Below are 144,179 nucleotides of genomic sequence, written 5' to 3'. Positions count from 1 at the left end.
TGAAGTCTGTCCCTGTTTCCATTGTTTCCCATCTATTTGCCATGAAGTGACGGGACCAGATGCCATGATCTTTGTTTTCTGAATGTTAAGTTTTAAGCCAACTTTTTCACTCTCTTCTTTCACTTTCATTGGGAGGCTCTTTAGCTCTTCTTAGCTTTCTGCTATAAGCGTGGTGTCATCTGGGTATCTAAGATTATTGATATTTCTCCCGGCAATCTTGATTCCAGCTTGTGCTTCATCCAAACCAGCATTTCACATGATGTACTCTGCATATAAGTTAAATAAACAGGGTGACAATATACAGCCTTGGTGTGCTCCTTTCCTGATTAGGAACCAGTCTGTTTTTCCATGTCCAGTTCTAACTGTTGCTTCTTGACCTGCAAACAGATTTCTCAGGACGCAGGTTAGTTTGTCTGGTATTCCCATCTGTTGAAGAATTTGCCACAGTTTGTTATGATCCACACAGTCAAAGGCTTTGGCATAGTCAATAAAGCAGAAGTTGGCACCCCACTCCAGTACTCTTGCCTGGAAAATCCCATGGACGGAGGAGCCTGGTAGGCTACAGTCCATGGGGTCGCGAAGAGTCAGACACGACTGAGCGACTTCCCTTTCACGTTTCACTTTCATGCATTGGAGAAGGGAATGGCAACCCACTCCAGTGTTCTTGCCTGGGGAATCCCAGGGATGGAGGAGCCTGGTGGGCTGCCATCTATGGGGTCACATAGAGTTGGACACGAGTGAAGTGACTTAGCAGCAGCAGCAGATGTTTTTCTGGAATTCCCTTGCTTTTTTGATGATCCAATGGATAATGGCAATTTGATGTCTGGTTCCTCTGTCTTTTCTAAATTCAGCTTGAACATCTGGAAGCCCATGGTTCACGTTCTGTTGAAGCCTGGCTTAGAGAATTTTGAGCATTACTGTGCTAGCGTGTGAGATGAGTGCAATCGTGAGGTAGTTCAATCCCTGGATTGGGAAGATCCCTTGGAGAAAGTAACAGCTACCCACTCCAGTGTTCTGGCCTAGAGAATTCCATGGACTGTATAGTCCATGGGGTTACAAAGAGTTGGACACAACTGAGTGACTTTCACTTTCACTTTGAACATTCTTTGCCATTATCTTTGATATTAAAATGAAAACTAACTTTTTCCAGTCCTGTGGCCACTGCTGAGTTTTCCAAATTTGCTGGTATATTGAGTGAAACACTTTCACAGCATCATCTTTTAGGATTTGAAATAGCTCAACTGGAATTCCATCACCTCCCCTAGCTTTGTAGTGATGCTTTCTGAGGACCACTTGACTTCCATTCCAGGATGTCTGGCTCAAGGTGAGTGATCACACCATCATAGTTATCTTGGTCATGAACATCCTTTTTGTATAGTTCTCTGTATTCTTGCCACCTCTTCTTAATATCGTATGCTTCTCTTAGGTACATACTGTTTCTGTCCTTTATTGTGCCCATCTTTGCATGAAACATTCCCTTGGTATCTCTGATTTTCTTGAAGAGATCTCTAATCTTTCCCATTCTATTATTTCTTCTATTTCTTTGCTTTGATCACTGAGGAAGGCTTTCTTATCTCTCTTTGCTATTCTTTGGAACTCTGCTTTCATATGGGTATATCTCTGCATTCAAATGGGTAATCTCTTGACAAATAGATTAAAGGGATTAGATTTGATAGACAGATGCCTGAAGAATTATGGATGGAGGTTCCTGACATTGTACAGGAGGCAGTGGTCAAGACCATCCGCTAGTAAAAGAAATGCAAAAAGGAAAATGATTGTCTGAGGAGGCCTTTCAAAGAGCTGAGAAAAAATTCAGCTATATTGTTGTATAAATTATTCAGAGAAAATAAAGCATTTAAAACCCACAGCGGCTATTAAATCTTTTCATTTTCTCCTTTAATTCCAGTAATGAATAACTAGTGAATTTTGGTAAATGAATAAATAAAAGAATGATAAGTTATGGACAAAAACTTCACAAAATGATTTGTTTTTTAACCATTATTTGAAAATAACTCTAGTACCCCTACACTCATGCATTATTAAAATTATCTTTTTTCTTTCCAGTTGTGATATAACTGACATACAGTGCTTTATAATTTTAAGGAATGCAGCATAATGACTATATATATATATATATGTACATATATACAGGTATATATATATATATATATATATATATATATATGTATATATACCCAGGTCTCCCACATAGCAGGTGGATTTTTTACCAGCTGAGCCACAAGGAAAGCCCAAGAATACTGGAGTGGGTAGCCTATCCCTTCTTCAGCGGATCTTCCCGACCAAGGAATCAAACCGGAGTCTCCTGCATTGCAAGCTGATTCTATATCAACTGAGTTACGAGGGAAGCCCATAATGACTATGTGTGTGTGTGTGTGTGTGTGTGTGTAAACTGTGGTGTTGGACAAGACTCTTGAAAGTCCCTTGGATTGCAAGGAGATCCAACCAGTCCATTCTAAAGGAGATCAGTCCTGGGTGTTCATTGGAAGGACTGATGCTGAAGCTGAAACTCCAATACTTTGGCCACCTCATGCGAAGAGTTGACTCATTGGAAAAGACACTGATGCTGGGAGGGATTGGGGGCAGGAGGAGAAGGGGACAACAGAGAATGAGATGGCTGGATGGCATCACCGACTCAATGGACATGCATTTGAGTGAACTCTGGGAGTTGGTGATGGACAGGGAGGCCTGGCGTGCTGCGATTCATGGGGTTGCAAAGAGTCAGACACGACTGAGTGTATATATATATATATATATATATATATATATGCATCTTCTTTTTCCACCCACCTGTTGATAGACACTTAGCTTGCTTCCAAACTAATATACCTTGGCTATGATAAATAATGCTGCAACAAACAGAAGGTTGTATACAGCTTTTAAAATTATGGTTTTTGTTTTCTTTGGATAAATACCCAGGATTGGAATAATTGGATAGTATGGCAGTTCTATTTTTAATTTTTTGAGAAATCTTTATACTATTTTTCAAAATGACTGCATTAACTTAATCCTACCAACAATGAAAGAGGGTTCCCTTTTCTCCACATCCTTGTTGACACTTGTTACTTACTGTATTTTTTCTTTTATTATAGTCATTCTGACAGGTGTGAATTGATATCTCATCATGGTTTTCATTTGCATTAGTGAGTATTAGTGATACTGAACATCTTTTCATGGGTCTGTTGGCCATTTGTGTATCTCCTTTGAAAAAAATTGCATATTCAGGACCTCTGCTCCTTCCTCAAATGGGTTGTTCATTTTTTTGATGTTGAGTTGTGTGAGTTCTTTGTATATTTTTTATATTAACTCCTTATTAAATATATGCAAAAATCCTCTCCCAGATCTCCCTGGAATCTTTTGGAAAAGTCTTATCCAATTCAGTGGGCAATATTTTCTCTCTCTCTTTTTATCTATTTATTTTTTTGGTGTTTTTCTTTAATGTGCAAAATATTTCTAGCTTAGTATAGTCCCATTTGTTCATTTTTGCATTTGGTTCCCTTGCCTTAGGAGACATAGTCAAAAACAGTATTGCTAAGACCTATGTCAAAAGGCGTATTGCCTAAGTTTTTTTCTAAAGTGTTATGGTTTCAGGTCCTATATTTAAGTTTTTAATCCATTTCAAGTGTATTTTTTTGTGAAAAGTAGTCTAGTCTGATTTTTTTTGCATGTAGCTGTTCCGTTTTCCCTATTAATGTATTGAAAATATTGTTTTTTTCCACTGTATATCCCTACTCCTTTTGTTGTAGATTTATTGATTCTGTAAGTGTTGGTTCATTTCTAGGATCTCTATTCTCTTCCATTGACCTCTTTGTCCACTTTTGTGCCAGTGCTGGTGGTGTTTTAGTTGCTAAGTTGTGTCTGACTCCTGTGACTCCATGGACTATAGCCTGTCAGGCCCCTTTCTTTTCATTACCATAGCTTTGTAATATAGTTTAAAATTAGGCCACATAATATCTCTGTCTTTTCTCAAGATTGTTTTGGTGAATTGATATCTTTTCTGTTTCCATACAAATTTCAAAATTATTTCTTCTAGTTCCATGAAAAACGTCCTCCATAATTTGAGAGAGATTATATTGAATCCATAGTTTGCCTTGGGCATTATGGTCATTATAACAATCTTAACTCTTCGAATCCATGAGAATAGTATATGTTTCCATTTGTTAGTGTCATCTTCAATTTCTTTCAGCAGTGACTTTTAGTGTTCTGAATACACATCTTTTACCTCCTTAGGTGGGTTTATTCCTAGGTATTTCATTCTTATTGATGTAATCTTAAATGAGATTGTTTTCTTAATTTCTCTTTCAGATAGTTCACTCTTAGTATATAGAAATGCAACATGATTTTTGTACATGAATTGTGTATCTTGCAACTTTGCTGAATTCATTGAGTTAATACTTTTTTTTTTTTTTTTTTGTAGTATTTTTAGGATATCCTATATATAGTATTCCTTCCCGCAGTAGTAGATATAATGGTCATCTGAGTTAAATTCACCCATTCCAGTCCATTTCAGTTCACTGATTCCTAGAATGTCGACATTCACTCTTGCCATCTCTTGTTTGACCACTTCCAATTTGCCTTGATTCATGGACCTGACATTCCAGGATCCTATGCAATATTGCTCTTTACAGCATCGGACCTTGCTTCTATCACCAGTCACATCCACAGCTGGGTGTTGTTTTTGCTTTGGCTCCATCCCTTCATTCTTTCTGGAGTTATTTCTCCACTGATCTCCAGTAGCATATCGGGCACCTACTGACCTGGGGAGTTTCTCTTTCAGTATCCTATCATTTTGCCTTTTCATACTGTTCATGGGGTTCTCAAGGCAAGAATACTGAAGTGGTTTGCCATTCCCTTCTCCAATGGACCACATTCTGTCAAATCTCTCCACCATGACCCGCCCATCTTGGGTTGCCCCACAGGCATGGCTTAGTTTCATTGAGTTAGACAAGGCTGTGGTCCTAGTGTGATTAGACTGAATAGTTTTCTGTGAGTATGGTTTCAGTGTGTTTGCCTTCTGATGCCCTCTTGCAACACCTACCGTCTTACTTGGGTTTCTCTTACCTTGGGCCTGGGGTATCTCTTCACGGCTGCTCCAGCAAAGCGCAGCCTTTGCTCCTTACCTTGGACGAGGGGTATCTCCTCACCGCTGCCCTTCCTGACCTTCATTGTGGGATAGCTCCTCTAGGCCCTCCTGCGCCAGTGCAGCCACGGCTCTGAGTAACTCCTCTAGTTGCCACCCCTGGCATCGGGCGTGGGGTAGCTCCTTCCAGCCACCGCCCCTGGCCTCGGACGCTGGGTATCTCTTCTCGGCCGCCCCCCTTGACCTCGGACGCGGGGTAGATCCTCTCGGCTGTTCCTGTGCCGTTGCAGTCTGGGACTCTCGGCCGCTGCCCCTGACCTCGGACGTGGGGTAACTCATCTTGGCTGCCGCCCTTCGGGCATGGGGTCCTCCCGGCTTCTGTCCCTGACCTCGGACGTGGGGTGGCTCCTCTCAGCAGCGCCTGCCACAGCCGCCTGTGCTATGGCGCGCCCGTCGCAGCTGCCTGCGCTATTTAACTTATATGCAGAGTACATCATGAGAAAAGCTGGACTGGAAGAAACACAAGCTGGAATCAAGATTGCCGGGAGAAATATCAATAACCTCAGATATGCAGATGACACCACCCTTATGGCAGAAAGTGAAGAGGAACGAAAAAGCCTCTTGATGAAAGTGAAAGTGGAGAGTGAAAAAGTTGGCTTATAGCTCAACATTCAGAAAACGAAGATCATGGCATCTGTTTCCATCACTTCATGGGAAATAGATGGGGAAACAGTGGAAACAGTGTCAGCCTTTATTTTTCTGGGCTCCAAAATCACTGCAGATGGTGACTGCAGCCATGAAATTAAAAGGCGCTTGCTCCTTGGGAGAAAAGCTATGACCAACCTAGATAGCATATTCAAAAGCAGAGACATTACTTTGCCAACAAAGGTTTGTCTAGTCAAGGCTATGGTTTTTCCTGTGGTCATGTATGGATGTGAGAATTGGACTGTGAAGAAGGCTGAGCACTGAAGAATTGATGCTTTTGAACTGTGGTGTTGGAGAAGACTCTTGAGAGTGCTTTGGACTGCAAGGAGATCCAACCAGTCCATTCTGAAGGAGATCAGCCTTGGGATTTCTTTGGAAGGAATGATGCTAAAGCTGAAACTCCAGTACTTTGGCCACCTCATGCGAAGAGTTGACTCATTGGAAAAGACTCTGATGCTGGGAGGGATTGGGAGCAGGAGGAGAAGGGGATGACAGAGGATGAGATGGCTGGATGGCATCACTGACTCGATGGACGTGAGTCTGAGTGAACTCCGGGAGTTGGTGAGGGACAGGGAGGCCTGGCGTGCTGCGATTCATGGGGTTGCGAAGAGTCGGACACGACTGAGTGACTGATCTGATCTGATAGTTAACTATGTAATAGTTAGTTTAAAATGGAGTATAGAGTATCCAAACAGACACATGTATCATAGACTGAATCATTATTTCATTTCACTGAACTTTGGGTGACACTTCCATACACAATCAGTTGGCTTTGTAGATTCTACCTTTTCATCAGAGCAAATCCAAGTCTTGCTAAGCCTAAGCCTGTACCATTTTAGGAGCTCTCTTTCATTAAAAAAAAAAAAAAGTAGTCATATAAGGAGATTATTTTACTTGTAAATAATAAATCAGAATACAATATTTAAAAATTGGCAAATAAAATATTGTTTTTGCGATGTACAAAAAGATAATACATAGCATTTTTTTTATGTGCTTGTGCTCAGTACCTCACTCATGTCTGTTTGTGATCACATGGACTGTAGCCCACCAAATTTCTCTGTCCATGGGATTTTCCCAGTAAGAATACTCGAGTGGGTTGCCATATCCTTTTCCAGGGGATCTTCCAAACTCAGGCATCAAAACTGCATATGCTGTGTCTGCTGCCTTGCAGGTGAATTCTTTACCAATAAGCCAACAGGGAAGCCCATAGCATATATATACTTACATATATAATATATTAATATCTATATATATATTAACCCTCTTACACAACTCCATGGTAAATTTTTAGATTTTCATTCTTTGTACTTTATATGACAAAGATCTGGCAATATAATTTTCTACAGCTAGAATAAAAATATTTTATTCCATTTCCTATGCATCCTTTCATCCTTTAATATGATTGATTTTTAATAAATATTTCTTCCAGTGTGACAATTTGTTATTGGTATTGTCATGCAAAATTCTCAAATTAAATTAAATTGTCTATATGAGAAAATTATAAATATTTGATGAATGAAATATAAGAACTATATAAATGAAGAAGCATTTTATTTTCCTAGATAGAATATTTCTTCAAGAAAATTAGAGATACCAAGGGAATATTTCATACAAATATGGGCATAATAAAGGACAGAAATGGTATGGACCTAACAGAAGTGGAAGATATTAAGAAGAGGTGGCAAGAATACACAGAAGAACTATACAAAGAAGATCTTTACGACCCAGAAAATCATGATGCTGTGATCACTCACCTAGAGCCATATCCTGTACTGCAAAGTCAAGTGGACCTTAGGAAGCATCACTATGAACAAAGCTAGAGGAGATGATGGAATTCCAGTTGAGCTATTTCAAATTCTAAAAGATGATGCTGTGAATGTGCTGAACTCAATATGCCAACAAATTTGGAAAACTCAGCAGTGGCCACAGGACTGGAAAAAAAATCCGCTTTCATTCTAATCCCAAAGAAAGACAATGCTAAAGAATGCTCAAACTAGTGCACAAGTGTACTCACCTCACATGACAGTAAAGTAATGCTCAAAATTCTCCAAGCCATCCTTGCACCATATGTGAACCGTGAACTTCCAGACATTTAAGCTGGATATAGAAAAGGCAGAGGAAACAGAGATCAAATGGCCAACATTTGTTGGATTATCAAAAAAGCAAGAGAGTTCCAGAAAAACATCTACATCTGCCTTATTGACTATGCCAAAGCCTTGACTGTGTGGATCACAATAAACTGTGGAAAAATCTGAAAGAGATGGGAATACCAGACAACCTGACCTGCCTCTTGAGAAATCTGTATACAGGTCAGGAAGCAACAGTTAGAACTGAACATGGAACAACAGACTGGTTCCAAATAGGAAAAGGAACACGTCAAGGCTGTATATTGTCACCCTGCTTATTTGACTTATAAGCAGAGTACATCATGAGAAATACTGGGCTGGATGAAGCACAAGCTGGAATCAAGATTGCCAGGAGAAATATCAATAACCTCAGATATGCAGATGACACCACCTTATGGCAGAAAGTGAAGAACTAAAGAGCCTCTTGATGAAAGTGAAAGAGGAGAGTGAGAAATTTGGCTTAAAGCTCATACTTCAGAAAACAAAGATCATGGCATCCAGTCCCAACATTTCATGGCAAATAGATGGGGAAACTGTGGAAACAGGGACAGACTTCATTTTTTGAGCTCCAAAATCACTGCAGATGGTGACTGCAGCCATTAAATTAAAAGACATTTACTCCTTGAAAGAAAAGTTATGACCAACCTAGACAGCATATTAAAAAGCAGGGACATTACTCTGCCAACAAAGGTCTGTCTAGTCAAAGTTGGGATTTTTCCAGTAGTCATATATAGATGTGAGGTTTGGACTATAAAGCTGAGCACCGAAGAATTGATGCTTTTGAACTGTGGGTTGGAGAAGACTCTTGAGAGTCCCTTGGACTGCAAGGAGATCCAACCAGTCCATCCTAAAGGAAATCGGTCCTATATATTCATAGGAAGACCTGGTGCTAAACTGAAGCTTCAATGCTTTGGCCACCTACTGTGAAGAACTGACTCATTTGAAAAGACTCTGATGCTGGGAAAGATTGAAGGCAGGGGGAGAAGGGGACGACAGAAGATGAGATGCAATCACTGACTCAATGGATATGAATTTGAGTAAGTTCTGGGAGTTGGTGATGGACAGGGAGGCTTGGCATGCTGTAGTCCATGGGTTTGCAAAGAGTTGGACACGACTGACTGACTGAACTGAGAATATCTCAATATTGCCAAGGTACACATTTTTCCTAAATTGGTCTATATATTCATTGCAGTATCAAACAAATCCCAGCAATTTATTTTGAGATCAATATACACGTAATAACTTGCTGTGATCTATGATATATGGAGAGGAAGAAGACTCAGAATTGTCAATAATATTGAAGGGAAGAACAAAGTTGAGTAACTGTCACTACCTGACTTCACAAAATACTATAAAACCACAGTAATCAAGAATCTGTAATGTTGGTGAAGGGATAAATATAGATCAGTGTAACAGAATAGAGAGGCAGAAATAGACTCACATACAGGTAATCAATTTATCTTTGACAAAGGAACAAAGACTATACAATAGACAAAAGATGTCTTTTCAGGAAATGGTCTCTGAACACAGGACATCATGTAGAAATAACAGAAATAAGAAGCAATAGCATAGACAGAGACTTATCTACTTCACAAAAATTAACTCAAAATGGATCACAGACCTAAATGTAAAATATATACTTTAAAACTCCTAGAAGATAACATAAGAGAATATCTAGATGACTTTGAGTATGGTGATGACTTTTAAAATAAAACACCAAAGACATGATTCATGAAAGAAAGAATGGATAAATTTGAGCCCATTAAATATTTTTAAAAATTTATTTGTACAACATAGTCAAGGGAGTGAGAAGTCAAGTCACAAATTAGAAAAACATGCAAAAATATATCTGGTAAAGGACTGTTATTCAAAATATACAAAGAACTCTTCAACTTGACAATAAGAAAATAAGCAAACTGATTATTAATTTAAAAAAGGGGATGAGAAACTTAACCAATATTGCAGCAAAGAAGATATATGGATGGCAAATACACATATAAGAAGAAGCTTGATATCATATATCATGAGGGCATTAAAACATAAAAAGGGTATCATTATACGTCAGAATGGCTAAAATTCAGAACACTGAAACCAAATGCTGATAAGGACATGAAACAACAGAATTGCCATCCATTGTTGATGGGTGTGCAGAACGATCCCGTCACTTTTGAAGACAATCTAGTGGTTTCTTACAAAATTATACATAAACTTACCATAAGATCTAACATTCAGAGTTTTTGATTTTACTGCTGCTAAGTCACTTCAGTCATGTCTGACTGTGTGATCCCATACACAGCAGCCCACCAGGCTTCCCCATCCCCGGGATTCTCCAGGCAAGAACACTGGAGTGGGTTGCCATTTTACTATAATAAGTTAAAAACTTAGGTCCACAAGCACTGCACACAGGTGTTTATAGCAACTTTATTGATAATTGTCATAATTGTCAAAACTTGAAAACAAAATACCCTTTTGTAGATGAATAAATAAACTGTGATATATCCAGACAATTGAATACTATTCAGTGCCAAGAAGAAACAAACTACCAAGCCATGAACGATACAGAGGAAACTTTAACTCACGTAATTAAGTGAAAGAAGCCAAACTGAAGAGGTTACATACTGTATGACTCCAAATATATGACATCTTGGAAAAAGCAAACTGTGAAGACAATAAAAAGATCAGTGATTGACAGGGTTAGGGGAGAGGGAGAAATAAATAGGAAGAACACATTGAATTTTTAGGTTAGTAAAACTACTCTGTATGACATGATAATGTCTGATACATGTCATTATCCATTTGTCCAGCCACAAAATGTACAAATCCAAGAGTAATTCCTAATGTAAACTGTGGACTTGGATGGTAATAATGTGTCAATATAGGTTCATCACTTGTAACAAATGCACCACTCTGTTGGGGGATATTGAGAATGGGGATGTTATGGATGTGTGGATCAGGGAGTATAAGAAATCTCTGAACTTCCCCAACTCAGTTTTGCTGTGACTCTAAGTTCAGTTCAGTTCAGTTGCTCAGTCATGTCGGACTCTTTGCAAACCCATGGACTGCAGCACACCAGGCCTCCCTGTCAATCACCAACTCCCAGAGTTTAACCAAACCCATGTCCATTGAGTTGGTGATGCCAACCAACCATCTCATGCTCTGTCATCCTCTTCTCCTCCTGCCCTCAATCTTTCCCAGCATCAAGGTCTTTTCAAATGAGTCAGCTCTTAGCATCAGGTGGCCAAAGTATTGGAGTTTCAACTTCAACAACAGTCCTACCAATGAACACCCAGGACTGATCTCCTTTAGGATGAACTGGTTGGATCTCCTTGAAGTCCAAGGGACTCTCAAGAGTCTTCTCCAACACCACAGTTCAAAAGCATCACTTCTTCAGTGCTTGGCTTTTTTTACAGTCCAATTCTCATGTCCATACATGACTCTAAATCTGGTCTTGAAAGCAAAATTCTCAAATTACTGTAAAATTTGAAAACTCCATAAAATTTCTTTTTTATGAGCTGTAAGATTCCAGGACATTTTAATTGTGCAATGACTATTTTTATACACTCTGAATTAAGAACTACTCACTAATCACTTTGTGAAGCTCTAGTGGCTCTTGATAAATCCACCTTGGCTGTTAATTTCCTCTTACATTCCCTCTTCATAAGAAGTCTTCCCAACTATGGGGCATGAGGCCTTAGTCATTTCTCCTGCTATCTTCTTGTATATGGGCTAAAGTTGTTACAACTGAATCTTCACACAAAAATAAGAATTTACCCAACTAAAGCTTTTCAAGTTTTCCCTAAAGCTTTTACATTCAAAACTCTAAATTTAACACATAAGGCTTTTTAGATATGGTTCCTTTCCAGTTTTGTCATTGTCATTGTCATTACTTGATGAATAATAGAATTACCTGGAGAGTATTTTGAAACAAACCAGTGTGCCACACAAGTCTAAATAAACACTACCTATCTTGTTCATAAGGAATATTTCAAAACATGCTATCTATATAGTTGTAATTGGGCAGCCACAATTTTAAAGCTCTATATAAATTAATTTTGCTCTGTCTTCTTCCCTCAAACTCTTCACTTTATCGCTACCAATGAGCTTGCAATTCCTGAACTAATATTGATATTTTGAAACTGAAATATGTTCCTGTTTCTTGGCAGGAATGCCCTGTCCCTGACTGCCTATTATTGCAGAGATACATCTGGTTATGCTTGCCGGAAGGCACATTCTATTCTCCCTCATATACCACACTTCAATTCCTCAGAAGTCCCACCATTCCCTTAGATATGAAGTTTTAATAAGTCTCTTTAAGCCACCCAATCTTTACTCCTGTTGTTCACCTTCTCATCCTTAAATGGTAGTGGCTTGAAGTATTATTAATGGCTTACTAACAGTTTACATTTGTGTTTATGTTGCTACAGTGATTTCTTCTTCACTATAACATCAGTAATAATAACAGAAGTCCTCAGTGTCATAATCCAACATATATATTTCCCTTTGTTTCTGAAATATTTGCTTTTCCATAATTAATTTTCTAGTCTACACTTTGTTACCTTCAAGATTTACATAAGCATCCTCTCTAGGACACATTGGGAATGGGGTTACACCTACAAGTTCACAGAGATCTGTGCTATATCTCATTCATTACAAGGGAATCAAGATCTTCCCATACAGAAGGAAGCCTGTGGTAAACAAATCCTGCATCATCTATTGCTGTAGACCAGGAACCTAGAAAGGAATGAAGCCCTGAATGTTTCTCAAGCCAATTTCTTCTGGTTTCTTTTCTGCTACTGGGATATACTTTCTCTCTCAACAGTTCACATATTTATCATTCAAAATGATGCAGGATCCAACCTAAGACTGTACTACCTTTAGAAAACAATGAGAAGTACAGCTGGAGAGGACTTCAGAGAGCAGTGAAAGATGAGGAAAGCTCATAAGAAAATACAGTAATTCCCTTACATAGGAACCTTCAAGTTGTGAACTTTTAAAGATACAAACATACACTTCGTTCCTGCAAGGAACCAGAACCTGTGACATCAATGTCAGGAATGTCTGAAATTTCAGCTTGCCTTCCTTCCTATTGCCGATGATCCTTCAGCTCTACCATCTCCCATCTCTCCCTCCTCTAGTCAGTAACTCTTCTTGCCTGTTCACTGGATGCCAGCCTCTGGATGCCAGCTGTTGTACTGTACTACTGTTCTTCTGAAGGTACCACACTGTAGGGTTAAGAATGTTTTCTTTATTTTTTGTGCCTGTTTTTTTATGGATTATTTGTGTGAAAAGTATTATAAACCTATTACAGTACAGTACTATATAGCTGATTGTGTTAGTTGGGTACCTAGGCTAACTTTGTTGGACTCATGAAAAAAATGAGCTGACAAGCATGCTGTCCAAATGGAACTCATTTGTATGCAGGGGACTTACTGTAAATACTTGTTATCACATATACAGGAATATAAAAATGTCTGGAATATAGTCAGAGGTGTTTGAGAACAATTGGATTTTATTTATTTATTTAAAGTTTTTTTTTTATTTTTTTTAAGTCTTTATTGAATTTGTTACAACATTGCTTCCGTTTCATGTTTTGGTTTTTTAGCCACAAGGCATGTGGGATCTCAGCTCCCCAACCAGAGATCAAACCCAGACCCCCTGCACTGGAAGGTGAAGTCTTAACTATTGGACCACCAGGGAAGTCCTGGGAACAATTGGATTTTAAAGTGTTAAATACCTTTCTCACTATAGTAGTTCTAGTCTCTAATTGCATTAACAACAGCATGGGTCTCTGAGAAGAGCATATGATAGTGGCTCTTTCCAAATACATCAAATTATTTAATTATTGAACTCAGTTTTTTTTCTTTTTTCAGTACTGCCCCAATACTTTTCCTTTCACTGATCCACTGCTGCTGCTGCTGCTGCTGCTAAGTCACTTCAGTCGTGTCTGACTCTGTGCGACCCCATAGACAGCAGCCCACCTGGCTCCCCCATCCCTGGGATTCTCCAGGCAAGAACACCGCAGTGGGTTGCCATTTCCTTCTCCAATGCATGAAAGTGACAAGTGAAATTGAAGTCGCTCAATTGTGTCCGACTCTTAGAGACCCCATGGACTGCAGCCTACCAGGCTCTTCTGTCCATGGGATTTTCCAGGCAAGAGTACTGGAGTGGGGTGTAATTGCCTTCTCCAGATTTTGAGATAGATGAGGAGACATAAACACAACCTATAATTTTTTCTCACTCTCAGCAAATTGTCTTTCAAAGAAATGCAGTCTTCAATGATACAAATAAACCACTATACTTGGAAAAGAAGAGTCAATAGAGTGCAGAAACTCCAATTCTGCTCATAGCTGATGAATATTAGCTGATTGGAAGACACGTAAACCACAGTAGAATCCATCAGTCAAAAGCACCCATTGTCAACATGTGATGGTATTTTATTGACATGAAGGGCATAATTTATTGTAAGATATGTTTCATTTCCTTCCTATTTGGAACTACTTCCTTTTTATATCATTTGTCCATGAACATACTTAACTTACGTGAGTTTGTTTGCTTTGATCAGTCTCCGAGCATTCTATATATCCTAAAGGTTAATAATTTCTAAATGTCTAGAAGAAGAATAACCTTCTATTATAATGCACCATGTCCAGCTTCTATGAAGCTACTAACCTACTAAAAGAAAGTATGGATTTCTTTTATATTCTCTTATAGAACTCTTAGGGAACAGTTGAACACTTTTTCTTTAGTCCTTGTGAGAAAGAAACATTTTCATATACTCTAAAAGCACACCCTGCACATCATATATAATCCCTTCCTATTGTAGAGAAAACTCACTTAGGTTCTCCATTTGAAATGGTAATATTCTATTTAATACAGGTGGAGACAAAACTTAATGTACATGAACTACTTAGTCCTCATGAACTTCTAAATATGTTGTGATGATCTACGAATGGAATTTCTCACCTAGAGATAATTATGAATTCATAAGGCAAATTGTCTCTCTAATGCTGTGTTTCTCAACCTGGCACACTGGCCTCAAAGATAATCTTTTCACTAAGGCTATTTCTGCTATTGTCCTTGCTGATCATCCTATATGCCAATAGCAGAGATCAAAACTGAGCCCATATTATTTCACCATCTGCTTAGGAATCCAGCCAGACATTTTGCAGGACCAGTACTTTTTTCTTATTAAAATTGACATCTACTCCTGATGTGGATTTGTCTATCCTGTTTGCAGTTGATCTGCAACTACAAACATCTGAAGGTTTAGGAGCTGTCCAATACAACAGCATGGAATATTGAATGGAATAGTTGCAGCTCAAGAGTGGTTTTCTGGTAAAAGAGATGGGACTATAGGTTCATGGTCACAGGGACCACTTGTCTTCTCAGCTACTATATCACTGAAAATAGGTTGACTAACTGAATGGTGGAATGTTCATTAAAAAAAAAAATAGCTTAAAGCACTTGGTCCACCTTCTGAAATTTCAGATGCTGTCCTCTTTAGAGGTAATACTCACATTGTATCAATAAGCTATATATGTAGCTGCATCCAAATATATATTTACATGGGTTGAGCAAGCAAAGGGTACAAACATCATGTCATTTCCACAATTCTGGCAAAACGTATGCATTCTGTCCTGATAACTTAGGCCATACCAAATTGGAACTACTTGTTCCTGAATGAGGGCTTCTTTCACTTGGTGGGGGAGGGCGGGCATGGTAAGAGTTCCACTGAACCTGAAGTTATGACTATCATATAGTCATTTGTTCATGCTAAAAAATCAAAAAGCAAATAAACTGAGTAACGATGTGGATAAAATTGTTCTAAGTAACCTAAAGAGCTAAAAAGATGTCCTTTTCATTATAGGGGTCTGGAATGCAAAAGTAGGAAGTCAAGAAACACCTGGAGTAACAAGAAAATTTGGCCTTGGAATACGGAATGAAGCAGGGCAAAGGCTAACAGAGTTTTGCCAAGAGAATGCACTGGTCATAGCAAACACCCTCTTCCAACAACACAAGAGAAGACTCTACACATGGACATCACCAGATGGTCAACACCAAAATCAGATTGATTATATTCTTTGCAGCCAAAGATGGAGAAGCTCTATACAGTCAACAAAAACAAGACCAGAAGCTGACTGTGGCTCATTTCATGAACTCCTTATTGACAAATTCAGACTGAAATTGATGAAAGTAGGGAAAACCACTAGACCATTCAGGTATGACCTAAATCAAATCCCTTATGATTATACAGTGGAAGTGAGAAATAGATTCAAGGGCCTAGATCAAATAGATAGAGTGTCTGATGAACTATGGACTGAGGTTCGTGACATTGTACAGGAGACAGGGATCAAGACCATTCCCATGGAAAAGAAATGCAAAAAAGCAAAATGGCTGTTTGGGGAGGCCTTACAAAAAGCTATGAAAAGAAGAGAAGTGAAAAGCAAAGGAGAAAGGGAAAGATATAAGATGGGAATACCAGACCACCTGACCTGCCTCTTGAGAAACCTATATGCAGGTCAGGAAGCAACAGTTAGAACTGGACATGGAACAACAGACTGGTTCCAAATAGGAAAAGGAGTACATCAAGGCTGTATATTGTCACCCTGCTTATTTAACTTATATGTAGAGTTAGTTTGTTAGTTCAGTCCCTCAGTTATGTCTGACTCTTTGTGATTCCATGAATTGCATCATGCCAGGCCTCCCTGTACATCACGAACTTCCAGAGTTCACTCAAACCTGTGTCCATTGATGCGGTGATGCCATCCAGCCATCTCAACCTGTGTCGTCTCCTTCTCCTCCTGCCCCAACCCCTCCCAGCATCATGGTCTTTTCCAATGAGTCAACTCTTCGCATGAGGTAGCCAAAGTATTGGAGTTTCAGCTTCAGTATCAGTCCTTCCAATGAACACCCAGGTCTGATCTCCTTTAGGATGGACTGGTTGGGTCTCCTTGCTGTCCAAGTTACTCTGAAGCATCTTCTCCAACATCACAGCTCAAAAGTATCAATTCTTTGGTGCTCAGCTTTCTTCACAGTCCAGCTCTCACATCCATACACGACCACTGGAAAAACCATAGCTCTGACTATACAGAGAGCACATCATGAGAAATGCTGGGCTGGAAAAAGCACAAGCTGGAATCAAGACTGCCACCAGAAATACCCATAACCTCCGATATGCAGATGACACCACTCTTATGGCAGAAAGTGAAGAGAAACTAAAAAGCCTCTTGATGAAAGTGAAAGAGGAGAGTAAAAAAGTTGGCTTAAAGCTCAACATTCAGAAAACTAAGATCATGGCATCTGGTCCTATCACTTCATGGCAAATAGATTGGGAAACAGTGTCAGACTTTATTTTTTGGGGCTCCAAAATCACTGCAGATGGTGGTTGCAGCCATGAAATTAAAAGACGCTTACTCCTTGGAAGGAAAGTTATGACCAACCTAGATAGCATATTCAAAAGCAGAGACATTACTTTGCCAACAAAGGTCCATCTAGTCAAGGCTATGGTTTTTCCTGTGGTCATGTACAGATGTGAGTGTTGGACTGTGAAAAAGGCTGAGCGCCGAAGAATTGATGCCTTTGAACTGTGGTGTTGAAGACTCTTGAGAGTCCCTTGGACTGCAAGGAGATCCAACCAGTCCATTTTGAAGGTGATCAGCCCTGGGATTTCTTTGGAGGGAATGATGCTGAAGCTGAAACTCCAGTACTTTGGCCACCTCATGCGAAGAGTTGACTCATTGGAAAAGACTCTGATGCTGGGAGGGATTGGGGGCAGGAGAAGAAGGGGACGACAGAGGATGAGATGGCTGGATGGCATCACTGACTTGATGGACGTGAGTCTGAGTGAACACCGGGAGTTGGTGATGGACAGGGAGGTCTGGCGTGTTGCGATTCATGGGGTTGCGAAGAGTCGGACACGACTGAGCGACTGAACTGAACTGACAACATATACACTACAGGACAATATCTATATTGTGTCTTATTTCATAACCTCTTCTCCATGTTTTTGTGTCAAATTCATGAGTTGCAAAGTTGGAATTTTCAATATTCCTACAACTGATCTATAAATTAAATATAGTCAAAATAAAAACCCAAATAGGTTACTGTGTTTGAAATTTAAAGTAAGTTAGCGAGTGAAGTTGTTCAGTCTTGTCCGACTCTTTGCGACCCCGTGGACTGTAGCCCACCAATCTCCTCCATCCATGAAATTTTCTAGGCAAGAGTACTGGAATGGGTTGCTATTTCCTTCTCCAGGGGATCCTTTCCACCCGGGGATCGAACCCACGTCTTCCGCGTTGAGGGCAGATGCTTTACCGTCTGAATTCCAATTGAAATTGAAAGGCAATTATCAAATTTATCAAAATGCCAACACTTTTTGGATTATAGAGAAAGCAAAGGGATTCCAGAAAAATATCTGCTTCTGCTTCATTGACTATGCTAAAGTCTTTGTGTGAATCACAACAAACTGTGGGAAATGTTTACACAGATGGGAATACCAGACCACCTTACCTGTCCCCAAAGATACCTGTATGCCTATCAAGAAGAAACATTTAGAACCTTCCTTGGAACAACCAAGTTGGGGCAATATACATCAAGGCTCTATATTGTCACCCTGCTTATTAAACTTCTATGCAGAGTATATCATTTGAAATGCCAGGCTGGATGACTCACAAGCTGGAATCAAGACTGCCAGGAGAAATCAGCAACCTCAGATAAGCAGATGATATCACTCTATTGGCAGAAAGCAAAGATAAACTAAAAAGCCTCTTGATAAAGGTAAAAGATGAGAGTAAAAAAGCTGGCTTAAAACTCACCATTCAGAAAACTAATATCATGGCATCCTGTCCCATCACTTCATGCAAATAGAAGGGGGAAAAGTGGAAACAGTGACAGATTTTATTTTCTTGGGCTCCAAAGTCACTACAAATGGTGACTGTAGCCATGAAAGTAAAAGATACTTGCTGCTTGGAAGGAGAGCTGACAAACCTAGACAGCATATTAAAAAGCAGAGACATCACTTTGCCAACAAAGGTCCATATAATCAAAGCTGCAGTTTTTTTCCACTCGTCATGTATGGATGTGAGAGTTGGACCATAAAGAAGGCTGAGTGCTGAATAACTGATGCTTTCAAGCTGTGGTGTTGGAGAAGAGTCTTGGATTGCAAGGAGATCAAACTAGTCAATCCTACAGGAAATCAACACTGAATATTTATTGGAAGGATTAATGCTGAAGCTGAAGTACCAATACTTGGACCATCTGATGCAGAGTCAACTCGTTGAAAAACCCGGATGCTGGGAAAAGTTGAAGGCAAAAGGAGAGGGTAGTGGCAGAAGATAAGGTGGCTATATAACATCACTGATTCAATGTATATGAATTTGAGCAAAGTCCAAGAGACAGTGAAGGACAGGAGAACCTGGTGTGCTGTAGTCCATGGAGTTGCAAAGAGTTGGACAAGGTTTAGCAACTGAATAACATGGATTGCAGCCTAACAGGCTCCTCCGTCCATGGGATTTTCCAAACAAGAGTACTGGAGTGGGGTGCCATTGCCTTCTCCCTGAACAACATAAATAAATATGCAAATACAAATGTCAGGCATAATCAAGGTAAATTTGAATGAGGAAATAAAAACTGATGGATTCAGTAAGACATCAAAACATATTTTGAAACAAAAGTTGAATTTTTAAAATAAAAATTATCAAGTACAGTAATGATAAACAAAAACTTCTAAAAATGCCCATACACAAGAAAGATTAATTGATTCATGAAACAAGTGATAAGACTGTGCAGCAGGTATCTGTTTTTCAATAAAGTAAATCAAATTGCCATATGGAAAAATAATAAATTTTACTGGATGGATTATTGTGGTGTAAGACAAATTAAAGGCCAACATCACATGTTTTCTTGACAGCTTGTACAACCAAGAGCATGTTGAATAGACTAACCACAAGTTACACTTCCTACTCTGCTCCCTTGGAAAAGGTCCCCCAGCCAAAAAACCTTCCTTATCAAGGGGACTAGGCACAGTTCCTGTTTATCCTTGAGTAACAGGCTTCAGTTTCCTGTCAGTTCACATTTTTCAAACAAGCTGATGATGTCTTCCACGGGAGCTAGAGGTCAGCCAACCTCTTGATACTGCTAAATCTGCCTCCCACGGTCCCTGGTTGTTCACTTTGCACCTGAGTAAAACTTCTAGGTAAAATCATGTGACACATGCTTCTTCCTCCTTTCATGAGTGTATGGGACTAATAAGCTTCTGTCATCTCATGAGCCCATTTTACAATGTCCTAGCTTCATCCACCTCCATAACTCTCCACAGTAATCCCTCCCTCACCAAGGAAATGAATAGAAGGTGATTAAAACAATAGTAGATCTAAATGTGGATGATTAGATTTAAAGCTTGATCATTTGCAAGAACCCAAATCTCCATCAACATCAGAAAGCATAAATAATATTTGGTATATGCATCCAGTGAAGTAATATGAATTAAAAGAATAAATGAAATACATTATATGCAAGAACATAGATGAAATTCAGAAACAAAATACTGAGGCCGAAAAAAGACAGAAGTTTGCATATAGCAATATGATTCCATTTATGTAAGTTTCAAGAAGAGACTAACCTGTATCGCTATATGGTTATTCTAATGTGCAGAGTTGGGGGCTGTCTTTTAGGGAATGACTTCTAGATGCTCTAATTGCCAATTACATGGGTATTTTGATTATGAAAAAAATCATCTAGCTGTATCTTTTTGCTGTTTTTCTTTTCTCTATATACAATATATCAAATATGACTTTCCTCTGAGATTATTTGAATCTTGAAACTTTTAGCAAAATATTTCAAAGTTAGTATATTAAGTGCTGGCTTAAGGTAAACAGTCAATACACAATAAGTTAAATACTGGATATTTTTAAAGCCTATATTGAAACCTCATTTAACATTAAGTAAAAATATACCTAAAGATATTTATTAATCCTCTGTAAATTTTAAATCCTTTTAAAGAGAGCAATGTGAACAGCTGACTCATTAGAAAAGACCCTGATGCTGGGAAAGATTGAAGGCAGGAGCAGAAGGTGACAGAGGATGAGATGGTTGGATGGCATCACAGATTCATTGGACGTGAACTTGGGCAAACTCTGGGAGATGGTGAGGGACAGAGAAGCTTGGCATGCTGCAGTCCAAGGGGTTGCAAAGAGTAGGACATGACTTGGAAACTGAACAACAAAAAACGATAGCAAGAAGAGCAAGAAAGATATTTTCTTATTTTATAAATGATAAAATTAAGGCTTAGAGAATTGTCCCATAATAATTGTTTGAAGACACAATTTTATCCCAGGGGCATTCCATTCATTCGCAGTATAATATGGTTTCCATTTACAAGTGGACTTAAATTATTTTTCATGAGAGAAAAAAAAGTGGGTTTAATTATCCATACATTGGATAAATTCATTCCTTTATTTCTCACTCAGTTTTATATTTCAGTTTTTGTCCATGTTCTCATTAAATACAAAAATATTTACCTTATCAGTATTTGTCTTCTTTTAGAACATTTTTTGCAAGAAATATGCATATATATTTATATAAATGCAGAAACATTTCATGGTTTAAATGATAAGATCCAAGAGGAAATTATATGCATGTTGGAAATTAGCAATATTTATTTTTAAGGATTTCTGGATGTAATTATTTCCAAGTTTTTATGAATAAAATAAAGTATATTTAGTTACAAGTATTTAGACCATAATTGGTAGGGCTCATTAATTTAAATAGCTGTTTTGTGTGTATTGGTTTATTCCTCTCTAAAACATATAGAGCCTAGAATTAAATAGGCATGGAAAAGATTATTTTCTTCCCCTAAGGCTTTCTTTTCTGTTACCAACAGCAATCACTTTCACAAAATGAGAATGGAATTGAGGAATTGAGAAGGCAAATAGTCCTTAAGTGCTTTTAACTATAAGAATTGAGCAATCATGACATATTTAACACTTGTAATATTTCCTTCTTCAGCAGGGGTTTGTGATTGCTGAGCAAGTCTGTACTGATATTTTACTGTCATCAAAATTATCTTCCATTTCATTATCAAATAAGGAGAAAAATTGTCAAAAACTGTGACTACTATCTTTCCTCCAACTGCCAGACTATCAACTAGTAAATATTTTCTTCCCTGCCCGTAATAGTATATGCATCAAACAATTCATTCACCCATCTTGAACTAACAACTCACCGATCTCACTAATTTGCACGGTCTTTCATAGCTTTAGGTCTCTGTTCTGCTTACTCAGGTCAGATGCCATCCCTTTCTTGCCTATGCTCTCCATGACAATACACCAATGCAGGCTCCAACGGCTGCTCTGTCAACTCTGCGTCTGTAACATGTAGCTGAGTTAGGATTAGGGGAAAAAACAAAAAAGCAAAAAAACTACAACGTGCAACTCTGATAACGATGATGACTTGAATTCACAATCACTAACTTTAACATTCTGTCTAATATTCTGATTTAAGTTCCTTCATCCTCTCATGCTCCCACATATTTTTTTTTTTTTTTTCCTTTTGGCTAAACTGCTCGGCATTTGGGATCTTAGTTCCCTGTTGTGTGGTTGTCATTTTAGTTGCTAAGTCATGTCCCACCTTTTACAACCCCATGGACTATAGCCCACCAGGCTCCTCTGTCCATGGAATTCTCCAGGCAAGAATCCTGGAGTGGATTGCAGTTTCCTACTCCAAGGGATCTTCTCGACTCAGGGATCAAACCTGCATCTCCTGCTTGGTAGGCAGATTCTTTATCACTGAGCCATCAGGAGAGCCCCTTAGTTCCCTGACCAGGGATCAAACCTGCAGCCCCTGCAGTAGAAGAAAAGAGTCTTAGACAATGGACCACCAGGGAAGTCCCTGTGCTCCTATATTTTCAGAAAACTCTTTCACATCTTCTCAAATCGCCAGCATCCTTTCTTTAAGTTGATTATGTCACTTCCTATTTTAACTGAAGGAAGAGAAGGAAGCAGAAAAGAACATTCACATGCATTCAGCATTACATATACCCACCTACCTCCATCTGTCCCTGTATGCTTCACATTTCCTCTGAGATCCCATAGCTATACCTATAATCACGTTCATGAACTTCCTTAATTTACTAGATGAAGTGTGCATGCACTCAAATAAGTAGACTAAATATAAATATAGTGTTAGTTGCTCAGTCGTGGCCGACTCTTTGCGACCCCATGGACTGCAGCCCACCAGGCTCCTCTGTCCATGAGATTTTCCAGACAAGGATACATAAGTATATAAATAAGCATATTAAGTAGTAACCCTTTTTGTCTACTGCGTGACATTCTTCCCACAATTTTGCCCTCTCTCCTGCATCATCAATATTTTTCTTTCTGCTAGATCATTCACAGCTGCTTCATATGCTATAATATCCTTCATGATGAAAATGTTCTCTCTAGTTACATTTAATTTCAGATACTGCTTCCATTTTTTCAGATAACATTTTGAGCAAAATATTTCCCTCAGAGTACATAAACTTCATATCTTCAATCCTTCTCCCAGTCTCCTTAGAAACCACTTGAACAGATGTTTTCTTGGCCACTCTAGGGACAAAGGCTTTATAATGATCTCCACATTGCTAAAACCAATGGTTAATTGTTAAATTCCATCATGTATAAATTGTCAGTAGCACATAGCATGCTTCATCATTTCCTCCATTTTAACACATTTCTTTTTTTAAATTCCAGGATAACATTTATTCTACATTATTGGTAATTCCTTCCTAGTCTTCATTTCTATTTTCTTCTTATCTTTCTGACTTTTAAATAATAACATGTCATAGACTTACACCTTAGAATCTATATTCTTATCTACTTGCACTCACTAAGTTATTTATTGCAAATCTTGTATATTTAAATACTCAATCCTGAAAGATTCTGATTTTTAATCTCCACCAATCAAGTGCTCTACCCAAAGCTCTATGCTCTTTATGACATATGTACTTGAATTTTTGACAGATTCAGCTGCAATTGAACCTTATTAATCAAATTTCTGATTCTCTCTCCTACTTACTCTGATCTTTGATATATAAATATCTTGTCTTTCCAGCTGCCCAAACATATTGATTATACATGGTCTAGGATATACTGCAGAAAAAAAATAGCCTGCAGAATTTTGGTGAATCACTTGTTTTCTCTCTCATACTACTTCAGCTTTAGGGTAGGCTTGGAGCTCTGCCCCATGCTGTTCTAACTCCAGAATTCAGACTGAGGAGGTAACCAATTTTTGCAACACTGCCAGTTTTAGCAGAGTCAAAAAGGGTATTTGGTTAATCATGCAAAGGATGGGAGACATTTAGGGCTTCCAGTAAAATGTATCAATTGTCATATTTCAGTAACCAAAGACCATCATGTGACCATATCCAAAGGCAAACAAACAGAATCCATTCTTCTCATATATCAAACAGAGGAAAGATATTCTATTGGTTCAAGGACAATCAGGAATCTTTGGTGAACTATGTTAATGACTACATTATCAAACCTAAAATAATAGAACTCCCACTGACTCCTTTCTTTCTCTTTCACATCACAACCACATTTTGCTTCCAGTCCTCTGGTAGATTCCAGTTCTCTACTTCCAAAATATATCTAGAATATAGGCCATATTATTTCCTCTACTGCCTCATCCCAGTTTAAGTTGCCATCACCATTCATAACTATGACTATAATAGCCTCATCACTGGTCTTCCTCTTGCCTTTCCTCATCTATAATCTGTTCTTCATAAAGCAATGTCCTGATACTGTACCATTTACCATTTATCTGATCACTTCACTCCTTTGCTCAAGCACTTTAATATAGTTCACCTAATCCAGAGTGAAATGCTTTGGGGTCCATGAGCTCTATAACGTCAGGATTCTTGCTACTATTCTGATCTCATTTAAACATAATTTCTACCTCCTTCATTCTGCGTTGATGCACCAGCTCCTTACTATAGCGTGAAATCAGAAAGTGTGTTTTTTCCTCAGGACCTTTGTAGTTGTTGTTCTCTCTACAGAGGATGTTCTTTTCTAGGATATCTGCCTCATTCATTGTCTCCCACCCTTTAGACAGTCTTTATTCACATGCCACATTTTCTTTCTTTCTTTGTTTTTTTTTTTTTTTTGGCTGCATCATGTAGCATGTGAGATCTTAATTCCCTGACCAGGGATAGAACCTATGCCCTGTGTCTTGGAAGCATGGAGTCTTAACCACTGGACCACCAGGGAAATCCCATATACCACACTTTCCAAGACATCTTTCTTGAAAAGTTTATATAAACAAAACATTCCTGTCTTGCAATTTTTTCTTCCTTACCCTTATCCATAACAATATCAAGTGATATATATTGATTTATTTGTGTATTTCCTATCTTCATCCTTTAATGTATTACTTTCATGTGGCAACAGTTTTTCTTATTCATGAATACATCCAAAGCTTCTAGGGTATTGTCCATATAGAAAAGATACTCATAGTTTTAGAACTAATAATTGAGGAGAAAAATAGATACACATTTATTAATACATCAAAATATTTAAACTTTGTATTCTATATATTGTGCTAGGCACATGTGTGCAATAAAATGTGATACAAATTTTCACCTCAGCTTGCTTGCCTAAAGAGACTGAAAGTACAGAGCACAATTATAAAATCTTGGAGTTTTGAAATCTATAGCTGTGAAAGAATAAAAGATGTGTCTACTGACAATGACAAATAAACAGAAGTAATGTGGACCCCTGCAAGGAGTCTATACCCCCTCTATGCTCCTAGCTGGATATAGACAGTGCAAAGGGATCATCCTAATGATTGAATGGAACCTGGGTCTGTGCATAACCACAGGGATTAAAGTTGCAATTTGTCCAGGGATATCAGTTTTTAACTCTTTTGTGAGAGGGAAATCATTTTCTTTCAAATGGAGTCATTTTACGTCTTGTGTGTGCATTCTAACTTGCTTCAGTTGTGTCCAACTCTTTGTGAACCCCAAGACTGTAGCCCACCAGGCTACTTTGTCCCTGAGATTCTCCAGCTAAGAATACTGGAGTGGATTGCCCCTTCCTCCAGGAGATCTTCCCGACCCAGGGATCAAAACCAAACCTCCTGAGGCTCCTGCATGGCAGGCAGATTCTTTACCACTGAGCCACCAGGGAAGCCCTTTACATCTTGTACAAGTATCATAGCTTTATATCAAAAGGCTACATTTTGTTCCACAGAATTAAATTTATTGAGAAGCTTAGAAGAAAGATTAAATTTGTGAAAGTGGAGTAAAGAATGATGAGCTCACTCTTTTTTGACTTGGTGATTCTGAAGGCATGTGAAGTATTCAAGAATATATTGTTTGGAGCTCAGAAGAGAGGCCTGGGATAGACAGTTTTGACTATCATCAAATAGAAATGAGTTAAAATTGATAGTGGGTAGTAAGGCACTGAGTAAATAGTGAAGAGGAGGTTATGAGTGGAATCATGGAAATGCCAACTATTAACGAGCAGGCAAAAGAAAATGGCAACCCACTCCAATATTTTTGCTGGGAAAGTCCCATGGACAGAGGAGCCTGGTAGGCTACGGTCCATAGAGTTGCGAAGACTTAGACACGACTGAGCATGCACATTCTTGTTCAGAGGAAGATAAACCTGGAGAAGACTTGCCCACATGTTATGTGTTATATTCCAACCAGGCTGCAAGGAAGGGTAATCACATCCACATTAGAGCTAGTGGAGCAGACATTCTGCCTTTCCAAACTGCTGAGACTAATTTATCTGGTGTAGAGAATTGTTTGAATTTCCTAAGACCTGAGGATTCAACAAGCAAGTTTTTGCCTCAGAACTTCACGAATGTGCATAGAAAAAGGTTTATGTAGACAGCAGAACATTTAATTAAACTGTTTAATACTCCAATTAGAGTTTATATTTACTTTTGTTTAAAAAAAAAAGGCTCTAAAATATACCTGTCAACTGTGTCAATTGTTATTTTATTCTCTATACTCCAAATATTGACTTATTGTTCTACAGTCTAGCCTAAACCACTCATGCATTGGTTCAGCTCCAATAACACAAACTATATTTTAAAATTTACTCATTGGAATCCAATATTACATTATAATTCCACTAAATACAGTGATTTTGCCTTTATTCATCCCTGACTTCAAATTCACAGTTCTTAGGATGCATTTAGATACATAAATATATTCATTCATTTTAATGTAACAGCATTAATCTGCATTTGGCTACTATCTTGAATAAAGACATTTGTGGACAGTTGCGCTGTTTAGTTTACTTATTCGGAGAAGGCAATGGCACCCTACTCCAGTACTCTTGCCTGGAGACTCCCGTGGATGGAGGAGCCTGGTGGGCTGCAGTCCATGGGGTCGCTTGAGAGTCGGGCACGACTGAGCGACTTCACTTTCACTTTTCACTTTCATGTCTATGGGATCTCACAGAGTCGGACACGACTGAAGCGACTTAGCAGCAGCAGCAGCAGTTTACTCATTATTAATATTAACTTATGCACCCATCCTAAATGTTCCTCACTCTTAAATACCTGTAGAGTGTTTGTTAGGTATATGGATGTTGATACTTTTTTGTAATGAATCTTTTGTCAAAATTGTTCTAGGTCCTGCTCTCCTTTTATTTTCTTCCCCCCTCATTTTAATTGGTAGTTTACAGGAGGCACTTGAATATCTTGTAGCCATTTTAACCTCACAAAGAAAATTATTTCTAAATGTATCAAAGTTCTTTCTTCCTTAAGTATACAGACTATGAGTGTTTCTGCTTGTAAAACAATGCAACATTACAAGGAAGTGGGGTAGGAGAGGGGTAAACTGGGAAATTAAGATTGACATATACACACTGTTGGAGAAGGCAGTGGCACCCCACTCCAGTACTCTTGCCTGGAAAATCCCATGGATGGAGGAGCCTGGTAGGCTGCAGTCCATGGGGTCGCTGAGAGTCAGACATGACTGAGCGACTTCACTTTCACTTTTCATTTTCATGCATTGGAGAAGGAAATGGCAACCCACTCCAGTGTTCTTGCCTGGAGAGTCCTGGGGATGGGGGAGCCTGGTGGGCTGCCGTCCAGGGGGTCACACAGAGTCGGACACGACTGAAATGACTTAGCAGCATACACACTGTTATATATAAAAGAGATAACTAATGAGGGCAAGCAGAATTTAGAAAAGGCAGAGGAACCAGAGATCAAATTGCCAACATACACTGGAAAAAGAAAGAGAATTCCATAGAAAAATTCCATAGGAAAAAAAAAAAGAATTCATAGAAAAAGCAAGAGAATTCCAGAAAAACATATGCTTCACTGACTATGCTAAAGTCTTTGACTGTATGGATCACAACAAACTGGAAAATTATTGAAGAGGTATCAGACCGCCTTACCTGCCTTCTGAGAGCAACAGTATGCAAGTCAAGAAGCAACAGTTTGAATTGGATGTGGAACAACAGACTGGTTTAAAATTGGGAAAGGAGTATGACAAGGCTGTATGTTGTCACTCTGTTTATTTAACTTCTACACAGAGTACATCACACAAAATGCATATCCAATATGCTACTGGTAAAGAGTATGTGCTGTGCTAAGGCGTTTCAGTCATGTCAGCTTTTTGGGACACTATGGTCTGTAGGCCACCAGCTTCTCTGTCCATGGGTTTCTCCAGGCAAGAATATTGGAGTGGCTTGTCATGCCCTTCTCCAGGGGATCTTCCCAACCCAGGGATCAAACCATGTCTCTTGTGTGTCCTTCACTGACAGGTAAATTCTTTACGACTAGCACCACCTGGGGAAGCCCTCTATCTGTCCCTTAAGTAAGTAAGTAAAGTCGCTCTCCGACTCTTTGCGACCCCATTTTGGACTGTAACCTACCATGCTCCTCTCTCCATGGGATTTTCCAGGCAAGAGTACTGGAGTGGGTTGCCACTTCCTTCTCCATATATGTCCCTTAGAGGGCTTAATATTATTGATGAAATGAGTAGCAATATATGCCACAATAATTATTCTCCTTTTATATGCAAATGACTCTGACTCTGGCTAGCTTTCCCAGCAAAGGAAATAAAATGAATGACAAGGAGGTGACTATTGGTATCAAAGGAAGATATGAACAAATGAGGCTAGAAAGAAAGAAAGAAAAGTATAGGAGTCATCAGCAGCCACATGCATTTAGATTATGCACATTATATAACAGCATCAGTGATCCTCAGACTCTATCTCCACTCACTCTGCACTCCAAATTCTAAGATGAGAGCATCTAACTGGCCTATAACCAGAGAGGTAACTTTAAGTTAATGTCATGGTCACTGGATGTCCATCCTCATGTATTGGAATTCATTGTCAGAGTTAATGAGTATGTTAAAATATCAGAAATAAAATAACTTTAGAATGTATTCCATTACTGTCTGAAGAAAGATATCATTTTTTTTTCCCAAAAATGTGGTTAATTCCCTAAAAATTTTCTAGTTAAGCTGCGTAAAATCATTTGTGTGCACTTGGTATGTAGAAAGTTCTCATATCAACATCACTGAGATAAAGATATAATTTAAAAAGAACAGATGTATAAATACATAGGTATATGTATATCAGTCACTCAGTCATGTCTGACTCTTTGTGATCTCTTGGACTATATAGCCCACCAGGCTCCTCTGTCCATGGGATTCTCCAGGAAAGAATATTGGAGTGGGTTTCCATCCCCTTCATCCCAGGGGATCTTCCTGATCCACAGATTGAACCCAGGTCTATTGCATTGCAGGCAGATTCTTTACCAACTGAGCTACCAGGGAAATCCGTGGAAACAAGTTATGACCTTTAATCAACAGTAAAGCTGAAGGGAGAGGCTATAACCATGTTAGTACTACATTTTGCTCCCATTGTATCCCTGCCCCTGATCACAGCTTGGAAAGGGCTGGTATTTTCATTGTACATTATTATGTACATTAGAAGCTTTACTTCCCAGTAGTGGCAGTTTCTCCACTGAACTCTGCCCCAAATCTTGCTTGAACTTGACGTTTCTCTAGGATGCAGCAAGCCAGGGTACCAGGATACACGTGACTACTCTGTTCTCAGTGAGTTTTCAACTATGTTGAGGCAGTTCCTTGGTAACAGTCACATTAATTTGCATGGTAGAGCCATTAATATTAATGCCAGGCACCTTCAGTTCAATTTAGTCGCTCAGTCACATTCGACTCTTTGTGATCCTATGGACTGCAGCACACTAGGATTCCCTGTCAATCACCAACTCCCAGAGTGTACCCAAACTCATGTCCATTGAGTCAGTGATGCCATCCAACCATCTCATCCTCTGTCGTCCCTGTCTCAGCCTGCCCTCAATCTTTCCCAGCATCAGGGTCTTTTCAAGTGAGTCAGCTCTTTGCATCAGGTGGCCAAAGTATTGGAGTTTCAGCTTCAGCAACCATCCTTCCAATGAACACTCAGGACTGGTCTCCTTTAGGATGAACTGGTTGGGTCTCCTTGCAGTCCAAGGGACTCTCAAGAGTCTTTTTCAACACCACAGTTCAAATGTATCAATTCCTCTATGCTCAGCTTTCTCTATAGTCCAACTCTCGAATCCATACATGACCACTGGAAAAACCATAGCCTTGACTAGATGGACCTTTGTTGGCAAAGTAATGTCTCTGCTTTTTAATATGCTTTCTAGGTTAGTCATAACTTTTCTTTCAAGGAGTAAGCGTCTTTTTATTTCATGGCTGCAGTCACTATCTGCAGTGATTTTGGATCCCCCCAAAATAAAATCTGCCACTGTTTCTGCTCTTTCCCTATCTATTTGTCATGAAGTGATGGGACCAGAGGCCATGATCTTAGTTTTCTGAATGTTGAGCTGTAAGCCAACTTTTTCACTCTCCTCCTACACTTTCATCAAGAGTCTCTTCAGTTCTTCTTCACTTTCTGCCATAAGGGTGGTATCATCTGCATATCTGAGGTTATTGGTATTTCTCCCAGAAATCTTAATTACAGCTTGTGCTTCATCCAGCCCAGTGCTTCTCATGGTATACTCTGCATATAAGTTAAATAAGCACTGTGACAATATACAGCCTTGAAAGACTACTTTTCCTATTTGGAGCCAATCTGTTGTTCCATGTCCAGTTCTACTTCTGCTTTATTGACTATGCCAAAGTCTTTGACTGTGTGGATCACAACAAACTGTGGAACATTCTTAAAGAGATGGGAATACCAGACCACTTAACCTGCCTCCTGAGAAATCTGTATGCAGGTTAAGAAGCAACAGTTAGAACTGGATGAAAAGACACCATAGATGACCAAAATATAAGTCTTACTGTGGCCTGCCAATAACTAGCTACAGGATGTAAGGATGGTCATGCCACCACACCCCTCAACCCATTGAGAACCAGTACTAATTAAACTAACCCAACAACTAAGTGGAGGTTTCTTCCCTTTTTTTATCTTCCTTGTGTATTTATCTAGATTTGGGGCATATACTTCTCAAATTTGTGGATATGACTGAAGAATGCAGCCTCCAAACAGCAGAGAATGATTTTTTTTTTTTGGCCACCCCATCTGGGATCTTAGTTCTCCCACTGAGGGTCAAATCTATGCCCCCTGCATTGGAAGTACAAGGTCTTAACTACTAGATGGCCAGGGAAGTCCTGAGAATGACTTTTTTCTTGAAGAATGGCTAATTTACAATGTTTTGTTTATTTCTATTATGCAGCAAAGTGATTCAGTTATACATGAGAGTAACTCAGTTTATCCTGAGAATGATTTTTATTCAAGGGCACAAACAACATAGCTATTCCAAAGCAGCTATCTATTTGGGATCACCATCTATTTGGAATCTTGGGAAAGTAATTTTGTAATCTATAAAAATAAGATATATGAATCCCCTCCCCTAGCTAGACCTGAGGGATAACTCATTAATCTGATTCAATGACTAGTGTGGAAAAGTATTGCTTTTTAGCCAATATCTTTTAAAAAAATGGTACAACATATTAAACAATATGGATCAGTCAGTTCAAAATGTAAATATTTTGAGAAAAAAATGTAAACCGAAGTATTCAAAACAGTTGTTAATATAGGATACACGGAGAATTAAACTGGTGAAATAGAGAAGAAGGATAAGAAAGGCCAGTATGGAATAAACATGAAAAAAAGCACAATTGTTTGAAAGTGATTTCAAAATACCAAGAGCTGCAAGAACTTTTGAGGGATAATCCTATTTATTTAAAGTACCAAAAATCGATCTAAAAATGATGCAAATGAATGTTATCTATGAAACAGAAACAGACTCACAGACATAGAGAACAGACTTGTGGTTTCCAAGGCGGATGGGTGAGGGATGGATTGAGAATCTGAGATTAGCAAATGCACGCTATTATACAGAGACTGGATAAGCAAAGACCTACTGTATAGCACAAGAAACTACATTCAATATCCTGTGATAAACCATAATGGAAAAGAACATAAAAAAGGATGTGTGTGTGTGTATATATACATGGAAAACTGAATCACTTTCTGTACAGCAGAAATTAGCACAATGTTGAAAATCAATTATGCTTCAATTTAAAAATGAAGTTTTTTTTTTAAAAAGTAGCAGAAATGGAAAACTAAATAAGACTAGTTGTTTCCTTGGATAAACTTGAGTCTATTATTCATTAAACCAACAAATATTCTCTGTGGCATGTGATGGATGGTGCAGGGTGAGGGAGAGTAAAATCTAAAAAAGTAATATTAAGAAAAGTTTGGTTAACACTTCTAGATTTATTTATAATTTTGTCACTCTTGTGCTTACAACAAGAAAAACCTTGGCAAACAGAAAATCAGTGATTTCCCCATAGTCCATGGAGAACTGATGTTGCAAGGAAAACCATCAACCCACAAAGTAAACTATCACCTACAGACAGGCACCTCCAGAGGGACAGAACAACTAAGATCTGCTTACCTGGAATAGAAGCCACTGGAGGTATAACTTAGTATTATATATTTTATATTTATATATATATTATATATATATTTATATATATATATATATATATATATATATATATATATTATATAATTTTGATGAATTGCCGGAAACTGAGAAACTGTTAGCAAGAGAGTAAGTAACTCCTGGGCTTCCCTTGTAGCTCAGTTAGTAAAGAATCTGCCTGCAGTGCAGGAGACCTGGGATCAATCCCTAAGTTGGGAAGATCCCCTGGAGAAGGAAATGGTGACCCACTCCAATATCCTTTCCTGGAAAATCTCATGGACAGAGGAGCCTGGTGGTCTGCAGTCCATGGGGTTGCAAAGAGTCGGGCACAACTGAGCGACTAATACTTACTTACTTAAATAACTCCTTGGGGTTTGCAAGTGAAATAACTAAGCTTTCATGGGCTTTACTGCTAGGAACTTGATTTTCCTGATGTAGATACGAAGAAGACATTCTTGTGGCTTTATTAGTGGGAGAGGAAAAATAATCATTGTGAGATATTTGCAGAGCCTTCTCCAGAACAAAAGCCTATACCCTTCTGGAAAAGACTGCAAGCATTATACCAACCACGGTTTCTTCTCTGTCCTTCTCTAGCTTTCTGTTTCACTTAAGGAGGGAGGAACTTAATCCATAGGGTCAGTGACTGACACTTACTCAAAGTATCACAGAATGATAATCTCCCATACCACCACACCTCCAGGGGTCCATTATAATAAATAAGGATGGGGTGCAGCTAGAAAAAAAAGCTGTAAGATTCATACTCTGAGAAGTACTTAGGAAAGCCCAAAGTCAAGAGAGGAGACATAAACAAAGACACTAGAGAAATCAGAAGTCTCTTGCATGCTTATAACTACGTAAAACTCTAAACATAGCCCAGCTCTAGCCAGTTAACATAAATGTCCACACTAAAACCTTATCTATGTCAATTTTTAGAAACTTTATAAAATATGTTCACTTTAAACAACAATAAAAAAATTATAACGCTGCAAAAGAGTAATAAATACAGTCTGTAGAGAAAAAATATCAGGACTATACTGAGATATGAGCAGGTAATAGGACTACCAGTGAGGGAATTTAAAACAGCTATATGCAAAGGACTTTAATGGAAAACAACACACAAGCCACATATAAAAACAGATGCAAGCAGAAATATAGAAATATATAGAAACGCCAAGATAGACTAAAAAAAGTCTAGAAAACTTAAAAAACTAACAGAATGTGATGGACCTAGTAGTAAACTTGATGCAGCTGAAGAAGGAATCAGTGAGCGACATAAAGATATAAAGATAATCAATAAAGATTTCCCACTTTAAATATAAAGAGGAAAAATATGAAAACAAAATAAACTGAATATAAAACTTCAGAAGTCATAACATATGGGTATTTGGAATATCAGAAGGAAAATGGATGGATTTAGAAGGATGCTTGAAGTAAAAATGGCCAAGAATTTTCCAAAATCAGTTACAGATACCAACTACAGATCCAGAGAGCTCCGAGAACTACAAGCAACAAAACTACAGAGAAAGACTAGAAAACCCCATACATACTTAGGCTAATCTTATTCAAATGGCTGAAAAGCAATAGAAAAAAAGAATGTTCTGAAAGGCAATAGAAAAAAATTCAACCTTACCATTAAAGAATAAGAATTATAGGACTCTTCCAACAGAAATTATGCATGCAAGAGAAGAGTGGAGTGAAATATTTAAAATGTTAAAACAGTGAGGAGTGGCCAAGATGACAAAGCAGGAAGATCATGACCTCAACTTCTTGCATAGACTCACCATAATTAAAAGTACTTGCTGCTGCTAAGTCACTTCAGTCGTGTCCGACTCTGTGCGACTCCACAGACGGCAGCCCACCAGGCTCCCCCGTCCCTGGGATTCTCCAGGCAAGAACACTGGAGTGGGTTGCCATTTCATTCTCCAATGAATGAAAGTGAAAAATGAAAGTGAAGTCGCTCAGTTGTGTCAGACTCTTCGAGACCCTGTGGACTGCAGCCTACCAGGCTCCTCGGTCCATGGGATTTTCCAGGCAAGAGTACTGGAGTGGAGTGCCATTGCCTTCTCCTAAAAGTACTTAGAGAGCAACTATCAATGAAAAAGACCTGAAGAGTAGTGTAAAAGATTTTCCACAACAAAAATATATAAAGAAAGAATCACAAAAAGGCAAGTAAGAGGAGATGAGACTTCAAAACCTACACTATTGGGTAGGGAACCCAAGAACAGGAGGATGTTTATCATTGCAGGGTTTTCCCCAAGGAGTGAGGAGTCCAAACCCCACATCCAGCTCCCCAGGTCCAGCAATGGGAAAGCAGGCTGCAGAACACCAGGCTTTGAGCACCAGCACCAAGGCTTGCAGACAGGAGAGCCAGAGGGCTGTAGTTAACAGAGACTCTACTCTTAAAGGGCACACACACAATCATACATGCTCTAGGACCCAGGGAAGAAGCAGTCAATTGAAAGAAACCTGGGTCGGACCCACATACTGTTCTTAGAGGGCTTCCTAAAGAGATGTGAGGTCACTGGGATCCCCCCTTGTGGACACAGATGCTGGTTACAGACATTTGGGGTATCTGTCCCACCAGGAGGACACTGGTGCTGGCAAGAGCCATTTGGGCATCCTCCCTTTAGACTCTTGGGCTGGGACCTGGCTCCACTCACCAGCTGGTATGATTGACTGGAAACAATCCAATCCACTATTACTAGCAGCAACAATGCTCTTGCATAATATTTCTTTATAATACTTAAAAGTCTAGATTTCTGTTTTTATCAAATCACTCTCCAGTCAATTTTGGAGCAACCTGTACAAAGAAAAACTATCTACTTTAGCTATTCCATTTTGCAAACCTGTCTACATTTTTTATTATTCACATCTTTGTATACTAGCAGCCAGCATATTGAGATTACATAGTAGGTGCTCAACATAGAATGCATGTTGAATTATTTAATGTACAAATAAATGTACATGTTTGGGCCTTAAATTTCTCTCCTCAGGTAACCTAGAAAACTCTTAACTTTTCTCTGCAACAGTCTTTCCAATCATTATTTGAAGCTAAGTGTTTTTCATAATTTTTTCTAAATGTTAAATGTCCCTACTGCCTTCCACTGTATTCCACAAAATGATTCACTTTGTACACTTTCTACTGAATGAGTTTTGATTTTTCATTTTCTTCTTAACATACTTCAGTGTCAATTGCCAATCCAAATTTTTCGTCTTTCATTCCCATATTACAATCTCAGGTTTATTTTGCAAATCTTTCTCATTCAAATATTAATAAACTCTCAGAATTGTGTGTTTCTGATGTTCTGATTACTCAGCCATTCATCTCTAGGAAGTTTCTACACTGTTAAGTTTTTCTGTGTCATGTGTGACTAAGATATGATCAGTGGAGAATTGGAGATTTGTCTATAACTTGGCTGTCTAACATAGTAGCTAGTAGGTACATGTGATCATAGACACTTAAAATGTGGCTGGTCTGAATCAAGATGTACTGATAGTGTAAAATACACTCTGAATTTCAAAGAATTATTTAAAAATGTAAACTATCTAATAATTTTATGTTGATTACACATTAAAGAAGAATATCTTAGATATATTGTTTAAATAAAATATATTATTAAAATTAATTTCATATATTATTATTAAAATATGTTGATTAGAAAATTTTTAATTATGTATATGGCTTGCCTTTGTGGCTCACATTTTATTTCTGTCTGACAACACTGGTTCAAAGCCATGTCACTGCCCAGCGAGTAACAGAAAACTAGAACTTAAAATCTCTGACTTAAGGTCCATGTTGACTAGTTTTGTATATCATGACTTGAGAAGAAACCCAATTCAAGACAATCGAATGACTACAAAATCTATCTTTATTGCATAGGTTTTATAATGCAGTCACCATTTTCTGCCTTTAATAATTCGACAAATTGACTTCTTTATGATGAAGGACAGCAGCAGGCATAAATTGGAAATGTTTTATTACTTGGGATTCTGCAGGTAAGATCTGCATGTATGTAGCTTTCACTGATCCTCATTTAGAACCTGTGCTAAGAAATCCCCCTTAGACAGACTGAATAAAAAATCAAGTCCTTAGTGGCACTCTCACTTTTAAACCTTAGTACAATGGCATGTGATACATTAAACTTAATTTGTCACTTCATGGAAAGTCACCCTGAAGCAAGGTTTTGATAATAGGCTTTCTTTAGATCATTTCCCAGGCACATTTTGCAACACGCAAATGAAATAAAGGTATGATTTGTTCCTCCTTTCTACTGGATTCAGTCTAGTAGCTGATAGAAGTTTATTTTTATCTTGCCATTGGAGGTAGGCCCTAGGGCTGCTGAATAATTAAGGAGCATGTGTCTGATAGTTCCTCAATAACAAAATATTATTAGTTAATAACAGAAACAAAGTTTGCTGCCTAGAAGAGTAGTAACTTTTTATTATGCAAAACTAGCAATTCTATTTGCACTTTCCCCCTCTAAATCTGCAAAGCTCTTGACACCCCAGCAAAAGTATGAAAACCCATACTCTTCTTGTTACATAAGTGATGTTGATCTAACAGTTCAACAAAATCTCTAAATGGAAATTACAATTAGTTTTTTTTTGTTTTCCTTTGGTAAATAATTTGTCAATTTATAGTCATGTAAGTATTGACACTTTGTGAAGGGATCTTAGAAACTTTATACATTGTACCAAGAGTTTAAGGAAAAAAGTCTTTTAATTACTTATATTGTATCCCACTTTTAATTGTTTGTGGCTCCTCTGAACATTTTAGTCTGTGACAAAGAAACTTTAGTTCCTGGTCTGCAGTGTGAGGCAACAGTCATGGTAGGACTAAAAAATGCATCACTGATCTGCAATCTTCTCAAAGAGTGGCAGCTGGAAAAAGCTCCTTGGTATACATGTAATGTAACTATACAAAGCTGGCTAGCTTAGTGTACTATCTCTAAAGGTACCACTAAGGGGAAAAAAAAAAAATGGACTCAAGGTTTCAGAGTTATATGGCTTGACTAAATATTGTCAATAGGGCATATTTGTCAATATACATACAATGGCATTCTTTTTCTTTACTACTAACTAGCCCTTTTTTCTCACATTTATCATTTTGAAGTTCACAACAGAAAACATTTTAACTAACATGTTCCACTGTACAGCTAATTAAATGATCATGCCTAACTTCAATTTACCCTCTATGATTCTAATATAGAGTCATATCTATGATCTTCAAGGCACTATGAGTTTTTGAAATCATAAATTTGTTTAGGTACCTAATGTCTATCTCCTGTTAGACTCTAGGTTTTGAGAGGGTAACAGGCAGGAAGGCCAGGGGTCTCCAAATAGAGGAAATAGCCTGCAAGTGTCAGACATTTTTATCTCTCTTAAGCGGCAAGAGGAAACAAACTAGCAATATTTTTTCCTTCTCTATACAAATTTAAAGGGAGGTTTCTCTTAAAATACTGTGTTGCCATAATGACACCCGCTTTCGCCTGAAGTTAGCTATTCTCGAGTCTAGAGATAACCAATGCCTTTTTCTTATGGAAATGTTTGTCTTAAGCTATGCTAATGTACTATGCCTTTACCCCAAAACTCTGTCTCCAAGTCGGTTCCGCCTCTTGGCCCAGAACCTACTTGACAAACCAGTATGGATATTGTTCCCCTAATCTATGTAAATGAAACTATTTGTATGGTGGTCTGCCCTTCTTCAAGATTCAAGTTAATCATTTTATGGCCCAGGATAAACCATTTATCCCAAAATGCATCTTATGGGTGAGGGGCCTGGTGCCATTCTGAATTTTAAGACATTCCTTTCTTTCATTAACAGACTGCTAGTGACTATATAACATCCAGCTAAACACTAGCAGGGGGGTACTCTTTCTGCCCCCTTCTGATGCCTATGTCAGAAGCTTTCTCTATCTTCTTTATACTTTAATAAAACTTTATTACACAAAAGCTCCGAGCGATCAAGCCTCGTCTCTGGCCCCGGATTGAATTCTTCTCCTCCGGGGGCCAAGAATCCTGGTGTATTCGCGTGATTCAACAACAACCTTTCATCTTGGGGGCTCGTCCGGGATCCTTCAGGACAAGGTAAGGATGCTTGGAGCTTTAGTTCTTTGTTCTCTTAGCGAACACGTTTTCTGCTGTGCTTTACTAACTCTACCGTGTGCTTGTGTGAATAAATGGCATGCCCTGCGTGAAACAAGTAAGGAGCCCTGCTCTGCGGTTCCACGGTGATCTCATACGGCTTATGACAGAAACCTGTCGGGGCGTTATACCGACCTGCCAATGCCAAGAGGCACCCAATGTCTCCTTCGGGAACCAACCAGAAATGGGCAAAGCGTGTGGACCGAACTCTCCTTTCTCGGTCAAACTTTTCGGTCTCTTTGACCATTTCATAACTCCTTGGGAATTAGAAGTACTAACCTAATCTATCGGATCATAGACTTTCAAGGGACTTGTGATCTATACTGTTACTGTGTACTGTGGCTTAGGTCCCAAACTTGGATTGGTAGTCAAGAAAGTGTCTAGCCTCGCTAGGAATCGAAAGTTCGGAAGCTAGATGGAGCTCTAGCTCCCAGAACATCTCTGAGGTTAAAGGTTACTCAGATTGGGACTGCGATGGGTTTTTTTTTCCTTTGGTAATGCCGGCTCTTAGTGGATCAGAGGAGGCTGTTATACTGGTGTGGTGATGCTTGGAAAGAACATCTCAGTTTAATGTTCGCGTCGGTCTTATTGTGGTCAGGAAATACTCAGGGTCGTGCACAGGTACTCAGGTGACGAATGTTTCCCACAATGGTCTTAGCTTGGGAGGCATTCCGGGAGGTTACTCTGATTCACCCCGGGTGACATCAGAGGCAAGCAAGGTTAAGGGTGAAGAGCTGGACGTCAAGTAGGGATGCTATCAAGTCTACCCCTGGTACATCCCCACCCCGTCTCGGTGGTAGAACCGGGAGGGACGAGTACGGCCCCTGCGTCGGTAAGGGACAGACTAAGTCCGACCAGGAAGGAAAAGCTTTTGGTGTAACGTCTGTCTACACCCCCATCTAGAGCAGGGAGGGACGCCTCCGGTAGAAAAAATGGCGCTGGTCGCTTTTTTTCTCTCTTACAGATGGGAGGTAACAATTCCAGCCTCACTCCTTTGAACTGTATCCTGAAAAACTGGGATAGATTTGATCCCCAGGGCTTAAAGAAGACACACCTGGTCTTCCTATGTGATACTGCATGGCCACGGTATCCATTGGAGGATGGCGAACGGTGGCCAGTTGGAGGGTCTCTTAAGTATAATACTGTTCTACAATTAGACCGGTTCTGTAAGGAACAAGGGAAATGGGTAGAAGTAGCATATGTGTTGCCCTTTTTCTCTCTGCGAAATATGCCAGACTTATGTCCTAAGGGTATAGATTTGGGTGTGAAACCTTCAGCTCCTCCCTATCCTCTTCCTTTGCCCCCGTACCTGGGACTCCAAACTGGGATACAAATTGCCCACATGGAGGTCCAAACAACTCCTGTCTCAGTACGACCTCAGACTACTCTGGTTTCAGTAGAAACTCAGACCATCGAAGTAAGCGATGAGATGGAAGACAGGAGACAAAGAGAAGAGGAAAAACAGGTTTCTCCAATCTATCCCTGGGATCATATGCGCAGAGCAGCCAGAGAGACTGAGGAACAGCCACACAAGCTGTTGCCTCTTTATGAAACACCCACCGGGAGAAATAATCAGTCTGTGAGAGTTAATAAGCCTTTTTCTTATCAAGAAATACAAAGAATCAAGGAGGATCTGGGAGACTATTTAGAGGACCCAGAAAAATATATCAGAGCTTTTAAAGGTGTTACTTTGCTTTATGACCTCACTTGGAAGGATGTGATGTATATCTTGGGACAAACGCTGACTCCTGAGTCAAAGACTCGAGTTTTGGGAAAAGCGGTTGCTTATGGAGATGAGTGGCTTGGTAATGAATCAGAGGGAAGAGGGAGAACGAGATAGCGGCCCTCCCCACTGGGAATCAGGCGGTCCCAACTATAGAACCAGACTGGGACTACAACACAGCTAAAGGAAGATGGGATCAGAGTCATTTTGTTAGATGTATTCTTGAAGGACTTAGGCAGGCGCGTTCTAAGCCTTTAAACTATGGCAAATTGGCAGACATAGAACAGGAGGAAAAAGAAGCTCCTGGTAAATTCCTAGATAGACTGAGAGAAGGCCTTCGCAGATTCACTGAGATTGATCCCGAAAGTGAAGAGGGAAAAGTGATCTTAAAGGATAGATTTCTCACTCAGTCGGCTCCAGATATCCGCCGTAAGCTATTAAAACAGGCGTATGGACCAAATCAGTCTTTAGATACTCTGTTACAACTGGCTCAGACAGTCTATTATGGTAGGGAATATGAGGAAAAGAAAGAAAGGCAAAAAAAGACAAAGGAAAAGGCGGAAGCCTTCGCCATGGCTATGAAAAACGTTCTTAAACAGCCTGAGAAAAATGCCCAGAGGGGCCCAGGTGAAAAGGGATGGGCTTGCTACTGCTGTGGAAAGGAGGGACACCTCAAGCGGGATTGCCCTCAGGTATCTAAGCCGCCCCCGGCTCCATGTCCGGTCTGCAAAGGACCACACTGGAAGAGAGACTGCCCCCAGAGGCGTAGGTCTCCGGGGTCGGACTCTCAAGACAATCAGGACTGAAGGTGCCCGGGGGTCCCCACACAAGCTCCCATCCTAATTACACCTGAGGAACCCCGGGTATTAATAGTTGTGGGGGGCCAATCCGTCGATTTCCTTTTAGATACTGGGGCAACTTATTCTGTGCTTACTGAAGCCCCTGGCCCACTTTCTTCCCGATCCGCTTCCGTAATGGGACTGTCTGGACAAGCCAAAAGGTATTATTTCAGTTATTCTTTATCTTGCAACTGGGATTCTGTGCTGTTTTCACACGAGTTTCTGATTGTGCCAGAATCTCCCTCACCCCTTTTGGGAAGGGATATACTGAGCAAGGTCCATGCCTCTGTTTTCATGAATATGGAGCCCTCCCTTTCTCTCCCTTTAGTTGAACAAAACGTAAATCCTAGAGTATGGGCTGATGGAAAATCTGTGGGTCGAGCACAAAATGCTATTCCTGTAGTTGTTAAGCTCAAAGACCCACACGTATTTCCACATAAGAAGCAGTATCCACTGAAACCTGAAGTTAAAGAAGGGTTAAAACCCATCATCGAAAATTTAAAGGAACAGGGACTATTAATTCCCTGTAACAGTCCTTGCAACACTCCTATTTTGGGTATGAAGAAATCAAATGGTAAATGGAGACTAGTTCAAGATTTACGAATAATAAATGAGGCTGTAGTTCCTTTACACCCCGTGGTGCCTAATCCTTATACTCTATTGTCTGAAATTCCTGAACGGGCCAAATATTTCTCAGTAATTGATTTAAAGGATGCCTTCTATTCAGTGCCTTTGGCGGAAGAAAGTCAATTCCTATTTGCCTTTGAAGACCCTACGCAGCCAGCTTCTCAGTTAACCTGGACAGTTTTGCCCCAGGGATTTCGTGACAGTCCTCACTTATTTGGACAAAGTTTGTCACGGGATTTACAAAACTTTAACAGCTCTGAAGCAGTGGTGTTACAATATGTAGATGATATTTTGCTCTGTGCTGAGACAGAGGAAGCTTGTTCGCGAGCCTCAGAAGATTTCTTAAACTTTCTGGCAGGCTGTGGTTACAAGGCATCAAGAGAAAAGGCTCAGCTTTGTCAACAATCGGTTAGATATCTGGGCCTAATCATATCAGAAGGGACTAGGGCCATAGGCCCTGAGAGAATTAAACCCATACTAAATCACCCCTTACCTATGACTTTAAGACAATTGAGAGGATTTTTGGGAATCACAGGTTACTGTCGCATTTGGATTCCGGGTTATGGGGAACTTGCCCGGCCTTTATATAAACTTATAGCTGAAACTCAGCAGGCCCAAACTGACAAACTGGTTTGGTCTCCAGAAACTCAAAAGGCTTTTAAGGTTCTTCAGACTGCTCTCCTGCAAGCTCCAGCTCTGAGCTTGCCCACAGGGTCAGAATTTAATTTGTTTGTCACTGAAAGAAAAGGTGTGGCATTGGGAGTTTTGACACAACCCCGAGGGCCTCACCAACAACCTATTGCTTATCTAAGCAGAGAATTAGATGTAGTTGCATGTGGGTGGCCCCACTGCCTAAGAGTAATTGGGGCAACGGCTTTATTAGCACCTGAAGCTTTAAAAATAATTAATGGACGAAACCTTACTGTACTGACTTCTCATGATGTGAGTGGAATCTTAAATTCTAAGGTTAATATTTGGATGACAGACAGTAGGCTTCTTAAGTATCAGTCATTGTTGTTAGAAGGACCAGTAACTAAGCTTAAAGTTTGTGGAAATTTAAATCCTGCCACTTTCCTTCCTGAGAAGGAAAATGAAACACCTGATCACGATTGTTCTCAATTCCTAACTTTAAACTATGCAGCTCGGGAGGATCTAAAGGATACCCCATTAGACAATCCTGACATGGAAATATTTACAGATGGCAGTTCTTTTGTTCAGGATGGAAAGCGTAAAGCAGGTTACGCCGTGGTGACTGCTGAACAGGTTTTAGAAGCAAAATCTCTCCCCCAGGAAACTAGTGCTCAGTTAGCGGAGCTGGTGGCCCTGACCCGAGCTCTAGAGTTAAGCAAAGGGCAGCGGGTAAATATCTATACAGATTCTAAGTATGCTTATTTGACTTTACATGCTCATGCTGCAATATGGAAAGAGAGACACTTTAAAACAGCAACAGGAGAACCTATTAAGCATTTCAGAGAGATCGAGAGACTTTTAACTGCTATATATTGTCCTAAAGAAGTAGCTGTTATGCACTGCAAAGGGCACAGCAAGGATGGGAGTAAAATAGCCGAAGGTAATCATCTGGCTGACTGTCAAGCCAGAAAAGCGGCACTTTACGAAACCCCTTCACTACAGACGCCTTTGATCTGGACAGGTCCTGTGGAACAGGAAAGACCACAATATACTGAGGAAGAATTAGAAAGATATGAGAAACGAGGAGCAAAGATTACTGATAAAGGATGGTTACAGTCCGAGGATGGACGATTAATAATTCCTGAAAATGCTCAGTGGAAAATTCTTAAGGGTTTACATCAGAGTTTTCATTTGGGTGCTGAGAGTACTTACCAAATGGTTTCTCGTTTGTTTGAAGGTAAAAATGTAATGAAAACTTTAAAGAATATTATCAAAAGGTGTGAGATTTGTCAAAAAAATAACCCAAAGACTGAAAAGCTAGCAAAATCTGGATTACAACGAAGTGGGAAGTATCCTGGAGAGGATTGGGAAATTGATTTTACTCATATGCCAAAAGCTAATGGATATTCTTGCTTACAAGTTTGGGTAGATACCTTTACTGGATGGATTGAGGCTTTTCCCTGTCGTAGTGAACAGGCCAAGGAGGTTATAAAGATTTTAATTCATGAAATTATCCCCAGGTTTGGGCTGCCACGGAGCCTTCAGAGTGACAATGGCTCTGCCTTTAAAGCTGCTGTAACTCAGGGGGTATCTAAAGCTCTAGGAATAGAATATCACTTACACTGTTCCTGGAGACCCCAATCCTCCGGAAAAGCTGAAAAAGCTAATGACATTATCAAAAGGCATCTGCGCAAATTAACTCAAGAGACGCAGGACAAATGGATTAAAGTCCTACCCATAGCTTTAATGAGGGCTCGAACTACTCCAAAAAAAGAGGGACTGTCCCCCTTTGAATGTATTTATGGAAGGCCTTTCTTACGCACAGACATTGTTATAGACCCTGAAGCCTTGGAATTAACTAATTATGTAACTCAGCTCTCAGCTTTTCAACAGACATTAACAGAACTCCGGGAGAAGACTCCTGACCCAGCCTCCGAGTCAAGCAGGCCTCTATTTGAGCCAGGAACCGAGGTCCTCATAAAAACAGTGGGATCTGGGGGGCCATCCCTCGAGCCTCTCTGGGAAGGTCCTTACCAGGTTATTCTTTCCTCTCCCACAGCTGTCAAAGTGCCAGGAATTGATTCGTGGGTACATCATACTCGAGTTAAGAGGTGGCACCCTGACCAAAATTAAGTGACTTCATTTTATGTCTTTACTTTCTATGCTCTGACTTTGTACCTTTTAGATGGGCCTGCTAACCTATGTGAGCTTACTTCTGCTGACTCCAAATATCCTGAGTCTGCCGTTGGATCCTCAAGACAATGTCTTCCTGTCCTGGGCTCACTCCTATGCTACATTCCACAATCGGTCTAACTGCTGGGTCTGCGGAGCGCTCCCCTCTTCGTCAGTGGAAGGCTTCCCGTGGTGGACATCCCCACTTCAAGGAAAAGACTTTCTCCAAGTCTGTGAATACCTTCGACAACAATCACATGCGATGCCTCTTCGTCATCTGATGACATCTACCAACCCTAAAATGGACTGGTGCAACACTTTGTACTCTAACTATGGACATAATGTGACTTTTAATTTTGATTATACATTGTCTCGGTTCAATGACTATTTTGCTACATATAAGGTAAATAGGTCTAGATCTAATGGCTTTTTACCTGACGTTTATCAAATATGGGATGAGGTTACATGGCTAACTCCTGAAAAAGGACGTTTAATATCTACTGCCTCTATATGCTGGGAACAAACAGAGCCGTCCCCAAAAGTTAGCCAACAACTTAATTACAATGATTGGAAACAAATGGGATATTTGTCTCGGGAAACATGCAATGTAATCATTCCCGTGTTTTCCAATCCCAGTTCAGGTTCTCCCTTTGTCTGGCCAGGCACGAATTGGGACTGCATATCTCAGTCGCGCTGGCTTGCTCCAAACGGAACTTATTGGATATGTGGCTCTTACCTATGGGCATGGCTTCCCCCTGGTTGGATAGGGAGATGCACCCTGGGTCTAGCCTTTACTCATGGCTTTATATTTTCAGAGCTTCCAGAAAAGCCTGCTAATTTACCCCACCTTAGAACTCGGTGGGCAAGGTCTGTATTTTATTGGTATGATTATTTGGCTGCAGCGTTTGTTCCCTCTTTGGGAACTACAGATGTTATGTTACGAGTGGATGCTTTGACTAATTTTACTCAAAAGGCATTACAAGATTCTCAAAAGGCTATTTCAGCTCTTAATGCTGAACAAGCACAAATTAGAAAGGTGGTTTTACAAAACAGATTGGCTCTAGACATTCTGACAGCTGCACAAGGAGGAACTTGTGCCATTATTCATACCCAATGCTGTACATATATACCTGATATGAGCACGAATGTTACTCATTTTACTAACCACATGAACAAGATGATTAGGGCCATGGACACTCCTGAAGCCTCAATTGCTTCACTTTGGAAAACGTTAACTAATTCCCCATGGTGGACAACTATCTTAATTACGATAATTCTGGTTGTTTTGTTCTTGCTGTTTGCTCCCTGCATCTGTAATTGTATAACTGGATTTGTTTCTAGCCGCATGAAAGCTTTTAAGTTACAAATGGTTGCTCAAACTCCTGCTACTACTGTAGCTACCTCCAGCTACTATTTGGGGCCCCTGGATCAGATATCCTCAATATGAGGATTAGGAGAATATGTTGCCTCACCAATTTAGGGACAACGCCCCTTGTCAGCTCGGAAGTAGTTATGGAATGAGAACGACGCCCCTTTTCCCTAGGCAACATAATTCTCCTAAAAGAAAAGGGGGGAATGAGAGGGTAACAGGCAGGAAGGCCAGGGGTCTCCAAATAGAGGAAATAGCCTGCAAGTGTCAGACATTTTTATCTCTCTTAAGCGGCAGGAGGAAACAAACTAGCAATATTTTTTCCTTCTCTATACAAATTTAAAGGGAGGTTTCTCTTAAAATACTGTGTTGCCATAATGACACCCGCTTTCGCCTGAAGTTAGCTATTCTCGAGTCTAGAGATAACCAATGCCTTTTTCTTATGGAAATGTTTGTCTTAAGCTATGCTAATGTACTATGCCTTTACCCCAAAACTCTGTCTCCAAGTCGGTTCCGCCTCTTGGCCCAGAACCTACTTGACAAACCAGTATGGATATTGTTCCCCTAATCTATGTAAATGAAACTATTTGTATGGTGGTCTGCCCTTCTTCAAGATTCAAGTTAATCATTTTATGGCCCAGGATAAACCATTTATCCCAAAATGCATCTTATGGGTGAGGGGCCTGGTGCCATTCTGAATTTTAAGACATTCCTTTCTTTCATTAACAGACTGCTAGTGACTATATAACATCCAGCTAAACACTAGCAGGGGGGTACTCTTTCTGCCCCCTTCTGATGCCTATGTCAGAAGCTTTCTCTATCTTCTTTATACTTTAATAAAACTTTATTACACAAAAGCTCCGAGCGATCAAGCCTCGTCTCTGGCCCCGGATTGAATTCTTCTCCTCCGGGGGCCAAGAATCCTGGTGTATTCGCGTGATTCAACAACAACCTTTCAGTTTCAAGAGGTAAGTGTTTTATTTATTTTTTTCCTCTGTTTCATCTCCAACATTTAGCACAGTGTCTATAATATAAAGGATGCACCATAACTACTTGATGAATACTACTGGATCTACATGTATGGATGTGAGAGTTGGATCATAAAGAAGACTGAGCACCAATGAATTGATGCTTTCAAACTGTGGTGTTGGAGAAGACCCTTGAGAGTCCCTTGGACTGCAAGGAGATCAAACCAGTCAATCCTAAAAGAAATCAACCCTGAACAATCATTGGAAGGACTGATGCTGAAGCTGAAACTCCACTACTTTGGTCACCTGATGCAAAGAGTCTACTCATTGGAAAAGATCCTGATGCTGAGAAAGACAGAAGGCAGAAGAAAGAGGTGACAGAGGACAAGTTGTTTGGATGGTATCACTGACTCAATGGATATGAGTTTGTGCAATCTCTGGGAGATGCTGAAGAACAGGGAAGCCTGGTGTGCTGCAGCCCACAGTGTTGCAAAGAGTTGGACGTGACCAAATGGCTGAACAAAAAAACCTGGATCTACAAGAGAAACCCTGTTACAGCTGGAAAGGTGAGTGATGACACAACAGGCTGATCAAGAAAGACCAAGAAAAGGTCTACTTGAGCAACAGAAGTCTGGTAAACTAGAAGGTAGAATTTCAAAGGAAGAGCTAATGACTGGATAAACTGAGGAGGAGTTCTTCTAGTTGGGTCACTGAGGGGCACTGTCAACAAAGTGTAACATTAAATATATAAAACCTTGATGTAGAGTAGATCAGATCAGATCAGTTGCTCAGTCATGTCTGACTCTGTGTGACCCCATGAATCGCAGCAAGCCAGGCCTCCCTGTCCATCACCAACTCCCGAAGTTCACTCAGACTCATGTCCATCAAGGCAGTGATGCCATCCAGCCATCTCATCCTCTGTCGTACCCTTCTCCTCTTGCCCCCAATCCCTCCCAGCATCAGAGTCTTTTCCAGTGAGTCAGCTCTTCGCATGAGGTGGCCAAAGTACTGGAGTTTCAGCTTTAGCATCATTCCTTCCAAAGAAATCCCAGGTCTGATCTCCTTCAGAATGGACTGGGGGGGATCTCCTTGCAGTCCAAGGGACTCTCAAGAGTCTTCTCCAACACCACAGTTCAAAAGCATCAATTCTTGGGCGCTCAGCCTTCTTCACAGTCCAATTCTCACATCCATACATGACCACAGGAAAAACCATAGCCTTGACTAGACGAACCTTTGTTGGCAAAGTGCTTTTGAATATGCTATCTAGGTTGGTCATAACTTTCCTTCCAAGGAGTAAGTGTCTTTTAATTTCATGGCTGCAGTCACCGTCTGTAGTGATTTTGGAGCCTAGAAAAATAAAGTCTGACACTGTTTCCACTGTTTCCCATGAAGTGATGGGACCGGATGCCATGATCTTCGTTTTCTGAATGTTGAGCTTTAAGTCAACTTTTTCACTCTCCACTTTCACTTTCATCAAGAGGCTTTTGAGTTCCTCTTCACTTTCTGCCATAAGGGTGGTGTCATCTGCATATCTGAGGTTACTGATATTTCTCCCGGCAATCTTGATTCCAGCTTGTATTTCTTCCAGTCCAGCATTTCCCATGATGTACTACTCTGCATATAACTTAAATAAACAGGGTGACAATATAGAGCCTTGACGAACTCCTTTTCCTATTTGGAACCAGTCTGTTGTTCCATGTTCAGTTCTAACTGTTGCTTCCTGACCTGCATACAAATTTCTCAAGAGGCAGATCCTGTGGCCTGGTATTCCCATCTCTTTCAGAATTTCCCACAGTTTATTGTGATCCACACAGTCAAAGGCTTTGGCATAGTCAATAAAGCAGAAATAGATGTTTTTCTGGAACTCTCTGGCTGTTTCCATGATCCAGAGGACGTTGGCAATTTCATCTCTGGTTCCTCTGCCTTTTCTAAAACCAGCTTGAACATCAGGAAGTTCACGGTTCACATATTGCTGAAGCCTGGCTTGGAGAATTTTGAGCATTACTTTACTAGGGTGTGAGATGAGTGCAATTGTGTGGTAGCTTGAGCATTCCTTGGCATTGCCTTTCTTTGGGATTGGAATGAAAACTGACCTTTTCCAGTCCTGTGGCCACTGCTGAGTTTTCCAAATGTGTTGGCATATTGGGTGCAGCACTTTCACAGCATCATCTTTCAGGATTTGGAATAGCTCAACTGGAATTCTATCACCTCCACTAGCTTTGTTCATAGTGATGCTTTCTAAGGCCCACTTGACTTCACATTCCAGGATGTCTGGCTCTAGGTCAGTGATCACACCATCGTGATTATCTGGGTTGTGAAGCTCTTTTTTGTACAGTTCTTCTGTGTATTCTTGCCATCTCTTCTTAATGTCTTCTGCTTCTGTTAGGTCCATACCATTTCTGTCCTTTATCGAGCCCATCTTTGCATGAAATGTTCCTTTGGTATCTCTGATTTTCTTGAAGAGATCCCTAGTCTTTCCCATTCTGTTGTTTTCCTCTATTTCTTTGCATTGATCACTGAAGAAGGCTTTCTTATCTCTTCTTGCTATTCTTTGGAACTCTGCATTCAGATGTTTATATCTTTCCTTTTCTCCTTTGCTTTTTGCTTCTTTTCTTTTCACAGCTATTTGTAAGGCTTCCCCAGACAGCCATTTTGCTTTTTTGCATTTCTTTTCCATGGGAATGGTCTTGATCCCTGTTTCCTGTACAATGTCACAAACCTCATTCCATAGTTCATCAGGCACTCTATCAGATCTAGGCCCTTAAATCTATTTCTCACTTTCATTGTATAATCATAAGGGATTTTATTTAGGTCATACCTGAATGGTCTAGTGGTTTTCCCTACTTTCTTCAATTTCAATCTGAATTTGGCAATAAGGAGTTCATGGTCTGAGCCACAGTCACCTCCTGTTCTTGTTTTTGCTGACTGTATAGAGCTTCTCCATCTTTGGCTTCAAAGAATATAATCAATCTGATTTCGGTGTTGACCATCTGGTAATGTCCATGTATAGAGTCTTCTCTGTGTTGTTGGAAGAGGGTGTTTGTTATGACCAGTGCATTTTCTTGGCAAAACTCTATTAATCTTTGCCCTGCTTCATTCCATATTCCAAGGCCAAATTTTCTTGTTACTCCAGGTGTTTCTTGACTTCCTACTTTTGCATTCCAGTCCCCTATAATGAAAAGGACATCTTTTTTGGTGTTAGTTCTAAAAGGTCTTGTAGGTCTTCATAGAACCATTCAACTTCAGCTTCTTCAGCATTACTGGTTGGGGCATAGACTTGGATTACTGTGATATTGAATGGTTTGCCTTGGAAACAAACAGAGATCATTCTGTCATTTTTGAGATTGCATCCAAGTACTGCATTTCGGACTCTTTTGTTGACCATGATGGCTACTCCATTTCTTCTGAGGGATTCCTGCCTGCAGTAGTAGATATAATGGTCATCTGAGTTAAATTCACCCATTCCAGTCCATTTCAGTTCACTGATTCCTAGAATGTCGACATTCACTCTTGCCATCTCTTGTTTGACCACTTCCAATTTGCCTTGATTCATGGACCTAACATTCCAGGTTCCTATGCAATATTGCTCTTTACAGCATCGGACCTTGCTTGTATCACCAGTCACATCCAGAAGTACTTATAATTTATATTAATCATTTATCCCACTATTTTCTGGGCCAGCTCAGATTATTCTTAGTTTCTTATAGTCCATATTTTGCACATTGTGTCTGTAAGTTTGCAGTACCATTCTATTAAAAAAGTTTTCTTCTTCTTGTTAAAGCACTTATTATTACCTGCTGACTTCTAAAAAATATTGCATCTTCAAATCATTCCAACACATTGTAAGTACTATGTCTTTATCATAACATTTATGTTATGATATCCATTTAAATATCCATTTATCCTCGGGATCTCTTTTGATATGTACATTTGCATACACGGACAGCTCCATTTCTACTCACGTTTGAGGAGTAAGGGAGTGCCAGAGAGAGAAAATTTCTAATGTCTTTTAATACAAATACTCTCTTACAAAATAGAAACAGACTTACAGACTTAGAAAACAAACTTATGATCACCAAAGGAGAAAGGTAAGGGCTAAAGATAAACTGGGATTTAGGGACTGACATATATACACTACTATATTAAAATTGATAACATACAGAGAACTCTGCTCTGTATTATTCTGTAATTACCTAAATAGGAATGAATCGGAAAAAGAATAGACAAATGTATATATATAACTGAATCATTTTGATATACATCTAAAACCAACACGTTTATATCAACTATAGTCCAATATAGGAATTCCTAGGTGGCACAGTGGTAAAAAAAAAAATCTACCCGCCAATGCAAGAGATGCAGAAGACACAGGTTCTATCTCTGGGTCGGGAAGATCCCCTGGAGAAGGAAATGGCAACCCACTTCAGTATTCTTGCCAGAAAAATCCCATGGATAAATGAACCTGGCAGGTTATAGTCCATGGGTTTACAAGAGTCAGACACGACTGAGTGTACATGCACATAGTCCAATACAAAATAAAAATTAAAAAATGAAATATTCTCTTACACAAATCATGAATGAAGTCAAAGCTGAAGAACAACATAAGACATCAATTATCCTCACTGTCTTTCTCCAAAAAACACCAGTGTGTGTGTGTGTGCTCAGTTATGTCTAACTCTTCATGACCCCATGGAATATAGCCTACCAGGTTCCTCTGTCCATGGTATTTTCCAGGCAAAAATACTTGGTTGCCATTCCCTTCTCCAGGGGATCTTCCCAGTCCAGGGACTGAAATACTGTCTTCTGCATTAGCAGGCAGATTCTTTATCACTGAGCCAGAAGGGAAGCCCAATAAGTCCCAACAAATACACACAAATGTAAACAGCAGTCCTGTTAATTATTTGTAGCTTTTAAGTTGCAAAACAGTTAGGACACCAGTCCATGAACCAAGTTTTTCTGGGCTTTAAATTTCAGGGATAGGCAATCTGAATTAAAATGGAATTCTTCCTAAAAGGATTGTATAAAAATGTAACTTATATATATGGCCAAGCAAGGTAGAAAGAAAATGAAATCTTTAAATGCTACGGAAAAAAGAGCAATAACCATGGGGATTCTTTTATGTTTTGTGAGTGTCTGTATTTAGATCAGACATATTTAAATGTTTAATTATGCAACAGTGTGTGTGTGTGTGTGTTAGTTGCTCTGTCACGTAGAACTCTTTGGGAGACCATGGGCTGTAGTCCGTCAGGCTCCTCTGTGGAATTCTCCAGACAATAATACTGGAGTAATGCCATGTACTTCTCCATGAAGCCATGCCCTTCTCCAGGGGATCTTTCTGACCTGGGGACTTAACCTGGTCTCTTGCATTTCAGGCATATTCTTTACCATCTGAGCCACCAGAGAAGCCTGTGCAACATATTCAGGTTCAGATGTCAGTGTCCATACAGTGATTTGAAAGGAAACATTTAATTGCATGGTTAGAAGAGACAATAAAATTGTGCTTTAAAGCAGTGTATACCCCTAGTGAAAGTACCTTTCCAGAAAAGCAACAAGGAAGCTGCTCTGGACATCTTCCACTTTCCCCAGAGATCCAGCTTGCATCCTTCTTCACCCTGTCTGCTCCAGAACCCTGACCTGTGAAAACCATATCAGCTGGGTTATTTGCTTCCTGGATTTTGGATTTTCACTGATGGAAAGTACAAGCAAGGAAATGAAGGAACAGAGGGGAGATGTGGATAGCTATTTCCCTAGCTGCTTCTTTTGTTTTGCCACAATGAAATACTTCCTCACCTAAGGTCAGGAGGTCATCCATGACAGTTTTATCAGTCTGAAGTTTCTAATGAATGGGTCTGCCTTTTCACTTCTTCAAACTTAGCATCAGTTACTAAGCCTTTGCATTACCGTCCCTGAGGTATTATATACTTTGGACTTCTTGACAGCTTGTCTACATCTTCTAACAACACTTTATTAACTCCTCTTAAATATCCCAATATTAATGGACCATATATTATCTGCTAGGATCCTGGATGATAGGAAAACTAAAAGAAATGTACCTTTCTCCTTGTATTTACATGAGGAAGAATACTTTTTTACAAGGTTATATGCAAAAAGCTTCTAGTTCAAGTTTAGTTTACTTATACATTATAGGAATAATAGAATTTAAATAATAACATAAAAATTGCTCCAAGCCAAGTATACCAATGGCTAATTTGACAAAACAAAAAGTTGAAAATTGTTGTGAAAGACATGTCCATAACACAGACATGATTTTCCCAGAAGTGTCAGGATTTTGATCCTCACTGAATATGAGCTCACAATTTAAAACTGAAAAATTAATATGAAGAAAACATAAAGAAATAATCCAACATGAATGAGTCAAGAGACATATCAGAACATAATTAGTATGTCAAAAACAAACACAATAAAATAACCTGAAATAATTAATTGAACTAATGTATCACAATGAGCAAACACAAAGAAAATACTATAAAAATAGTATTTAACAACTCATACAATTAGAAAGAGGATTAAATTTAAAGTAAGTATGAGGAAATTAGCCCCAAATGCAATTCTAAGATATTAATAACCTCAGGTATGAAGATGACACCACCCTTATGGCAGAAAGCAAAGAAGAATTAAAGAGCCTCTTGATAAAAGCAAAAGAGGAGAGTGAAAAAATTGGCTTAAAGCTCAACATTCAGAAAACAAAGATCATGGCATCTGGTCCCATCACTTCATGGCAAATAGATGGGGAAACAATGGAAACAGTGACAGACTTTATATTTTGGGCTCCAAAATCACTGCAGATGGTGACTGCAGCCATGAAATTAAAAGGTGCTTGCTCCTTGGAAGAAAAGCTATGGCCAACCTAGACAGCATATTAAAAAGCAGAGACATTACTTTGCCAACAAAGGTCCATCTAGTCAAAGCTATTGTTTTTCTAGTAGTCATGTATGGATGTGATAGTTGAACTATAAAGAAAGCTGAGCACCAAAAAATTGATGCTTTTGAACTGTGGTGTTGGAGAAGACTCTTGAGAGTCCCTTGGACTGTAAGGAGATCCAACCAGTCCATCCTAAAGGAAATCAGTCCGAATATTCATTGGAAGGACTAATACTGAAGCTGAAATTCCAATACTTTGGCCACCTGATGCCAAGGATTGACTCATTTGAAAAGACCCTGGTGCTAGGAAAGATTGAAGGCAGGAAGAGAAGGGGACAACAGAGAATGAAATGGTTGGATGGCATCACTGACTCAATGGACATGAGTTTGAGTAAACAGGAGTTGGTGATGGACAGGGAGACCTGGCATACTGTAGTCCATGGGGTCGCAAAGCATAGGACACAACTGAGCGACTGAATTGAACTGAACTGAGAAAGTGTGAGAAACGGGCCAGGGCCTCTGGGAGGCACAGCGTCTAGGGGAAAGTGGTACAAACTTAACAAGAAAACTATGTCTACAAGCTTGGTAAGAAAGGAAAAAAGAGAGCAAGAGGTGAAAATTAATGAATCTACTGCAAAAACAAAGATAAAAATTGAATTGAACTGAACTGAACTGAAAGCAAGGGAACCATCAGAAATAAGCTAAAGGGTATGAAAGGCAACATGTGATTTTCAACTTTAAAATAAATCCTAGAATTAAAAAAAAGGTAGTATTTCATATTATTAGATTTAAAAGCAATATTTAACAAAATAATATCAGGATTCTTCATTATTACTTCAAGACCTAAATATGAAACTGCATACATTGTTTAAAAAGAAAAAGTAAAAAAAAAAAAAAAAAAGTGAAAGGAAAAAGAAAAAGAAAATTAAAAGAAAAAAGAGGGATGTTATATCTTCCCATAAAGCACAGCAAGTATGTTACTATTTCAACAGCTCTAATGTTCTCCATAGACAATGGGAAAAATATCTGAAATGCTGAAGGAAATACATCCAATAAACTATCATTCATGAATAAGAATGACTCTTTGGAAAACAAAGCCTGATAGCTTGTTGCTTAAACCTATACTGAGTTACTAAAATATCCATTAAGTACTGGAAAAAATTAAATCCAAAATCATGATATGTGTTCAGTCACTAAGTCATGTCCAACTCTTTGCAGCCCCATGTACTGTAGCCCAACAGGCTCCTCTGTCCATGGGATTCTCCAGGAAAGAATACTGGAGTGCGTTGCCATTTACTTCTCCAGGGGATCTTTCCTGAACCAAAGATCAAACCACTCTCTTGTGTCTCCTGCGTCTGTAGGCAGATTCTTTACCAATAGCACCACCTGGGAGGCCCAATCATGATAAATGCAAGAAATCTGAGAAACTGTTAAACGAGTTACTTTGAGTGAACATTTCGTGTTTTTTTTCTTTCTCTGATGGCACATTTTTTCATCTACTTTGAAATATCCAGTTTATAAGCATTCAATGCAGTGATTTTATGCAGTGGCATTTGCTTCATAGCTCAGTCAGTAAAGAATCTGCCTGCAATGCCAGAGACCTAGATTAGATTCCCGGGTCGGGAAGATCCCCTGGAGAAAGAAATGGCAACCCACTCCAGTATTCTTGCCTGGAAAATCCCTTGGATAGAGGACCCTGAAAGGCTACAGTTCATGGAGTTGCAAGAGTTAGACATGACTTAGCGACTAAAGGAGGCAATGGCACCCCACTCCAGTGCTCTTGCCTGGAAAATCCCATGGACGGAGGAGCCTGGTAGGCTGCAGTCCACGGGGTCGCTAAGAGTCGGACAGGACTGAGCGACTTCACTTTCACTTTTCACTTTCATGCATTGGAGGAGGAAATGGCAACCCACTCCAGTGTTCTTGCCTGGAGAATCCCAGGGACAGCGGGGCCTGGTGGGCTGCCATTTATGGGGTCACACAGAGTTGGACACGACTGAAGCCACTTAGCAGCAGTAGCAGTATCGACTAAAGAGAGAAAGAGAGATAGTGAAAAAATGAATAGGTTTTGTTTTAATTGTGAGGATAGTTCTCCATTGAGGAAAAAAGTAAAGTCATGAATACCGTGCTCTATGATATCTATGCCATGTGCTAGTGCAGGAATGTTAATAACCATTTTGCAATATTTACTACCTGAAAGTGAAAGTCTCTCAGTCATGTCTGATTCTTTGCCACCCCAGGGACATGGAATTCTCCAGGCCAGAACACTGGACTGGGTAGCCTATCCCTTCTCCAGTGGATCTTCCCAACCCAGGAATCAAACCTGGGTCTCCTGCATTGCAGGTGAATTCTTTACCAACTGAGTTATCAGGGAAGTCCCCATTTACTACATACGTGTGTGTTAAGTCGCTACAGTCATGTCTGACTCTTTGCGACCCTATGGACTGTAGCCTGCCAAGCTCCTCTGTCCTGGGATTCTCCCTGCAAGAATACCAGAGTGGGTTTCGATGCCCTTCTCCAAGGAATATTTACACCTTAACGCAAAAAAGAAAAAAAAAAAAAATGTGTGAAGGGAGGATAAGTCCACATACTCTTCATATATTAATACATATATAAATCATCTTGTTTAAATTCAGACTTGATTACTTCTAGGTGGAGCTTAAGAGTCTACATATCCTTCAAGCTCTAGGTAATATGATCATTTGTTGCCCCAGGCTTGCTCAAAATGGCATGTATTTTCATACCTTCTGGAGGGAGTAACATTTATTTATAAGCTTTACAAATGACACAAAAGTATTATTGTAAATTAATTATTCATTAAATAGTAAGTTATTTTATATTTCTGTGTTGGATTACTACTTCCTTTTCAAAGCTTATATTTATTTACTTTTGATACTTCCTAAAAGGTTAGTGCGCCAAACATCTCCCCTGATATTTCAGGAAAGCCATACAACATTAGCCCAAACTTTAAAATTCCAGGAAAGTTTTTAGCCACTATTTGAACTAGAATTAAATTTTCTTGTATGTTCTCTCTCATGTAAGTAAACCAATTACTTGACATTAAATGATCACTCTAAACAATCTTATACAAATGTGGAGATACTTCACTAACCATCCTCTCCTGCTTTTTTCTCTCTTCGCTTTGCAGTTAACTAACTATTGCAGTTTTCCATTTTCTAATTAAGTAATTAAACACATGTTTTGGTACCATAATGTGTTGATTGCTTTTATCTTTACAGGTAAAACAATAAGAATGAGGTTAATTGTTTTCTTTCTGCAGTGGAAGAAAACAGAGCCAGATGGAAATGAGCTATTTGTTCCAAATCTGAGGCAGTTCATGGTAAAAGATTAGTGATGAATGTCAAAACTCTCAGAGCTGTCTTACTGTATTATTTAATATTTGGGTGATTACTAGTGTCATGGGCTGGAAATAGTGAAGTCTTTAAAAAGAAGTGTTCTGGATAGTCTGATTTGAAATACCCTTGAAATGGCTAATAAACTGGTGCCTCTATAATTTTAACTTACAGTTCTTTATGGGGATAGGATAAAAGACAAACTGTTTAAGAGAAAGTCTAGACTTGGATGTAATCCTGATCTCAGCTGGCCTGGGCCTGTAGCAGCTTGAAGTAGAATTTGGTTCCTGGACGGTGACTGAAATCAGGCCGTGACAGTGAGAATTCTGAATCCTAACCACTAGACCAATGACAAGACTGGGCCTACATGACTTTGTAGAAAATGAGTTACACAAAGTAGTAAAACAAGTAAAATTTTAATTAGGAAGAAAAAGAACACATATGGATAGATACATGGGCAGACTCAGAGAGAGAGTTGTGCCTTCAAGGTAGTCTGAATCACTTATGTGGAACATTTCTTCCTGGTTTCCTCCAGCCAATCGTCTTGCTCCACCTCGTTCTGAGTCTGTATTTGGTTTATCTCAGGGTCCTCCCCTGTGTGCATGTGCATCTCTAAGCCAAGATGAATTCTAGCGAAGAGAATTATGGGTAGGTTGACATCACCTCTCCTAGGCTCAGCCTCTCCTATTATCCTCCTATTATTGTCCATCTTGGGAGCCTCTGTCCACAGAGGACAGACTCTAGCTGCTCAGGCTGGGACCCATCTATCTCCTGCCTCAATTCTAAGGGAAATAAGATGGAAATATGCCTATCAATTGCAGAGTTGTTGTCTCTTTTTATTCTCTTATCCTTTGACTACCACAGTCTTTTCTACTTTTACTGACAATTGAAATTCTTCTGAGGGTACTTTTCCTTCCAAATTGTAGGGAACATTTGGAGTAATAATACTACAGGGAAAAGAAGTTTAAGTAAGTAAGTGGTTTATTCTCCTTAAGGGATAAATGAGTGATTTTTTTCTAAGATTATTCTTGATGGATGGAAAATGTGCTAAGTGTATTTAAACATGAGAATTATAGTGTAAGTTCTAATGGTTGTGTTTTTGTTTTTCTCTTTTGTAATGCAAGTACATGATTAAACTTTGATTGCCTAGGTATCCATTTCAAAGATGCATCTACTTTAATGATGGTTATCTCTATTAAGGCATTGCCATACATCTAGATAAAGAACAAGGCTACCCACCCCACCTCCCAGACACTGAGGCTTCTTGTTTCAGATCTTGGTTGATTTCAACTGACCATTTGGGCTACTTTATTTTTTTCCTTTCCCCAAGCTCTAAATTTCTTATCTTATGTTTTAAATTCACCAATAAAGAGTAAGCCCATGAAACCCTAGACCTCTGCCCTCAATGCCAATAAAACAGAATCCCAGGTGCTGCACTTTCCTTCTCTACAAGCGACCTTGCTGTGGCCTGATAACTACAGCATGTCACACACCCAACAAGGATTGAGTCATTAGTCACTATAGCCACTGACCTTTAACTCACCCTGAAAGGATTTCAGAGTAGAGATCAGGAATGAGGCACTCTCTGCTCTGGAGAAACTGGCAGAGCAGACCTTCAGATAGATATTTTTAGGAGAACTTTTTATGAACCTGGATTCTTACATCTTCCCATAATTAGAAAAGCACTAAAACTTTTAATTAAGATATCCGTTTCTTGTGACTAGCAGCAATCTTCAATTAAGATGTGTGCTTAGTTTCATGTACCACCTTCACCAAAATCACTTAGACACTGACCTCTTCTTCCCTTATCTCTTCATAACTGTATCTCAGAGCTCTCTGAGAGACTGTCTCCAAGTCTAAAGTCCTCAGTATGACACTGAATAAATTCAATTCACAGCTTTTACACTGTGCAATGTTTCTAAGTCTACAGGCCCCAGGTGGGCTGTGAAATTTCCAGGTCTTGTAAGTAATAAACCTACATATGTTTTTTAGTGTTTCCGGTGGTTATTTTCAAAAGGCATCTTGCAATCATAAGAACCACAACATTGATTATTGATAGGCTGAGCCTAGCACAGAATAAGGAGTGAAAACTGATTTAGGCAACAAGGTCAAACTCATAGTTTGACAAGAATAGTAAATACCTTGAACTCCTAATAACTGCTGTTAATTTGTAAAGCAAATCCAAATTGCTAATGTCACTTTGGGGATTTTTCTTATTTTCCAAGTCCAAGATTTTGTCACTTCTAATCATTAAATTTCCTCAGCTGAAATCACTGAAAACAACTTCTTGTAATGTTTGGCTTGTTTACTCGTAGACAGAATCCAAATTCTTAAAGCCAATGATTGTTCACTTTAGTCTGCATTTGTCATGTCTGGAATAAGGCCTTAATACCTAAGGTATTCTAGACAGTCACTAAGTGCATAGTTGGAATGAAGATAAATCTTCTCCACTATCTATTTAAGATACATATTAATGACTATTGTCACAAAAAATTACTTCAAAAAGACAAAATTTAGGACCAAAACAAATACAGGTTAAAAGTTCAGCACTGCCAAAGTCTATATCTAGTGGTCTTGGGATGATTAATTCCTCTGAGTCTCTCCTTTATCATCTGTGAAATGATGATAACTTCTCTCAGAAATCAATTGAATACTGAACCATCAAATATAAATAAAGCCATGCATTAATTATAGTGGTTAAAATGTAGGTTACATTCAGGAACTCCAGACACTAGGGGAAAACCTGAGCTCCATTCTAATTTGCATGAGATGATTGGGGTTCTCTAAAGATAAAATGAAGAAATGTGGGAAGTAGCAGGCAAGACTCAGAAGAATCACAATTGAAGAAGTGAAGAATTACAGAGGGTTGGTCTGTGTAAATGCAGTTGGGTCAGCTGTATCTGCAAGTCAGCAGTTATGGAAGTTTAAAATTCCTCTCCCCACAGAGACTAGGGGACAGGGGATCTTTCTCTTCTGATGATTACTTTTCAAAAGGATGACTTTTAGGTCCTTGTGAAAGATACTCTTGAATTGCAAGAGATGTATATTCACAATTGTAAGCCCTTTTTAGTAACTGTTCTAAAGAGGAGAGGTCAGGCACCTATCATCCAGCTTTGGCTAGAACAAAGAGTAAATTCTCCAGGCAGTGATGACCTTTCTCAAGCAGACGTTTAGGTGGGGGTTTGGGGGCAATGGTCATCCTAGGGATATTATCTTAGTTTATAGAAGGCAGGCTAGAGTTTCGTTATTCCTCTGGTGCACAGGTTTGCATATATTCATTATGTGCTAGGGTTTCCACAGAGTCAAAAGGAGTGTAAAATTATTAACATACTATCTGTCATAGTGTAGGCTATTAAGTCAATCTTTCCAAACCTTAAACATCAAAAAGCATGCTCCATCTTAATATAATCAAGATATTTTGTAAAAACGCAGTTCTTTATGTGGACCATTTTTAAAGTCTTTTTTGTATTTGTTACAATATTGCTTCTTTTAAAATATATATATTATATATTATTTATATGTTTATTTATAATATATATTATATATACATATTATAGATAGATAGATAGATCATGAGGCATGTGAGATCTTAGTTGCCTGATTAGGAATCGAATCCACACCCCCTGCATTGGAAGGCCAACTCTTAACCATTGGACTGCCAGGGAAATCCCTAAAACACAGTTCTTTAAAGTTGGAATGGATGGGAAATGTATTAATAGACTCAGGACTAAGTAAAATAGTCTCAGGATGAATACTTGGATAAGAATAGTAATAGTTTAAAACTTTCTCACTTACAAACTGCTGTCAGAATGTTAATATAAACCAGCTCTAAAAGGTCCATTTCCCCAACAGCAATCATAGTTTTTCAGTCATGGGAACTTTCAAAGATGCCAATTGAAAGTATCTAGGCAGGCAGGCAGTAGATATGAGTGGAGAAAGGGAGGCACATGCCACATCGCAGGAAACTGGTCCTTGGGCTTTCCAGACTGACAGGAAACCACACATTTTGGGGTAACCAGTGTCCTGGAGACAGTGGAAGAAAGATGGGAAAAGGCGGGGGTGGGGGGGGATCTTTGCTGTCCTGAGTGTAACATTTTGCTCATTGTGCTCTTATGACCAAAAAATTAGCCTTGCAAATAAGAAGTGAAGTTCCCATCATGCACTGAGGCCAAGACAGTTCCCATCAAGATGAAAAAGGGACAGAAGGCACTCCTCCACTTAAGAAGATGGAGATGGGGTGAAAATTTGAGAATACACCCCCTAACCACTCAACAATGAATACCCCTTTCCTTCATATCTACACTCCACAGAAATAGCTTGCCAAGAAACTCAGAGCAGCTACTCACCTGAGTCTGCCTGCTCTAAGATTACTATCACTTAAATAAATCCTCACTTTGCTTTATTGACCTCCCTGTCACTTCTCTGCATTCTTTCTACAATAAGACCAAAACCTACCCTCAGGTACCATTTCTGGCACAGCCAGCCAGGAGGATTAGGGAAACCTCAGCCTCTCACCTCCCTTGCACTTTATAGGTGCCACCAGCCTTCCTGCCATTATTCTCTCTGTCTCTGTCCCTATCTCTCTCTTTCACTCTTTCCACTCTTACCTCCATGCCTTTTTCCCCTGGAAATGAGAAAAAAAAAAAGAAAGAATTCATGCATCTTCAAACCTGGCCTCTAAGTCTGGCATTTCTGTCACTTGCATGGAGGTCCCATCAGGAGAGTCTCCGGCTGTCCTCCAAGGCAGCCGGGGACCTGATCCTCAAGATTTGGCCCTCTGGGTTTGCCTGATCCACCATCTGAATCCTCATCAGATTCTATTGTTCAGAAATAGACAATGCAGCCTTACTTTGAACTGGAGCTGAAGCAAGGCTGAGGTTCCTTCCCAAGCTCCCGCCAGCCTCAGGAGATGTTGGGAGTGGGGACTGTCCATGCCCTGTGGTTGAGACTCTTGCAGTGGAGCCCTTGTGCCTGGCCCTTGGGCCAGCCCCCTCCAAGGTCCATTGCGTGGCCCATATCCATCCTTGCTCCTGCCCCCACCTTGCTCTGTCCTGCAGGGCCAGTTGTGCCCAGGTGGGTGGTTGGAGCCATCGTTGGGTCAGGCACATGGCCATGCCGGAGGCATACATGCTGGCTGGTGGCTCACGTGACTTGCACCCTGCTTGCTTCCTTGGGGTCCCACGATTGGGAATGTCCTTGCAGGGTGTCCAGGCCCTCTATCCCCCTAGTGCAGATACAAGACTTCTGCCTCAGGCCACCATTTCCCCCCACCCCAAACACACACTATACACCACACACACACACACACACTTTTTTCTTTGACTGACCTCAAGCAGTGCCATACTTGCTTAGGTCATTTTCAGAGGAACCTAGCAGTTCACCAAAGAATTCCAGGGACTCTCCTATGGCCACACTTGGAAGGACCTAAATATTGTCTTTTCCTCCTGCTGTACCACTGGAGTACCCTTTGGGCACAGGGTCAAATATACGCTGATGGATTACATGTTGTCCAACCATATTGGTACCCTGTGAGCCTGACAGCAGTGCCTCCAATGGATTCCAACTGAGACTATCAGCCAGGCCAGTGTGGTAGCATGATCAGTGTGGATCACATGGTCCTTTGCCTCATTAAAGGGATGAAGAGGTGAATAATTAAACCTGTTAACTATGGTAAGCTTAAAGAGATCACCTAAGGTCAAGATGAAAACCCAACACTATTTCAGTCCTGATGGGTAGATACCCTCAGAAAGTATATAGACCCAAACCCTTTGAAGGGACATATTTTATTTGCAACCTACTTTGTCAACAAACCAGCCCCTGACATCTGTTGTAAGCTTCAAAAGCTTGTTATAGCACCCCAAGCCTCTCTCAGCCTTATTGCACAACCTTCAGTGTCTTCAACAATAGACCCCAGGCTGAAAAGGAAAGGAAGGAACAGACTGAATTAAGGAAGGAACCATGGTAAGTGCCATGGTAAGCGAGGGGTCCAACCCTGTGTCCCAGAGTCGCAAAAGCCAAACTGTCAAGGGTTCCTCTTACTCATTCCGAAACTGCCTACCCAAGTTGACCAACTCTGTCTGAGTATATGGTCTTTGGTTGTGAACTCAGTCACACCGGGGCCCCCTTGAGGATGCCCCCCACCCCCCACTCCCCTGCCCTGAGCCACAGGTTGCTTGTGCTTCACTTTCTGCTGCAAAACTGGCCTAATTGCCAAGCAGGGACCTGCAATCTCATAACATTCATCATCACAGTCACTTAAGGCCTCACTGTCAGAGGTGCTGGGTTCTTCAGGACCACAGGGTTCTTGCTCTAATGCCAATAAATGTTGCTCTAGTTCGTCCAAGTGTCTCTGCACACTGTGCACTGGTGTGGCATCACGGAGAGCACTATCCATATTCGCCTTCAGGGTGGTCAGGAAATCCACCCCACAGTGCCAGAAGCAGTCTATGCTGCCTCCTTTGGCAAATAGGAACTCACTGCCTTTAAGGCCTTTTCAGCTCTATCTGGTGAACTGTCCACTGCCTCCCAGTCTTCCACTGGAGCCCACACCAAGAGGATAACAGCCACACGGTATCACATAGTATGTAGTGGCCACTGTCTTCCTCCTTCCTTTGGAGCCTAAGGCTCCTTTACCTGCTAGCTATACTGCCAGCTTCAGCAACTGTGTTGTTGATCCTGTTCGTGACACCAGTTGTCTTGCTGTTCACACCATTCACACTGTTCATTGAACCCAGGGTAGGCAAGGTGCAAGCTAAGAGGCTGGAAGAAGACTTGAGGAGCTGTAGGAGCTGCAGACATGTTTATTCTCTCCTGCCTGGAGTAGCAGCCATAGCAGCAGATACGCTATATTCTCTCCTCCCGTGGCTGACCCAAAGGACACAGCCATGATGCAGCAGTAAATGCTGCTGCTTTTGATGTGTAGCTCATATATCCCTAGAGCACAAAGTAGCTTATGACCAAGCAAGAACTTCATGATGTGCATGCACAGTGCTATAAGTGAGCTCAGCTGATACATAGTCATAATTTACAAAACTTGGGGCCAAGAAAGCCTGAACACACCTTCTTAGCTAATTTGCTCTCTCCCCACACCTTACAAGAAGATGGGCCACTGGATGAAGGAATGCTCCCAGGTTTCAAGGGACTGAGGAAATTCTCCAACATAAATCATGGGAGTTGTTGATCACCCAGGCTTCCCAAGACCCCCAAGAAGATGGTCATTATCATCATAAGGGAGGAACCCATGGGTGACCACTGACATGGTAGGAAAGCTTATCCAGTATGCAGTGGACACTGGAGCCACTTACTATGTCCTGACTGTTCATGCTGGGCACCTTGCCCTGTGAAACTTGCTCTATTACAGAAGTAGAAGGAAGGCCAAGTCTAAAACCTTTCACCACCCCTCTAACTTGCACCTGGGAAAGACTCTTATAATCCACAAACTTCTAGTCATGTCTGAATGTCCCAGCCCATTATTGGGAAAAGGGGTTTCTCCCAGCCACGGGGACAACTTTTACTCTCTCCAAAAAACAAAACCAAGGAATGTTTCTGGCTGGACTATGTATTATTATATAAGACTTGGAGAGTCCAGCCCAGCCCTAAATATCCCCCAGAAATTGGAAAAAAAAAATCCTCTCTATATATAGATCTCCAGATCTGGAATTAGGGAATCCAGGGAAAGCAAAGTTTGCCACTCCTATAAAAATTACCTTAAGGAAGGCTAGCAACTTCCCTTCCAGGCATCAGTGTCCTCCCTGTCCAGCAAATTCTCTGTTTCTCTACACCTTTTATTCTCAGAGTAGTCATTTCTCCTTTTTACCACACCTATCCTAAGGGTTGTCCTTGTTCACATAGGCACAGCTCCAGCTTATAAATACCCACCATCTGACACCATGAGTGCCACTGATAAAGTTACTAATTCATCCAATTGTTGGATATGTCCCCATAGCCACATCTCCCCAGAGGACCCATGTCTTTTAGGACTTCCCACTTCCTTCAGGGATCCAATGGGGTTAACAGATAAATACGTTGTGTTATCATCTACCACCCAGTAAGGAAGGACTGGTGCAGGAAATGATTGGAGGCCAAACTCTCTGAAACAGAAATGTAATTCCAAATCAGAGAGAAAGGATACTTCAGTTTTTAAGCAAAGTCAGCCTCTGTTCTTCTAGTACTAAAATCCAGGAACTAAAATTAGGATGGCTTAATGAAACAAGGTACAATTACACTGTATTTTTTAGTAATCATGGTTGGATGACAGACACCATCTAGACTGTCAGTACCCAGTATACGGGGAGCATCATGTGGTGGAAGAACCTAGTGACTGGAATAAATAAAACTCAATGCACAATAAATTATAGTAACAGTTAACAACTGTCAACTTCATGAAAGGTACAATGTGAGAGTTGCGAGTTAAGTTTTATCTGAGGAAAATATAAAGACTTGCAGCCCAGGAAATAACACCTCAGTAGCTCTGAAAAACTGTTCCAAAGAGATAGAGAGGTGTAGGTCAATATATATATATGATTTTGGTTAAGGGGAGTTTATGCAATTAAGCACTTATCTTAGCAAAATTATTCTGTTAGTCATAAGGAATTCTAGACATGAGGAGATGTAAGGACTGGACTCATAAAATCAGCTTCTGAAAATATCTGACTATCTGAAGACCTGTTTCCAAAGTACAAAGTGCCTCATTTCTGTTCTCCAACACTGAGCTTCTTGTAGGGGGTGTTGAAGGTCAGTAGCCTCAACTACAGAAGGTCTGTATAAAACCCAGCTCTGGATTCTGGGGGTTTCTGCTTCATTATATCTCAGTATACCTTGCAGTACACATCAAAGGCTAAATCTAGAACTGGAAAAAAAAATCACAAAACTGTCCTGATTAACCTTTTTTAGAAAATAATGCTAGTAAATTGACTGTTTTTTTTTTTTTTTTTTCTCTTCCACTGCCTTAATGTTTTGTTTTATGTGTTCAGGTTAAAAAATCCTTTCCAACACATTATTAAAACTTGATAAGACCTATTATCAAAGCACTCAATTTAGTGACAATCATAAACCCTTTTGTTGAAAACATGCATTAAATGGAATCATCATCTTCTAGGGAATAATTGGAGGAAAGTCTCTGGTTGCCTCTCTCCAGCTGTGTATTCTTTGAATGTTGCTTGAATTTTATTTTTTCTTTAATTGAAAAAAATGATGCTATGTGGCTCATAAATACAGTAAGTCCCCTCCATAAGAATGAGTTCTGTTCTAAGAATGCATTCATGAGTCTAATTTGTTCATAAGCCAAACAAAGTTAGCCTAGGCACCAAACTAACATAATCGGCTATACAGTACTATACTGTGATAGGCATGTAATACTTTTCACATAAATAATACATAAAAAACCAATACAAAAGTAAAGAAAACATGTTTAACCTTATAATATAATACATTGAAAAGTGTAGTATTACAGTACAACAGCTGGTGCTTTTAGCAATACCAGCTACATCACCACTGCTTTTACACTTGTTGTCTATACATCCTGGACTTGTAATAATGATGCTGTATTAACTGTATTCCATAGAGTACTGTACAGTAAAGTACACAAAAGCACAACCACTTTTGTGTTTGTGCACACATGCAGGATGCACACATGTAACAATGTACACCAGAAACATGAACTAACTTACGTAATTGGACATGTGAACACATGCTCAAATCTTTGAAAGTTCACAAATTGAAGGCCTATATTATATGTAGAATTTCTGTAGTTGAAAATCCACAAATAGAGACAGCTTGAATGTATAAACTTAACATTTCATTTAAAGGAAACATTCAATAGAAATATTTAGTTGGTCTTCTGTAGTTTATCATGCAGTACCAAGGCACTTCAATTTAAAATCTTTTCAAGCCATGAGATTATAATCAACATCTGGAATGATAAACTTTTGTGACCTGTTCCCTTCTTTCTTGTGTTTTAAAGTTTGGGAGGAAATTCCCACAACTGAGTGCTTAAAAGTGTCTGATCTTTCACTTTATCTCTCTTATAAAAGCAAGTTGTATATATCAAGTATCAAAACTATGGAGAGATGTCCCTAAAAAAAAAATTAATATGCCAAGCCCAAATTTTGTAGCCAGATAGAATTGAAATGAAATCTACCACTCTGTTTGCTAATCACTTTTTCTGTGATGTTGGACATATGGTCTCCCTGCAAATTCATTATGATATACAGAGACAGATGTTATGTTGATATATGTAATGTATATTATATACAGGTCTACATGTATATGTATGTATAGATATGTATCACATTACATCTAAATTTGGTCAAGGGCCATGTTACAAACCTCTGTTTTCTATATTAAAACTATTTGAAATGAGCTTCCCATTTTGAATACATGAATTCATTCCAAGGAAAAAAAATAAAAAGATTGCTATCAGTTAAATTCCTATTCCCACCAGAAATACTAACATTTTAAAAAGTAATAAAAATAAGAACTCTGATTCTTAGGAATGTCAGTGGGGAAGATATTTTGGGCAAGTCCTGTAAGCAAATGTGTGTTTTGCCCATGCCAAAATGAAACTATCTCTCAAACCCAATCACAGAAGGCCATAAAAAAGTCAGAGGTAATTGTAATAATAACTATTGCTTTAGGCTCCTGAATAGTTGGGGGCAGATGGACTGTGGGTTTAGATGAAAGGAGATTGAGTGGAGATGAATAAAAATGAAATATGCAGATATTTACCAACTACTAGGTCATGATATATCCTACATGATTATGCCTCAAGCCTGGAAATATTCTATTTGAGTGGATTTAATTCTCTTCTTTACCTGCACTGTTTCATAATCAGGTTGCTTCACGATTCTCTGTAATATAACTAACACTATAAAATAGTATCACATGCAACCTTTGACTTTTTCAATGCTCACAAGCACTTCTGTGAAGACAGGAATTCCGTCTTCGTTTGAATCATAATGGGAAAAATAGAACGGAAAAGCAAATGGAGTGGAAAAAGACAACCATATCTGTTAAGAGCTTAATCATGGAGGATCCTACATGTGTACAGATCATAGTTCATTTATTCTACATAATAACCCCATGAGGTAGGATGACTTTCCCTCCTTTTTAAATTTCTTTTTATAAATGAAAAAAGTGAAGGTCAGAGAGTTTATGCATCCTGTCCAATGTCACATGCAGAAAGATGACCCATAATCATGTGCTTGTGTGTGCATGCTGAGTTGCTGCAGTCGTGTCTGACTTTTTGTGGCACTATGTAGCCTGCCAGGCTCCTCTGTCCAGAGGATTCTCCAGGCAAGAATATTGGAAGAGGTTACCATATCCTCCTCCAGGGGATCTTCCGGAGCCAGGTATCAAATCCACATCTTTTACTTTTCTTGCATTGGCTGGTGAGTTCTTTACCACTGGCCTCACCTGGGATACTGGGATTTAAATTAGCCTTTACTTGCCTTCAAAGCTAACTAATATTTAATGCCTTAAACACAGGCATTTTATTGACTTCAAATGCATTCTCTTGCCAGGATGTCACACGTATTTGCCACCACATGACCAGTCACTAAGCAAATGACTCTCTAAAATGAACTTCCTCATAAACCTTGAGATAGTATGCTTCAGAATTCTTCTCTCTCCACTTGCCGCTTCTAGGTCAATGTGACATTATAATGCAAAGAAGAATTTTCTGGGATCTCAAGTTTTGCATTATTATTATTAACTTTGTAATTGTATTATTTAGATGTCATCTTATTCTTGCCTTTCTGAAAAGAAACAAAATGTTTGCCTTGATTTAAACTCCGGTGCCACCCATAACTTCCCTGGATCATGAATTATGTGAATTTTGAGGCTAAAGGAACATGTTGCCTTCTGGACACAGTGAAATGAATGCCTATCCTTTTGAAACAGAGGATATATCATATTTAAACATATTTGTTCAATACTTTTATTTCAAATATGTAGATGCTCATATGAGAAAAATTTCCTTTTTGAAGCTAAGAGAAGCATACAAAAAGAAAAAAAATGTATTTAGTCAATTTCAGTTTGGATTGCTTGGGAATTGATTTTAATGGGACATACATTCTATTTGGATTTGTTCTCTACTTCTCCAAAGACACTTTTTAATGCTCGTTCACAAACAGCTGACAGCATCTGTCTTCAGAGATGATAAAGGAAAAAAACATGACAATAAAATGTATCTATTACATCTCTGGGGAAACACATTTTTAATTTCCTTTAACTCACTCCACTTAATTTGACAGTTGGAACTTTTGTCTCACTTGGTCCCCAGAACTCAGTGGCATACATCGCTCAGTGAGCCTAATTTTATTACAGATATTATCCAAATGCTTTTTAATCATCCAAGATCATGATGAACACCAGAGAGGGAATGTTATTTAACAGAGACACTTAACAGTGAATTAAATGAAGATAGTACTGATTAATAAAGTGGTTTGCGCTTCCTGCTGCAATCTCATTCTGTTTAAATGCTATTTTTGCGATGACACTGCCATGGTTTGAATTTTGAGACTCAAGTCTTCTTTGATTATGCAGTAAAATTGCATTAATTGTAACTTATTATAGCAACGTGTGATAATTCCCATAGTGCCTGAGATTGAGTTCAATTTGATGCTAATATCATATGAAAGGACATGGTGATAAACAATGGTAGGGGGAAAATTTATTTTCAAATTAATAGAGAATCTCTAATTCGAGGCTAGGAAGTGAGTTTATTTTGGAAAGGAGAGGTCACATTCAAAAAGCTTTGATCAAATCATTAGTCTTTTCAAATTTTCACATAGAAATCTGTCAACAAACCCACCTTGAATATACTAGTTTCTTAGTCGCCCATGGACAATATAAATGCTTGAAAAATACTTTATCTCCATTCCAATCCTCACTGCTATTAATTAAATTTGACTGGAATACGTATGTAAATATATCATAAATAATTTGAAAGTGAAAAATTACATTTCTTGTAGGCAAAACTAAGTCCATAAATAAGAAAAGCACAAGACATTTTTGTTTGACTATTATCTATAATTTACTATCTTAATTAACATACAAATTAAACAAACTAAGAATGAAGGAAAGACAATAAAGTTATTTTTATCTGTTTCTTTTATTTTTGGTTAAAATTAAGTTTACTAAAAACATTGTATATTATAAAATATATTTATTCATACTTTAGTCTATTAATAAAAGAAAAATCCCACTTCATGATTTCTTAAGTTTGTCATTTGGGTAAGCTCTAAGTACCAAAATTTGAATTGAAAGAGAAAAAGGAGTAGGCAAGCAGCACTTATGAGTAAATTACTATGTGAATATGGGATTTTGAATAAGACCTGCTTTCTGCAGCCATGAATTCAATAAATAATGAAAAAACATAGCTTTTTTTTTATAGTGTCTTGCTGAGGAACAAATCAATATACAATATAGGGACAAGGACAAACTCATTCCTTGGACATCCATAAAGTAAGGAGTTTCATTAAAATAGCCATTATGAAAGTAAATGATTCTCCTACTTTTGTTATGGATACTGCACGCATATCATGCAAAAAGCTCTTTTATGTGAATAATCAGACTATTTTCATAGCTTCCAAATGCAAACCTTAAGTAGTACCTATCGCTGTATATTAAGATTTTTATATTCTTCACTACTTCCTGTCATAGGATATAAACTACATGAAAGGAGGACCTGGGTCTATCATTCACATAATCTCAAGTCAGAGAAAAGCTATGGATGAGACTCAGTTGATTTTTCATTTATGTATCTTTAACTGAAGGATAATTACTTTGCAATATTGGGTTGGTTTCTGCCATATATCAACATTAATCCATTATAGGTACACATATGTCCCCTCCTTCTTATTGCTCTTGTTTTTGTCATTTTTTTTTTTTTTCCAGGCAAGCGGCTTCTTTAGCCGCCAGCACAGACTCCACCCTCCGCCGCCGAGAAAACGCAAGCAAATGCCTGTTTTTGTCATTTTTTTCCTCTTTTTCTAACTACAAACTAGCATACAATCAATGACAGATGATTTGGGGAAAAGAGCTCGAGAAAATAAAATCAGATAATTTCACCAACCAAAAATGATCTTTGCCAATATTTTGGGGTATTCTTTCTGTATATGTATTATCCTTATTTTTTCCTTTTCAACCATGATTTCCCAGGCCTAATTTCACAAATACTTTCATCAGCATCCATCTAAATTGATTATGATTTTTCTCTTCCATACTGTTAAATCTTTATAATTACATCCTTTCCAACACACTTAAATATATACATTAACTCCAACCTTTGAAATGCAGTCTATTTTTCAACATTTTTATCATTTACTCTTTCTCAATGATCCATTAACTGTTTAAAACTAGTCAACACAATCCATTACTAAAATAATTCCAATATTAAAACTGAGTAGAATGCTAAATAAATGGCTATATTTTTTAGTCTTCATCTGGTTTGTTTCATATGGAAACACTCTTCTGTGGTATCACAATGTCCTGTATTTCCTTTCAACACTTTTGATACTCTGCTGGTTCTTCTACTTGCCACTAAATTTTGACATGTATCTGTCTTGATCCTGGTTCCTATTTTAGCATTTCTCCCCCAGGCAGTCTTATCCATCCCATTAGCTTTAATTGTCACCTGTATCCAAGGTGCACACAAACATCAATAATCCAGATCTCTTCATAGAGTTCCAAATTCATTTATCTTTCTTCCTACATCTTTACTTAAATGTTGGAAAAGCCCCTGAAAATTCTGGTTTCAATTCCAATTTGTAAAGAACCAGAAAGTCTTCATTCCCATCCTTATAACAAGGTAAAATTAGACAAACTGAAAAGCAATAACAATACTTAGAATCACGAGAAATTTGAAGTTTCAGGGCAAATTGCCACCCCAGAAGCTGGAAGACTGGGCAAATCCAGAGAGTCACAGTGGAATTCTGTTAATCTGGGGAGAATTTGCTGGAACCATAAACTAATATGAACACTTTTAATGGCATTTTTGGCAAACTGTTGCAGATTGCACTTGTACCACCTAAAGAGTAAAAGGCTATGCAGACTTGAGTGGCACCAATACGTTCATAGATTTTTCTTTCAGAAATCCCATCAGATTATGATATTCCAGCAAAGGAAAAAATACAGACATAAAAATATCACTAGTTTCTATGGCTTTGGGTGGAAGAGGGAGTATTAAATAGATGAAATATAGAAAATTTTGTAGGGTCTGAAGGTATTTTCTATAGGTAGATCCATGACACTATGCTTTCTTCAAAACTCATAGAGCTTTACAGCACAGAGAATCTTAATGTAAGCAAAATTTAAAATGCATATTTCTCAGAGGTCAGAGGACTTCAGGACAGAATGCAGACTTTCAACATAATGTTTTAACAATATTACAGATGTTTAAGACAATTTCACTGATGGGGCAGTGGAAAAAGTGCTCGCCTAACTAGAGATGAATTAAGTTTCTAAGCCTCAAAGCAAATAAAACTATACAAAGCTACTTAACTGGGTTGATGCAGGTATTCATCTTGAAGCTAGAGGCCAATAATTCTGGTACCAGTCTACTTGCATCCTGGAATTGAACAAGTACGTAAATGGATGGTGGATAGAGGGAGACAGATTTCTCACTGTTGGACTTAAAGCTTACAGATAAGCAAAGGGAAGAGGTCAGAATGGTTTAATGCTAGATATATTATATGAACTCATTTTTTTTTTTTTTTTTTTTTTTAGCAGAGCGCCTACATTTTAAGTTTTAAATACTTGAGACCAATGTCCATTTTTGTTGAGGGTAAGTTTGTCATTTTTGTCAGTTTAGTTTTTTAATTGAAGTTCATTTGATTTATAATGTTGTGTTGGTTTTGGGTATATGGCAAAGTGATTTTGTTATGAGTATATATACTCTTCTTCAGATTATTTTCCCTTATATGTTATTACAAAATATTGAGTGTAGTTCCCTGTACCATGCAGTAGGCTCTTGTTGGTTATTTATTTTATATATAGTAGTATGTATATGTTAAATCCAAACGCCTAATTTATCTCTCTCTGCTCTGCTCTTTTCCCTTCAGTAACCATGTTTGTTTTCTATTTTTTCATTTCTATGTTTTAACTTTTCATAATGTAACTATATATGCATATACATTTATGTATATACTTACATATATGAATATACACTTACAAATATAATCACACAGATGAGATAGGGCGCACAAACATATATTCCTTTGTTCTGTCAGTTGTGAGGACCTAGAAGCAATGATACCTCAGTTCCAATAAGCACTCCTAGCACCCAGACCTTTGTTTCTCACACCAGTCTCCAATGCTAAGAATCAAGGCTCCATGAAGATTCTAGGACTGAAGTAGGAAATATGTAAGAACTTCATGGAGCATCTCAAAGTATGCGGCAGAAAGACAAGAAATGGTGGATCAAAGTCCATAGGAGTTAACCAAGTCCAACATTGTAATAAACAATCTTTTATTTTATTATAAGCCAAAGTATAAAACAAATACATGAGTACCTACTGATGTAAATGATTAAAGAAATAAACAGGAGAGAAGAGACATAACCCTCAGCCTCTGAGACTGGGCTGTACATACTAACTTCCTGCCACAGTACAGAGTGGAAAGGGAGAAAACAAGTGCTTTAAAGGGCCTGACACTCTCACTCAGGTGATAAAGGTCAGCAGCAACGGTCATAAATCTTGTAGATGGTACCCTTGATATGATGTGATGAAAACAGTACTTTACCCCTGCCATCCTTCTCCCCAAAACCCATAATCCCAGCCTAATTATGAGAAAAATATCAAACAAATCCCAATTCAGGCTCATTTCACAAAATACCTGACAAGCATAACTTAAAACTGTCAAGCTCATCAAAAACAGGGAAAATTCAAGAAACTGTTACAACCAAAATGAACTTAAGGAGACATGACAACTAAATTTTAAGTTACTATCCAGGATGGGATCTTGAAACTGGAAGGAAAAAAAAAAAAAAAAAACTTTAAAGACTAAAAATATCTGAATAAACTTTGGACATGGTCAATAACAGTGTATCAATATTGATTCATTAATTTCAAGTCATATATCTTACTATTTTAAGCTGTTAATAGAATAAACTGGGTGTAGTGTACATTTGAATGATTTATAATATCTTTGCAATTTTCTAATAAATCTAAAATTTCTAAAATAACAAGTATGTATTGAGAAGTTTCTGAAATTTTTGTGACAATATTATATTTTTCTTTGTCAAATTTAGAACTGACTTTTGCTATAGTCTCCACCCCATACCTCATTAACTTTGTAAGGAGATCAAACCAGTCTAAATCTAAAGGAAATCAACCCTGAATGTTCATTGGAAGGACTGATGCTGAAGCTGAAGCTCCAATGCTTTGGCTACTGATTGAAAGAGCCAACGCATTGGAAAACACCCTGATGCTGGGGAAGATTGAGGGCGGGAGGAGAAGGGGGTGACAAGGATGAAATGGTTGGATGGCATTACCAACTCTATGGACATAAGTGTGAGCAAGCTCTGGGAAATAGCGAAGGACAGGAAACTTTGTGTGCTGCAGTCCTTGGGGTCACAAAGAGTCAGACATGACTGAGTAACTGAACAACAACAACAACCCTTCATCTCGAGTGGCAGAAGTGAAAAAAACAAACAAACCTCCTATATTCATCAGATGCACACACCATTTAACTCCCATAGTATCACTAGAAAGAAGGTACCAACTTAGTCTGAGATAATGGGATCTTTACCTTGAAAAAGGCCAGTTATGTTGGAATGGGAAAGAAGAATGGATTTCTCCTCTCTTCAACATTTGTCACTAGGAGGTCAGGAGTTAGATATGGTTCATGGTCCTGGATGTCTGTGTGACTAGAACCCTCCAGACCCAATCATCCTGAGACTGTGGCTAAACCTTAGGAAGATGGAATGCATAGGAGAGCAAAAATCAGTAAAAGTGGGCCCCTGAAGAGCTGTAACTTTGGGAGCCAAGATCCATGGTGGATACCACTGAGTGAAAAGCCTGACACCTATGGTTTTTCCTTATAATAAATATAATCACTATAACTAATTATAATTGCATATATTCTATAATTAAATTGACATAAATATATTAACTTAATATATTTAATTAAGTTAAAGTAAACATAAAAATGTAATTTCTAAGTCAGAGTGTACACAGTTCAGACTTTGATTCATACTTTGTAAGTGTCACCGGTCAGACATAACATTCAATTTCCAGAATTCTCAGTGAAATTCTGATATCATTCTTGCATTAGGTATTTCATTTTATTTATATTTACAAGCTCATTTTGATGAGCTTGAAAATGATTCAAATATGTCTAATGGATACTTACACTACTCTTTAATGAATTAATTGTTTATGTCTTTTGTCCAGTTTTTAGAGGTCTTCTTTTTTTTTTTTAATTTAATTTTATTTTTAAACTTTACAATATTGTATTAGTTTTGCCAAATATCGAAATGAATCCGCCACAGGTAGAGGTCTTCTTTTTCCTACTATTCTTAAGAGTTGATTATGTTACAAAGTTCTAATTTTGGTTATAAAAATACTTAAAAATAAATCTATTCTTGTGACCAAAGTTTTACTCCAGGCTGGCATGAATTGAGAAAAATATACTTTTTACACAATTAAGATGACTACTCTAGGACTAATTTTGTATTTGATGAGTGGTCAAAGTAACTTAGGCATAGTTTATGGCTCTTGTTATATTGTTGTTTTCATGAGTCATTTACCTTTCAGAGCTGATTTCAACTCATTTCAGCTGTTCTGATACATAGCCCTTAGCCATGACAATCAGATCTTTACTCAGAGAAAATATCATTTACGCTGAGCTGTCAGGATAAATTAAGAAACACTAAGCAAATACTCTCATAAGAGTATGATATGATTATAGCATCTGTATATGATTAGCATAGCAATTTTCATTTATTTTCATTATCAGAATAATTTTATTGGAAAATATTCAACATTATAACTTTTTTAGAATTATTTTATTAATTGTTTAAAATTTTTTTAAAGATTGATTAAAATACAGGAAAATATCAAGATCTAAACAGACAAACCTATCACTAAAAATTAAAAAGCATATCAAGACTAACTGACCTTTTGTCAAAACACATTATTTTTTGGTGGAGGCAATAGTGGTGAATTATACAATTATTAACAGTGTGAGTACAGTTCTGCAAATGTTTTAACTGTTTTGATTTTAGGGTAAATTTACCATTTTGAAAGTGTGTTATTCTAACTTAAAGTACACTTATTATGTTCATTTAATAAATGAGAAAAAATTTTACAAGGTAGAAAGGAGTGGTAACTGGTCAGCAGTAAATCTATAAATATTTCATTTTTTGTTTAATGTCCATTAATTCAATTAAATCATTAAATCAATTAAATCAATCTAGACAGCATCATATAAAGAATTTCATAGACATTTATGTCTTTCATAGACATTTATATCCAAGACATTTAGCCCTTGGATTAGTAATAAAAGGTTCTGCAAATACTTACCATTCACTATCTGTTACTTGATGAAAAACTTCACTATTCCCCAATATGCTGGCAAGTATGTTTCCTTTATTGGAGATAATATGCATTAGAGCAGACACGTTTTATTCTATCTTGTTCTTAAATTGAATTCTCAATGTATATTTTATTTGAAGAGTTAGGAACCTTGATTAATATATTATGATGTAATAAAAAATGACATGCTTCTTTTCTTATATTGCACTTGATTCTGCCTTTTCAAAATATAGAATAAATTCCAATAAATACACATTTTCAAAAGAATGGTGTAAGATTTGGGAATATTATTAACTTTTTTCCAAAACTGTATTTTAAAATAACTGAATAAAACATACAATTTAGAATGAGAAAATAGTTTTACTGGTACTTGTCACTGACAATAAAAAATGGGCAATTTTTTTTTTCATTTGTAAAAAGAAGATAATAACTTACATTCCCAAAATAATTGGCTCAAAATTTCCACATCAATCATAAAATTTAGAAATTAAAAACATTTTGAAAAGCAAAAAGTGATGTATTAATTTGGAATATATAACTAATAGATGAAAAATTCTTATGTTTGCACAATTTCATATATCTGCAACATTAAATATATGTTCATAGTTTCATAAGTGGCAAGTTAGGAGGAAAATAGCTTCCTGGTCTGCCAAATTGGAAAATCAAATATTAATTATATTTAATATTTTTGAGGAGCTATTGTCTGGCAATAGAGTGAGATAGTGTAGAACAGCTTATCTATTCACAAAAAGTCCTAACCACCACATTGTTTAACACAATAGCATTCAAACCACCATTTTATTTTTATTTTTTCCTTTTGACTGTGCCACATGGCATGAAGGATCTCAGTTCTCCAACCAAGAGTCAGATCCATGCCTCCTGCACTGGAAATGCAGAGGCCTTATGACTGGACTGGCAGGGAATTCTCAAAACACTGTTTTAAAGTATCAATGTAAGATTGCACAGAAAACTACTCATTAGGGGACATATTGCTATTTAATGTCTTCCAATCATGAATAACTGGTTTTATTTGGCTCCAAGTTGCACAGGATCTGCAGCCAGGCTAATAGCTTGAAGTGAGTCTGACCAAGTCCAAGAGAGGACAATGAATTTGATGATTATCATTTAGACAAATCTTAATGTCCGCCATTGAAGCCAGTAATATCCTATCACCTACAAGCTGTAACAGCCAACTTCTCTTACCCTAGTCCCTTTTCATTCTACATTTCTTTCTTTGGAAGAGTTGTGTTATTTTGTTTGATTTTCTTTCACTAGAGCTGAGGTAATAACCTTCCTTCCAAATAGGAATTACTTTCCTTGAAAATAAATAAACTCAAATTGTTTGAGATCTCTCTGGACCATTCTGGGCTTGGAATAGAGCCAGGTGATGCAGAATTGAATATATTTGCCTTAACTACCTCATCTTCAAAAAATTATCTCAGTGGATCATACCTGACCCCTGCCTCCCAGAACCTGAAAACAAAAGAGGAGGGAGAACATGAAATATACTAGTAGTGTTCACAGTGAATCTGAGGCTCTTGCCTCGTTGTGAAAAAAATTGGAAACAAAGCGTGGAGATTAAGAAAGTAAAGTGAAAAGTGAAGTCACTTACTTGTGTCTAACTCTTTGTGACCCTGTAGACTTGTAGCCTTCCAGGCTCCTCTGTCCATAGAATTCCCCAGGCAAGAATACTGGAGTGGGTAGCCATTTCCTTCTCCAGGGGATCTTCCCAATCCAGGGATGGAACCCAGGTCTCCCAAATTTCAGGTGGATTCTTTACCATCTGAACCACCAAGGAAGCCCAAAAAAGTAAAGTGAGAGTTTAAGCCAAAAATGCACTCTCAGAGGGAAAACAGGCAGACAGATGACGAGCTGCTGTTTTGGGTTTCTTTGGCTAGCGGTCCAGGTGGGTTGGGAAGATCCCTTGTAGGAGAACATGGCAATCCAATCCAGTATCATTGCCTGGAGAATCCTTATGGTCAGAGGACCCTGGTGGGCTACAGTCTATAGGGTCACAAAGAGTCAGACATGTCTGAAGGGACTTACCACGCACGTACATGAAGGGCATACAAATGAAGGGGGGGAATATTCAATGTTGAAGAAGCTTGAGGATCATATTTCCTGATTTTCATCCCAGCTCCACCTTCCTGAGGGGAGGAGAGATTTTTATCTTTATTTGCCTTAGGTCAGAAGTGTCATGGCATCAGTGCTTGATGGATATGTCTTATCTACAAGGCTAATTTTATTGTAATGAGAGTATAGTGAGCAATAGGTTGCACTGGGATGCAGAAGATTCCTGCCTTTTCTCAACTTTTTGTGTCTGCTCCGAAGACACTTATCACCCAAATGTGTGATTTCCTCTCAGTCTGGGGGTTCCTGCTTTTATTCATCTACCAAAGAATGTGTGATTTCCTGCCACGTGGCCACTAGTCCCATTTCTCTGCTCATACCTAGCTCCTATCGGCTGTAACAGTAGATATATTCAATGTAGGTTTTAACTATTATTACAAATATTCAAGGAGAAATGACAGAATTGGCAAGACAAAATTATTTAAAATGAGACAAAGTCTAACAAAGATTTCTGGTTTGAAGTAAAACTTGGATGCCAGTTCATACAAAACTTACATCAGAAATGTTAGGAAAAATATCTACTTTCAATTTTAGCAACGAGGACTTTCAAAAGCATGATATGATGTTGTCAAGTTAGAACCCACTGTTCACCACTTACAAAATCGAATGTTGACAGAAAGGAAAGTTGTCTTTAATCAGAATGTTGGCAATTTGTGGAGATGAAAAAAGAAGGTAGGAGACCGGGTCAGATTTGTCTCCATTCCCCATGTCATGCAGGCTTGTGTGCAGGCTTGACAACTTCTTGTGATCTTTCTTTAGATGCTCTCTTATTCACACAGTTTGCTTGCAAGATTACTAAAAGGGAATCTGGAGAAGAGATCTGGTCATCTGGTAATTACTTATTCTTCATTCCTACTTCTTTGATCTACAGAAAGAAACAACACGTTAGGCAAGGTATTGTGTGATTAAAAGATTTGAAAGTTGTGCTTGGGTTGGAGATGAGGAGAGCATGGACGTGCCTGGTTTAAAAGCTAGTTACAATATAGCTTTGATAAAGTGACAAGAAAATGGGTTTCCTGCTAAATATGGTTTCTTACAAAGAGCTGCTTGTGATGAAACTATGAGTTAAAACAAATTTCCTTCACATTAGCTAAGTAGATGTCAATCAAAATGGAACTATTTTTTAGGTTAGCATGTGAAGTTTTTTTTTTTTTTTTTTTTTTTTTTAGGCAATGGAAACACTTGGGCCTTTAGGCATAAGACTGTCAATTTGAAGACAGGGTTTAAGGAAGATGGCTCTGTAACTTTATATAATTTGTTTGGAAACTCTAAGAGATTAGACACAGGGAAGTGTGCTAAGTGAAAGCCAGTGGAGATGGAATAAAAATGTCCTCTGTACCTTTTAAAGCTTAGAAAGAGGACTGATATGTATATCGTGTCTCTTTTTCCTGAATCAAATAATTATATACACATGATAATAAGGTTATAAGAAAACTTATCTGACTCTTTGTGACCCCATGGTCTGCAGCACCCCAGGCTTCCCCATCCATGACTGAACTGACTGACTGAAGAAACCTTGTAATAAATTCCTAATTAAACAAATACTAATTTTAACTTTCCAAATTTCCATTTACAAAGTTATAGTATAAAAAAAAAGCCTTCACTTGCTGAACTAATCAGCAGAAAGTTCATTATTTATATTAAGAATAGATAACTGTTCAACTATACATAAATAGATGAAGTTTAAGATGCATAAGATTAGATTCAGAAATCACCCATCACCGTCACCCAAAGAAACACAGCCTGTCTGGACCTTGATCTTTGGTGGTCTTGGCCTGCAGTGGTTTAAAGCAGAGTTTCTATTCCCAACCAGAGATTAAGATTTTGTCATGGTGGTGAGAGCACCAAATCCTAGCCACTATACCAGTGGTCAGTGTCAAGGCCCTGGCCCTTTGGCTTTGCAGAAAAGAATTCCCACAAAGAGAGAAAGTAAGGTAGGGTCTTTATTAGCAATGAAAAGAGTACAGTGTGTGAAGTTTGACGCACGGGTGGACTCAAAGGAAAAGTCAGGTCTTGTGGTAGTTTGAGTCATTTATATGGGACTTTTCTTCTGGTTTGCCTTTGGCAAATCGCTTTACTTTGTCCGGTTCAGAGTCCATATTTGGTATATCTCAGGATCCTCCCATGCACATGCATCTCTTAGACAAGATGGATTCTTGAAGAGGCCTATAAGTATCTTGGGATCAGTTAGCATCACTTTCCTTTTGACCTCCAAGGAATCTTTCTCCCCATATGTAGTCTAGGAAGTCTCCTGAATTCTAGAATGAGAAATATGTGGTCTCTTATCCTCTATCTGAGCAGGGCCCAGACCCCTCTCTCAATTATCCTGCCATTTCATCTTGGGCCACAGAAAATGAATCTCCAATTGCTTTATCCTGGTTGTTTGTTGTTGGGGCAGGGGTGGGGGAGGTGGGGGGCATTTACCTTCTACCTTCTACCTCAACCTGACTAGACACCCTCTGATACCAGGGTACCTCATTTCAGGCTCCTCATGTGGTCTCTAAGTTTTCTCTAACTTTCTAACATCTCTAACTTTCATAGTCTTCTACTTGTTTTATACATAATTTTCAGGATTATAAATTGTACTTAGTGGGAAGAATAAGGCAAAGTGTGTCTAATCACCCTTCACCTACACAAATGCTCTATTTATTTTTAAATAATAGTTTTATGTAAGCATATTTATTTTCAGATTGAAAAGTCTAAGATTATTTTTTTTTGGGAATTCTAGGAACAAATGATAGTGAGAAAGAATAGAGAAATCACAAGTTTGGGTACAGTAAAATGCTACTACAATATTTGCTTTGTTACTTTCTTTCTGTGTAAATTTGACAATTTAATTTTCCTTGAGTTTTAGTTTTCATATATATCAGATCAGATCAGATCAGTTTCTCAGTCGTGTCCGACTCTTTGCGACCCCATGAACCGCAGCACGCCAGGCCTCCCTGTCTAACACCAACTCCCGGAGTTCACTCAGACTCATGTCCATCAAGGCAGTGATGCCATCCAGCCATCTCATCCTCTGTCGTCCCCTTCTTCTCTTGCCCCCAATCCCTCCCAGCATCAGAGTCTTTTCCAATGAGTCAACTCTTCGCATGAGGTGGCCAAAATACTGGAGTTTCAGCTTTAGCATCATTCCTTCCAAAGAAATCCCAGGGCTGATCTCCTTCAGAATGGACTGGTTGGATCTCCTTGCAGTCCAAGGGACTCTCAAGAGTCCTCTCCAACACCACAGTTCAAAAGCATCAATTAAAAAGAGGAGGAAGAAGTACATTTTATTTTGGAGGGAGTAACATCTTTGTTAATTTTGATGACAAAATTTGATGTCATTAAAATTATTATTTGATGAGACACTAATATATGCCAAGTTTTTTCCATTGGATTATTGCAAAATTAAAAGTAACATTAAAAGGTATGCATTTTTGTCATCAAAATTAACAAAGATGTTACTCCCTCCAAAATAAAATGTACTTCTTCCTCCTCTTTTTTTTCGCATTTTGAACATTCACTTTTTCTGTGTAACATTGGTGAGTGTGTGATTTCTATTGATACCTTATTGTCATCATAATATCTAAATTTATCTTATCTATTTCTTGTAAAAGTAGCAAGATTCAATCATTTTTTTAGTGTTTCAAAGAAGAATTTAGAAATATAGTTATTGTTTTATCTGTATTTTAGTTGTATTAAATAATACATTCACAAATTTAATTTCTTCAAGTTGTAAGTTCCTTAAAATTTACTTTGAGATGGAATATTGAGTTTCTGCAGAATATGTTCAACAAACAGAAGTGTATAACACTGACAATATCCTAAGTAGGAAAAGCATATTTCCAATATCTATATTAAGGTTGAAACTCTTTAATTAAAAATTTTAGAAACTCTATTTAATCACAAACTCCTTGAATTCATTATTTAAAACAACATTTTGTAAAGCTGAAACTATGTCAGAAAGGCATAGAATTTATAAGGTGATTTAAAATATATCATTCAGTTTTATGTACATACCTTACACATTAATATGTGAAGAAATAAAGGAACAGACTAACATTTCTTTTACATCTTCTATACAAGCGAGCATTATGTGCTTTCTGCATGTTATTTCATATTTGCATCTTCTAGAAGAAATAGTAACTATTTTAATCAGAGGATTTAGAAGCTTACAAATTGCAAGTAGGTCAAATATAAGAACTACTTTAAAATTGCAGTTTGAAATCAGAAAGAGTGACAGCTCCAGCTTTGCTCTTCTTTCTCAAGATTGCTTCGGTTATACAAATTTAAGAATATTTGTTCTATATCAGTGAAAAATGCCATTAAAATTTTGAAAGAGGCTGTACTGAATTTGTACATTGCTTAGGGTGGTATGGACAATTTAACAACATTAATTCTTCAAATCTGTGAACACAGACTATCTTTCTATTTACCTGAGTCTCCTTCAGTTTCATTCATCAGTGTATTATGATTTTCAGTGGCAAATATTTAACCTCCTTGGTTAAATCTGTTTGTAGTTCTTTTATTGTTTTTGATGCAGTTATAAATGGGATTATTCTCATAATTTCTCTTTGTGACAGTTTGTTGTTAGAGTATAGAAATGCAACAGATTTTTGTATATTGACTTCATATTCTGCTGCTTTACTCAATTCATTGATAAATTTTAATAGTAATTTTTTGATGGAGACTTTCATATTTTCTATGTATAATATTGTGTCATCTGCAAGTAAAGACAGTACTACTTCATTTCTGATTTGAATGTCTTTTATTTCACCTCTTTTGCCTAGTTTCACAGGCTAAGACTTCCAATGCTGTGTTGAATACAACTCGTGAGAGTGGACATTCTTGTTTTGTTTCTAATCTTAGAAAAATAATTTTCAGGTTTTTGATACTGAGTATAATGTTAGCTGTGGATTTGTCATATATGGCCTTTATTATGTTGCAGTACATTAATTCTATACTTAATTTGTTGAGAACATTTATCATAAAAGGATATCAAATGCTTTTTCTGCATCTATTGAAATGATCATGATTCTGTCCTTTTTTTGTTTGTTAATTAGCTGTATCACATTGCTTAATTTGTGGATGTTGAAATTACCTTGCATTCCTAGACTAAATCTCACTTGATCACGTTGTATGATCCATTGACTGCATTACTGAATTCAGTTTGTTAATATTTGTTGAGGGTTGTTGCATCTTTGCACATTAGGGATATTCACCTACAATTTAATTTTCATGTGATGTCTTGTCTGGAAAAAGCAGAAAACTAAGATCATGGCATCCAGCCCCAACACTTCATGGCAAATAGATGGGGAAACAGTGGAAACAGTGGCAGACTTTATTTTTTGGGGGCTCCAAAATCACTGCAGATGGTGATTGCAGCCTTGAAATTGAAAGATGCTTACTCCTTAGAAGGAAAGTTATGACCAACCTAGACAGCATGTTAAAAAGCAGAGACATTACTTTGCCAACAAAGGTCTGTCTCATCAATGCTGTGGTTTTTTTCAGTAGTCATATATGGATGTGAGAGTTGGACTATAAAGAAAGCTGAGCACCGAAGAATTGATGCTTTTGAACTATGATGTTGGAGAAGACAAGAGTCCCTTGGACTGCAAGGAGATCCAAACAGTCCATCCTAAAGGAGATCAGTCCTGAATATTCATTGGAAGGACTGATGATAAATCTGAAACTCCAATACTTTGGCCACCTGATGCGAAGAACTGACTCATTTGAAAAGACCCTGATGCTGGGAAAGATTGAAGGTGGGAGGATATGGGGCTAACAGAGGACGAGATGATTGGATGGCATCACTAACTCAGTGGACATGAATTTGGGTAAACTCCAGGAGTTGTTGATGGATAGGGAAGCCTGACGTGCTGCAATCCATGGGGTTGCAAAGAGTTGAACAGGACTGAGGGACTGAACTGAACAGTGTAATAAATTATAAGTAAGATTTCTGTATTATATGGCAATTCTATTTTTATGTAATGGCTGCATCAATTTATAGTCCCAAAGCAGTGCACAATCATTTTCAATATTTGTTATTCCTTTTCTTTTTTTACCATTGCTTCTAACTTGTGTGACATGGTAACTCACTGTTGCTTTGATTTGCATTTCCCTGGTGATTAGTAACACTGGGCACCTTTTCATGATTGTTGGCAATTTGTGTGCCTTCTTTAGAAAAATGTCTATGTAGATATTTTGCCCATTTTTAATTGCATTTTTTGTTTTTGCTACTGACTTGTGTGAGCTCTTTATATATTTTTTAACTAGAAAGATTATTTCAAATATTTTTCCCACTCCATAAAGTGCCTTTTCCTTTTTATTTTTAATAATCTTTTTACTTTAGTATAGTTATACTTACTATTTTGCTATTGTTGCCTTGGCTTTTGGGATAAAATAAAAAAAAAAAAATTCCAAGAAACTGTATCTCCATTTTTTTTTTCTTTTAGGAGTTTTATGACTTTAGCTGTTAAGTCTTTAATTGATTTTTGACTTGATTTTTGTGTATGGTGAAAGACAAGGTCACAGTTTCATTCTTTTGCACGTGGCTTTCTGGTTTTTCCAATACCATTTACTGAAAAGACTATTGTTTCTTCAGTGTACATTCTTGACCAAGAATTGGTCAATCTATTAATTGACCATAGATTCCAAATATATATAAATGGAGAAGGAAACATAACAAGTGGTGTGGCATAAATACAAAGGATCATAAGAGGCTAATCAGTCAGTCAGTTCAGTTGCTCAGTCGAGTCTGACTCTTTGCCATCCCATGGACTGCAGAACACCAGACCTCCCTGTCTATCACCAACTCCCAGAGCTTACTCAAACTCATGTCCATCGAATCAGTGATGCCATCCAACCATCTCATCTTCTGTCATCCCCTTCTCCTCCTGCCTTCAATATTGTCCAGCATCAGAGTCTTTTCAAATGAGTCAATCCTTCGCATCAGTTGGCCAAAGTATTGGAGTTTCAGCTTCAGCATCAGTCCTTCCAGTGAATATTCAGGACTAATCTCCTTTAGGATGGACTGGTTGGATCTCCTTGCAGTCCAAGGGACTCTCAAGAGTCTTCTCAAACACCACAGTTCAAAAGCATCAGTTCTTTGGCACTCAGCTTTCTTTATAGTCCAATTCTCACATCCATACATGACTACTAGAAAAACCATAGCTTTGACTAGATGGACCTTAGTTGGCAAAATAATGTCTCTGCTTTTTAATATGCTGTCTAGGTTGGTCATAGCTTTCCTTCTAAGGATCAAGTGTCTTTTAATTTCATGGCTGCAGTTACCATCTTTAGTGATTTTGGAGCCCTCCAAAATAAAGTTTCTCACTGTTTCCCCATCTATTTCCCATGACGTGATGGGACCAGATGCCATGATCTTAGTTTTCTGAATGTTGAGTTTTAAGTCAACTTTCTCACTCTCCTCTTTCACTTTCATCAAGAGGCTCTTTAGTTCTTCTTCACTTTCTTCCATAAGGGTGGTGTCATCTGCATATCTGAGGTTATTGATATTTCTCCCGGCAATCTTGATTCCAGCTTGTGCTTCATCCAGCCCAACATTTCTCATGAAGTACTCTGCATATAAGTTAATTAAGTAAGGTGACAATATACAGCCTTGATGTACTCCTTTCCTGATTTGGAACCAGTCTGTTGTTCCATGTGCAGTTCTAACTGTTGCTCTTGATCTATATACAGATTTCTCAGGAGGCAGATCAGGAAGTCTGGTATTCCCATCTCTTCAAGAATTTACCAGTTTGTTGTGATCCACGCAGTCAAAGGCTTTGGTGTAGTCAATAAGGCAGATATAGATGTTTTTCTGGAACTCTCTTGCTTTTTCCATGATCCAGGGGATGTTGGCAATTTGATCTCTGGTTCCTCTGCCTTTTCTAAATCCAACTTGAACATCTGGAGGAGACTAATCAACTGTTACTAATGCTACCAAAAGACATGAATGAATCTCACAAACATGGTGTTGAACAACAGAAGCCAGAAAAAATGATTGAATATTGTATGCTTCCATTTGCATAAAACTCAAAATGAAAAAATTTTTCTCTGGGTCTAGAAATACAGATAGTCATTAACTTTTTCAGGAGTAAGGACTGGGAAGATGTACTCATGACATTTATTCTATTTCCAAATTCATGAATTCTTTGCCTTATACCTTTCTTTGAGTTTCTTGAAAATGTTTTCATACTGTTTTCTTGCTTTCTAAGATGCTCTTCCCAAATCTGCTACTATGTTTTTTTCACTCATTTGTAACATGTTCTTCTTGTGTGGGCTTCCACAGATTTAAAAATATAACTTTACATCTGTTCATTCCACTAAAATGTGTTTTATAGTTGACCAATCTTGGTCCAGTTTTTCAGGTAGATTTTTGAGCCCTTTAATATGTAAATTATTCTCCCTCTACTTCTGCTGCTGCTGCTAGGTCGCTTCAGTCATGTCCAACTCTGTGCGACCCCATAGACGGCAGCCCACCAGGCTCCCCTGTCCCTGGGAGAGAGCTATTTTTTTTGCAAAAATTTGTAATGATAGTTCTGCATATATGTTATTTTGGTATTCCAGCATTTTATTTCTGTATGTGTGTGGAGTATGCCCATTTTATCTTTTATTTTTAAAAATCTTTATTATTCCCTTTATATTTTTGCTTTAAAGTTTCCAAATGTTTTCCTATATCCTCTCTACCTCAGCTTTTATTTTTAGTTAAACTTATCCTAGTTTTAATAACTTGGAATTTCAACCTTCACAGCTCAGAAGACCTAGCCCTCTTCTTTAATTTTTCTTAGTTCCACCAACTTTTATCTTAAAATTTCCTTCTCCTCTGTTTATTTCTATTCTGATTTTTTTAAATTTCCAAATTTAGATGTTCTGAAATATTTTCAATTAGTTGTTTAATTGCATATAATTGTTGTTTTATTATGTTTGGGGCTATTTTAATTGAGAAGAGTATTTTCATCAGTAAAAACTTTAGCCCTTATATTACTCATCTTATTCTGTTTGTTTTAACAGGTGTTTGAGAATTTGTGTGTGTGTGTATGTGTGCTGTCGACTGTCTTTTTTGGAGGTCACCAGTATCCAAGGTGTTTATGAGAACTGGTAAACATATGAGTCAAATTCCCCAGTAGATCAGCTTTACTGGTAGCTCATCTGGCAAAGAATCCATCTGCAGGAGACTTGGATTCAATTCCTGGGTTGACAAGATCCCCTGGAGGAGAGCATGGTAACCAACTCCAGTATTCTTGCCTGGAGAATCCTCATGGACAGAGGAGCCTGGCATGCTACAGTCCGTGGAGTCACAGAGTTGGACACGACTAAGCACATGAGTCAACCTATTGTTTTCTTAGCCAAAATCCATCCACTCTGTTGAAACTGTGGTGTACAGTTTACTTATTTAATTACTTTATTTATTTAGAAGAAGTGAGTGAGTTCATGCTTTTTTATTTTAATGGATATGGACTTTGGAATTTTCATTTTTGTAGTAGATTCATTAATTTGCACCTCTTGCTCTCTTTTTTCCTTTCTTTCTAAGCCTGTAGACATAGTTTTCTTGTTTAGTTTGTACCACTTACCCCCAGAAGCTCTGCCTCCCAGAGGCCCTGGCCCATTTCTCACACTTTCTGAGCCTCAGTAGATCATGCTCTGACCCACCACATCTCTGAACTGTTTTTAATTATCTTCCCACTCTGCAGACCATGTGTGAGGTTAACAAGATCAGGGCCACATCACAGATACCATGGCATGATTCTTTTTCTATGTAGTCTCATCTCAATGTTCCTCTGGAAGTATTCCAGCCCTGGCTCTAGTAACTTCAGGTTATCCCTCATCCATTTGTAAGTGAATTAAAGTTTGTAGCATTCTGTGTCTTTTAGTTCTGCTTTAGGCATAGGTTATATGCAGTTTTATTTTCTGTCCTTTATATGTTTAGTTTGTACAAAATGTGTTAGGAGATTTGGATATAGATAACTGACTTTGAGTGAGGTCTATTAACCCCTCTCATGTGTCCTGAGGTCTCATTTTTCTCAGAGTGGTCTGAAATGCCCTTCCCATGCTGACCACTTCAATTGGGGTAAACAATGGAGAATGTGCTCAGGTTTCAAAGAAACCCTTTGATATTGACATGATACATGCAATGATTCATCATGAACTATCCCCACCTCCTTCCTCTTACAGTACAGTTCATATATGTGACAAAATATTGTACTTACACACTCAATCTTTAGTCTTATTTTCTACAAGGCTATTCAGGTTACTGATTATTTCATTTCTTCTGGGAATTAGCTATTTAATAACACCATTTTTGGAAATTGTTCCAGGTGTTACTTTATTAAGACTCAGGGTCTGAACTCTAAAGCCATCTGTACTTGTTGCACATATTTGTGTAATTTGGTAAACATTATTGACTGCAGTCTAAAGTTTTGATAAACCAAGTACTAAAAGTGAGGCAATGATATATACATGTGTGTTATTGACATTTGTAAACATTATGACAAGTATGTAAAGAAAACAATATATAATCTTTAAAAATGCTGTAGAGTGTTTTAGTGTATAATAATGTTCTAGTTATTCTATTATTCTTATGGGGACACTAAAGTTGAATATTTAATAAATACTTAATCATGATGAAAATTAAGTTAAAGATGAATGCTATTCATTCTTTCCTTATAATATTTCTACACCTGTTAGATATTGTACAAATAAGATGTTAATATTCATGAAAAACCAATTAAGAACACACTATTATTTATGCCTTATACTTAGAAACTCAATGAGATTAAGGAATGTATCAGAACTACACAGCTAGCGAATAGCCTTTAAGCCTAAGTCTTCTTGAATCAAAAGCATTTGGTTTAAACAGGTGCATTATATTCTACTGATTAATGAAAAACAAAGCTTCAGAATTTAAAAATGCTTTTAATGTGAAACAGGGCTTATCTTAATTTACTGGAAGCAAAATGTATTTGTTTTTCTTTTATTGCTATATTCTGTAAACTCATCCTTTGCACTTGTAAATGGACCTCTTGTTACCTGTGAACTGTTCTTCCAAAGCCAAAAATAAATTGAAACTACCTTCAAATCTTAATTGCCTCAAATGTTTAATCTACACAATAAGGCCAATAACCTTGACACACTTCACAGGGCTGCAGGAAGAGAAAGCAAATAAAAGCACACATACAAACACAGTTGTAAAGCTCTTATAAATAAAATACAGCTATATAAGTGCAAAGTAGCAATAATTATAATTGCTCCTCAAACACTAGATTTTCACAATGCAGGTGTTGGTAAATATCTCTTTTTGTGAATTCACATTTGTAGTAGAATAGGTAATTGTGTTTTCCCTAATTTAACGTCAACCATCAATTGTATAAGTTGAGGACTAGCAATGGCACCCCACTCCAGTACTCTTGCCTGGAAAATCCCATGGAGGAGCCTGGTGGCCTGCAGTCCATGGGGTCGCTAAGAGTCAGATACAACTGAGCGACTTCACTTTCACTTTTCACTTTCATGCATTGGAGAAGGAAATGGCAACCCACTCCAGTGTTCTTTCTTGGAGAATCCCAGGGACAGGGGAGCCTGGTGGGCTTCTGTCTGTGGGGTCGAACAGAGTCGGACACGACTGAAGTGACTTAGTAGTAGTAATAGTAGCTATTTATGACAGTGTACATGTTGTTGGAAGAAAACTATAGAAATAAATCTCTAAACCCCCAGAACATTCTTAGACAACTTTATATTTCTACTATTGCTTCAATTTTATGTTCATTGTTCTAAGATCCAAAACTATTCTTTTGAATAAATGAAATTCATCAAGACCTGGGATCACTTTTTTCTCTCAATTCCACACACTCATTCGGGCTACACACTAGGGGTTCTTCACTGTTCCTAGATTCCCTGTTGTCCTTTCCATCCTCTGAGCTTTTGTTTGTCTTTCTCCTTCCTAGAATCCTTTTCATGTCATTTTGCTCTCTCGTGAAGTTTCTTAGCTGCTGTGCAGTCTTTGGTGATAACATTTCTTTGCCCCTGTAAAGCACTCTATCTCTATTAGAACCCTCACCAAAGTGTATCTTCTTTGTACATCTTCCTCTTCCCAACGACTAGAGGGGGAGAGCGCTGCCCTATTGCTGTATCTCTCACAGCAGTGCTCAGTTCAGTGGTGTGAGCACAAAGGTGTCCAAAAGTGCCTAATAATTAAGAGTAAAACAGGATTCTAACTTAGGAAGATGCGGGAAGGAATTCTTCTTTTCTTTAAATGTGAGGACCTTGAGATGAGATGGAATTTTCCCTGGGTCTTTTGACAGAAACCCAAAGAAAAATCAAGAGTCTCATTCTTGATTAAAAAAAAAAAATCTAAGGTGCACAAACAAACACACATTCAGCCTTATACAAAGTGTCAGGTCAGTCTACAACGTAAGTATATAGTATGTGGGTGGGTAAATATCTCATAATACTTTATTGGAATTATAGTCAATAACCTCTACCACCTTGTACATTCCCACACTTAGAAAGTTAACAAAATATATGCAATTTTACCAACATATAGGAGCTTCCTAGGTGGTGTTAGTGGTAAAGAACCCACATACCAATGCAGGAGGTGTAAGAGATGTGGGTTCAGTCCCTGGGTTGGGAAGATGCCCTGCAGGAGGGCATGGCAACCCCCTCCAGTATTCTTGCCTGGAGAATCCCCATGGACAGAGGAGCCTGGCAGTCTACAGTCCATGGAATCACAAAGAGTCAGACATGACTGAAGTGACTTAGCATGCACCAACATATAAAAATTCTAGATAACATATTTTAAATATTTAATTTTTATATGAGTATAAATAATTAAAATTTCCTGGTATCAGACAAAAGGAGACTTGAAGACAGCACAGTCAACTGCCATACTAATGTAAAGGAAGTTGGGAATGCATTGGAAATGGGTATTTAAATAAGAAATTGTTGTTCTTAAAAGGAAAGGAAATTTTGGAGTTAGATACCTGCAAAACAGAGATTTGAAACTGAAATCACAACAAAAAGCTGAGACCAAAAAGAGTTGCCCTCTGATGGATCGGGGCCTATGGAGGAGTTCACTGCACTAGGGAGCCACAAGGCAGCTTTTTGCTGCCTCAGGTCACTGCTGGCAAAAAGAAATGTCCTTTGGGAGATACAAACTCCAAGTGTATAAAATCAAACTTTGCATTATCCACATGCTTTGGAACACTCCAACTTGAGATGTTATTTTAAAACCTGGACCCAGTCCAGTGATTCTTTGGAGCACCTAGCAGAGGTATTGTACATTCATGCTGCAGGAACATTTTCTACCAAAAGGAACAGGCCCTGAAGGAGAAACAGAGGTAAATATGACTTTATACCCCTACTCAGAAATTACAGACTAAACGACTAGTAAGAATCATAACATCAGTCTTGAGGCTGAATGCCTCACAATTTTTTTTAATAGTGCAAACCACAATAAAATAAACATATTTGGCATAAGGAAATAGAGAATTAAAGGTATGTAAAACATCATGAAAGGGTGGAATATCATGGAAAAGTAGGTGGATATATAAAGAAAACAGTAAAATTTGGAAAAAAACAATTATTGAATTTTAAGAATCAGTGAGATGTAGAAATCTGAGTGAAGGGCATGCTATTATCTCTGTTATATTTAAAAAAAAATTTTTTTTTGATGTGAACCATTTTTAAAGTCTTTATTGAATTTGTTACAATACTATTTCTGTATCATGTTTTGCTTATATTTGGCTTTGAGTCATGTGGGATCTTAGCTCCCTTGCTAAGGTTTGAACCTGCAACCACCTATATTGGAAAGCAAAGTCTTAACCACTAGACTACCAGGGAAGTACCTCTATTCTATTTTTTGCAGCATCTTGCAAGTCTTTTTTTTTTTCCCCAAGTATTTTATTTTGTCATTATTGTTATTTTGGCTGTGCTTTGCAGCATGTGGTATCCTCGTTCCCCTACCAAGGATCAAATCCCTGCCCCCTGCATTGGAAGCATGCTGTCTTAACTACTGGACAACCAGGGATATCTCTGCAAGCCTCAAATTTAAGTTGTTTAAAAAAAAAAAAAATCAATGAGAGTTCTGGTTCAAGAAGGAGGTGAAGGGAGATTCTGAACCCACAGACACACTGACTCTATAGCTACATATGGAAAAATTTCCTCTGCAATAAAACCCCTAAAAACTGGTGGAAGGACCTTTTCACATCAGGAAGTGAGAGGGGAAACACAATAAAACCAGTGAGAAGGCTAAGAGACCATCTTGCCATAAATCTCAGCAGCAGGGGAGGAAATTAGAAACCTGGAATTTCTCCCTGAAAAGAAAGGGCTCATACCTCATCAGGCACCCTAACTTTGAAGACCAGCACCTGGAGAGGACAGCCCCTAAAATCTCTGACTTTAAAGACCAGTGGGGCTCTCATTCATGAGATCCAAGACACTGTGGCAAATGGAGGAATGTTTCTTAAAGGGCCTAGGCAGGGACTCATCAGGTTCAGAGTCCAGCATAGAGATAACTCTTAGAAAAGCACCCAGACTGTAGGTAAACATCTCATTTCCTAATTGTGAGGAATTAGTCGAAGGGGCAGGGGCACCTGTGGTGATAGTCACCAGGGAACAAGGCTGGCAGGCAGCATCTTCATCCTCTCCTTCATCCTTGAGGAAGTTGGAGGTACCAACCATCTACCCTTACCCCCCAACAGGTGCCATCTTTATGCTCCAGCTTGTGGGTACTACCTTTAATTTTTTTTAATTTTTATTTTCCTTTTGCTCTTTTAACTTTTTTATTTGCCTTTCTCTCCTATTTCTTCTTTCCCTTCTTTTTTTTCTTGTTTCTTTTCTTATATATTTATTGAGTTTTCATACTCCCTTTCTGCCTCCCTGCAGCCAGTGGGGGCCATTCATGCTCTCTTCCACCCTTGTTGAAGCTTCAGGTACTATCTTTTCTTTGCTCTCCTGCAGGTGCCACTTTTGTGTTACAGCTTGTAGGTACAATCTTTCTGTAAAAAATTTTATCTTCCTTTTTTAATATTTCTTTTTTTCCCCATTGTCTTTGGCCCAGTATCTCCTGGTGAAGGAAACACTTACATGTGTCTGTTGTCCTAATTTTTATATCTGGTGACTTGATTTTTTGTGGTCTCCATGTAGGGGATACTCCTTGATCACCTGTCTCTGGAGACCAGAGGGGCCTTTGTTCCTGGGTCCCCTGGGATTGTAATCATCAGAGAGATAGTTTTTAGATGACTTCTGCACTTAGGGCACTGCACAGATGGTTGACTAAAATACACCACTTGTCCTTCTGGGAAAGACACCTATTTGCTTGTCCAGGGGCTCTGGCCTGTGGGACAGGCTTTTGGTTTGGCAAATATATAGATGCCTATGTATCTATCTATATAGATAGATAGATAGAAGGGACTGAGGGCTTCCCCGGTGGTTCAGAAGTAAAGAATCTGCCTATAATGCAGGAGAGACAAGTTTGATCTCTGGATTGGGAAGTTCCCCTAGAGAAGGAAATGACAACCCACTCCACTATACTTGCCTGGGAAATTCCATAGACAGAGAAGCCTGGCAGGTTGCAGTCCACGGGGTTGCAAAAGAGTCAGATGACGTAGTGACTAAACAGCAACAATACCATGAAAGAGGCAGGAAGGAATGAAGACTAGTGAGTCCAGTCTTTGTGCTCTCCTTCTGCCTCATTCCAGCTCACCAGTAACATAAAGAAAGAGGCTTATTCCCCTTCTCTGGTGCCCTTATAATGGGGATGCTGCCAAAGAACAATTCTGTGTTGCCCGATTCTGGTGGACAATGGGACCACAGCTCACAGGTCTCCCATGACCCTAACCAACAAAGAAAGAGTTCCAGGCCATAGCAGAGTACTAGGCAACAAAAAGAGGAGCTCAATCCATCTGGAAGGAGGCTTATTAGATTATAGCTTATAATTATAAACAGCCTGAAGGGCAGGCTTCTAATTAAACACACATCTAATGACTGTAAACATTTCCGGAGTGTTCAGAGGATAGGCGTTATCTTTTCTCTTTCCCTCTGCTGTGCTTCAGAGTGCCAGCAGTTATCAGAGGGGAGCTCATACAATTTAATAGCAATGATAATCCATTTTAAAAATGGGCAAGGATTTCCCTGGCAGTCTAGTAGTTAAGACTCCACACTTGCAATGCAGGGGATAGGGGTTCGATCCGTAGTCCAACAACTAAGATCCCACGTTTAGCATGGTATGGCAAAAAATAAATAAATAAAATTAGAAAATGGGTAGAGGTTCCAAATATACTTTTTTTTCCTAAGAAACACATATAGATGGCCCCCAGTTACATAAAAATATGCTCAACATCATTAATCATCAACAAAATGAAAATAAAAACTATAGAATATCACCATATAGTGCCGGGGTCCAGCCCCGGCTGATCCAGGGTATTTGAAGGGGAGACGGCATCGGCGACAATTTATTTATTTATTTATTAATCAAAGATATAAAGAATAATAGAATGAGGATAGCTCAGTAGGAAAATTCAGTGGAGAAAAGAAGCTGAGTAGCTTGGTTTATGTGGAAAATCAATATAACCCGTGACACCAGGTTAGCTCTGACCATGGAGGCCGCAGGCGCCCTCTCGAATAGCGGAAGGTGCCCCACCTTGGACACCTTCTCGAGTGGGTCTTAGAAGCCCAGGCAAATAAATGGTCGCAGAGGATATCCACGCTCCAGATGGATACTCAGCTGGAAATTGAGGAGAAAAATGACATGGGGAGACCAAGCGTTGGTAAGGCCTGTAGCTTTATTTTCAACAGGGGCTTATATACCCTAAGTTACACATAGAGGATAATAGGGGATGCAAAGTCAGCAGTCTTTCATCCTTATCAAAAACCAGGGTTTCTTTCCTGCAAATTTATCGTATACAAATGGTTTAGGTGATTTACATCATCTTCTGGCCAGAAGGCTTATTAACATTTTATGACTCGTGACAAAGACTTATCAACAAAGACTTATTTCCTCTAAGAGTAATTATTTTAAGGTTTGGCGCCATCTTCTGAAGATAAAATTGCATTCCTATAGGGTGGATGTGTAATGGGTTTGCAACAAAGGAAAAAAATTATTACCTTAAGGGTCTAAAGTTACTAACACCAAGGCCACTACTTATTTTTTCTACATACCAACTATATTAATTAATACACATTCAAGGATACAATTCAGGGGATGTGAAAACTTGGCAACAAGCATTGGCTCATCAATGAAATCTTTTACTAGTTTTATTCTGACAGTTTCTAACTCTCTGAGAGGCTCTAAGCTATTTGAATATCTTAAGCTTCCTGTGCCTCTTGAGGCTGGGAGACTGTAAACAATCGTATGCACAGCTGTAGGAGTCCGGGTAAACTTGTCAGGAGAGTTAGAGAGCTATCTGAGGGGTTTGGATTTAAACACTCCTAATTGCCCAGGAACTTTTATTAATTGGAGCTATAAGTTAACTCTTTGTCAGAGAGAGCGAGATGGTGGTAGGGGACAGCCCCCAGTAAAGTCAGAGGTGAGAGCACAAAGCAATAAAGTAGGCAGACTCTGTTTTTTTCGGGGGTAGATGCTCGAGAATATCCAGGGGAACTCCTGAGGCTCAATCCCGCCTTTGCATATGCCGAGCCTCCTTCCTCATGACCTTTGTCACGAGTGGAATGTCTCTCGCCGGCTCCCGGCATCATACATTTTAGATTAGTTATCAGTAGAAAGATAAGAAATAATAAGTTTTGGCAAGGATATGGTGTCAAGGAGACCTTTGTTCACTGTTGTGTGAATACACATTGGCTCCGTCAGTATGGAACTGTATGAAGGTTCTTCAAGAGATTTAAAATAGAACAGCCACTTGATCATCAGTGTAAGTGAGATTGTACAGTGTATGTGTTTCCCCTTTTGACTTGTTTCATCCAGTATTTCAGAAGACCCAGGCAATACATGTAATATGTTAAGAAGTACCACATTTAAAAGAATACATCCATGTAGATTATGAATATTAAAAGGTCATCATCAGATGCAGGATTATGGGCTTATCCTGGATTTAGCTGACAAAGATAGTAGTTTAAGACAGAGAGTTTTGACATTTTTGGAATCAATTCATTTCAATGCACTGGCATTCATTTCAGTCAGAGGAGATGAAGGAACTTGAAGGGTAGGAGTAGAATTCCTACCAAAATTTGGCCACTGATCTTCCTTTTTAAAATTACTTAGCAGAAGCACATTAGATGATTCAGTCTAACCTGCCTTTTTGTTGATATAGAAACAATGAATTTACATGGTTTGACATTCTCCAATGGGCCAGATGCCACTTAAATTCTCAATCGCTCCTGTAGTACCCAACTTGCAAATTATTCTTAAATGCAAAAATATATCCATCTAAGACCATGGGTTTTATAAACTACAGTTGTCACAAAAAAAGACCTGATGGTGATGCTTCCAGAAACATTTCTGTTCTAGCTAAATCAACATTGTTATCAATATAGAAGAACTCATTACTGACCTATGAAATATTTCCATGTTGAAAGTCTCTCAAGTAGGGCAAAATTATTGCAGATCACCAATCATCTTGGAAGACCTCTCTCAAGGAGCAAATAGTCAGCAAAAGTCTTCAGTATGGTCTATGCTTATTATTAGGGGACAAAAATGTATATTAATTAAGATTAATAATAAGGGGCACTAACTGATTAATGAAGGAAATTAACACCAACATCCATTATTTCATTGGATCATCTCAAAACATTCACTCTTGTTTAGACTTAAAACCATTCTTGTCCCTGCAAGTTTTGGTAGTTTTATTCCCATTTTAGAGATGAGGAAACTGAGCCTAGGTAGTTTAAAGACTTAACAAGTGTTGCAATGAGAATATGTAATAGCACAGTTGTGTGGAATAAAGTCTGTTTCCCTCAAAATCTCATTCTCTTTTTAAAGCATTCTGTCATATAGCACTTTCTTCTTGGAAATGTCTTCCGTAACATGTGCTTTCTCTCCCACACACGTATACATTTTTGGTGGTAGGCTACCTTTCTGATTGCTCTTATGTTGGGATAATGCTAGAGTTGTTATTTCTCACACACACAGTAGTAGGCAATGAATGTGCTGGGTGTTCAGTGAAAACCATTTTGGGTTTAAGAATTCTCCAAGGATGGCAATGAAAGTCTATGAATGATGGAGTCACTCTTTTCTTCTTCATGCTACCTTCTTCTTGGCTATAACTTTATGCAACATGAGTACAAAACTATTTATTTGAACTGTTTGAGTCCTCACTGATTAGCACTGCTCTTAAAATATATATATATATATATATATATATATATATATATATATTTTTTTTTTTTTTTTTACTGTGCTGAGTCTCTGTTGCCATTTATGGGCTTCTCTTGTTGAGGTGCAAGGGTTCTCGAGCATGTGAGCCCAGTAGTTGTGGTGCATGGTCTTAGTTGTCCCACAGCATGTGGGATCTTAGTTCCCAGACCAGGGATTGAACCCTTGTCCCCTGCATTAGAAGGTGGATAATTAACCACTGGACCACCAGAAAGTCCCTGCTGTTTTAAATGTTTGTTACCAGTTAATCACAGGCATGGTGCTTGGCTAATAATTCTTTACTTGCTTTGCACAAAGGCAAAGCAAACAAAAAAAATTCAATTAGTATCTCCAATTCTTTTATTAATATTAACTCTGGGAGGTAATAGGACAAGTGAAATTCATGCAACTGCTAATTGGTCCAGGCAGAGAGTCCACATTTCTTATTTGAACACCCCCGTTTTGCAGGAAAAGTTCATATTTCAGTTAGACTATAATCAATACATCACCTATATTAGTCTCATGTCAACATACAAGTGTTCATTATTAAGCAGATTCTGAAAGGTTCACTGAATATTGCACTTTGAAATGTGTGTCTGGTGCCTGGGAGCAATTTCCAACCTGTCTTCTGGAAACTAGGACACACTTAAAAGGATTTAGGAGTAGAAATCTTTCACTTCAGAAAATCCATTTCAGCAATTCACACATTAAGGAAATGGGAAATGTGTCTTTACCAATTTCACTGGCATTTGATGGGGGAATCCTCCAGTAAAACACAGGCAATTTTCTTCCAGTTGTTATAGCAATCAATGTATAAGAGAGTGCTTTGTCCTCCCCCACCCTCTTGCAAATATGGAATTGCACAGTCCATCATGACCACTGTTTATTCATCCACATTCCAAGAACAAGTTTCTTTTAATTAAATTATATAGTAAAGCCAGTGACTATTGTGTATTTAGTGAGTGTGTGACTTTTGCCAAGGACTTTAAAATGCTTTATGCTATTTAGTCCTTGGACTTCCCAGGTGGCGCAGTGGTAAAGAATCCACCTGCAATGCAGGAGACAAAAGTTCGATTCTTGGGTCAGGTAGATCCCCTGGAGAAGGAAATGGCAACTTACTCCAGTATTCTTGCCTGGAAAATCCCATGGACAGAGACTGTTGGGCTATAGCCTATGAGGTCGCGAAAGAGTCAGACACAGCTTTGTGACTAGACAACATTTAGTCCTTACAAGAAACAAAAAATGCAGTTGCTGTCACTATGTGTAATATGCAGTCATGGGAATTTGGAGTGGTTATGGTATCTGTCTAAAGTCACATGCTTAATATGGTACAAACTTGAATTTTTGATCCAATATTTCTCAAGCTAAAATTTATATCCTTAACCTATGAATTATATGATCAAGAGAATGACATTAATAGCTGACATTTTTGTGTTTTTACCTATGTTTACATATATTGACATAATTTTTTAGAAAATATATAGAAACATGACTTTCAACAACAATAACAAGAAAAAATGCACTGTGTATAAATTTATTCAAATCAACAGCAAAAGGACCATTAAAAATGATAGAGCTAGTCCCAAGAGCATTTGAGGAGGAACTGGGAGTTCACAGCATTAAAAAAAGAAAAAAAGAATGTGAGAATAAAACTGGATAATCCCATATAAGACAATAAGAATATAATCTTGGAGCTTATCTTTACTACTGAAAATACATTTGCAAGTTAGCATGCAACTTCACAATACTGAGCTCTAGTCAAATAGTAAATTATAAATTCAAACCCAAATATATCCTCCAAAAGAAATAATATTTTATTGGGCTTACTGTAAGGTAGTATTATTTGATATTTAAAGAGCTTTTACCTAACCATCATTACCTTATTTACAAATTTGAGATAATTTTTCTTAAGAATTTTCAAAAGTAATAATAATGGTATATATATTTTATTATTTACAAGGTTTTCCAAAAGATCTATTCTGTAAAACTGAAAGATTGCAGAACTTGAATGGAACCTTGGTTAAACTGTAAGTAAATCAAATTTGTATCTGATTATGTCACTTATTTTTCTCATATCAACTCACTAATTTGGGGATTAAAATTGCACAATAGAATTATTTTTCTAATTTTAGCAATTAAGTTTGTAGGAAACTCGTTTAATGGGCATGTATTTATTAGAGTAGTAGAATAATCATCGATTTTTTAAAATTGTGAATAATGTCATGGTCTGGGCACGGGTTGGAAAATAATTTCCAGACATGAGACAGAATGAGAGGGAAATAAAGTTTATTAGAGTGGGAGATGCTGTTAGTACAGCGGGCCAGCTCATGGGAGAACTGACGTTGAACAGGGGACCTTAGTCCACTTTTATAGCCAGGGTACAAGGAGTAGGATAGGGGTCTTGCGGGTCATTTGCTGATTGGATGAGGCATGTATACTGGGTAGTGGGAAGAGTAAGGCAAATACCTTCTCCCTATGGGGTAGAAGGGGAGACAGGTTATACTGCTCAGGAGGACATGAAATCCATTAATAGTTACAACATTAATTACATTACAACATTATTGTAATGTAATGTAATGTAATGACAACATAGGATGATAAGGGTCTGGTTTTTCGGTACCTGCATTCCAAGACCCTCCTTGGTTTTATCTGCTCTTTTGTCCTTGGATTACCACAAATAATAGTGGCTTAGATGTAATATGTAAATTATAATATATTAAAATTTGAAAATCAGTGGAAATAACACTTCATCTCTTGGTTACTTTTCAATATACACTTGTCCTTCTATTAATCATGTGAAATAATGAACACAGACACAATTGTTCCTGAAATGGGAAAGAAAACATGTACCCAGGCTTTGAGGTAAGCCTGCCACCACAAAATTCATGTGGTTCATTTACTAAGAATAGTCTTCACTAACAAGGAGAAATATTTGGTCATGTTAATATAGCAAGATAAAAATCAGTTTCACAATGGTAGAAACTTAGTAGCCAAGATTCAAGCTTACACTACCAGTTTTGTCACTTTATATGAGAAACGTAGCTGTGTGGGAATTTAACAGTCTATTTGGGGGCTCATAGTCTCTCTCCAGAGAAGGCAATGGCACCCCACTCCACTACTCTTGCCTGGAAAATCCCATGGACGGAGGAGCCTGGTGGGCCCAGTCCATGGAGTCGATAGGAGTTGGACATGACTGAGCGACTTCACTTTCACTTTTCACTTTCATGCACTGGAGAAGGAAATGGCAACCCACTCCAGGGTTCTTATCTGGAGAATCCCAGGGACGGGGGAGCCTGGTGGGCTGCCATCTACAGGATCGCACAGAGTTAGACACGACTGAAGCAACTTAGCCACAGCAGCAGTAGCTGTGTTTCTGTCCATGCAGAGAAAGAGAGTTGAGAAATCACATTATATTCAATAACTCAAAGGTGCAGGGCAAACAGAGGCTTTAGCACAAAAGCTAACGGATATATATTTAAGACATTTGCCTGCTTCAGGTTCTGAAGGCCTGATGCATCCTCTCACAACAAGGCTCTCACCTCTTTTGGTCAGTCCTTAGAGAAGCAGCTGGCTCTTTGACTATTAAAGCTTTACTTGCCATTTGCTTGCCCTTCCTTCCAGCTTCTTTAAAGTAATTTTGCTGTTAGCTAAATTACTATTGTCCATTAGGTTAACCCATTCTTACTCTGAGCAGGCAGTTTCTCTTTTGTGTGTACAAAGCCATTAGAACTTAAATCTTAGGGGCAAATGTGAAGGGCTTATGCTGTTCTCTATGCACAGCTCCTAATTTCCATTTCATTGATGGAGAAACTGGAGGCAGGAAGAGAAGAATGACTAATCCAAAGTGAGTCACTGTGTAATAGAATTCAATCCAGTTTTCATAAAATCACTTTTTAAAACCACTGTTCCACACTGTCCCACAGCAGACTTTTGGTAGCATGTGGTCCCAATTTTCAATTATTAAGATAGTGGTTTAGTAGCTAAGTTGTGTCCAACTCTTGCAACCCCATAGACTGTAGCCTGTCAGGCTCCTCTGTCCATGGGATTTACCTGGTGAGAATACTAAAGTGGGTTGCCACTCCCTTCTCCAGGGGATCTTCCCAACTCAGGGATCAAACCCTGATCTCCTGCATTGAAATCAGATTCTTTACCACCTGAGCTACCAGGTAAGCCCTATTAAGAGCATAAAATAAACAAATGTTGAGTTCAGTTTATAACATGCCAATTAGCTTATAGCATGGAGAAGGCAATGGCACCCCACTCCAGTACTCTTGCCTGGAAAATCCCATGGGTGGAGGAGCCTGGTAGGCTGCAGTCCATGGGGTCGCTAAGAGTCAGATATGACTGTGCGACTTCACTTTCACTTTTCACTTTCATGCATTGGAGAAGGAAATGGCAACCCACTCCAGTGTTCTTGCCTGGAGAATCCCAGGGACGGGGGAGCCTGGTGGGCTGCCGTCTATGGGGTCACACAGAGTCGGACACGACTGAAGCGACTTAGCAGCAGCAGCAGCAGCATACCTCAAAGGTGAATCAGGGCATTAATTCCATTGTAATAATGGAAATTTACCAGTGATTCTGATGAAAGTAGATGGTTTTGCTTTTCTATTCTTCCTGACCATGACCTGAAGTGTGTAGGGGAGGTCTGTCATTGATGACATACAAAATAATTTGCATGTTCTTGAAGATTCATTATTCTGCCCTCTGTGATCTCCAGACTTTCCTCACAGTCCATCTCACATCAAGAACCACATTCATCTCGCCAAGCTCATTATACTCTTTATAGTCCCACTACTGTCTACACTCCCAAGTCCAATTGGCATGCCTTTCTCCACCTTGTCCACTTGGAAAATGCTTTGTAATCTTTTAAGATTTAGAGTTTAAGTGTCCCCTTAGCTACGAATCCTCTCTTAACATGTGCCCAGGAAGATTTATTCATATTCTCCTCTGTTCTTACACACTTCTATGACGTTAACTCTGTAACTCATTGCATCACTCTCTCTCTCTCTTTCTCTCCCCAATACAAATAAATTCGTAAGGATACAGAGTAAAATCTGATTTCTAAACAAAGACAAAGTCAATTCATATTAAATTGTTGATAAAACAACAGACATCTGTAAAACAGAATTCTGGACATTGTCTCAATTTTTCTTCTCTGCACTTCCTGCATTATCTTCCAGGGAGTTAGGAATATTTTTTGTCCTTTGTCCTTATATTTCTGTACCTAAGAGAGTTCTTTACTCTCAGTTAAACTTATGACTGATATAATAAAAAGTCTCACATTGCATTTCTTTCTCTGTTCATCTCAATAATACATGGTATAGAATATCTTTTGTGATCATGCTCTTTCAGATAACAGCCCTGAGGGAAACAGAACACCGATCGTTAGTGGTTTTGATTGTGCCAAACTGTGCCTTGGTCTCTTAGATTATTTTGGCTTTTTTCATGCATTTTATCCTTATTATGAACAGTGTTGAAAACAACACATTGCAAGTGTTAAGGAAAACAATTTATAACTTAGAAACTGGACTAAAGTTGATCAACCGTAGGTACAAGTACACCTAAGAATTACCATTTACTGAAATGTATTTTGTTCAAATCACTATTATTTTTTTAATTAAATGTGCCAGACTTAATGAAATTGCACTTTCATTCATCAACTCTTTTGCTCATAGAAATGTAAATGCAAGGCACAGAAGGCTACCCTAAGAGATATGGTTTCTTGTCCTATAAGACAGGTAACAAAGAGCTCTTATCTTATTCTAACATTCCTTACTATATTGCCTGTAAGTACTCAGTTCCTTAACTATTCTTTGAACTACCATTCCCTTTTTTACTCCTTATGTCATTAATTAATGAATTAAATAACATATTTGACAAGAGTTTATTCTTCATTTATAGAATAATTTTTAAAACTTTTTATAATTATACTTTAAAGCTCCTCCTTTTTTCTGGGGTCTATTGTTCAGAAGGTCAAAAGGGTTCAGAATGGTGTCTTCTTCATTCATGTATTTATTTCTAGTATATTTCAACTTTATTGCAGCTTTGTGTGGTTAAAAGAATTTGCAAAGTATGCAATCTAATTTCAACAAAAATAACTGTTAAAAAATATACTGTAATTTCAAGAGATACCTGCAAGGAAACTATAAGGATTATAGTAATGATCTAAACCAACAAGCTAAACCAACAGTAAACTACTTAGAACTGACATTTTAATTCTATAGTGAATTCTTCACTTGAAACACAGAGGTTAAAAAAATGAGGATGTAATCAGATACAGCAATAAGATCAGCAAAAATACTTAAAGTCATAAAATCTACTTGAAATATGGATACAAATCCATAGCCACTGTTATTAACAAGAAGTTTACCTAAGTAAATAATGTATAAGTTGTTCCTTGGTGAAGGTTTTTTTTTTTTTTTTTTTTTTCAAATGTATGACAATCATTAAAAACAGTATCCATATAAATTAAACTTCGAACCAAGTCTTTGAAATGTTATATGAAAAATGTTACTAATGTTTTAAAAATAATTAAGCAAAAGCAATCACACATATGTATACTTCATATATATGTGAATATAATGTATATAAATACACATCCATTCAAGCTGAAAGGATTTTTGAACTTTAAGTCATTAAACATTTCAAAACATTTAATTTCAACTTTATAATGAAAAAAATTTTCTTATGCATGTTTTATAAGGTTTATTTTATATGAGGAAAATAGGACATGCATATAATATATAAATGACTATGACTCTATTGGAAGTCCTCTAAAATTTTGTTTCCTGGTTTGCTTTACTGACCAGGTGTGCTACTCAAAAGTTTGGAGACCATTTCTCTGAGCCTAAGATGAAGAGATATAAAAGACAGAAGACGATGCACAGTCTTGATGGTGAAGACTGATGGACAAAAGGTGTAGCATCAGAGGCAACAGCACCTTCCAATTATTCCTGAGCTCTCGCACATTTGTCTTATTTCCATCTATTACACACCTTACCTCGTGGTCCACATAACGACCAGAGCAGATTAGACTTACTTTTTCCCAAAATTTGCCTTCACATGCTGGGCCCACTGAAGGATAAAAAAAAAAAAAAAAAATCATAAGGATGTTATACACATTTTGTTTTGTATTGCTTTGCTTTAATTATAATTTTATTCTCTTTATCTTCCTGACTTTTTTATTTCCTTGTCCCTAATTTTTTTTAATGCTAACAATCAAAGTTGTTCTTCATCCCAAAATATTTGTTTTCCACTTTCTATTTCTGTTACCTATATTGCATTTATAAGTATATGTATATACTTATATTTATATTTATATAAGTATATGTATATCTGTATCTTTATTCCATTTGCCACCTCTTTATCATTCAAAATTTGAATTTAACATCCCTCCATCAAATGTGTGTGTGTGTTTGTATGTGGATTTCAAAAACATTTTCCAAAGTTCAGTCTGAAATCAACAACAAGGCTTATGTTGAAGAAAAGCTTTGGGGAATCATAAGGATAGTCATTTAAATTGAGAATATGTAGATTGAGGAGGGTTAAAATCAAAGTGTCTTACTCATGCTTAGGAAGAAATAAAAAGAAAACCATTTGAAGATAATGAGAGAAATTTCTCTGTGACATAGAAGAAAGTCCAGGAGACGTTCTCACACAAAAATTAAAGGAAGGGACTCTTTTAAGAGAGAGGGATAGCAAAGCACTAGAGAGGTCCAGAAAATACAGAAATGTCTCAAAACATTTTGAAAATGGAATTTATTGGTGATTTTAGTAAAAGCAACATCTGTTCTACAGTGGACTAGTAAGTAAAGGGAAGAGGAAGACATAGAAACTGAGTAGACAGGGTAATTTCAACTTCTCAAGTAAGGAAGGAATTAAATAAGACAAAGAATAGAGTCAAGATGGAAATTAGGAAGTGTTTCACTATAGTTCTTGCTTCAATTTTTTGAGAAAACTGAGAAGTTTCTGGGTGAAGAGAAAGCATAGCATATGTGAAGAAAGAGGGTGGATGTAGAAGGAGGCCACATGCATGCCTTAAAGGAAGAGACAAAATTTTCAAATGTGGGAAGGACATAAGAATATGCTTATTCCACTAGGATAGAAAGAAAACAGAAGAGTGGGAAGAAGGTAGAAAACTGGAAAGGTCTTCTATCATAGATACTTTTTTATTTTCTCCAAAATCTTCCTCTGATTTCCACATTTACCCATAAGTATTCATATAAAGTTACTCCCTTTCTTCTTTCTGTAATCTCTTCTTGCATATAAATTTTTTCCAGTATACTCTAAATTGGCTTCCCTGGTGGCTCAGAGGGTAAAGTGTCTGCCTACAATGTGGGAGACCCAGGTTTGATCCCTGGGTCAGGAAGATGCCCTGGAGAAGGAAATGGCAACCCATTCCAGTACTCTTGCCTGGAAAATCCCATGGACTGATAAGCCTGGTAGGCTATAGTCCATGGGATCATAAAGAGTCGGACACAACTGAGTGACTTCACTTTCACTTCACTTTCTAAATGTTAATTCTTGATTAAAGTATCTTCATACACAGCCCCCTACCTCAATTAGCTATGAATTACCTGAGTATTTGACTTGCCATATTTGTTCCTACATGTTAAGCTCAGTGCAAAGTATCTGCCTTATTTTAGGCTCTTAATTTGAGCCTTAGTTCAGAATATGTAGAAGAGTGTAAAATACATATTTCAAGGCATAACTTGTTATTAACACGTTAAAATTCTGAAAAATCAGATATTTATAGATAAGCAACTTATCAACTGAGAAAGTGGTTTAATTTTGTGTATCTGTCATCTACCCATCTATTCACTCATTCATTTAAAGGGGAAAGATTCTGGATACTCAGGTCCCTGGGCCCCTGAAAGGCATTTACAAAACAGCTCATCTGACTTATGGGTAAAGGGTAAAGCCTATTTTCCTTTCAGATATGAAAACTCAAAACTTGACTTTATTAGTACATACTCCAGTCAAGTAAGCTAACTAAACTAGAATGAGTTCAGTTCAGTTCAGTTGTTCAGTTGTGTCTGACTCTTTGTGACCTCATGAATCGCACCACACCAGACCCCCCTGTCCATCACCAAGTCCCAGAGTTAACCCAAACTCATGTCCATTGAGTTGGTGATGCCATCCAACCATCTCATTGTCTGTCGGCCCCTTCTCCTCCTGCCCTCAATCTTACCCAGGATGAGGGTCTTTTCAAATGGGTCAGCTCTTCGCATTAGGTGGCCAAAGTATTGGAGTATCAGCTTCAACATCAGTCCTTCCAGTGCACACCTGGGACTGATCTCCTTTAGGATGGACTGGTTGGATTTCGTTGCAGTCCAAGGGACCCTCAAGGGTCTTCTCCAACACCACAGTTCAAAAGCATCAATTCTTCAGTGCTCAGCTTTCTTTATAGTCCAACTCTCACATCCATATGTGACCACTGGAAAAACCATAGCCTTGACTAGACGGACCTTTGTTGTCAAAGTAATGTCTCTGCTTTTTTTTTTTTTTTTAATTTTATTTTATTTTTAAACTTTACAATATTGTATTAGTTTTGCCAAATATCGAAATGAATCCACCACAGGTATACCCGCGTTCCCCATCCTGAACCCTCCTCCCTCCTCCCTCCCCTACCCTCCCTCTGTGTCGTCCCAGTGCACCAGCCCCAAGCATCCAGTACCGTGCATTGAACCTGGACTGGTGATTCGTTTCATATATGATATTATACATGTTTCAATGCTATTCTTCCAAATCTCCCCACCGTCTCCCTCTCCCACAGAGTCCATAAGACTGATCTATACATCGGTGTCTCTTTTGCTGTCTCATACACAGGGTTATTGTTACCATCTTTCTAAATTCCATATATATGCGTTAGTATACTGTATTGGTGTTTTTCTTTCTGGCTTACTTCACTCTATATAATAGGTTCCAGTTTCATCCACCTCATTAGAACTGATTCAAATGAATTCTTTTTAATGGCTGAGTAATACTCCATTGTGTATATGTACCACTGCTTTCTTATCCATTCATCTGCTGATGGGCATATAGGTTGCTTCCATGTCCTGGCTATTATAAACAGTGCTGCGATGAACATTGGAGTACACGTGTCTCTTTCCCTTCTGGTTTCCTCAGTGTGTATGCCCAGCAGTGGGATTGCTGGATCATAAGGCAGTTCTAGTTCCAGTTTTTTAAGGAATCTCCACACTGTTCTCCATAGTGGCTGTACTAGTTTGCATTCCCACCAACAGTGTAAGAGGGTTCCCTTTTCTCCACACCCTCTCCAGCATTTATTGCTTGTAGACTTATGGATTGCAGCCATTCTGACTGGCGTGAAATGGTACCTCATCGTGGTTTTGATTTGCATTTCTCTGATAATGAGTGATGTTGAGCATCTTTTCATGTGTTTGTTAGCCCTCTGTATGTCTTCTTTGGAGAAATGTCTATTTAGTTCTTTGGCCCATTTTTTGATTGGGTCATTTATTTTTCTGGAGTTGAGCTATAGGAGTTGCTTGTATATTTTTGAGATTAGTTGTTTGTCCGTTGCTTCATTTGCTATTATTTTCTCCCATTCTGAAGGCTGTCTTTTCACCTTGCTAATAGTTTCCTTTGTTGTGCAGAAGCTTTTAAGTTTAATTAGGTCCCATTTGTTTATTTTTGCTTTTATTTCCAATATTCTGGGAGGTGGGTCATAGAGGATCCTGCTGTGATGTATGTCGGAGAGTGTTTTGCCTATGTTCTCCTCTAGGAGTTTTATAGTTTCTGGTCTTACGTTTAGATCTTTAATCCATTTTGAGTTTATTTTTGTGTATGGTGTTAGAAAGTGGTCTAGTTTCATTCTTTTACAAGTGGTTGACCAGATTTCCCAGCACCACTTGTTAAAGAGATTGTCTTTAATCCATTGTATATTCTTGCCTCCTTTGTCAAAGATAAGGTGTCCATATGTGCATGGATTTATCTCTGGGCTTTCTATTTTGTTCCATTGATCAATATTTCTGTCTTTGTGCCAGTACCATACTGTATTGATAACTGTGGCTTTGTAATAGAGCCTGAAGTCAGGTAGGTTGATTCCTCCAGTTCCATTCTTCTTTCTCAAGATCGCTTTGGCTATTTGAGGTTTTTTGTATTTCCATACAAATTATGAAATTATTTCTTCTAGCTCTGTGAAGAATACCGTTGGTAGCTTGATAGGGATTGCATTGACTCTATAAATTGCTTTGGGCAGTATACTCATTTTCACTATATTGATTCTTCCAATCCATGAACATGGTATATTTCTCCATCTGTTAGTGTCCTCTTTGATTTCTTTCACCAGTGTTTTATAGTTTTCTATATATAGGTCTTTAGTTTCTTTAGGTAGATATATTCCTAAGTATTTTATTCTTTCCATTGCAATGGTGAATGGAATTGTTTCCTTAATTTCTCTTTCTGCTTTCTCATTATTAGTGTATAGGAATGCAAGGGATTTCTGTGTGTTGATTTTATATCCTGCAACTTTACTATAATCATTGATTAGTTCTAGTAATTTTCTGGTGGAGTCTTTAGGGTTTTCTATGTAGAGGATCATGTCATCTGCAAACAGTGAGAGTTTTACTTCTTCTTTTCCAATTTGGATTCCTTTTATTTCTTTTTCTGCTCTGATTGCTGTGGCCAAAACTTCCAAAACTATGTTGAATAGTAATGGTGAAAGTGGGTACCCTTGTCTTGTTCCTGACTTTAGAGGAAATGCTTTCAATTTTTCACCATTGAGGATAATGTTTGCTGTGGGTTTGTCATATATAGCTTTTATTATATTGAGGTATGTTCCTTCTATTCCTGCTTTCTGGAGAGTTCTTATCATAAATGGATGTTGAATTTTGTCAAAGGCTTTCTCTGCATCTATTGAGATAATCATATGGTTTTTGTTTTTCAATTTGTTAATGTGGTGTATAACATTGATTGATTTGCGGATATTGAAGAATCCTTGCATCCCTGGGATAAAGCCCACTTGGTCGTGGTGTATGATCTTTTTAATGTGTTGTTGGATTCTGCTTGCTAGAATTTTGTTAAGGATTTTTGCATCTATGTTCATCAGTGATATTGGCCTGTAGTTTTCTTTTTTTGTGGGATCTTTGTCAGGTTTTGGTATTAGGGTGATGGTGGCCTCATAGAATGAATTTGGAAGTTTACCTTCCTCTGCAATTTTCTGGAAGAGTTTGAGAAGGATAGGTGTTAGCTCTTCTCTAAATTTTTGGTAGAATTCAGCTGTGAAGCCGTCTGGACCTGGGCTTTTGTTTGCTGGAAGATTTTTGATTACAGTTTCAATTTCCGTGCTTGTGATGGGTCTGTTAAGATTTTCTATTTCTTCCTGGTCGAGTTTTGGAAAGTTGTACTTTTCTAAGAATTTGTCCATTTCTTCCACGTTGTCCATTTTATTGGCATATAATTGTTGATAGTAGTCTCTTATGATCCTTTGTATTTCTGTGTTGTCTGTTGTGATCTCTCCATTTTCATTTCTAATTTTATTGATTTGATTTTTCTCCCTTTGTTTCTTGATGAGTCTGGCTAATGGTTTGTCAATTTTATTTATCCTTTCAAAGAACCAGCTTTTGGCTTTGGATTGATCCTTTGGTCATTATGTAGTGACCATCTTTGTCTCTTTTCACAGCCTTTGTTTTAAAGTCTATTTTATCTGATATGAGTATTGCTACTCTTGCTTTCCTTTGGTCCCTATTTGCATGGAAAATCTTTTTCCAGCCCTTCACTTTCAGTCTGTATGTGTCCCCTGTTTTGAGGTGGGTCTCTTGTAGACAACATATGTAGGGGTCTTGTTTTTGTATCCATTCAGCCAGTCTTTGTCTTTTGGTTGGAGCATTCAACCCATTTACATTTAAGGTAATTACTGATAAGTATGATCCCGTTGCCATTTACTTTATTGTTTTGGGTTCGAGTTTATACACTGTTTTTGTGTTTCCTGTCTAGAGAATATCCTTTAGTATTAGTTGGAGAGCTGGTTTGGTGGTGCTGAATTCTCTCAGCTTTTGCTTGTCTGAAAAGCTTTTGATTTCTCCTTCATATGTGAATGAGATCCTTGCTGGGTACAATAATCTGGGCTGTAGGTTATTTTCTTTCATCACTTTAAGTATGTCTTGCCATTCCCTCCTGGCTTGAAGAGTTTCTATTGAAAGATCAGCTGTTATCCTAATGGGAATTCCCTTGTGTGTTATTTGTTGTTTTTCCCTTTCTGCTTTTAATATTTGTCCTTTGTGTTTGATCTTTGTTAATTTGATTAATATGTGTCTTGGGGTGTTTCGCCTTGGGTTTATCCTGTTTGGGACTCTCTGGGTTTCTTGGACTTGGGTGATTATTTCCTTCCCCATCTTAGGGAAGATTTCAACTATTATCTCCTCAAGTATTTTCTCATGATCTGTCTTTTTGTCTTCTTCTTCTGGGACCCCTATGATTCGAATGTTGTAGCATTTAATATTGTCCTGGAGGTCTCTGAGATTGTCCTCATTTCTTTTAATTCATTTTTCTTTTATCCTCTCTGATTCATTTATTTCTACCATTCTATCTTCTAATTCACTAATCCTATCTTCTGCCTGAGTTATTCTACTATTTGTTGCCTCCAGAGTGTTTTTAATTTCATTTATTGCATTATTCATGTTATATTGACTCTCTTTTATTTCTTCTAGGTCCTTGTTTAACCTTTCTTGCATCTTCTCAATCTTTGTCTCCAGGCTATTTATCTGTGATTCCATTTTGATTTCAAGATTTTGGATCAATTTCACTATCATTATTCGGAATTCTTTATCAGGTAGATTCCCTATCTCTTCCTCTTTTGTTTGGTTTGGTGGGCATTTATCCTGTTCCTTTATCTGCTGGGTATTCCTCTGTCTCTTCATCTTGTTTAAATTGCTGAGTTTGAGGTGTCCTTTCTGTATTCTGGCAGTTTGTGGAGTTCTCTTTATTTGTACAGGTGGCTTGTCAAGGTTTCTTGGTTAGGGAAGTTTGTGTCGGTGTTCTGGTGAGTGGAGCTGTATTTCTTCTCTCTCCTTTCGAAGACTTGGGTTGCTTTCTGGATTCCTGATGTCTTCTGCCAGCGTTCAGAAGTTGTTTTGTGGAATTTACTCAGCTTTTAAATGTTCTTTTGATAAATTTGTGGGGGAGAAAGTGTTCTCCCCGTCCTACTCCTCCGCCATCTTAGCTCCTCCCCCCAATGTCTCTGCTTTTTAATATGCTGTCTAGATTGGTCATAGCTTTTGTTCCAAAGAGTCTTCTAATTTCATGGCTTTAATTACCATTTGCAGTGATTTTGGAGCCCCCCAAAATAAAATCGGTCACTGTTTCCACTGTTTCCCCATCTATTTGCCATGAAATGATGGACCAGATGCCATGATCTTAGTTTTCTGAATGTTGAGTTTTAAGCCAACTTTTTACTCTCCTCTTTCACTTTGATCAAAGAGGCTCTTTAGTTCTTCTTCACTTTCTGCCATAAGGGTGGTGTCATCTGCATATCTGAGGTTATTGATATTTCTCCAGGCAATCTTGATTCCAGCTTGTGCTTCTTCTAGCCCAGCGTTTCTCATGATGTACTCTGCATATAAGTTAAATAAGCAGGTTGACAATATACAACCTTGATGTACTCATTTCCAGATTTGGAACCAGTCTGTTCCATGTCCAGTTCTAACTGTTGCTTCCTGACCTGTATACAGGTTTCTCAAGAGGCAGGTCAGATGGTCTGGTATTCCCATCTCTTTCAGAATTTTCCACAGTTTATTGTAATCCACACAGTCAGGCTTTAGCATAGTCAATAAAACAGAAATAGATGTTTTTCTGGAACTCTCTTGCTTTTTCCATGATCCAGCAGATGTTCACAATTTTATCTCTGGTTCCTCTGCCTTTTCTAAAACCAGCTTGAACATCTGGAAGTTCATGATCAACTAGAATAGTTCTTATATAATTGAGTCAGTGTCCTTAAAAACAAATTTTTTCTAAATCAAAAGGTAATGCAATAAGAAGAGGTGAACAAATAAAATATTTGGCTAAAATTGGAGCTCTCTGGTCTGTGAGAATGAATCATTATCTGGAAATAAAAATCATTAAAATGCAGTTAAGGACATAGGTAAAAAAATATAAGGAATATAATAGTTTAAAAATAGCTTCTTTTAGTTCTTTTTATGCTCTGATTGCTGTGGCCAAAACTTCCAAAACTATGTTGAATAGTAGTGGTGAGAGTGGACACCCTTGTCTTGTTCCTGACTCTAGGGGAAATGCTTTCAATTTTTCACCATTGAGAATAATGTTTGCTGTGGGTTTGTCATATACAGCTTTTATTATGTTGAGGTATGTTCCTTTTATTCCTGCTTTCTGGAGAGTTTTTATCATAAATGGATGTTGAATTTTATCAAAGGCTTTCTCTGCATCTATTGAGATAATCATATGGCTTTTATTTTTCAGTTTGTTAATGTGGTGTATTACATTGATTGATTTGCAGATATTGAAGAATCCTTGCATCCCTGGGATAAAGCCCACTTGGTCATGGTGTATGATCTTTTTAATGTGTTGTTGGATTCTGCTTGCTAGAATTTTGTTAAGGATTTTTGCATCTATGTTCAGCAGTGATACTGGCCTGTAGATTTCTTTCTTTCTTTTTTCTTTATTATTATTATTATTTTACTTTACAATATTGTATTCGTTTTGCCATACATCAACATGCATCCGCCACGGGTGTACACGTGTTCCCCATCCTGAACCCCACTCCCACCTCCCTCCCCATACCATCCCTCTGCGTCATCCCAGTGCACCAGCCCCAAGCTTCCTGTATCCTGGATTGAACCTGGACTGGCAATTCGTTTCTTATATGATATTATAAATGTTTTAATGCCATTCTCCCAAATCGTCCCTCCTTCCCTCTTCCACAGAGTCCAAAAGACTGTTCTGTACATCTGTGTCTCTTTTGCTGTCTCGCATACAGGGTTGTCATTACCATCTTTCTAAATTCCATATATATGCGTTAATATACTGTATTGGTGTTTTTCTTTCTGGCTTACTTCACTCTGTATAATAGGCTCCAGTTTCATCCACCTCATTAGAACTGATTCAAATGTATTCTTTTTAATGGCTGAGTAATACTCCATTGTGTATTTTTTGTGGCATCTTTGTCAGGTTTTGGTATCAGGGTGATGGTGGCCTCATAGAATGAGTTTGGAAGTTTATCTTCCTCTGCAATTTTATGGAAGAGTTTGAGTAGGATAGGTGTCAGCTCTTCTCTAAATTTTGGTAGAATTCAGCTGTGAAGCCGTCTGGACCTGGGCTTTTATTTGCTGGAAGATTTCTGATTACAGTTTCAATTTCCGTGCTTGTGGTGGGTCTGTTATGATTTTATATTTCTTCCTGGTTCAGTTTTGGAAAGGTTGATGTATGGCAAAACCAATACAATATTTTAAAGTAAAATATAAATAAATAAATAAAATAATAATGAAATAAAAATAAATAAATAAATAAAAATAGCTTCTTAAATAAAACTAATTTATCCGTCAAAGTCCAGCTATGTAAAACAAAAACAAAAAACAAACCTATGAAACAGAACTTGAGTCATAGATTTCCTTGTACACTGTACACTGTACATGGCACCAAGAATACAAAATAAAGTTCAAAAAGCCAGTGTTTTCATAAATGAAGTCATAAAGGATTTGATGTTTTTTTCTTTATGTCAAATTAAGAAAAGCATCCCAGAATGTAATATTAATTATACTTAAATAGTTTTATATTAATCATTATTACTGTTGGAATGCAACTGAAGATTAGGAAACCCTTTCCAGGTAAAGGAGATTTATATGAACCAAGAAAACTTTGATAGTATTTTTCTAATAAAAAGGATTGTGAGATTATGAACATATATTTTCTTTTAACAGGACAACTATTGGAATGAAATGTAAGAAGAGCTCATTATTATAAATCTGCCTAAAAACTGAATTCAAATTGACTGCTGGCTATCTATCCTAATTCACAGGAAGTTGGAAACTGGTTCTACTAGTCACTACAGAACTAGTTCTGGGAAACATAAACCAATCAACTCAGAATTGCCCATTCATACACTTTTTAAAAGATCTAAAACATCTGTGCAATTCTTTCTTTTAAATATGGATTTGTGAAACCGTTATCTCTGAATTATTTATTAGGTATCCAATTACTATAGTAATATGCACAATCCTAAATGTACAGTGTTGTGAATTTTTACAGATATGTGAAGTACAGAGATGGATAAAAGGGAACATTTCTGGCAGCCTACACATTCTCTTGTAACCCCTGTAATTTAATCTTTCAAAAACCTCCAAATACTTTCTAACTTCTAACACCATAGGTTCAGTTCAGTTCAGTTCAGTCGCTCAGTTATGTCCGACTCTTTGTGATCCCATGGACTGCAGCATGCCAGGCTTCCTTGTTCATCACCAACTCCCAGAGCTTGCTAAAACTCATGTCCATCAAGCTGATGATATCATCCAACAATCTCATCCTCTGTCATCCCCTTCTCCTCCTGCCTTCAAGCAAGAGAGTTCCAGAACACCATAGGTAATATTTGTCTATTCTTAAGCTTTATGGAAATTAAGTCATGCATATGCCCTCTGTTGGGTGTAACTTATTTGCGTATCATATCTGTGTGACCCATCATTATTTTTTCATTTATTGTTGATGGACATTTGGGTTGTTTTCAGGTCTTTTATGAGTATTCTTTCCATGCACAATTTATGCACATTTTTTAGGGTATATAGACTCATTTTTGTAGGTATGTACATCCCTCTGTTTTGAGAAGAAATGCTGGATCATAAAATAACATGCTCATCTTTACAAAGTAATGTATATAATGGCCACCAGGACTCTGATTTATGTAATCCTTGTCTATAGTACTGCTAGTTTGCAATCACAATTTAACATACAATTTATTTTTTTCTCACAAAGCACGAAATATGTGCATTCAAAATGTATGTAGGCATTCAATGTTTATCTACTTTCAAAACTTTTAAGTGAAAGAAGACTTTAAAATTTGCAATCACATAGAAACACCAGATAACTGGATCATATTTTGGCAGGGCATTTCATCAGTGACCCATAGAAAATAGAGCTGTAACAGTTTCATTTGAAGTCATCATTTTGACCTTTTCAAAGAATGATTCGGCTTTTAATCAGAAATCTGTGTTTCATTCTGAACAAGGAACACATCATCCCAGTTCAGCTATTTCCATACAAATGAACTACTTTCCCTATCATAAGATTAATAACGAAAAGACTTAGACTCCTACAGACCTGTGTTCAGACAGAAGACCACTCTATTCTTGCTGAACATGAAGTGTGTCCAGTGTGTTTGAAAGTTAGACTGTTGCAGTGCTCTGAAGTGATAAGGGAATAAATGTTTATTGGCTATGATTAACCTCCACTTTGTCAATCACCCTTGAATTTATCAAGAATAGTTTGCAGTAAAAATGTCGATCTCAACCCTATTGTAAATGGAAATTATAGACACCAATTTAGGACAAGCCCAATGTAAATGGAAAGGGAAGGGGATGAAAGAAGTATAACTTTTTAGTTTGTATATATGTGAAATTGTAGTTTAGAACAGTTCTCTCATTGATTACCTGTGTCAGATCAGATCAGATCAGATCAGTCGCTCAGTCATGTCCAACTCTTTGCGACCCCATGAATTGAAGCACGCCAGGCTTCCCTGTCCATCACCAACTCCTGGAGTTCACTCAGACTCACGTCCATCGAGTCAGTGATGCCATCCAGCCATCTCATCCTCTGTCGTCCCCTTCTCCTCCTGCCCACAATCCCTCCCAGCAGCAGAGTCTTTTCCAATGAGTCAACTCTTCGCCTGAGGTGCCAAAGTACTGGAGTTTCAGCTTCAGCATCATTCCTTCCAAAGAAATCCCAGGGCTGATCTCCTTCAGAATGGACTGATTGGATCTCCTTGCAGTCCAAGGGACTCTCAAGAGTCTTCTCCAACACCACAGTTCAAAAGCATCAATTCTTCAGCGCTCAGCCTTCTTCACAGTCCAATTCTCACATCCATACATGACCACAGGAAAAACCATAGCCTTGACTAGATGAAACTTTTTTGGCAAAGTAATGTCTCTGCTTTTGAATATGCTATCTAGGTTGGTCATAACTTTCCTTCCAAGAATAAGCGTCTTTTAATTTCATGGCAGCAGTCACTATCTGTAGTGATTTTGGAGCCCAGAAAAATAAAGTCTGACACTGTTTCCCCATCTATTTCCCATGAAGTGATGGGACCAGATGCCATGATCTTCGTTTTCTAAATGTTGAGCTTTAAGCCAACTTTTTCACTCTCCACTTTCACTTTCATCAAGAGGCTTTTGAGTTCCTCTTCACTTTCTGCCATAAGGGTGGTGTCATCTGCATATCTGAGGTTATTGATATTTCTCTCAGCAGTCTTGATTCCAGCTTGTGTTTCTTCCAGTCCAGCGTTTCTCATGATGTACTCTGCATAGAAGTTAAATAAGCAGGGTGACAATATACAGCCTTGACGTACTCCTTTTCCTATTTGGAACCAGTCTGTTGTTCCATGTCCAGTTCTAACTGTTGCTTTCTGACCTGCATACAAATTTCTCAAGGGGCAGATCAAGTGGTCTGGTATTCCCATCTCTTTCAGAATTTTCCACAGTTTACTGTGATCCACACAGTCAAAGGCTTTGGCATAGTCAATAAAGCAGAAATAGATGTTTTTCTGGAACTCTCTTGCTTTTTCCATGATCCAGTGGATGTTGGCAATTTGATCTCTTTTCTAAAACCTTTTCTAAAACCAGCTTGAACATCAGGAAATTCACGGTTCATGTACTGCTGAAGCCTGGCTTGGAGAATTTTGAGCATTACTTTACTAGCGTGTGAGATGAGTGCAACTGTGCGGTAGTTTGAGCATTCTTTGGCATTGCCTTTCTTTGGGATTGAAATGAAAACTGACCTTTTCCAGTCCTGTGGCCACTGCTGAGTTTTCCAAATGTGCTGGCATATTGAGTGCAGCACTTTCACAGCATCATCTTTCAGGATTTGGAATAGCTCAACTGGAATTCTATCACCTACACTAGCTTAGTTCATAGTGATGCTTTCTAAGGCCCACTTGACTTCACATTCCAGGATGTCTGGCTCTAGGTCAGTGATCACACCATCATGATTATCTGGGTCGTGAAGTTCTTTTTTGTACAGTTCTTCTGTGTATTCTTGCCACCTCTTCTTAATATCTGCTGCTTATTTTAGGTCCATACCATTTCTGTCCTTTATCGAGCCCATCTTTGCAATAAATGTTCCCTTGGTATCTCTAATTTTCTTGAAGAGATCTCTAGTCTTTACCATTCTGTTGTTTTCCTCTATTTCTTTGCATTGATCGCTGAAGAAGGCTTTCTTCTCTCTTCTTGCTATTCTTTGGAACTCTGCATTCAGTTGTTTATTTCTTTCCTTTTCTCCTTTGCTTTTCACTTCTTTTCTTTTCACAGCTATTTGTAAGGCTTCCCCAGACAGCCATTTTGCTTTTTTGCATTTCTTTTCCATGGGGATGGTCTTGATCCCTGTCCCCTGTACAATGTCACGAACCTCATTCCATAGTTCATCAGGCACTCTATCTATCAGATCTAGGCCCTTAAATCTATTTCTCACTTCCACTGTATAATCATAAGGGATTTGATTTAGGCCATACCTGAATGGTCTAGTGGTTTTCCCTCTTTTCTTCAATTTAAGTCTGAATTTGGCAATAAGGAGTTCATGGTCTGAGCCACAGTACACGTAGAAAATAAGAATTTCTCTAAGCCTCAGTCTTCTCATCTGAAAATGTCATCCATATAATTTCTTTGCAAGAATATAATTGTCAAATATGATAAACTAATTATCCTATAAATGGAATGTATTTTGTCATGTTTTTACTATGATGATAATTTTATTTTATGCTTTTCCAAGCATTTTCTCATTATTTTATTTCAATATTAAAGATATTTTGAAGATGAATAGAACACGTATTATTATTACCATATACAGAGAGGAAGTTCTGTCCTGGCTTATGACTAAATGAGAGAAATAAGACAAAGGTCAATCACTTCTATTTTACTTCCTTTTCTCCTCCATCTTTTTTTCTTCTAATAAATTGATTCATAAGTGCATCATATTTCCATCTTATTGGGTATAATTCTGTGTGTTCTTCAAAGATTCTCATTCCTTGTCAGCAAACATAAATCCTTTCTAAAGGAAGCTTTTTAATTAGATGCTTATTTCTACTCCACTGCTTCTCGACCAATGTTTTTTTACCTTTTTATCTGCATCATGTTTTTATCTTATCCCTTTCTTATAAAACATATTTTCAATTGAATGGCCTGATGCTGATTATCTACATTCTTTATTCTACCAATTCTTTGCCAATAAAAGGATGAACAGAAAGAAGACAGGCAAGAAGGAAGGGAGAAGGGAGGGAGGAAGGGAGAAAGGGAAGAAGCAAGGGAAAAAAAATTGCTAATTTTTCCACTGGTTCTACTCATCAAAACCATGTTTCAGAGACTTAACAATTAATGCAGCTCTTTTTCTGGAGATTCCATGGTTCCCAGTGTAGTTAATTTGTAAACTGGCAAGTATTCTATTTCCATATATTCACCATGCCTACTCAAGTCAGTGGTATGGTTTTCAGGTTTTATGTTCCTATGGCTGTATGATGGCTCTTATTCTTCCATGTTACCACAGCTTTATGAAGCCTGGTCCAAGGACAAGATGAGGAAAACAATGTCACCCTCAATTAGTTTTAAAGAGGGATAGGATTGTTTCTTGGGGACTATACTTTTTGTCTTATTGACCCATACTTCACCCCAAGCCCATCCTAAATCCTGTGGTGGAAGGTATAATAATCATGATTTATTATATCTTAGATGAATCCAGATTTACCTCTTGGGCTAGAAATGAACACATACTCACTTGAAAATTATGTGATATTCCCCAATACTTGAAAATAAGGTTTTGTTTCAAAGGAAGAAGATTAAATACCTTTTGCCCTGGAAGCTGACAGTGTCTGCCATGGCCCTCTCACGACTAGAGTGGGATATGTCACAGAAGTGAGAGGTTGCCAAATTTCCTATTGACCTAATGTCTCTTATTGTTTTTTATTATGGCCTGCTGAGTGCAATTATTAGGAAGTGCTTTACCTGAGTTTGCTAGGAATAGTGTTTTATAATATTATTTCTTGATCTACATAGCAGAGAGACCCTGGGCAACTTATTTGCCCTCCATGGTCTGTGTCAGACTTAAAGCATGGTGGTTATGTGAACTTTTGTTATTTGTAGAAATATTTTCCTTCTCTTTCTCTCCTTTCTCTTGTGGTACTTAATCTTGTACGTTTCCCATTTTGGTGAGTGCCTTCTGGGTCACTAGTTTCAATTAGCAGCATTTCACAAGCTATTGCTTCAAGTACTGTTTTTTCTTGGTCTTATTATTAAATTATGTCTATTACTATTGGTGTTTTTAAAATTCATCTGCCGGATAATCTATTATAATGCTTTGCAAGTTTATGTTGTGTCCCAGCTGAGATGCCAAAGAGAAATGAGTTTTTCTTGTCACAGAAATTCAGTTTCAACTGCAGGGAAAACTGACTGGAAAGGTTATTAGCCTCTGAATTAGCTACTGAGAAAGCTTTGAAGTTATCTTCCTAAGAGATCTTTCATAAAAGACTAAGTGTGCCTGTGATGATTTAGAAATTTTTAACTGTCTGGAAAAGAGAAAGAAGAGGACTCTTAAGTTGTATACAATTATATCCTGATTATTCAAAGCCTCTAAATCTTCTGTAAAACCCAATGATTAGCCAGCTTAAGAGAATGGCCAAAAATCTGGAGGCCTATAGAGACATGAGGGTAATGTCAGGATACCCTCCCCAACTGTTGAAAGGTACTTAATCACATAAGGCTGTATAAATTGGCCAGGGCTGCCCCAAGGTTCTCTAGAAAAGACACTCATCCAGGGAGCATCTCCTATCTTATTGAAAGAATGTAAGAACTATGTGCCCCAAGTCCCATCCTTGATGGTATGCAAGTAATAAGAGCAAATTTCATCTTTTCAATCATGAATGTATTATTTGCTTTGAAGTAGGGTTAGTGAATTTGAGATACAAATCATAGTATTTTGAGGAAATCCTTTTAACACTCTGAGACTCATTTTCTTCATTTATGAAAGGCAATAACATCTTAGAATACTATTGTAAACATGAAATTCTATAAATGCATGAAACAATCTGTGATGCTGTTGATTCCCTATTAAAGTTACTTCTTTTAGTTCTTCCATTTCATGTCTCAGTAACATTGATAATAGACTAGTCACAGAGCACGATCCCTAGAAAACAGAGCTTTGAGGCATGTCATCCAGGTTGAAGATTGCAATCTCAGGGCAGCAAGAGGAGGAAAAATGGGATATGAAGCAGGAGACAGAGAAGAAAAAATTACAAAGCAGTTCACAAAAAATTTGGGTACACAGTCTTGAGAGAACAGAAACCATTGCTTGATTCCATGGTGTATCCTCCAGAAAGGCCCTGTGAAGCCACTGGGACTAGAAACAGTCCTTTAAAGACAGCAAGGATAGAGGATATATCTTCCGGGTATACCTCCTATGTTTCATCTGACAAGGTTCACTCCCAGGTGATTGATTCCCCACACTTTTAGGTTGGGTAACCCAACTCCTCCAGCTGGCTTCTAGAAAGTCAACTTGCAAGGTCAAAGTTTCATCTGAGCCACTTGACTTCTCAGATTTCAGAAGTAGAGAGAAGCCAGGGATTCCCTATATCCACCATTGTTGAAGATCACTGGGGTCAGTGGAAGTCACATTGGAGTGTAGCTTTGATAAATTCCCTTGGGAAGATAGGGCAGTCAAGCTCATGAGAACTTACAGAATTTCTTCAGGTTGTTTCCATTTGGAAATAGAAAGAGTTGAGGATGAGAGTGTGTTAGTGTTAGATGTTAGCATAATGAGTGTGTTAATGCTAGATGATTTGTTTTACACTCAAATGCCTAAACATTTAGTTTTGAAAATAAAAAGGTAAAAATTTCAAAGCATACTATTAGTAGAAATTTACTAACCCAGATAATAAACACACTAAGATCTCAGCAGAGAGAACACTATGATGAAGCGTAATCAGGAAATGTATGGACTTGACCCAGTCCAGCTTAATAAGCTGTGATGCAGAAAATAGGGACATAGAAGCCAGGTCAACCACATAGGCAAAAGTGAGACTATGAAGAAAGACTATGTATTTCTGATTTCTTACAAATAGATATGACTGATGAGACTGTAACTGAGCAGGACCTCCATAGGGCCTTCCTGGGACAAGACACTCCCCTGCTGTGTCCTCTGCCTATTTCTTGTTTGCAGAAAAACTTTAGCTTCCTAAGGCTTCCCCTATTTCTAAAGAACAAATTTAATCAGAGAAGCACAAAAATGCAAAAGCAAAGGAAAATAGTCAGGCAAAACAAAATAATCAAAATTTAGCTATTAAACAAAACCAAGACCTTTAATTTCTCCTCAGGAGCTATATAATATTCTGAGCAATATCCTGTGAGCTGTCTAGTAGATACTGAAACACAGGTAGAGGAAGTTAATGATATGATAACCAGACTGTAGTCATGACATAAGCTGCTTCATCTAACACAATTCCAAGAAAACTGAATTCAAGTAGAAACAAAGCAACCCTGGAACTGAAGATTAACAGTACTCAAAATGATCAAGATGATGCTGATTAACCCAAATTCAAACAGATCAGTGAGACATGCTTCCTTTAAGCTGGGTAATTGAGGATAATTTTATCAAGAGAATATATACAAAGATTAGAGCAGGGGAAATACAAGGCATGGGGCATAATAATGGAGAGCCATCGCCTCTCCAAGCCAGGCTTCAATAGTACATGAACTGAGAACTTCCAGATGTTCAAGCTGGATTTAGAAAAGGCAAAGCAACCAGAGATCAAATTGCCAACAACCACTGAATCATTGAAAAAGCAAGAGAGTTCCAGAAAAATATCTACTTCTGTTTTATTGACTATGCCAAAGTCTTTGACTGTGTGCATTCAAACAAACTGTGGAAAATTTTTAAAGAGATGGTAATACCAGACCACCTTACCTGCCTCCTGAGAAGTCTGTATGAAGGTCAAGAAGCAGCAGTTAAAACTGGACATGGAATAATAGACTGCTACCAAATCGGAAAAGGAGTACGTAAAGGATATAAATTGTCACCCTGCCTTTTTAACTTATATGCATAGTATATTGTGAAAAATGCCAGGCTAGATGAAGCACAAGCCAGAATCAAGATTACCAGGAGAAATATCAACAACTTCAAATATGCAAATAACGCCACCCTTATGGCAGAAAGCAAAGAGGAACTAAAGAGTCTCTTGATGAAAATGAAAGAGGAGAGTGAAAAAACTGGCTTAAAACTCAACATTCAGAAAACTAAGATCATGGCATCCAGTCCCATCACTTCATGGCAAATAGATGGGGAAACAGTGGAAACAGTGACAGATTTTATTTTCTTGGACTCTAAAATTGCTGTTGATGGTGACTGCAGTCATGAAATTAAAAGACACTTGCTTCTTGGAAGAAAAGCTATGACAAACCTACAGTGTACTAAGAAGCAGAGACATTACTTTGCTGGCATAGGTCCATCTAGTCAAAGCTATGGTTTTTCCAGTAGTCATCTATGGGTGTGAGAATTGGACCATAAAAAAGCTGAGTGCCAACGAATTGATGCTTTTGAACTGGTGTTGGAGAATATGCTTAAGAGTCCTGTGAACTGTAAGGAGATCAAACCAGTCAATCCTAAAGGAAATCAATCCTGAATACTCATTGGAAGGACTGATGCTGAAGCAGAAGCACCAATACTTTGGCTACCTGATGGGAAGAACTGACTCATTTAGAAAGACCCTGATGCTGGGGAAGATTGAAGGCAGGAGGAGAAGGGGATGACAGAGGATGAGATGGTTGCATGGCATCACCAACTCAAAGAACATGAGTTTGAGTAAGTTCCAGGAGTTAGTGATGGACAGGGTAGCCTGGTGTGCTGCAGTACATGGGGTTGCAAAAAGTTGGACACGACTGAGCAACTAAACTGAACAGATCACCTCTCCTAAGTTTATAGGAGCAAGGAGAGGGAAAAAATGACCAGAAGGCAGAAAGAAAATTCCATAGAGAAGGATTTATGACAGTAAATCTAAGGTAATAAAGAACCATAGCCAAAATCAGGTGATGCAAGAAGAGTATACTAACCTCACTCTGCTCATCTGTATGATCTCCTGCCAGCACCAAAAGAGGCCAAAGAACAAGGGATATCATTGATATAATTCATATGGGTTAGCATCCAAGAACAGAGCAGGTAGAAAAAACCATGAATGGATCAAGAGGAACAAACATTAAGATGTCCAACACAGAACCAATGAGCTGGTAAAATCCCCTTTTGCTTCAAATATTTCAAATTAGGGTTCTACATTTGCAAGCTAGAACAGTCACCACTAACGCACTTGAAATTCTCCTTTCCAGTTTTCATCAAGTGCCTATCTTGTCCATTTCAGTGATCTCTAACACAGGACTTACACAAAAATGGTGATAATGAAAGAAGTGGGATTAGCAGCTGATATATAAATCGTCAATTAACCCAGTGGAACCACTCTTATTTTTCCCCAAACAGGGCAGTAAAGGCAGCATGACAAAACATTCTCTAAGCCAGTGAAACACCTGATCACTTCTGTTCTTTCACTCAATCCTAACAGTGATTAAATCTCTCCAAATTAGTTTTTTCCCTTACCGTGCCTGCCTACCTAAATCACAAACATTTTATTTGACTCCATCCCAGCAAATCAACCCACTGCTCCACCGTATCAACTTCTGGTGGAAATCAATCACACAGCTTCCATAATCCTAGTTTGAATATACACCCATATATGCTCATCATAGAGTTTTACCCTCAGCGCACCTCACTCATCAGTCTTAAAACCAGGCAGGATGAGAAGGTGAAGTTCTATAATATAAATTTTTAATGAGTTAAATGAAAAAGTTGTCCCCAGAACTTCTAGGTCTTGAACTCTGAAATTCAACCAAAGCAAAAACAGTGAAAACAAGATCTATTGCCAGAAGAATCCCTGCCCACCTGTTCCTGCTGTTTTTTTCCCCCAGTCCAGCTTCCTGCTCTTTTTGTTGTTGTTGTTAGGGAAGACTGAAAGGGAGCAGGTAGTTTGAGGAAACTCTATCTTGTGAAAACAGCTGGTGCAAGCTGGCCTTCAGAGCAATCCAGCCATTCTACAGAGCATAGCCATTTTCTAAACTCTCCTTCATTTTTTAAATAAAGTAGATTCATATGAATATTGCTATTGGATATGGTAAAAAATGAGTAGTAGAAAAATGGACCAACATTCAGAAATAAAGCCATGCCAGTTTCATGGAAAAATATGAAAAGGAAAAGAGGATATTTATTTTCTAACTTTTTTCTTTTCTAATGCGTGGGTCTTATGAATAAATAACTGTTAAGTGCTTCAAATAACATGCTTGCATTAGATCTTGAAAACACACAAATAAGACATATATAATTTACTTTTGGTGAAGATTACTTGCACCTAGTCCAAACTAAGTCACAGCAGGGCAAAGCAAAGGTAATGACGATTGTAGATTTCCAAGATGCATCTGTGGGTCATTCTGAAACATTTGCAGTAAGACCACAAATTGAGGTGTCCTTAGAAAACAATGAGCATGAGCATTCACTATGTGTCAAACACTCGTCTAAACATTCTTTATTTAACTCTTGTAACACACTGCGATGTAGCTGCTTACTGTCGTTACTGAGTTTGCAGAGAGGGAAACTGAGACACAGGGATTTTTAACGATTTATCAGCATCATAGGGCTAGTAGTAAACAGAATCATAATTCAAATTTGGCCAATCTGGGTCCAGAATATCTGCAAACTTTACTTTTTTTTTTCTTTTTTAAAGAAATTACGGTCACTGATATTTCCCATGAAGGAGTAGTTAACAGATACGAGCATACTTTAACAACTGTGTTCAATTAAAGGTGTTTTCTAATAGTTAAGAAAATTTTTAAAAATTATGGCCATATTATTTTTCAAAGATATATAAAAAACTGATATTACACTGTTTCATAACAATCTTACAGAAAGAGATTGGGTTCTTAGTTATTCCATGACTTATTCCACAATATAGCCTAATATAGTTTTCTGCTATTGTTGTTTTTCAGTTGATAAGTTGTGTCCAACTCTTTGTGACAGCATGGACTGCAGCCTGCCAGGCTTTCCTGTCATTCACTATCTCCTGGAATTTGCTCAAAGTCATGTCCTTTGAGTCGGTGATGCTATCAAATCATCTCATCCTCTGCCACCATCTTCTCCTGCCTTCAATCTTTCCCAGCATCAGGTTCTTTTCTAATGAATTGGCTCTTCCTATTATGTGGCCAAAGTATTGGCGATTCAGCTTTAACAACAGTCCTTCCAATGAATATTCGGGGTTGATTTCCTCTGGGATTAACTAGTTTGATCTCTTTATTGTCCAAGAGAATCTCAAGAGTCTTCTCCAGCACCACAGTTTGAAAGCATCATTTCTTCAGTGCTCAGTCTTCTTCATGGTCCAACTTCCACATTTAAGTATCTCAGATGCATTTTAGAATTTCCCAGTCATTTCCACAAATCAAGCATGGTCTTAAGAGTAAAGGACAACTGTATAGTCTATATAGATGTCAAATTATAATATGGCACACCTGAAACTTGTATAATATTATATATTAATTTTACCTTAATAAAAAATAGTAAAAGGACATGTCAGAGATTGATACACAAGTTTATATTTTCAGTGAGGTCTTGACTTGCTTGAAACCCAAAAGTGAAATCTTTGCCTAGCATTTTTCAATTATGAAACACTCTTTTCATTTTTTTTCATAAAAAGTATAGACTCACGTTGTACATCCAAAATCACAAAGCCAACGTCAGAGTCATAATTCACACTCAAGTCTGTTTGACTTCAAATTTTACATTCTAAAGACAGTATCAGAAAATGGGGCTAGAGAGCTTGAAAGTCCACTAATCCAGAGATTTTAAAGTCAATTAAAGTCAATTATTCCTTTTGAAACTAGGGAAAGTTTGAGAAGTTTGTTGAGCAAAATCCAGTGTAGTTAGGTCATTCATGGGACACTAAATATTTACTGATCTCACGAATGGGACAGTTTCTTCAACACAGTAGTAGTCAGTCACACAAGATGGAACAAAGTCTAGCTCTCCTCTCATCCCTGGCACATGGTATGAAAGAAACCTCACAATTCTCCCTCTGTCTGAAATATCTGAGGATTGACTCAGCACAGAAAGATGGAGAGATGGATTTTACCAGATGAAGAAATCTAGTGATGAAGTTCTGCTAAAAAAGTTTAATGTGAATTTCTGTAAGAAGAGGATGTAAGTGATGCTGGGGGCATACAGAGGTGAGGCATCCTCAAGTCTGGATAATTAGATTTCTTTGTATGGTGAAGCTCTGCCAGTATTTTGAAGTAATTTTGGCTCATCAAGGAGTCCAGGATTCAAACAACATGCACAAAAACCAACCTCATATGCTGTCTGTTTTATCATTGATTTTCTCAGGCACTTATATAAAAAGAGCCTGTCACAGAATTAGTACTTAATAAACAATTCTGAGTATAAGGTACAAATTACATACATTCCTAAATAGATCTTCCTTGGATGTGAAATGTATTCATGCATTTATTTATACTTCTGCCATGATTATTTTTTATCATTATTGTTTAGTCACTAAGTCATATCCAACTCTTGTGTAACCTCATGGACTGTAGCTCCACCAGGCTCCTCTGTCCATGAGATTTCCCAGGCAAGAATATCAGAGTGGGTTGCCATTTCTTTCTCCAGGGGATCTTCCCAACTGAGGGACCGAACCCACATCTCCTGCACTGGCAGGAAAATTCTTTACCACTAAGGCCACCTGGGAAGCCCATTACTTTTTGTATCATCTTTAAAAACACTATATATAGCTGGAGGTAATTACTAAATAATTATATTTAAAGTTAAGCAACTGTTACCTACAGAGGACAAAGCAGGGACACTGAGCACTATGAAGGGGCCTGGGACAATATCCAAATTTCCCTTCATTCACTTGTTTATTCTACAAGCACTTTGTGAAAGTCTACAGTTTTTCAGGAGCTAAAGAATATCAGAATAAATCAGTTTTTAATGTCTTAGCCCCAGAAAGGTCTTATAGACCTTGGTGATTTTGTGTAGCATTTGTCTTTGCTGTTCAGTTTCTAAGTCATATCTGACTCTTTGTGACCCCATGGACTGCAGCATGCCAGGTTCCTCTGTCATCCAGTATCTCCTGGAGTTTGCTCAGATTCATGTCCATTGAGTCAGTGGTGCTATCTAACCATCTCATCCTCTGCCACCCCCTTCTTTTGCCTTCAATCTTTCCCAGAGTTAGAGTATTTTCCAATGAGTCAGCTTTTTAAATCAGGTGACCAAAATATTGGAGCTTCAACTTCAGCAACAGTCCTTCCAATGAATATTCAGGGTTGATTTCCTTTAGAATTCACTGGTTTGATCTTGCAGTTAGAGGGACTTTCAAGAATCTTCTCCACCACAATTAAAAAGTATCAGTTCTTCAGCACTCAGTCTTCTTTATGATCTACCTCTCACATCCATACATGACTACAGGCAAAACCAGAGCTTTGATTGTACAGACCTTTTGTTTCTGCTTTTTAACATGCTGTCTATGTTGTCCTGTTTTCCTTCCAATGAACATGAGTCTTTTAATTTTCATGGGTGCAGTCACGGTCTGAAGGTATTTTGGAGCCCAAGAAAATAAAATCTGTCATTGCTTCCATTTTTTTACCCTTGTATTTGCCATGAAGTGATGGAACTGAATCCCAGGTGGCACTAGTGGTAAAGAATCTGCCTGCCAATGTAGGAGACGTAGGAAATGCAGGTTTGATCCCTGAGTCGGGAAGATTCCCCAGAGAAGGACATGATAAAAACTCACTCCAATATTCTTGCCTGGAGAATCATGGATAGAGGAGACTCCTAGATACAGTCGATAGGGTCACAAAGAGTTGGAGAAGACTGAATCAAATTAGCACAATGGGACCAGATGCTCTGATCTTAATTTTTTTTTTTTTTTAATGTTGAGTTTCAGGCCAGCTTTTACATGCTCCTTTTCACCCTCATCAAGAGGCCCTTTAGTTCCTCTTCACTTTCTTCCAATAGAGTGGTATCATCTGCACATCTGAGGTTGTTGCTATTTCTCTTGGCAACTGTGTAGAATGGCCTTCTCCAGTTCCTCTAGGATTTTCAAAGGCACATCATCAACAATCTGGAAGTGCAGTTCTGTCTTGTACAGGACACTCCGATGCCTTTAGCAACTCTGCTTTGTGCTCACCAAATGGCAGGGGCATTTTTCACTCACTGGGACAAACAATAATATGCCTTTAAGTTTTCAAATGCTTCCTTACAAAACAGAACAACTTCTAGCTGAGAATCTTATTTGATAAAAAGAAAACCTAAATCACAGCTTCATCTAAAGATTAGAGCATCAGTGAATCAAGAGAAGCAGAGATTGTGGAGAGGTTTATGAATAAATACCACTACTGCTTCTGCTCCGACTCCTGTTTCTGCTAAAAGACATTCCACGCCCAAACCAGAATACCTAGAAAGCTTCCAGTTTTCAAGAGCTGTTTGCTGTTCAGTTCATCTGAAGTGTAGATTTGGAGGGTACCAAGGGCCAAGAGAATGAGAACAGGTGAGAAGGTGAAATTGGCATCCAGATTTGACAGTGGTTAATGGAGCCACTCATGACTGAGGATCTTGCTTTCTCTATCTCCCTCTCTCTGTATATATTTGTATATACCAAATACATATCTATATCTACCTATCAATACATGAATATACATGTATGAATATATACTCATATATTATTTCGCATGAATCTTATGAGGATTATTATTACACTTATTTGTTATGTGTGAGATCAAGGACAGAACAATAGAAGACACATTTCCCTCAAAAGTCTGCAATTTTTCTACAATTGCCAAGTTCATAGGACCCATGTGGTAGTTCAATTCAGTTGAGTTCACTTGTTCAGTCATGTCCCGACTCTTTGCAACCCCATGAACAGCAGCATGCCAGGCCTCCCTGTCCATCACCAACACCTGGAGTACACCCAAACTCATGCCCATTGAGTCGGTGATGCGATCCAACCATCTCATGCTCTTTCATCCCCTTCTTCTCTTGCCTTAAATCTTTGCCAGCATCAGGGTCTTTTCCAATGAGTCAGCTTTTCCCATCAGGTGGCCAGAGTATTGGAGTCTCAGCTTCAACATCAGTCCTTCCAATGAATACTCAGGACTGATCTCTTTTTGGATGGACTGGTTGGATCTCCTTGCAGTCCAAGGGACTCTCAAGAGTCTTCTCCAATGCCACAGTTCAAAAGTATCAGTTCTTTGGTGCTCAGCTTTCTTTATAAGTACAACTCTCACATCCATACATGACCACTGGAAAAACCATAGCTTGGACTAGATGGAACTTTGTTGGCAAAGTAATGTCTCTGCTTTTTAATATGCTGTCTAGGTTGGACATTACATTCCTTCCAAGGAGCAATCATCTTTTAATTTCAAAGATGCAATCACCATCTGCAGTGATTTTGGAGCCCCCCAAAATAAAGTCAGCCACTATTTCCACTGTTTCCCCATCTATTTGCCATGAAGTGATGGGACTAGATGTCATGATCTTAGTTTTCAGAATGTTGAGATTTAAGCTAAAATTTTCACTCTCCTCTTTGACTTTCATCAAGAGTCTCTTTAGTTCTTCTTCACTTTCTTCCATAAGGGTGGTATCATCTGCATATCTGAGGTTATTAATATTTCTCTTAGGAATCTTGATTCCAGCTTGTGCTTCTTCCAGCCCAATATTTCTCATGATGTACTCTGCATATAAGTTAAATAAGCAGGGTGACAATATATAGCCTTGACGTACTCCTTTCCCGATTTGCAACCAGTCTGTTGTTCCATGTCCAGTTCTAACTGTTGCTTCCTGACCTGCATACAGGTTTCTCAAGAGGCAGGTCAAGTGGTCTGGTATTCCCATCTCTTTCAGAATTTTCCACAGTTTATTGTGATCTACATCATCAATGTCTTTGGCATAGTCAATAAAGCAAATATAAATGTTTTTCTGGAACTCTCTTGCTTTTTCAATGATCCAGTGGATGTTGGCAATTTGATCTCTGGTTCCTCTGCCTTTTCTAAAACCAGCTTGAACGTCTGGAAGTTCACGGTTCACATATTGCTGAAGCCTGGCTTGGAGAATTTTAAGCATTACTTTACTAGCGTGTGAGATGAGTGCAACTGTGCGGTAGTTTGAGCATTCTTTGGCATTGCCTTTCTTTGAGATTGGAATGAAAACTGACCTTTTCCAGTCCTGTGGCCACTGCTGAGTTTTCCAAATGTGCTGGCATATTGAGTGCAGCACTTTCACAGTATCATCTTTTAGGATTTGAAATAGCTCAACTGGAATTCCATCACCTCCACTAGCTTTGTTCATAGTAATACTTCCTAAGGCCCACTTAACTTTGTATTCCAGGATGTCTGGCTCTAGGTGAGTGATCACACCATCGTGATCATCTGGGTCATGAAGATCTTTTTTGTACAGTTCTGTGTATTCTTGCCACCTCTTCTTAATATCTTCTGCTTCTGTTAGGTCCAAACTATTTCTGTCCTTTATTGTGCCTATCTTTGCATGAAATGTTCCCTTGGTATCTCTAATTTTCTTGAAGAGATCTCTAGTCTTTCCCATTCTATTGTTTTCCTCTATTTCTTTGCATTAATCACTGAGGAATGTGGTAAGCTTCCTTTAATCCCTGAATATGCATTGTTTAGGCATATTGCAGATACGGTAAGTCCCCTACATAAGAACAAGTTCTGTTCCAAGAGCATGCACGCTGGTAAGTCCTATTTGTTCATAAGTCCAACAATGTTAGCCTAGGTACTGACTAACATAATTAGCTACATAGTGCTATTCTGTAATGGGTTTATAATACTTTTCACACAAACAATACTTTAAAAAATATATAAAAAGTAAACATTTTTAAACCCTGCAGTACACTACCTTGAAAAGTACAGTAGTACAGTACAACCATTGACATCCATGGGCTGGTGTTGAATGAACAAGCAAGAAGAATTACAGACTTGAGGAGGGAGAGAAGGTGGGAGATGGTGGAACAAAGGATCATCAGCAATATGAGAGGGAAGGCAAGCTGCAATTTCACTCACACCTAATGCTGATGGCACCGGGTTCTGGTTCCTTGCTGGAACCAGATGCATGTTTGCACCTTTGAAAATTTAAAACTTGAAGGTTCATATGTAGAGGATGTACTGTATTAGTAACAGTGCATTGAAATGAATATGTTAATGTGATTTATTAGGAGTAGTTAAAGCTTCTCAATCCAGAATGTCTTGTCTGTGATTCAGCCCTGGTAGATATTATAACTGAAGTTTTATCAAGGGTGATGTTTACATATGTTTCCATTCACTGTTTCCATGATCCAGGGGCAAGGAGCTCACTTACTAACTCAATACTTCTTATTTATTAGGTAAATACAGGGTATGCATCACATTTAAAAGCAGTTGAAAAGACAGCATCAATACCTCTCACCTTTAAAAAATTATTAGTTTTTGAAATAGAGAAATAATTTTTTTCTCAGTAATAATTATTTTTTAAATTAGGTCTTTTGTTTAACAAGTGTGAAAACTACAGGTGTTTAGATTAGTATCATGGTTCATGAATAAGCCAGTTGAGAAGACTGTTAGCCTTTCACTGAGATAGGAAATGCAATGGAAATTAGATTGCACTAGTTCCATAAAACTTTCTTTTTTTTTCCTTTTTTTTTTCATAGTCAAACTAGCAGATAGAGGAATGTTTCCTTCATTTATATTCATTCAGGGGTATTATTTGTAGAAAATTGAGTGTGCATTCAGAAGAAAGCTATGGGGTGGTATCACTCTTTAACATTTCACAGATCTAGTGTGTTTGGGTATACATAGCATGTGTGAATTTCTAGGAAGCATTTTAATTAAATAGTTATTTATAAGCATTCATATTTGTAAATGAATATGTTTAAAATATATTTGGATTTTAATTTATGGCATATCCTGTGATTTCCCTTCATATCTTAATAATCATTTCAATTGTAACCTGAGGGTTCTAGCCAGGAGTACATGCTCATTTCTGTTCTTCTAAGTTAATTATTTTATTTCTTCCTTATTTGACAGCATTTTATACAGATTGGAAAATGTGTCTGCTAACCACATAGTGTAAGTCTTGACAGTAAAGATTGTCATACATGTACATATGTAGACATATGTACTCATCTCCTACTATGAAGGACTTAAGGAAAACATGTCTATTAATTATATTAGCTTTTAAGGTGTATATTTCTTAATTACAATGCTCTATGATTCTTTAATAAAGTAAAAGTATTGTGATGATCCAGCCCTGCTTATTTAAATTAGTTTTTCTTCAGCAAAAATATTAGTTTAATAATGATGATCTATACCAAAAAAATACCACACTTGCTTCTGATTTTAGATCTATCACATTTAAAACTAAATGTTTCATATATAAGATCAATTAATGAGGTCACAATTTAAATGAATAAACTGTTATTCAGGAGCCAAGTCATGTCTGACTCTTCATGACCCCATGGCATGCCAGGCTTCCCTATCCCTCACCATCTCCTGACAGAGTTTACTCAAGTTCATATCCATTGAATTGGTGATGCCATCCAACCATCTCATCCTCTGTCACCCTTTTTCACTTCTGTCTTCAATTTTGCCTAGCATCTGGGTCTTTTCCAATGAGTTGGCTGTTCACATCAGATGGCCAACATATTGGAGCTTCAGCTTCAGCACCAGTCCTTCCAATAAGTATTCAGGGTTGATTTCCTTTAAGATTGACTTGTTTGATCTCCTTGCTGTGCAAGGGACTCTCAAGAGTCTTCTCCAGCACCACAGTCCTAAAGAATCAATTCTTTGGTGCTCTGCCTTCCTCATTGGTCCAGCTCTCACATCTGTACAAGGCTACTGGAAAGACCACAACCTTGACTATACAGACATTTGTCAGTTGGTAAAAAGATTTCTCTGCTTTTTAACACACTGTCTAGGTTTGTCATAGCTTTCCTGCAAAGAAGAAATCTAATTTCATGGCTGTAGTCACCATCCACAGTGATTTTAGAGCCAAAGAAAAGGAAATCTGTCACTGCTTCCACATTTTCCCCCTCTATTTGCCATGAAGTTATGGGACCAGATGACATGATCTTAGTTTTCTGAATGTTGAGTTCTAAGCCAACTTTTTCACTCTCCTCTTTCACTTTCATCAAGAGGCTCTTTAGTTCTTCGCTTTCTGCCATAAGGGTGGTGTCATCTGTATATCTGAGGCTATTGATATTTCTCCCAGTATTCTTGACTCCAACCTGTGCTTCATCCAGCCTGGCATTTCACATGACGTACTCTGTATATAAGTTAAATAAGCAGGGTGACAATATACAGCCTTGACATACTCCTTTCCTAATTTGGAACCAGTCTGTTGTGTTCCATGTCCAGTTCTAACTTGCTTCTTGACATGCATACAGATTTCTCAGGAAGCAGGTAAGGTGGTCTGGTATTCCCATCTTTTAAGAGTTTTCCATTGTTTGTTATGTTCCACAGAATCAAAGACTTTAGTGTAGTCATGGAACAGAGGTAGATATATTTCTGGAATTCCCTTGATTTCTCTATGAGCCAGCAAATGTTGGCAATTTGATCTCTGGTTCCTCTGATTTTCTGAAGCCAGCTTGAACATCTGGAAGGTCTCAGTTCATGTAATGCTGAAGCCTAACTTGGAGGATTTTAAGTATAACTTTACTAACATGGGAGATGAGTACAATGGTCCAGTAGTTTCAGCATTCTTTAGTACTGCCCTTATTTCATAAATACAATAAATTAATGAGGTCACAATCTGAATAAATAAATAAGTACCTCAAAAAAAGTTGAACATTTACTCAGATGAGCTTTTTGATAATTGTGTTCTACAAATACAATATTTTCTGAAATTCAACTTTTAGATGATATGCTGTTTTATTTGTCCTTTGGAGAGAGTATAGAGTATTTAGAATTGAGACTTAGTAACCCTGGGTTTTATTAAAGTTTTGGCCATCCATACCTATTGCAAATACAAAAGTAAAAAATGGAAAACATGTCCTGTTAGAATACACAATGAAGTTTTATAACCATCACACTAAATAGATTGATGTATTTTTGGTTCAGTCAGGTCAGTTCAGTCACTCAGTTCTGTCTGACTCTTTGCGACCCCATGGATTACAGCACACCAGCCGTCCCTGTCCATCACCAATTCCTAGAGTTTACTCAAACTCATGTCCATTGAGTCAGTGACGCCATCCAATCTCATCCTCTGTTATCCCCTACTCCACCCGCCTTCAATCTTTCCCAGAATCAGGGTCTTTTCCAATGAGTCAGTTCTTTGCATCAGGTGGCTAAAGTGTTGGAGTTTCAGCTTCTGCATCAGTCCTTCCAATGAATATTCAGGACTGATCTTTAGAATGGACTGGTTGGATCTCCTTTCTGTCTAAGGGACTCTCAAGAGTCTTCTCCAACACCATAGGTCAAAAGCATCAACTCTTTGGCTCTCTAGTTTCTTTATAGTTCAACTCTCACACCCATACACAACTACTGGAAAAACCATAGTTTTGACTAGATGGACCTTTGTTGGCAAATTAATGTCTCTACTTTTAATATGCTGTCTAGGTTGGTCATAACTTTTCTCCCAAGGAGCAAGTGTCTTTTAGTTTCATAGCTGCAATCACCATCTGCAATGATTTTGGAGCCCCCAAAAATAAAGTCTGTAACTGTTTCCACTGTTTCCCCATCTATTTGCCATGAAGTGATGGGACCAGATGCCATGATCTTAGTTTTTTGAATGTTGAGTTCTAAGTTAACTTTCTCACTCTCCTCTTTCACTTTCATCAAAAGGCTCTTTAGTTCTTCTTCGCTTTCAGTCATAAGGGTGGTGCCCTCTGCATATCTGGGTTATTGATATTTCTCCTGGCAATCTTGATTCCAGCTTGTGCTTCATCCAGCCTAGCATTTCTCATGATGTACTCTGCATATAAGTTAAATAAAGCAGGGTGACAATATATAGCCTTGATGTACTCCTTTCCCAATTTGGAACCAGTCTATTGTTTCATGTCCAGTTCTAGCTGTTGCTTCCTGACCTGCATATAGATTTCTCAAGAGGCAGGTCGAGTGGTTTGGTATTCCCATCTCTTTAAGTTTGTGGTGATCCACACAGTCAAAGGCTTTGACATAGTCAATAAAACAGAAATAGATGTTTTTCTGGAACTCTCTTGCTTTTTCAATGATCCAGTGGTTGTTGGCAATTTGATCTAGTTCCTGTGCCTTTTCTAAACCCAGCTTGAACATCTGGAATTTCATGGTTCAAGTACTGTTGAAGCCTGGCTTGGAGAATTTTGAGTTTTATTTTGCTAGCATGTGAGATGTATTTTAGCACCCCTTTTTTTCTAAATAGGTCTTTCATGATAAAATGAAATCAGATTAAATATTAACTGGGAATAAAATTTTGGAGGCCCTTAGGTGCTACAAATTAGTGTAGATATGTCTGTGAAATGCAGTGAATTGTGATTTTTGGTCACTAAGTTGTGTTGATTCTTTTGTGACCCCATGGTTTATAGCCTTCCAGGCTCCTCTCTTCACAGATATCTCTAGGCAAGAATATTGGAGCGGGTTGCCATTTCCTTCTCCAAGGGATCTTCCTAACCTAGGCATTGAACTCATGCCTTCTGCATTAGCAGGCATGTTCTTTACCACTGAGCTACCCAGGAAGCTCTGAATAGTGATTTTCAAATCTCTCCAAACTGATTTTTAAAATGTAAAAGATCCATTTGTTTGTTGACTGTAGCTTCAAGTTGATCTGCTTGGATCTTGTTATAGCCACAATAGAACTATTGATGATAAAATAAAATATCTTCCTGCCTAAATTTTTAATTCCAGCATGGGAGAGAAAATTGATATTCACTGGACATAATCCTTCCATGTGAAGACCACATAATATCTAGTAGCTGTACAGGATTTTGTCAAGTTACTCTAAAGACATGTAAGTGGATATGAGAGAATTATATAGAATTAATAAGCATAATTTTATGATAACATTTATCTTATACTTTTACAGTCTTAAGGACTTTTATTACTATTTTTTTTGAACCTTTGCAGTTCTTTCCTGTGGAAAATTTTAAGGTCTATAATCCAGTAAAAAAGTGTGGACATTTGTTATGTATGACATCCATCATTGTTCTGTCTAGTTCAGTTTCCTTAGTTGTGTGATTCACCTTGGGGAACAGATTCTATAACTAATCAATCATTCATCTATCTATGTATTCATTGAGTAGCTGTCATCTAAGCACCTAAGAAATCAGACAGAGAGGTATGTCTGGAAAACAAAATGTGAGATAAAGTCTTCATTTTTCTTTGGAGATCTGGCAGTTTTTAAAAAGAAAAACCACCATAAATATTGAAATAAGCCGTTTCTAGACTCAAACGTTCTTCCAGGAGGCCTAGAACGTTCATTATTCAGTCTAACAGGATTATCTTTTTATGGAAGAATAAATATAGATGAAAAACATGCAATAAGGGTGTTTATTATTGTATATATGTATATTATCAGAAAAACAGTTATGGACAACTGTTTTTCTGATAGACTATGACAGTAATATTTACTGTTATTAGTTTTACTTCAATGATAAATGCTCTGCTAGACAAGAAGTGCACTGTATCCAGTCATCCAATCCCCAGATACCAAGACATCACTGGATGTTATGCAAACAGTCCCAACTTATGGTGGTTCAACTTAGCAATTCTTTATAGTGTTGTAAAAAAAATACACATTCAATAGAAACCATATTTTGACTCTTGAATTATGAAATTTTCCTGGGTTAGTGATACCTTGTAGGATGCTGTCTTGGGACCCTGGGCAATGTCAGTGATTCACACTCTCAGTCATCATTAGGATGGAAAGGGTAAATAATCCATACACTTAAAAGCATTCTATACCCATACAACCAGTCTGTTTTTCGCTTTCAGCACAGAATTCAATAAATTGTATGAAATATTCAGCACTTTATTATAAAATAAGCTTTGTGTTAGATGATTTTGCCCAACTAATCTTAGCCTAATCTAAGTGTTCTAAGCATGTTTAAGGTAGGCTGGGCTAAGCTATGCTGTTTGGTAAGTTAGGTATATCATATATATTTTCTTTTTTGGAAAAGCAGAGTATCCCTTTTACTATAATTTTAACTTTTCAACTAAGATTCAGATAGTAACCTGTCTCTTCCATCAAAGGAGAAAGGTCTTGCATATTAAAACATGCAAAAAAAAAGGTTTTGGGAAATAATAATTTTAAATTTTAGATTCATTAAAATTTTTCATTTTCTTGAGTACATTGAAAAGAACAGAAGGAGAGAAAAGTGGCACTTCAAACAGCAAATTTCTAAATATTTTTCAAATGCATTTTTGACTTTTGGTATTTTTAGCTTACAGTAGATTTATTAGTGTGTGTGCTGTGTGTTGTGCTTAGTCACCTGGTTATGTCTGACTCTTTGCATCCCCATGGACTGTAGCCTGTAAGTCTCCCCTGTCTATGGGGATTCTCCAGGCAAGAATATTGGAGTGGGTTGCCATCCCCTGCTCCAGGGGATCTTCCCAGCCCAGGGATTGAACCCAGGTCTCCCGCATTGCAGGTGGATTCTTTACCAGCTGAGCCACCAGGGAAGTCCAAGAATACTGGAGTGGGTAGCCGATCTCTTCTCCAGGGGATCTTCCCAGCCCAGGGATTGAACCCAGGTCTCCCGCATTGCAGGTGGATTCTTTACCAGCTGAGCTATCTGGTAAGTGCCTTATCAGCACCTAACCCCATGGCAAATCTTGGAAGATCTCTACTTATTTCCTTGTTCTTTTTTCATTTTCTATTTTTCTCTTCAGCATTCCTTATTCTTTCCTCTATAAAAACTTGCTGCTTTCTTCCTTCCTTCCTTTGCAGTTCTCCAAGTGGGTCCCTTCAAGAAGTGTTCAATAAAGTTTCTTTATATCACCCAAACTATATATTTTTAATTATTTTAACAGAAGCAAAAATAAACCAAAACACACACACACACACACACACACACACACACACACACAAGTTACAGGGAAGCATAGGTATGTTTCTGTGGGATTCTGAGGCCCTGACTATATCTGTGCAAGATCTCCACACTGCAGTCCTCCTTCCCCGACACATACAATCTCCATCTTCGAGATGCATTTTTTTCTTGATGTAGACAGATATTTTCTAAGTCTTTTGTAAAATTCTAAGTAAAAATGGTTTAAACTCCTGGTTTTGAGGCCCTACTGCACATTTCTCCCCATCCAAACCTACAAACACTCAGTAATTCTGTGTGTAACACTGCCCACTCCCTTGGACAACATCCTAAATCTTTTGTGAAAATCTGCTATATTTGTGTTTTCCTGAACTTCCAAAAGCCAAAAATAATTTAGCACAGGAAATACTTTTTTATTTTTGGTTTTTGAATAATTGCTTTCAATCTGTAAGACCTTGCTCATTTTGGGGTGAAGGAAATAAGTAAATCTTTAGTAAGTGCAATTAGCTTTTATATTTCTTTTCCAGGACTTTTCTTCTGCTTTCTACTCAGTTATCTTCCAATTTTACCTTTTCCCATCTTGGTAGTCAAACAAATTTCTACCTTTCTGGCTTCTAAATACAAACCTTCTTTACAGAGCAAACCAGGACAGGAGTCAAGTAAGCAGAGAGGTGTGTGAATCTAGTGTGTACATTCCTGTGTATGTTGAATGTTTGTATTTCTATTTGTGCATAAGCCCTTATGCAAGAGTTTTTGAGGCAGTCAGTAAAATGAGATAATGAAAAATGATGGCTGTCATAGTTACTAAACCACTGGGAAACTTAAACTCTTCCAAGACATGTTAATTAACAAAATAAGTGTAATGATGATAACATTCATATGATAATTCACACATTCAAAAACTTTTTTTTTTATTACTAATTGAACTCTCAACATATGCTATGAAATGACTAAAGAAGCTATTATTTTTCACTTGCAATACCTAAGAAGACTGAGTAGAAAAAAATTAAATAAATTACCTGGAGACCCTTATTGAGTTCACAGTGGAACCAGAACTAAACTTGCCCCAAACAGCTACCTCCTTATAACACCCTTACTCTTGGTTTCTTACTGTTTTCCCTCATGTTTTTGTTTCTGATTTTTTTTTTTTTTTGACATTAAAAGTAAATCAAGCTAGCCAATCCTGAAGGAAAGCAACCCTGAATATTCACTGGAATGACTGATGCTGAAGCTGAAGTGTAAGCTGCTCAGTCATGTCTGACTCTTTGCAACCCCATGAACTATACAGTCCAGGGAATTCTCCAGGCCAGAATACTGGAGTGGGTTGCCTTTCCCTTCTCCAAGGGGATATTTCCAACCCAGGGATCGAACCCAGGTCTCCCTCACTGTAGGAGGATTCTTCACCAGCTAAGCCACAGGGAAGTCCAAGAGTACTGGCGTGGGTAGCCTATCTCTTCTCCAGTGGATCTTCCTCACCCAGGAATCAAACTGGGGTCTCCTGCATTGCAGGTTAATTCTTTACCAAGCAATACTTTGACCTCATACAAAGAGTTGACTCATTGGAAAAGACCCGGATACTGGGAAAGATTGAGGGCAAAAGGAGAAGAGGGTGGCAGTTGAGATGGTTAGATAGCATCACTGATTCAATGGACATGAATCTGAGCAAATTCTGGAAGATAATAAAGGACAGAGGAACCTGGTGTGTTGCAGTCTATGGGGTCGCAAAAGGAGTCAGACATGACTCAGTGACTCAACCACATCAACATATAGTGCTTCATTCAGAATTTGAAGATAAACCTTGGCAATATATGCTTACAGGCTTAAACTAAACTAGATTAAAAACAAATCTGTGGTCTGACAACTTTCAGACCAGAATTGATTTTGAAGTAATTCAGAAAATGAAGATTTATAAGGGTACCAGAGACTACATCTTCATTAGAGAAGGGCTGGAGGAGATTGCAAAACTATGTCACAACCCTCCAGGCTTTTTCTACCTCCAAGATGTCCTCAAGGCTGTAGAGTAATTAATTTGCTTTGTTAGATAATAATTAAAGTATTTTCAATATGTGCTGCTCAACCCATATGCAAGCACATCTGGGAAGAAGCGTCTTTATGGCTACCTTCTGTTTATTCTTGACAAATCTTCTATTGTGCCAAAGAAAATGACTCATCGTGCTGCCTGTTTGACCTAAGTTGAGTACCCTTTCTGTTATAGTTAATACGCCCAGACAGTGGGGGCCGTTACCAGTTTGTCACAATTAGCCGGTAGGGACAAAAGTTGCTGGTGTGGTATGACAGTATAAACAAAAGAATACACAGATTTGAATAATATTCAGTCTTCTGGATAGCTTCTGCTCTGCACAGGAGCTTAATATAAAGTTGGTAGTATCTAATGATATAGGAAAATAACAACCTAGTTTTTCAAGTGTGTATATTCACATATCCAAAGTCTACCATATTCTAGACATATGAAATAAAAAATTTAAATCCTGGTGTTTGTTGCACAGAAAGGATGAAAAAGAATGGCTTTTACTATTATGTTGATAAAACAAGCTTGAGCAATTGCAATTTTTGATTTACAGTTGCTAATATTTTCCTGCATTAATGCTTGCATCCAGCTTCTGTTTTCTGGGTTTAATTTACTCCTGATTGAAATATACCCTTTAGTAACTCTTCCAAGAAGGGTCTGTGTGGTAAATCTGCAGTTTTGTCAGAATATACTTTTATTTAGACTTTCTCTTGAAATGTTCTTTAATAAAACAAAGAATTTTGGAAGCAGGTGGCAGACCTCAATGGAAGGGGAGGAAGACTCCGTGCTCACTTCCTCCTACAAGCACACCCAAATTACACTTCTTACTGAGCAACTACCCATGAGAACAACTTGAAGACTAGAAGAAAATATTTTCCGTAACTAAGGACTTAAAGAAGGAACCAAAACAATTGAGATACAATGGGTGGAGATGCAGTAGAGTCAGAATCCACCCTCCGAGGCAGATGACCTATGAATAGGAAGAATATTCCAGCCTCTGAGTCCTCACAAGGAATGAGTTGTCTAAGCTCCACATTAGACTCCCCAGCCTAGGGATCCTTCACCAAAAAGACCAGCTCCCAGACATCTGGCTTACAGGCCAGGAGGGCTTGTATATGAAAGAACAAGAGGGCAATAAGAAACAAGTTTTCTTCTTAAAAGTCACACAGACTTTGAGTCCCAGGGAACCAGAAGAAGTTTGAAAGAAGCCTGAGTCAGACCTAACTGCTGGTCTTAGAGAGTGTCCTGAAGAGACAGGAGGAAACTGAACTCCCTTTGGGAGTAGAGATGTTGATGGTAGCCATTTTAGGGAAATTGTTCTACTATGATAACCCTGGTTTGAGCCATTTTGGAATCCTCCCACTAACCTATGGACTTGGGCTTGCCTGCCTACCAGTGGACTGTCACAAGGCCTAGGCCACCCAGATCACACAGACATCTATGTGGGACCCGTCCTTACTCTCCAGTGGGCTGGCACACAAGTAGGTACCCACCCCCAGGGACCCACATTGATCTTTTTTTTTTTTTTTTTTGACTACAACAGGTCTTAGTTGAAACACTGGGATATTTAATTGCAGTACCTGGGATCTAGTTCCATCACCAGGGATCAAACCTAGGCCCCTGGCATTGGGAACACCAAGTCGTAGCCACTTTATCTCCAGTAAAGTCCCCACATTGATCTTTTCACATAATTCAACATTCTCCCCTTTCATACAACATAAAGTATTCTTCATTTAAAAAATGTATTCCGTGGTTGGCTTATAATAGTGGTCTCCAGGCTTTCTGGCACCAGGGACCAGTTTAGCAGTAAGCAAGCAATGCAGAGCAACAGATGTAACTTCACTAGCTTGCTCACTGCTTACCTCCTGCCATGCGGTCTGATTCCTAACAGGCCATGGACACTTACTAGGGGTTGTGGACCACCGCTGTCAATCACTTCATGTATCCACAAGCTATAATCACCAAAAGCTTTGTCATTATTATTACTCAAACAAACTTTAGAGTCATAAGTAATAAGAAAAAGAAAAGATTTTATTTTACTTTCATTTATTCTCTAATGTTCTTCCTATATATATAAAGGAAGAACATTATACATACATATATGCATGGTTGCTTCAGTCATGTCAGACTGTTTGCAACCCTATGGACTGTAGCCCTCCAGGCTCCTCTGTCCATGAGATTTTGTAGGCAAGAATATTGGAGGGGGTTACTATGCCCTCCTCCAGGGGATCTTCATGACCCAGGGATTGAACCCATGTTTCTTATGTTTCCTGAATTGGCAGGCGGGCTCTTTATCACTAGCACTACCTGGGAAGCCTATATACATGTCTACATGTATCATTTTACTTCTCCGAGAAGAAATTCTCTAAATATTTCCTGC

This window comes from Bos taurus, chromosome 2, assembly GCF_002263795.3.
Source record: "Bos taurus isolate L1 Dominette 01449 registration number 42190680 breed Hereford chromosome 2, ARS-UCD2.0, whole genome shotgun sequence".
In the NCBI taxonomy this organism is placed as follows: Eukaryota; Metazoa; Chordata; class Mammalia; order Artiodactyla; family Bovidae; genus Bos; species Bos taurus.
The sequence above is the reverse complement of the archived record's forward strand: the minus strand, read 5'-3'. Positions refer to the sequence as shown.